General features: G+C 48.5%; 2 protein-coding genes across 2 annotated transcripts in view; both read left to right on the top strand.

Annotated features, from left to right (window-relative positions):
* CGRRF1 (cell growth regulator with ring finger domain 1) overlaps positions 1–13,110 on the top strand; it is a 16,941-nt gene extending 3,831 nt beyond the window's left edge. Inside the window, exons 3-6 of the mRNA XM_038756343.1 lie at positions 3,800–3,977; positions 8,331–8,478; positions 9,802–9,909; positions 12,534–13,110. Of these exons, the coding sequence (XP_038612271.1) occupies positions 3,800–3,977; positions 8,331–8,478; positions 9,802–9,909; positions 12,534–12,818 (719 nt within the window). The 3' untranslated portion in view covers positions 12,819–13,110. The remainder of the gene's footprint in view (positions 1–3,799; positions 3,978–8,330; positions 8,479–9,801; positions 9,910–12,533) is intronic.
* A 15,535-nt stretch (positions 13,111–28,645) lies between these two features.
* SAMD4A (sterile alpha motif domain containing 4A) lies at positions 28,646–141,699 on the top strand. The gene is given in 13 exon segments (XM_038756662.1): positions 28,646–29,060; positions 95,613–96,086; positions 104,345–104,608; positions 112,426–112,535; positions 114,611–114,697; positions 119,072–119,208; positions 119,210–119,316; positions 123,798–123,883; positions 125,794–125,912; positions 132,868–133,072; positions 137,489–137,618; positions 139,854–139,937; positions 141,579–141,699. Coding segments are annotated over 13 exon segments (2,028 nt in total). The 5' UTR covers positions 28,646–28,864; the 3' UTR covers positions 141,608–141,699.
* Positions 141,700–144,179: the final 2,480 nt, after the last annotated feature.

Genomic DNA, 144,179 nt, shown 5'->3' with positions numbered 1-144,179 from the left:
ACATGTGGACAGGTGTCAAGTCGTCAGACCAAATAGAATTAAAGCTAGATTCATTCATTCAATCGTATTTATTGAGCGCTTCCTGTGTGCAGAGCACTGTACTAAGCGCTTGGGAAGTACAAGCAGGCAACAGATAGAGACGGTCCCTCCCCAACAGTGGGCTCACAGGTTAGAAGGGGGAGACGGACAACAAAACGAAACATGTGGACAGGTGTCAAGTCGTCAGACCAAATAGAATTAAAGCTAGATTCATTCATTCAATCGTATTTATTGAGCGCTTACTGTGTGCAGAGCACTGTACGAAGCGCTTGGGAAGTACAAGCGGGCAACATCTAGAGACGGTCCCTACCCAACAGCGGGCTCACAGTCTAGAAGGGGGAGACGGACAATAAAACAAAACTCGTGGACAGGTGTCAAGTCGTCAGACCAAAAAGAATTAAATCTAGATTCATTCATTCATTCATTCAATCGTATTTACTGAGCGCTTCCTGTGTGCAGAGCACTGTACTAAGCGCTTGGGAAGTACAAGCGGGCAACATCTAAAGACAGTCCCTACCCAACAACGGGCTCACAGTCTAGAAGGGGGAGACGGACAACAAAACAAAACATGGACAGGTGTTAAGTCGTCAGGATAAATAGAAATAAAGCTAGATGCACTGCATTAACAAAATAAATAGAATAGTAAATACGTACAAGGAAAATAAATAGAGTGATATGTCTGTACAAACATAATAGAATTACAGCTATATTCATTCAATCGTATTTGTTGAGCGCTTACTGTGTGCAGAGCACTGTACTAAGCGCTTGGGAAGTACAAGTTGGCAACGTATTCGTTCGTATTTATTGAGCGCTTACTGTGCGCAGAGCACACAGCTGACGGCTTAGAGAAGCAGCACGGCTCTGTGGAAAGAGCCCGGGCTTTGGAGTCAGAGGTCATGGGTTCAAATCCCGGCTCCGCCACTTGTCAGCTGGGTGACTTTGGGCAAGTCACTTCACTTCTCCCATCCTCGTGTCTCTCTCCACTTCAATCCATACTTCATGCTGCTGCCCGGATTATCTTTGTCCAGAAACGCTCTGGACATATTACTCCCCTCCTCAAAAACCTCCAATGGCTACCGATCAATCTGCGCATCAGGCAGAAACTCCTCACCCTGGGCTTCCAGGCTGTCCATCCATCACCTCGCCCCCTCCTACCTCACCTCCCTTCTCTCCTTCTACTGCCCAGCCCGCACCCTCCGCTCCTCCGTCGCTGATCTCCTCAGCGTACCTCGCTCTCGCCTGTCCCGCCATCGACCCCCGGCCCACGTCATCCCCCGGGCCTGGAATGCCCCCAATCCCTCTGCCCCTCCGCCAAGCTCGCTCTCTTCCTCCCTTCAAGGCCCTGCTGAGAGCTCACCTCCTCCAGGAGGCCTTCCCAGACTGAGCCCCTTCCTTCCTCTCCCCCTCGTCCCCCTCTCCATCCCCCCGTCTTACCTCCTTCCCCTCCCCACAGCACCTGTATATATGTATATATGGTTGTACATATTCATTATTCTATTTATTTATTTATTTATTTTACTTGTACATTTCTATCCTACTTATTTTATTTTGTTGGTATGTTTGGTTCTGTTCTCTGTCTCCCCCTTTTAGACTGTGAGCCCACTGTTGGGTAGGGACTGTCTCTATGTGATGCCAATTTGTACTTCCCAAGCGCTTAGTCCAGTGCTCTGCACATAGTAAGCGCTCAATAAATACGATTGATTGATTGATTGATTGATTCTCCGGGCCTCAGTTCCCTCATCTGTCAAATGGGGATGAAGACTGTGAGCCCCCCAAGGGACAACCTGATCACCTTGTAACCTCCCCAGCGCTTAGAACCATGCTTTGCACATAGTAAGCGCTTAATAAAAAATAAATAAATACATGCTATTATTATTAAGCAGCGGAGCTGGGATTTGAACTTATAATAATAATAATAATGGCATTTATTAAGCGCTTACTATGTGCTTACACAGTAAGCGCTCAATAAATACCACTGAATGAATGAATGAATGAATGAACCGATGACCTCTGACTCCAAAGCCCGGGCTCTTTCCACTGAGCCACGCTGCTTCCCCACAACAAGCTCACAGTCTAGAGAGGGCATGCTCTGATGTGTTGGGCCCGTTTCCCATTGTTCTTTAATAATAATAATGGCTTTTATTAAGCGCTTACTATGTGCTGAGAGCTGTTCTAAGCGCTGGGGAGGTTACAAGGTGATCAGGTTGTCCCACGGGGGGCTCGCAGTCTTCATCCCCATTTGACAGATGAGGGAACTGAGGCACAGAGAAGTGAAGTCCCCTCCTTTCTCTCCCCCTCCTTATCCCCCCCCACCTTACCTCCTTCCCCTCCCCACAGCACCTGTATATATGGATATATGTTTGTACGGATTTATTACTCTATATTTTATTTGTACATATTTATTCTATTTATTTTATTTGGTTAATATGTTTTGTTTTGTTCTCTTGTCTCCCCCTTCTAGACTGTGAGCCCGCTGTTGGGTAGGGCCCGTCTCTAGATGTTGCCAACTTGGACTTCCCAAGCGCTTAGTCCAGTGCTCTGCACACAGTAAGCGCTCAATAAATACGATTGATTGATTGATTGATTGATTGTGAGCCCACTGTTGGGTAGGGACCGTCTCTAGATGTTGCCAACTTGTACTTCCCAAGCGCTTAGTCCAGTGCTCTGCACACAGTAAGCGCTCAATAAATACGATTGATTGATTGATTGTGAGCCCACTGTTGGGTAGGGACCGTCTCTATCTGTTGCCAACTTGGACTTCCCAAGCGCTTAGTCCAGTGCTCTGCACACAGTAAGCGCTCAATAAATACGATTGATGATGATGATGATGATGTTGCCAACTTGGACTTCCCAAGCGCTTAGTCCCGTGCTCTGCACACAGTAAGCGCTCAATAAATACGATTGAATGAATGAATGAATGAAGTGACTCACCCCAAGTCCCCCAGCTGACAGGCGGCGAAGCCGGGATTTGAACTTAAAATAATAATAATGATGGCATTTATTAAGCGCTCACTATGTGCAACGCAATAATAATGATGGCATTTGTTAAGCGCTCACTATGTGCAACGCAATAATAATAATAATGGCATTTATTAAGCGTTCACTATGTGCATCGCACTGTTCTAAGCGCTGGGGAGGATACAAGGTGATCAGGTTGTACCAGGGGGGCTCCCAGTCATCATTCAGTCGTATTTCAATCGTATTTATTGAGCGCTAACTGAGTGCAGAGCACTGTACTAAGCACCCGGTCTTCATCCCCATTTGACAGATGAGGGAACTGAGGCCCAGAGAAGTGAAGTATGTATATGTATATAATATGTATATATGTTTGTACATATTTATTACTCTATTTTACTCATACATATCTATTCTATTTATTTTATTTTGTTAGGATGTTTGGTTTTGTTCTCTGTCTCCCCCTTTTAGACTGTGAGCCCGCTGTTGGGTAGGGACTGTCTCTATATGTTGTACTTCCCAAGCACTTAGTCCAGTGCTCTGCACACAGTAAGCGCTCAATAAATACGATTGATGATGACGATGAAGTGACGTGTCCAAAAAGTGACACAGCTGCCGGTTGGCGGAGCCGGGGTTTGAACCCACGACCTCGGACTCCCAAGCGTGGGGTCTTTCCACTAAGCCCCGCTGTCTTTCTCATCACGGGGGAGTGTGCTGAGCGTCGACTCGGCGCCGCCCCGCCCCGTGAGTGAGGCCAGGCAGTGACGGGAGGGTCCCGCTGTCGGCCTCCCCCCCCCCCCCGCAGTGGGCATCGGCCTGACGGCGGACTGTCTGAGCGACTGCGTGCTGACCTGCTACTGGGGCTGCAGCGTCCAGCGGCTGCACGAAGCCCTGGGGCGTCACGGACGCTGCGCCCGCATCCGGACCCCGCGGGCGCTGGAAGACGCCCTGGGCTCCGCCTTCCTCCACCGGGAGCGTCACCTGTATCCTTTGGGACCCGCCGGAGACCGGACCGGACCGGACCGGGCGCTCGGGGTGGGCGGGGAATGGATCCGTTCGGCATCCTGGTGGACTCTCCTGGGCATTTAGTACAGCGCTCCGTGCTGTTGACCGCAACCTCGTTGTGGGCAGGGAACATATCGGGTTATCATTCTGTTGGACTCTCCCGGGCGCTCAGTACAGAGCCGTCCGCTCTTGACCGCAGCCTCGTTGTGGGCAGGGAACTTATCGGGTTATCATTCTGTTGGACTCTCCCGGGCGCTCAGTACAGAGCCTTCCGCTCTTGACCGCAGCCTCGTTGTGGGCAGGGAACATATCGGGTTATCATTCTGTTGGACTCTCCCGGGCGCTCAGTACAGAGCCTTCCGCTCCAGACCGTGCCGGTTTGTCGTTCTATTGGACTCTCCCAGGCGCTTAGTACAGCGCTCCGTGCTGTTGACCGCAACCTCGTTGTGGGCAGGGAACATAGCGGGTTATCATTCTGGTGGACTCTCCCGGGCGCTCAGTACAGAGCCTTCCGCTCTTGACCGCAGCCTCGTTGTGGGCAGGGAACATATCGGGTTATCATTCTGTTGGACTCTCCCGGGCGCTCAGTACAGAGCCGTCCGCTCTTGACCGCAACCTCGTTGTGGGCAGGGAACATATCGGGTTATCATTCTGTTGGACTCTCCCGGGCACTCAGTACAGAGCCTTCCGCTCCAGACCATGCCGGTTTGTCGTTCTGTTGGACTCTCCCAGGTGCTTAGTACAGCGCTCCGTGCTCTTGACCGCAGCCTCGTTGTGGGCAGGGAACATATCGGGTTATCATTCTGTTGGACTCTCCCGGGTGCTCAGTACAGAGCCGTCCGCTCTTGACCGCAACCTCGTTGTGGGCAGGGGACATATCGGGTTATCATTCTGTTGGACTCTCCCAGGCGCTCAGTACAGAGCCGTCCGCTCTTGACCGCAGCCTCGTTGTGGGCAGGGAACGGATCGGGTTATCATTCTGTTGGACTCCCCCGGGCGCTCAGTACAGAGCCTTCCACTCTAGACCGTGCCGGTTTGTCGTTCTGTTGGACTCTCCCAGGTGCTTAGTACAGCGCTCCGTGCTCTTGACCGCAACCTCGTTGTGGGCGGGGAACATATCGGGTTATCATTCTGTTGGACTCTCCCGGGCGCTCAGTACAGAGCCTTCCGCTCTAGACCGTGCCGGTTTGTCGTTCTATTGGACTCTCCCAGGCGCTTAGTACAGCGCTCCATGCTCTTGACCGCAACCTCGTTGTGGGCAGGGAACATATCGGGTTATCATTCTGTTGGACTCTCCCGGGCGCTCAGTACAGAGCCTTCCGCTCTAGACCGCAAGCTCGTTGTGGGCAGGGAATGTGCCGGTTTGTCGTTCTATTGGACTCCCCCAGGCGCTTAGCACAGTGCTCTGCCCTCCAGACTGGGAGCTCGTTGTGGGCAGCGAATGGGTCGGTTTATCGTTCTGTTGGACTCTCCCGGGCGCTTAGTACAGTGCTCTGCCCTCTAGACTGCGAGCTGGTTGTGGGCAGGGAGTATGTCCATTTATTGTTGCATTGGACTCTCCCAAGCGCTTAGTACAGTGCTCTGCCCTGTAGACTGTACATTTGTTTTAGGCAGGGAATGTATCCATTTACTTTTGCATTGCATTCTTCCAAGCGCTTAGTACAGAGAAGCAGCGTGGCTCAGTGGAAAGAGCCCAGGCTTTGGAGTCGGAGGGCATGGGTTCAAATTCCAGCTCCGCCAGTTGTCAGCTGGGTGACTTTGGGCAAGTCACTTCACTTCTCCGGGCCTCAGTTTCCCCGTCTGTAAAATGGGGATTAATGTGAGCCCCCCGTGGGACAACCTGATCATCTTGTAACCTCCTCAGTGCTTAGAACGGTGCGTGGCACATAGTAAGCGCTTAATAAATGCCATCGTTATTATTATTATTCTTCTCTGGGCCTCAGTTTCCCCGTCTGTAAAATGGGGATTAATGCGAGCCTGCCATGGGACAACCTGATCACCTTGTAACCTCCTCGGCGCTTAGAACGGTGCTTGGCACATAGTAAGCGCTTAAAAAATGCTATTATTATTATTATTCTCTGGGCCTCAGTTTCCCCATCTGTAAAATGGGGATTAAAACTGTGAGCCCCCCGTGGGACAACCTGATCACCTTGTAACCTCCTCAGTGCTTAGAACAGTGCTTGGCACATAGTAAGCACTTAATAAATGCCATCATTATTATTATTATTATTATTATTATTATGATTATTATTACAGCGCACTGCCCTCTAGCCTGGACGTTCGTTGTAGGCGGGGTTTGTGTCTGTTTACGGTTGAATTGGACTCTCCTGAGCGCTTAGAACAGTGCTTGGCACATAGTAAGCGCTTAATAAATGCCATCATCATTATTATTATTATTACAGCGCACTGCCCTCTAGACCGAACGTTCGTTGAAGGCGGGGTCTGTGTCTGTTTACTGTTGAATTGGACTCTCCTGAGCGCTTAGAACAGTGTTTGGCACATAGTAAGCACCTAATAAATGCCATTATTATTATTATTATTATTATTATTATTATTATTATTATTACAGCTCACTGCCGTCTAGACTGAATGTTCGTTGTAGGCGGGGTCTGTGTCTGTTTACTGTTGAATTGGACTCTCCTGAGCGCTTAGAACAGTGTTTGGCACATAGTAAGTGTTTAATAAATGCTATTATTATTATTATTATTGTTATTGTTATTACAGCGCACTGTCCTCTAGACCGAACGTTCGTTGCAGGCAGGGTCTGTGTCTGTTTACTGTTGAATTGGACTCTCCTGAGCGCTTAGAACAGTGTTTGGCACATAGTAAGCACTTAATAAATGCCATTATTATTATTATTATTATTATTACAGCGCACTGCCCTCTAGAATGAACGTTCGTTGTAGGCGGGGTCTGTGTCTGTTTACGGTTGAATTGGACTCTCCTGAGCGCTTAGAACAGTGTTTGGCACATAGTAAGCGCTTAATAAATGCCATTATTATTATTGTTATTGTTATTATTACAGCGCACTGCCCTCTACACTGAACGTTCGTTATAGGCAGGGTCTGTGTCTGTTTACTGTTGAATTGGACTCTCCTGAGCGCTTAGAACAGTGTTTGGCACATAGTAAGTGCTTAATAAATGCCATCATCATCATCATTATTATTATTATTATCATTATTATTATTACAGCGCACTGCCCTCTAGACCAAACGTTCATTGTAGGCGGGGTCTGTGTCTGTTTACTGTTGAATTGGACTCTCCTGAGTTCTTAGAACAGTGTTTGGCACATAGTAAGTGCTTAATAAATGCTATCATCATTATCATTATTATTATTATTATTATTATTGTTATTATTATTATTATTACAGCGCACTGTCCTCTAGACCAAACGTTTGTTGTAGGCAGGGTCTGTGTCTGTTTACGGTTGAATTGGACTCTCCTGAGCGCTTAGAACAGTGCTTGGCACATAGTAAGCGCTTAATGAATGCCATCATCATTATTATTATTACAGCGCACTGCCCTCTAGACCGAACGTTCGTTGTAGGCGGGGTCTGTGTCTGTTTACTGTTGAATTGGACTCTCCTGAGCGCTTAGAACAGTGTTTGGCACCTAGTAAGCGCTTAATAAATGCCATTATAATAATAATAATAATTATTATTATTATTATTATTGCAGCGCACTGCCCTGTAGACTGAACGTTCGTTGTAGGCGGGGTCTGTGTCTGTTTACTGTTGAATTGGACTCTCCTGAGCGCTTAGAACAGTGTTTGGCACATAGTAAGCGCTTAATCACTGCCATCATTATTATTATTATTATTATTACGGCACACTGTCCTCTAGACTGAACGTTCATTGTAGGCGGGGTCTGTGTCTGTTTAGTGTTGAATTGGACTCCCCTGAGCGCTTAGAACAGTGTTTGGCACATAGTAAGCGCTTAATAAATGCCATCATTATTATTATTATTATTATTACAGCGCACTGCCCTCTAGAATGAACGTTCGTTGTAGGCGGGGTCTGTGTCTGTTTACGGTTGAATTGGACTCTCCTGAGCGCTTAGAACAGTGTTTGGCACATAGTAAGCGCTTAATCACTGCCATCATTATTATTATTATTATTATTATTACGGCACACTGTCCTCTAGACTGAACGTTCATTGTAGGCGGGGTCTGTGTCTGTTTGCGGTTGAATTGGACTCCCCTGAGCGCTTAGAACAGTGTTTGGCACATAGTAAGCGCTTAATAAATGCCATCATTATTATTATTATTATTATTGCTGCAATAATAATGTACTATTCCTTGACGCCACCCCTTCTCCCGACCCCCGTCCCAGCGTCGGGAAAGCCAAGAGGGAGGAAAAACTGTGCCAGCTGCCCGCGGGCGCGGGCATCGCCGACTTCGGAGCCGTGCCCCGGTCGCGCTACCCGCTGGTCGCCCTCCTGACCCTCGCCGACGAGGATGACCGGGACGTCTACGACATAGTAAGTAACGGATTGGCGTCCGTTCTCATCCCGGCTCCTCCACGTATCTGCCGTGTGACCTTGGGTGGGTCACTTCACTTCTCTGGGCCTCAGGGACCTCAGCTCAGGGACCTCAATCAATCAATCAATCAATCAGTCGTATTTATTGAGCGCTTACTGTGCGCAGAGCACTGTACTAAGCGCTTGGGAAGTCCAAGTTGGCAACATCTAGAGACGGTCCCTACCCAACAGCGGGCTCACGGTCTAGAAGAGGGAGACAGAGAACAAAACAGAACAGATTAACAAATTAACAAAATAAAATAAATAGAATAAATATGTACAGATAAATAAATGGAGTAATGAATACATAGAAACATATATACATATATACAGGTGCTGTGGGGAGGGGAAGGAGGTCAGCTTGTGTGACTTTGGGCAAGTCACTTCACTTCTCTGGGCCTCAGTTCCCTCATCTGGAAAATGGGGATGAAGACTGTGAGCCCCCCGCGGGACAACCTGATCACCTTGTAACCTCCCCAGCGCTTAGAACAGTGCTTTGTACATAGTAAGCGCTTAATAAATGCCATCATTATTATTATTATTATTCTCTGGGCCTCAGTTCCCTCAGCTGGAAAATGGGGATGAGGACCGTGAGCCTTATGATGATGATGGCGTTTGTTAAGCGCTTACTACGTGCCAAGCACTGTTCTAAGCGCTGAGGTAGATATGAAGTAATCCGGTTGTCCCACGGGGGGCTCACAGTCTTCATCCCCATTTTCCAGATGAGGTCACTGAGGCCCAGAGAAGTGACTCGCCCAAATTCACACAGCTGACAAGTGGCGGAGCCGGAATTTGAACCCATAACCTCTGACTCCCAAGCCCGGGCTCTTTCCACTGAGCCACGCTGCTTATGTGGGACAGAGACAGGGCCCAACCCGATTATCTCGTATCTCCCGCAGGGCTTAGCACAGTGTCTGGCACATAGAAAGCGCTTAACAAACATCACCATTATTATCAATTTTTTTATAGCATTTATTAAGCGCTTACTATGTGCAAAGCACCGTTCTAAGCACTTGGGGAGGTTACAAGGTGATCAGGTTGGCCCACGGGGGACTCCCAGTCTTCATCCCCATTTTCCAGATGAGGGAACCGAGGCCCAGAGAAGCGACGTGACTTGCCCAAAGTCACACAGCCGACAAGTGGCGGGGCCGGGATTTGAACCCACGACCTCCGACTCCAAAGCCTGATTCTTGCCCGGCCCGGGCCTCGCTTGCCCTGGATTTCGCCGTTGCGGGATTCCCGGCGGGAAGCCGGGGACTGAGTCGGGCCCGGCTTTGTTCCTAGATTTCCATGGTGTCGGTCATTCACATTCCCGACGAGAGCTACAGGCTTTCCTGCCGGATGCTGTATCAGTATTTACTCCTGGCCCAGGGTCAGCTCCACGACCTGAAGGTAATAATAATAATAATAATAATAATAATAATAATAATAATAATAATAATAATAATCACATCTATTATTAATAATAATGGTGACATTTATTAAGCGCTTACTATGTGCAAAGCACTGTTCTAAGCGCTAAGAACATCCATCCCCGCCCTCGACCACGCTCGACTCCTGTCCCCCTCCGCGGATCTCACGGGGGTCCCCCCCATCCCCGTGACTGTGGCGTCCCCCCAATTCCCGCGTCTCCTGGAACTGGCCACCGGAGAGAGAGAGGAATCGGAGGCTTCGGAAATTCCCGGTTGGAACCGGAGTCCCACCGCCTCGTCATTCATTCATTCATTCATTCATTCATTTAGTGAAGTGACTTTTAGACTGTGAGCCCACTGTTGGGTAGGGACTGTCTCTATATGTTGCCAATTTGTACTTCCCAAGCGCTTAGTCCAGTGCTCTGCACATAGTAAGCGCTCAATAAATACGATTGATGATGATGATGATTCATTCAATCGTATTTATTGAGCGCTTACTGTGTGCAGAGCACTGGACTAAGCGCTTGGGAAGTAGAGATCAGCAGCAGACTGTGACTGTGAGCCCGTTGTTGGGTAGCAACCGTCTCTATAGGTTGCCAACTTGGACTTCCCAAGCGCTTAGTACAGTGCTCTGCACACAGTAAGCGCTCAATAAATACGATTGAATGATGGAATGAATGAAAGATAGAGACGGTCCCTGCCCGACAACGGGCTCACAGTCAAGAAGGGGGAGACAGATGACAAAACATGGAGACAGGGGTCAAGGTTGTCAGAACAAATAGAATTAAAGCTATATAATAATGATGAAGATGGTATTTGTTAAGCGCTTACTTTGTGCAAAGCACCGTTCTAAGCGCTGGGGAGGTTACAAAGTGATCAAGTTGTCCCACGGGGGGCTCACAGTCTTCATCCCCATTTTCCAGACGAGGGAACTGAGGCCCAGAGAAGTGAAGTGACTCCCCCAAAGTCACCCAGCTGACAGTTGGCGGAGCCGGGACTTGAACCCATGACCTCCGACTCCAAAGCCCGGGCTCTTTCCGCTGAGCCACGCTGCTTCTATTTATTGAGCGCTTACTGTGTGCAGAGCACTGTGCTAAGCGCTTGGGAAGTAGAAATCGGCAACAGATAGAGACGGTCCGTACCCGCCAGTGGGCTCACAGTCTAGAAGGGGGAGACAGACGACAAAACAAAACATGGAGACAGGTGTCAAAGTCGTCAGGACAAATAGAATTAAAGCTATATAATAATAATGATGGCATTTGTTAAGCGCTTACTATGTGCGAAGCACTGTTCTAAGCACTGGGGAGGTTACAAGGTGATCAGGTTGTCCCACGTGGGGGGTCACAGTTTTAATCCCCATTTTACAGATGAGGGAACTGAGGCCCAGAGAAGTGAAGTGACTTGCCCAAAGTCACCCAGCTGACAATTGGCGGAGCCGGGACTTGAACCCATGGCCTCTGACTCCAAAGCCCGGGCTCTTTCCACTGAGCCACAATATACACACCATTAACACAATAAATTAGACTGTGAGCCCACTATTGGGTAGGGACCGTCTCTATATGTTGCCAATTTGTACTTCCCAAGCGCTTCGTACAGTGCTCTGCACACAGTAAGCGCTCAATAAATACGATTGATGATGATGATGACAATAAATAGAATAATAAATATGTACGAGTAAAATAAATAGAGTAATAAACCTGTACAAACATATATACAGGTGCTGTGGGGAGGGGAAGGAGGTAGGGCGGGGGGGGGTGGGGAGGAGGAGAGGAAAAAGGGGGCTCAGTCTGGGAAGGCCTCCTGGAGGAGGTGAGCGCTCAGTAGGGCTTTGAAGGGAGGAAGAGAGCTAGCTTGGCGGATGGGACATAGTAAGCGCTTAACAAGTATTATTATTTATTCATTCATTCAATCGTATTGAGTGCTGACTGTGTGCAGAGCACTGTACTAAGCGCTTGGCTCAGTGGAAAAGAGCCTGGGCTTTGGAATCAGAGGTCATGGGTCCAAATCCCGGCTCTGCCAATTGTCAGCTGGGTGACTCTGGACAAGCCACTTCCCTTCTCTGGGCCTCAGTTCCCTCATCTGGAAAGTGGGGGTTAAGACTGTGAGCCCCCCGTGGGACCACCTGATCAATCAATCAATCAATCGCATTTATTGAGCGCTTACTGTGTGCAGAGCACTGGACTAAGCGCTTGGGAAGTACAAGTCGGCGACGTTTAGAGACAGTCCCTACCCAACAGTGGGCTCACGGTCTAGAAGGGGGAGACAGAGAACAAAACCAAACATACTAACAAAATAAAATAAGTAGAATAGATATGTACAAGTAAAATAGAGTAATAAATACGTACAAACATATATACAGGTGCTGTGGGGAAGGGAAGGAGGTAAGATGAGGGGGAGAGGAAGGAAGGGGCTCAGTCTGGGAAGGCCTTCTGGAGGAGGTGATCACCTTGTAACCTCCCCACGCTTAGAACGGTGCTTGGCACGTAGTAAGCGCTTAATTAAATGCCATTATTATTATTATTAAAAGGTGGCCACATTTCAGGTCCGCGTGTACTAAAATTCGGGCCGGGGGGGGCGGGGGGTTTTCTCTCCCGGGGCCTCCAGCAACTCTTCATGTCGGCGAACAGCGTCGCGCCCGGCCCGGGAGGAGGAGGAGGAGGAGGAGGAGGGGGAGGAGGAGGAGGAGAAGGGCCCGGGGAGCGGGAGCCGCGGGAGGAGGGCGGGCGGGACTGCGTGGTCTGCCGCAACGGGCCCGTCAACTGGGTGCTCCTGCCCTGCCGCCACACGTGCCTGTGCGACCTGTGCGGGCGCTGCTTTGGACGCTGCCCCGTGTGCCGGCAGCCCGTCCTCGAGGCCTTCCCTCTCCGCGCCCACCGCGACCCGCGCTGAGGCCGGGAGGGGAGCGCGGGCACCGGGCCCGTCGTCGTCTCCGGGCACGCGGCCCCCACCCTCCCACCCGCGGACGGACGGCCGAGCGGCGCGGGGAGCGGAAAGGCGGAAAGACGCCCCGCGGATAACGGAAGACCGACCGCCCTTCGGGATGCCGGGCATCGCGTCCGGCGGGGACCTCTCCCAGGACGCGGGGTCGGGAACGACGCCAACCGCGAATAAAACCCGCTGCGGAGACGCGGCCACTGTGACGGGCGACGCTTTGTCCGGAAAACAGAACCATCCCGTGTCATTCATTGTCGTATTTATTAATAATAACAGTAGTAATGATGGCATTTATTAAGCGCTTACTATGTGCAAAGCACTGTTCTAAGCGCTGGGGAGGTTACAAGGGGATCAGGTTGTCCCACGGGGGGAGCTCACGGTCTTCATCCCCAATTTTCTGATGAGGAAACTGAGGCCCAGAGAAGTGAAGTGACTTGCCCAAAGTCACCCAGCTGACAGTTGGCAGAGCCGGGATTTGAACCCACGACCTCTGACTCCAAAGCCCGGGCTCTTCTCCACTGAGCCACGCTGCTTACCGTGTGCAGAGCACTGGACTAAGCGCTCGGGAAGTCCAAGTCGGCAACATGTAGAGACGGGCCCTCCCCAACAGCGGGCTCACAGTCTAGAAGGGGGAGACAGACGACAAAACGTTAACAAAAAAAATAGAATAAATATGTACAAATAAAATAAATGGAGTAATAAATACATACAAACATATGTACATTCATTCAATCGTATTTATTGAGCGCTTACCGTGTGCAGAGCGCTGGACTAAGCGCTTGGGAAGTCCAAGTCGGCAACATGTAGAGACGGGCCCTCCCCAACAGCGGGCTCACAGTCTAGAAGGGGGAGACAGACAACAAAACGTTAACAAAATAAAATAGAATAAATATGTACAAATAAAATAAATGGAGTAATAAATACATACAAACATATATACATTCATTCAATCGTATTTATTGAGCGCTTACCGTGTGCAGAGCGCTGGACTAAGCGCTTGGGAAGTCCAAGTCGGCAACATGTAGAGACGGGCCCTCCCCAACAGCGGGCTCACAGTCAAGAAGGGGGAGACGGACAACAAAACAAAACAGATTAACAAAATAAATAGAATAAATATTTACAAATAAAATAAGTAGAGTAATAAATCCGTACAAATATATATACATATATACAGGTGCTGTGGGGAGGGGAAGGAGGTCGCTCTGTTGGTGATATTTGTTCATTCATTCATTCATTCAATCGTATTTATTGAGCACTTACCGTGTGCAGAGCGCTGGACTAAGCGCTTGGGAAGTACAAGTGCAAGTCGGCAACATGTAGAGACGGTCCCTACCCAACAGCGGCTCACAGTCTAGAAGGGGGAGACAGACAACAAAACGTTAACAAAATAAAATAGAATAAATATGTACAAATAAAACAAATGGAGTAATAAATACATATAAACATATATACATTCATTCAATCGTATTTATTGAGCGCTTACTGTGTGCAGAGCGCTGGACCAAGCGCTTGAGAAGTCCAAGTCGGCAACGTATAGAGGCGGTCCCTATCCAACAGCGGGCTCGAGAAGGGGGAGACAGACAACAAAACAAAACAGATTAACAAAATAAAATAAACAGAATAAATATTTACAAATAAAATAAATAGAGTAATAAATCCGTACAAATATATAGACATATATACAGGTGCTGTGGGGAGGGGAAGGAGGTTGCTCTGTTGGTGATACTTGCTCATTCAATCGTATTTATTGAGCGCTTACCGTGTGCAGAGCGCTGGACTAAGCGCTTGGGAAGTACAAGTCGGCAACATGTAGAAACGGTCCCTATCCAACAGCGGGCTCACAGTCTAGAAGGGGAAGACGGACAACAGAACAAACCATATTACCAAAATAAAATAAATAGAATAAATATGTACAAATAAAATAAATGGAGTAATAAATACGTACAAACATATACATTCATTCATCATTCATTCAATCGTATTTATTGAGCGCTTACTGTGTGCAGAGCACTGTACTAAGCGCTTGGGAAGTCCAAGATGGAAACGTAGAGACGGTCCCTACCCAACAGCGGGCTCACAGGCTAGAAGGGGGAGACAGACAACAAAACAAAATATATTAACAAAATAAAATGAATAAATATGTACGAATAAATAGAGTAATAAATCCTTACAAACATATATACATATATACAGGTGCTGTGGGGAGGGGAAGGAGGTCGCTCCGTCGTGATATGTGTTCATTCATTCAATCGAATTTATTGAGCACTTACGGTGTGCAGAGAACTGTACTAAGCGCTTGGGAAGTCCAAGTCGGCAACATGTAGAGACGGTCCCTACCCAACAGCGGGCTCACCGTCTAGAAGGGGGAGACAGAGAACAAAACAAAACATTAACAAAATAAAATAAATATGTACAAATAGAGTAATAAATACGTACAAACATATATACATATATCCAGGTGCTGTGGGGAGGGGAAGGAGGTCGCTCCATCGGTGATATTTGTTCATTCATTCATTCATTCAATCGTATTTACTGAGCGCTCACTGTGTGCAGAGCACTGTACTAAGCACTTGGGAAGTCCAAGTTGGCAACATCTAGAGACGGTCCCTACCCAACAGCGGGCTCACAGTCTAGAAGGGGGAGACAGACAACGAAACATCTTAACAAAATAAAATGAATAGAATAAATATGTACAAATAAAATAAATGGAGTAATAAATACGTACAAACATATATACATTCAATCGTATTTATTGAGTACTTACTGTGTGCAGAGCACTGGACTAAGCGCTTGGGAAGTCCAAGTTGGCAACATCTAGAGACGGTCCCTACCCGACAGCGGGCTCACAGTCTAGAAGGGGGGAGACAGACAACAAAACCAAACATACGAACAAAATAAAATAAACAGAATAAATATGTACAAATAAAATAAATGGAGTAATAAATACGTACAAACATATATACCTTCAATCGTATTTATTGAGCGCTTACTGTGTGCGGAGCACTGGACTAAGCGCTTGGGAAGTCCAAGTTGGCAACATGTAGAGACGGTCCCTACCCAACAGCGGGCTCACGGTCTAGAAGGGGGAGACAGACAACAAAACCAAACATATGAACAAAATAAAATAAATAGAATAAATATGTACAAATAAAATAAATGAATAGAGTAATAAATACGTACAAACATATATACATTCAATCGTATTTATTGAGCGCTTACTGTGTGCAGAGCACTGGACTAAGCGCTTGGGAAGTCCAAGTTGGCAACATGTAGAGACGGTCCCTACCCAACAGCGGGCTCACGGTCTAGAAGGGGGAGACAGACGACAAAACCAAACATATTAACAAAATAAAATAGAGTAATAAATACGTACAAACATCTATACATCTATACAGGTGCTGTGGGGAGGGGAAGGAGGTCGCTCCGTCGGTGATATTTGTTGAGCGCTTCCTGAGTGCGGGGAGAGTCTCCTACAGCGCTGGGGAGAGCGCGGTAGAGGTAGCGGACAGGAGAAGCTGTGCTTGCTTCAGCGCTTAGAACAGTGCTTGGCACATAGTAATAATAATAATGATGGCATTTGTTAAGCGCTTACTATGTGCCAAGCACTGTTCTAAGCGCTGGGGAGGTTACAAGGTGATCAGGTTGTCCCATGTGTGGCTCCCAGTCTTCATCTCCATTTTCCAGATGAGGTAACTAAGGCACAAAGAATAATAATAATAATGATGGTATTTGTTAAGCGCTTACTATGTGCCAAGCACTGTTCTAAGCGCTAGGGAGGTTACAAGGTGATCAGGTTGTCCCATGTGGGGCTCCCAGTCTTCATCCCCATTTTCCAGATGAGGTAACTGAGGCACAAAGAATAATAATAATAATAATGGTATTTGTTAAGCGCTTACTATGTGCCAAGCACTGTTCTAAGCGCTGGGGAGGTTACAAGGTGATCAGGTTGTCCCATGTGGGGCTCCCAGTCTTCATCTCCATTTTCCAGATGAGGTAACTGAGGCACAAAGAATAATAATAATAATAATGGTATTTGTTAAGCGCTTACTATGTGCCAAGCACTGTTCTAAGCGCTAGGGAGGTTACAAGGTGATCAGGTTGTCCCATGTGGGGCTCCCCAGTCTTCATCTCCATTTTCCAGATGAGGTAACTGAGGCACAAAGAATAATAATAATAATAATGGTATTTGTTAAGCGCTTACTATGTGCCAAGCACTGTTCTAAGCGCTGGGGAGGTTACAAGGTGATCAGGTTGTCCCATGTGGGGCTCCCAGTCTTCATCTCCATTTTCCAGATGAGGTAACTGAGGCACAAAGAATAATAATAATAATAATGGTATTTGTTAAGCGCTTACTATGTGCCAAGCACTGTTCTAAGCGCTGGGGAGGTTACAAGGTGATCAGGTTGTCCCATGTGGGGCTCCCAGTCTTCATCCCCATTTTCCAGATGAGGTAACTGAGGCACAAAGAATAATAATAATGATGGTATTTGTTAAGTGCTTACTATGTGCCAAACACTGTTCTAAGCGCTAGGGAGGTTACAAGATGATCAGGTTGTCCCATGTGGGGCTCCCAGTCTTCATCCCCATTTTCCAGATTAGGTCATTGAGGCACAGAGAATAATAATAATAATGATGATGATGGTATTTGTTAAGAAAAGCAGCATGGCTCAGTGGAAAGAGCCCGGGCTTTGGAGTCAGAGGTCGTGGGTTTGAATCCCGGCTCCACCACTTGTCTGCTGTGTGACCTTGGGCAAGCCACTTAACTTCTCTGAGCCTCAGTTCCCTCATCTGTAAAATGAGGATTAAGACTGTGAGCCCCACTTGGGACAACTTGATCCCATTGTATCCCCCCAGCACTTAGAACAGTGCTTTGCACATAGTAAGCGCTTAACAAATGCCATCATCATTATTATTATTATTATTTTTATTAAGGGCTTACTATGTGACAAGTACTGTTCTAAGCGCTGGGGAGGATACAAGGTGATCAGGTTGTCCCATGGGGGGGCTCCCAGTCTTCATCCCCATTTTCCAGATGAAGTAACTGGGGCCCAGAGAAGTGAAGTGACTTGCCCAAAGTCACCCAGCTGACATGCGGCGGAGGCGGGATTTGAACCCGTGACCTCTGGCTCCAAAGCCCGGGCTCTTTCCACTGAGCCACGCTGCTTCCCATGAAGCAGTAGTAAGTAAGGGGATGGAGACTACTACAAACCAGGCCGTTGGGAGGAGACAAACTAATCAGGTTGGACACGGTCCATGTTTCTACATAATAGTAGGAATATATATATAATTCTACATAATTTATAATATATTATTATATAATAAACATATATATTATGTATTATATATTCTTAATATAATTTGTAAATGATGGTATTGGTTAAGCGCTTACTATGTGCCAAGCCCTGTTCTAAGCCCTGGGGTGGATACAAGGTGATCAGGTTGTCCCCCGTGGGGCTCCCAGTCGTCATCCCCATTTTCCAGATGAGGTCACTGAGGTCCAGAGAATAATAATAATGGCATTTATTAAGCGCTTACTATGTGCAAAGCACTGTTCTACGCGGTGGGGAGGTTGCAAGGTGATCAGGCTAGCCCACGGGGCGCTCACAGTCTCAATCCCCATTTTACGGATTAGGTCATTGAGGCCCAGAGAATAATAATAATAATAATGGCATTTATTAAGTGCTTACTATGGGCAAAGCACTGTTCTAAGCACTGGGGAGGTTGCAAGGTGATCAGGTTGTCCCATGGGGCGCTCACAGTCTCAATCCCGATTTTCCAGATGAGGTCACTGAGGCCCAGAGAATAATAATAATAATAATAATAATAATAGCATTTATTAAGCACTTACTATGTGCAAAGCACTGTTCCTAGCGCTGGGGAGGTGACAAGGTGATCAGGTTGTCCCACGGGGGGCTCACAGTCAACCCCCATTTGACAGATGAGGTAACTGAGGCCCAGAGAAGCAAAGTGACTTGCCCAAAGTCACACAGCTGACAATTGGTGGAGCCAGGATTTGAACCCATGACCTCTGGCTCCAAAGCTTGGGCTCCTGCCGCTGAGCCATGCTGCTTCTACGTGGGCCAGGCTTAATCCCCATTTTATGGATAATAATAATAATGGCATTTATTAAGCGCTTACTATGTGCAAAGCACTGTTCTAAATGCTGGGGAGGTTACAAGGTGATCAGGTTGTCCCACGGGGGGCTCACAGTCTTAATCCCCATTTTACAAATGAGGTAACTTAGGGTCAGAGAAGTGAAGTGACTTGCCCAAGGTCACACAGCAGACATGTGGTGGAGTCGGGATTCGAACCCATGACCTCTGACTCCAAAGCCCGGGCTCTTTCCACTGAGCCACGCTGAGGGAAGAATAATAATAACTGTGGTATTTGTTAAATGCTTGCTGTGGATCAGGCACTGTACTAAGCGCTGGGGTGGAGGCCAGCAAGTCCCTGTCCCACGGGGGGCTCGCCGTCTCAATCCCCATTTTCCAGCTGAGGGAACTGAGGCCCAGGGAAGTGAAGCGACTCGCCCAAGGTCACACGGCAGGGATGAGAACCCAGGTCCGCTGGACTCCCGGGCCCGGGCTCTACCCATTGGGCCGCGTCGCTTCTCTAAGTAGGGTGGCTCAGCGGAGAGAGCCCAGGCTTGGGAGTCAGAGGTCATGGGTTCGAATCCCGCCTCAGCCACTTGTCAGCTTGGGCAAGTCACTTCTCCGGGCCTCCGTTCCCTCACCTGGAAAATGGGGATGAAGACCGTGAGCCCGCCGTGGGACAACCTGATCGCCTTGCAGCCTCCCCAGCGCTTAGAACAGCGCTTTGCACATAGTAAGCGCTTCTTAAATGCCATCCTTATTATTATTATTATTATTATCATTATTATTAGCCCTCCTAAAAATATCACGTGGGCCAGCCGGCTGTCGTGGGGGCGGCGTGGTCCCGTCCGGGGCTGGGCACAGCTGCGGCCCAGGCCTCGTCCCCTCAGTCGCCCCAAAGGACACTTACAGGACACCTCTGCCCCTCTCGCCCGCTTCCGTGCCAGCGCACACACTGGTGTGAGGGTAACAGCGCTTGGCACATAGTGAGCGCTTAGCAAATGCCGTCATTACTACATGCACACCCGTGGCAGCGGCCCACCCTGGACCGGGCTGCAACCAGGAGGGAAGGCCCTGTCCCCTCTTGCAGCTGCACAAACCAATGTGTGTATTCATTCATTCGGTCGTATTTATTGAGCGCCTACTGTGTGCAGAGCACTGGACTAAGCGCTCGATGTGTGTACACACGGCCCACGCACGAGGGCAGAGCGAACACGGGTTTGTTGGCCACAAGCCCCTGACCAAAGTCCCCTGTCCCCCTCCAGGCCCCTCCCACCCTTCCATACACACGCAACACACAAACACACACGACAGACAACACAATCCAACAGGAAGAACCTCAAGTGTGCTTGGGTGAATCTGGGGGTCCACTGGGCAGCCCCCCATCCTGGCCCCACCACTCTGGCACTTTCTCTCTCTCTCTCTCTCTCTATATATATATATTCATTCATTCAATCGTATTTATTGAGCGCTTACTGTGTGCAGAGCACTGTACTAAGCGCTTGGGAAGTACAAGTTGGCAACATCTATCTATATCTATCTATCTATCTATACTCATTCATTCAATCATCATCATCATCATCAATCGTATTTATTGAGCGCTTACTGTGTGCAGAGCACTGTACTAAGCGCTTGGGAAGTACAAATTGGCAACATCTATCTATATCTATCTTTTTCCTCTCTGTCCATTTCTCTGTCTCTCTGTGCCTCTCTTTGTGTGTCTCTGTCTCTCTCAGTCTCTGTCTCTTTCTCAGTTTGTATCTCTCTGTCGTCTGTCTCTGTCTCAGTCTCCCTCAGCCTCCCTGCCTCTCTCTGTCTCTCTGACTCAGTTTCTGTCTCTGTCTCTCTGCCTCTCTAAGTCTCTCTCTGTCTCAGTCTCTCTCTGTCTGTCTCTGTCTTTCAGTGTCTCTTCCTCTCAGTCAGTCTCTCAGTCTCTCTGTCTCTGTATCAGTGTCTCTTCCTCTCAGTCTCTCTGCCACTGTCTCAGTGTCTCTTCCTCTCAGTCTCTCTGCCACTGTCTCAGTGTCTCTTCCTCTGTCTCTCAGTCTCTCTCTTTGTCTGTCTCTGTCTCTCTGTCTCTCTTCCTCTCAGTCTCTCTCGGTCTCTCTCTCAGTTTGTCAGTCTCTCTGTCTGTCTCTGTCTCTCTTGGTCTCTCTTCCTCTCAGTCACTCTGTCTTCCTCTCAGTCTCTGTCTCTCTTCCTCTCAGTCTTTCTCTGTCTCTGTCTTTGTCATTCTCCCTCTGTCTCTGTCTCAGTCTCTCAGTCTCTCTGTCTGTCTCTGTCTCTCTTAGTCTCTCTTTCTCTCAGGCTCTGTCTCAGTCTGTCTGTCTCTGTCTCTCTTAGTCTCTCTTCCTCCGTCTCTCTGTCTCTGTCTCTCTGTCAGTCTCTCTCCCTCCCTCATTCTCTCAGTCTCTCTGTCTCTGTCTCAGTCTCTCTTTCTCTCAGTCTCTGTCTCTCAGTCTGTCTGTCTCTGTCTCTCTTAGTCTCTCTTCCCCATCTCTCTGTCTCTGTCTCTCTGTCAGTCTCTCTCCCTCCCTCAGTCTCTCTTCCTCTCAGTCTCTCTCTGTCTCTCAGTCTCTCTGTCAGTCTCCCTGTCTCTTAGTCTGTCTCTCTGTCTGTCTCTGTCTCTCAGTGTCTCTTCCTCTCAGTCTCTCAGTCAGTCTCTGTCACTTTGTCTCTCTCAGTGTCTCTTCCTCTGTCTCTCTGTCAAAGTCTCTCTGTCTCTGTCTCTCTTCCTCTCAGTCTTTCACTCTGTCTCTGTCTCTCTTGGTCTCTCAGTTTCTCTGTCAGTCCCTCTGTCTGTCTCTGTCTCTCTTGGTCTCTCTTCTTCTCAGTCTCTCTGTCTGTCTCTGTCTCTCTTCCTCTCAATCTCACTCTGTCTCTTGGTCTCTCTCAGTCTCTTAGTCTCTCAGTCTGTCTCTCAGTCTCTCTTCCTCTCAGTCTCTCTGTCTGTCTCTGTCTCTCTTCCTCAATCAATCAATCAATCAATCAATCATATTTGAGCGCTTACAGTGTGCAGAGCACCGTACTAAGCGCTTGAGAAGTACAAGTTGGCAACATATAGAGGCAGTCCCTACCCAACAGTGGGCGCACATCTGTCTCTCTCTGTCAATCTCTCTCCCTGTCTCTGTCTCTCTTCCTTTCAGTCTCTCAGTCTCTGTCAGTCTCTGTCTCTCTTCCTCAGTCTCTGTCTCAGTCTCTGTCAGTCTCTGTCTCTCAGTCTCTGTCAGTCTCTGTCTCTCAGTCTCTCTCAGTTTCTGTCTCTCTCAGTCTCTCAGTCTCTCTCAGTCTTCCTCTCAGTCTTTCTGTCTCTGTCTCTCTGTCATCTCAGTCTCTCTTCCTCTCAGTCTCTCTCTGTCTCTCAGTCAGTCTCTCTGTCTCAGTGTCTCTTCCTCTCAGTCTCTCTCTTTGTCTCAGTCTCTCTCAGTGTCTCTTCCTGTCCATCTCTCTGTCTCTGTCTTCCTCTCAGTCTCTCACTCTGTCTCTGTCTCTCTCGGTCTCTCTTTCTCTCGGTGTCTCTGTCAGTCTCTCTCTGTCTCTGTCTCTCTTTCTCTTAGTCTCTAAGTCTCTCTGTCTGTCTCTGTCTCTCGGTCTCTGTCTCTCTGTCAGTCTCTCTCCCTCCCAGAGTCTCTCTTCCTCTCAGTTTCTCTCTGTCTCTCTGTCAGTCTCTCTGTCTCTGTCAGTCTCTCTGTCAGTGTCTCTTCCTCTCAGTCTCTTTCTTTGTCTGTCTCTGTCTCTCTCAGTGTCTCTTCCTCAGTCTCTCTGTCAAGGCCTCTCTGTCTCTCTTCCTCTCAGTCCCTTTCTTTGTCTGTCTCTGTCTCTCTCAGTGTCTCTTCCTCTCAGTCTCTCTGTCGAGGCCTCTCTGTCTCTTTTCCTCTCAGTCTCTTTCTTTGTCTGTCTCTGTCTCTCTCAGTGTCTCTTCCTCTCAGTCTCTCTGTCAAGGTCTCTTTGTCTCTCTTCCTCTCAGTCTCTCACTGTCTCTCACTCTGTCTCTGTCAGTCTCTGTCTCTCTTGGTCTCTCTTCCTCAGTCTCTTTCAGTCTCTCTCCATCTCAGTCTCTCTCTGTGTCTCTCCGTCTCTCTCTCAGTCTCTTAGTCTCTCTGTCTCTGTCTCTTTTTTCTCTCTGTGTCTCTGTCTCTGTCTCTTTTTTTCCCTCTCCCTGTCTCTGTCTCTCTCTCCGTGTCTCTGTCTGTGTCTTTTTGTCTCTCTCCCTCTCTCTGTCTCTCTCTCCGTGTCTCTGTCTGTGTCTTTTTGTCTCTCTCCCTGTATCTGTGTCTGTCTCTTTCTGTCTTTTTCACTCTCTCCCTCTCTGTGTCTCTGTCTTTTTTCTCTCTCCTCTGTCTCTCTCCCTGTCTCTCTCTGTGTCTCTGTCTCTTTTCTCTCTCTGTGTCTCTCTTTTTTCTCGCTCTGTCTCCTTTTCTCTCTGTCTGTCTGTCTTTTTTCCTCTCCCTCTCTGTCTCTCTCTTTCTCTGTCTCTCAGTCTCTCTCTTCCCCTCAGTCTCTCTGTCTGCCTCTGTCTCTCTTAGTCTCTCTTCCTCTCAGTCTCTCTGTCTCTTTGTCTCTCAGTCAGTCTGTCTTTCTCAGCCCCCCACCCCCGTATGTGTGTCCCCGTCCTTCGGTGGTTTGGGCGGGGAGAGAGAGACAGAGGCAGACAGAGAGACTGAGGGGAAGGGAGACAGAGAGGGAGAGACACAGAGAGAGAAAAAAGAGACAGAGACACAGAGATAGAGAGGGAGAGAGACAGAGAGGGAGAAGGAGAGAGAGAAAAAGACAGACAGAGACACGGAGAGAGACAGAGAGGGAGAGAGAAAAAACAGAGACAGAAACAGAGACAGAGACACAGAGAAAAAAGAGACAGACACAGACAGAGAGGGAGAGAAAAAAAGACAGAGAGAAAAGGAGACAGCGAGAAAAAAAGAGACACGGAGAGAAAAAAGAGACAGAGACACAGAGAGAGACAGAGGGAGGGAGACAGGAGAGAGAAAAAAGACAGAGACACAGAGAGAGAGGGAGAGAGAAAAAAGACAGAAAGAGACCGAGAGAGAGGACGAGACAGAGGCACAGAGAGAGGGAGAGAGAAAAAAGACAGAGAGACAGAGACACAGAGAGAGACAGAGAAAAAGAGACAGAGGGAGAGAAAAAATGACAGAGACAGAGAGAAAAGGAGACAGAGCGAGAAAAAAAGAGACACAGAGGGAGAAAAAAGACAGAGAGGGAGAGAGACAGAGAAGGAGAGAAAAAAGACAGAGAGGGAGAGAGAGACAAAAGACAGACAGAAAGAGAGAAAAAAGACAGAGACACAGAGAGAGGGAGAGAGACGGAGATAAGGAGAGAGGAAAAAAGACAAGGACAGACAGAGAGAGACACGGAGAGAGAGACAGAGAGGGAGAAAGAGAAAGAGAGACAGAGAAAAAAGAGACAGAGAAAAAGAAGACAGAGAGAGAGAGGCACAGAGAGAAACAGAAAAAGAGAGACAGAGAGGGAGAGAAAAAAGACAGAGAAAAAAGGAGACAGAACGAGAAAAAAGAGACAGAGACACACAGAGAGATGGAGAGAGAGAAAAAAGACAGAAAGAGACAGAGAGAGAAAGAAAAAGAGAGACAGACATAGACCCAGAGAGAAAAAAGACAGGAAAAGAGAGAGAAAAAGAGAGACAGAGAGACACACAGAGAGGAAGAAAAAAGAGACAGAGAGGGAGGGAGATAGACGGAGAGAGACAGGCAGAGAGAAAAAAGAGAGACAGACAGAGAAAAAGAGAGACAGAGAGGGAGGGAGACAGAGACGGAGAGAGACAGGCAGAGAGAAAAAAAGGCAGAGAGACAGAGAAAAAGAAACAGGCACACAGAGAGGGAGAGAAAAAAGAGACAGAGAGAGAGGGAGACGGAGAGACAGAGAAAAAGAGGGAGAGAGACAGGCAGAGAGAGAAAAAAGACAGAGACACACAGAAAGAGAGAGAAAAAAGAGACAGAGAGAGAGGGAGACAGAGAGAAAAAGAGACAGAGAGACGGAGAGAGAAGGCAGAGATGGAAAAAAAGACAGAGACACAGAGAGACAGGCACAGAGAGAGGCAGAGAAAAAGAGACAGACACACAGAGAGGGAGAGAAAAAAGAGACAGAGAGAGAGACAGAGAAAGAAGGAGACAGAGAGGAAAAAGAGAGAAGGGGAGACAGGCAGAGAGAGACAGGCAGAGAGAGAAAAAAGACAGACACAGAGAGACACACAGAGAGGGAGAGAAAAAAGGGACAGAGAGAGAGAGACAGGCAGAGAAAAAGAGAGACGGAGAGAGACAGGCAGAGAAAAAGAGAGACAGAGACACGCACAGAGAGGTGGAGGAAAAAAGAGAGACAGGGAGGGAGACAGGCAGAGAGAGAAAAAAGACAGAGAGAGACACACAGAGAGGAAAAAAGAGACAGACAGAGAGAGAGAGGGAGACAGAGAGACGGAGAGAGACAGAGAGAAAAAAGACAGAGAGGCACAGAGAGACAGATAGAGGAAAAGAGAGACAGAGAGACACACGGAGAGGGAGAGAAAAAAAGAAACAGACGGAGAGACAGAGAGAGAGAGGGAGACAGAGAGAAAAAGAGAGACAGAGACGGAGAGAGAAGAAAGACAGAGAGACGCAGACAGAGACAGAGAGACACAGAGAGGGAGAGAAAAAAAGAGACAGACAAAGAGAGGGAGACAGAGAGACAGGCAGAGAGAGAAAAAAGACAGAGAGACACAGAGAGACAGACAGAGGCAGAGCGAGGGAGACAAAAAAGAGACAGGCAGAGAGACAGAGAGGGAGACAGAGAGACGGAGAGAAACAGGCAGAGAGAGAAAAAGAGACAGAGAGACGGAGAGACAGGCAGAGAGAGAAAAAAGATAGAGAGACACAGACAGACAGAGAGAAAAAGAGACAGACAGAGAGGGAGACAGAGAGACAGAGAGACGGAGAGAGACAGGCAGAGAGAGAAAAAAGGCAGAGACACAGAGAGACAGACAGAGGCAGAGAGAGGGAGGCAGAGAGAAAAAGAGGCAGAGAGACGGAGAGAGAAGGCAGAGATGGAAAAAAGACAGAGAGACACACAGAGAGGGAGAGAACAAAAGAGACAGAAAAAGGGAGACGGAGAGACAGGCAGAGAGAGAAAAGGCAGAGACACAGACAGAGAGACACACAGAGAGGGAGAGGAAAAAGAGAGACGGAGAGACAGGCAGAGAGAGAAAAGACAGAGAAACACAGACAGAGATAGAGAGAGACAGAGAGACACACAGAGAGGGAGACAGAGAGAGAAAAAGAGAGACGGAGAGACAGCGAGGAATGTGTGTGTGTGCGTGTGTGTGTGTGTGTGTGTGCGGGCCGCGCCCCTCCCCCCGGAGCCCCTCCCCCCTGCCCGCCCCCGGGGGGGAGGAGGAGGAGGAGGAGGAGGAGGCGGCCGGCGGTGGGGATGACGGTGCCGGGGCTGTGCGGTGCGCTGCGGTGAGCCGGGGGCCGGGAACCGGGACCACGTGCGCCGCCCCACCCCCTGGGACCCCCGGGGACCCCCCAGGACCGGCCCCAGGGGGAGGGGGGGCCCACCAGGGGCGGGCACACACACACACACACACACACCCGCGTAACTAACTTTGGGGAGGGGGATCCCCCCTCCCTCCCTCCCCCCTTGGCAGTGTGGGTGTGTCGTGACTCCCGACCCCCCCCCCCCCAGTCTCGACAGGGCTAAGGTGGGGGGGGTCTGCTGGGGTGGGGAGGGGGGCCCGGGGCCCGCCCATCTCATCCCCGGGATTGGAAAAATCCGGGGCGGGGGAGCCACCCGAAGCCAGTTTATTGGGGGGCGGGGGGCTGGCCTGGCCTTCCGCCGCAGTGCCAACTTTTCCCCGCATGAGAGGGCCCGGGCCGCTAAAGGCCCCCGAGCCCCCCGCCCCAATTTGCGGAGGCCGGCACTCCCCCCCCCCCACCCCAAGAAGTAAGAAGGGGCCTACGGGGGTGGGGGGGGGGGCAGAGCTGCACATCTGCAAGGCTGGGAGGGGAGGGGGACCTTTGCAGTCTCTCTGTCTCCCCTCCCCCCTCCAAATTCGTGGACCTAAAGTACCCCGGGGAAAGGATTTAGGGGGAGCGGGGGTCCTTGCCTTCTCTAGGCATCCCCTCTCCCCCCTCCCCCAAATCATGGACCTGAAGTTCCCCAGGGAAAGGATTTAGCGGGGTGGTTGGGGGGTCCCTTGCCTTCTCTGTGCATCCCCTCTCCCCCCAAATCATGGACCTAAAGTACCCCAGGGAAAGGATTTAGGGGGGCGGGGGTCCTTTGCCTTAATGCATCCCCTCTCCGGCCCCCTCCCCCCCAAATTCATGGACCTAAAGTTCCCCAGGGAAAGGATTTAGGGGGGTGGTTGGGGGGTCCCTTGCCTTCTCTGTGCATCCCCTCTCCCCCCAAATCATGGACCTAAAGTACCCCAGGGAAAGGATTTAAGGGGGCGGGGGTCCTTTGCCTTCTCTATGCATCCCCCCTCCAACCCCCCCAAATCATGGATTTAAAATACCCCAGGGAAAGGATTTAGGGGGGTGGGAGTCCCTTGCATTCTCTGTGTCCCCTCTCCTGACCCCCCTCCAAAAGAAAATCATGGACTTAAAATACCCCAGGGAAAGGATTTAAGGGGGCAGAGGTCCTTTGCCTTCTCTAGACATCCCCCCTCCACCCCCCCCGCCCCAAAAATCATGGACTTAAAATACCCCAGGGAAAGGATTTAGGGGGGTGGGAGTCCCTTGCAATCTCTGTGTCCCCTCTCCTGACCCCCCTCCAAAAGAAAATCATGGACTTAAAATACCCCAGGGAAAAGATATAGGGGGGTGGGAGTCCATTGCATTCTCTGTGTGTCCCCTCTCCTGACCGCCCCCCAAAAGGAAAATCATGGACTTAAAATACCCCAGGGAAAGGATTTAGGGGGGTGGGAGTCCCTTGCATTCTCTGTGTGTCCCCTCTCCTGATCCCCCTCCAAAAGAAAATCATGGACTTAAAATACCCCAGGGAAAGGATATGGGGGGGGGTGGGAGTCCGTTGCATTCTCTGTGTGTCCCCTCTCCTGATCCCCCTCCAAAAGAAAATCATGGACTTAAAATACCCCAGGGAAAGGATATAGGGGGGGTGGGAGTCCGTTGCATTCTCTGTGTGTCCCCTCTCCACCGCAAATAAATCATGGACTTAAAATACCCCAGGGAAAGGATTTAGGGGGTGGGAATCCCTTGCATTCTCTGTATGTCCCCTCTCCACCCCCCAAGCCAATAAATCATGGACTTAAAGTACCCCGGGGAAAGGATTTAGGGGGGCAGGGGACCTTTGCCTTCTCTAGGTATCCCCTCTCCGCCTCCCCCCAAATCATGGACTTAAAATACCCCAGGAAAAGGAATCCGGGGGGGCGGGGGGAGGCTGCTCTGCTGAATCCTAGCGGTTCTCCCGGGTCTTCATCGCAGCCCCCTCCCCTTCTTTCCCCCCCGCCACCCCCTTTTTCTGTCTTTTCAGCTGTGAACGTGGCCGGGAAATGCGGGTGTGAAGCACAGAGTCCGGACCGGCCAGGAGAAGGAATCTGGAAACGCCCCCCCCGAGGGGGGCCGAGACCCCCGGACCTTGCCCACCACTCTTCTTTTTATCATTATCATTATCATTATTATTATTAATTTCCGCTCCCCGGTTGGCGCGGGGGGACGAATCATCCAGCGGCCCGGCTTCGGAACGGAAGACAGACGCAGGAGGAGCCCCCCACCGCCCCCCAAAATCCACCTTGGCGCCAAAAAAGGCCATCTTCAGCTCCAGATCCGGCCTCTTTGGGGAAACTTTGGGGGCGCCGACCGCCTCCTTGGGGTTTTCCCTCTTCCCACCCGTCCCAAAAATTGGAATTGGGTCTGGGGGTGAGGGGAGCTGAGGTGTCCTCCCCTAAACATGATGTTTCGCGACCAGGTCGGGGTCCTGTCTGGGTGGTTCAAAGGCTGGAACGAATGCGAGCAGACGGTTGCCCTGCTGTCGCTGCTGAAGAGGGTCAGCGGGACCCAGGCCCGGTTCCTGCAGATCTGCCTGGAGCACTCGATGGAGTCCTGTACAGAGCTCCACGTCCTCGAAGGGGAGGCCAATAGTCCCGGTGAGTCCTCCCCATCATCCTCCCCCCGGGTCCGGGGACGGCGCGAACCCCGGGGGCCGACCCCCTGGACTGGACGCTCCTCGTAAGCCGGGAAAATCCGCTCGGTTGTTAATAATAATCATAAGGATGGCATCTCTGAAGCGCTTACTAGGTGCCAGGCACTGTTCTGAGCGCCCCGGGAGGTGATCAGGTTGGCCCACAAGTGGCTCACAAGTCTTCGTCCCCCGGATGAGGGAAGCGGCGTGGCTCAGTTTCTAGACTGTGAACCCTCTGTCGGGTAGGGACCGTCTCTAGATGTTGCCGACTTGGACTTCCCAAGCGCTCAGTACAGTGCCCTGCACATGGTAAGCGCTCAATAAATACGATTGATTGACTGATGACTGTCCCCCTCTAGACAGTAACCGCGTTGCGGACAGGGAGTGGATCTGTTCCATTAGTCCGGCGCTCTGCACACTGTAAGCGCTCGATAAATACGATTGATTGATTGAGTCCCAAGTGCTCAGTACAGTGCCCTGCACACGGTAAGCGCTCAATAAATACGATTGATTGATTACTGTCCCCCTCTAGACCGTAACCTCGTCGCGGACAGGGAGTGGATCTGTTCCATTAGTCCAGTGCTCTGCACACTGTAAGCGCTTGATAAATACGATTGATTGATTGATTGATTCCCAAGCGCTCAGTACAGTGCCCTGCACATGGTAAGCGCTCAATAAATACGATTGATTGACTGATGACTGTCCCCCTCTAGACCGTAACCTCGTTGCGGACAGGGAGTGGATCTGTTCCATTAGTCCGGCGCTCTGCACACTGTAAGCGCTTGATAAATACGATTGATTGATTGAGTCCCAAGCGCTCAGTACAGTGCTCTGCACACGGTAAGCGCTCAATAAATACGATTGATTGACTGATGACTGTCCCCCTCTAGACAGTAACCGCGTTGCCGACAGGGAGTGGATCTGTTCCATTAGTCCGGCGCTCTGCACACCGTAAGCGCTCGACAAGTACGATTGATTGATTGAGTCCCCAGCGCTCAGTACAGTGCTCTGCACACGGTAAGCGCTCAATAAATACGATTGATTGACTGATGACTGTCCCCCTCTAGACCGCAACCTCGTTGCGGACAGGGAGTGGATCTGTTCCATTAGTCCGGCGCTCTGCACACAGTAAGCGCTCGATAAATACGATTGATTGATTGATTCCCAAGCGCTCAGTACAGTGCCCTGCACACGGTATGCGCTCAATACATACGATTGATTGACTGATGACTGTCCCCCTCTAGACCGTAACCTCGTTGCGGACAGGGAGTGGATCTGTTCCATTAGTCCGGCGCTCTGCACACTGTAAGCGCTCGATAAATACGATTGATTGATTGAGTCCCAAGCGCTCAGTACAGTGCTCTGCACACAGTAAGCGCTCAATAAATGCGATTGATTACTGTCCCCCTCTAGACCGCAACCTCGTTGCGGACAGAGAGTGGATCTGTTCCATTAGTCCGGTGCTCTGCACACAGTAAGCGCTCGATAAATACGATTGATTGATTGATTCCCAAGGGCTCAGTACAGTGCTCTGCACACGGTAAGCGCTCAATAAATATGATTGATTGATTACTGTCTCCCTGTAGACCGCAACCTCGTTGCGGACAGGGAGTGGATCTGTTCCATTAGTCCGGTGCTCTGCACACAGTAAGCGCTCGATAAATACGATTGATTGATTGATTGAGTCCCAAGCGCTCAGTACAGTGCTCTGCACACGGTAAGCGCTCAATAAATACGATTGATTGATTGATGACTGTCCCCCTCTAGACTGTAACCTCGTTGCGGACAGGGAGTGGATCTGTTCCATTAGTCCGGCGCTCTGCACACTGTAAGCGCTCGATAAATACGATTGATTGATTGATTCCCAAGCGCTCAGTACAGTGCTCTGCACACGGTAAGCGCTCAATAAATACGATTGATTGATTGATGACTGCCCCCCTCTAGACCATAACCTCGTTGCGGACAGGGAGTGGATCTGTCCCATCAGTCCGGCGCTCTGCACACAGTAAGCGCTCGATAAATATGATTGAATGAATGGAAAGAGTCAGGGGTCATGGGTTCTAATCCTGACTCCGCCACGTGTTTGACCTTGGGCAAGTCACGTCTCTGAGCCTCAGTTCCCTCATCTGTCAAATGGGGATGAAGACCGTGAGCCCCCCGTGGGACAACCTGACCACCTTGCGTCCCCCGCAGCGCTTAGAACAGCGCTTCGCACATAGTAAGCGCTTAACAAACGCCATTATTATTATTATTATTACAAGGTGATCGGCCTACTGGCTTCTCCCCGGCGCTTAGTACAGCATTCTGTCTAGATTGGAAGTTGGTTGCGGTCAGGGAATATGTGTTCGATTGCTGTATTGGACAGCGCTTACTACAGTGCTGTTCTCCTCTAGACGGGAAGCTCGTTGCGGTCAGGGAATGTGTGTTTGATTGCTGTAGTGGACGCCCCCCAGCGCTTACTACAGAATTCTGTCTAGACTGGAAGTTTGTTGTGGTCAGGGCGTACGTGTTGGATTGCTGTATTGGACTCTCCCCAGCGCTTACTACAGTGCTCTTTCCCCTCTAGACCGGAAGCTCGTTGCGGTCAGGGAATGTGTATTTGCTGTAGTGGACGCTCCCCAGGGCTTAATACAGAATTCTGTCTAGACTGGAAGTTTGTTGTGGTCAGGGCGTATGTGTTGGATTGCTGTATTGGACTCTCCCCAGCGCTTACTACAGTGCTCTTTCCCCTCTAGACCGGAAGCTCGTTGCGGTCAGGGAACATGTATTTGATTGCTGTAGTGGACGCTCTCCAGGGCTTAATACAGAATTCTGTCTAGACTGGAAGTTTGTTGTGATCAGGGAGTATGTGTTGGATTGCTGTATTGGACTCTTCCCAGCGCTTACTACAGTGCTTTTCCCCTCTAGACCAGAAGCTTGTTGCGGTCAGGGAATGTGTGTTTGATTGCTGTAGTGGACGCTCCCCAGCGCTTACTACAGAATTCTGTCTAGACTGGAAGTTTGTTGTGGTCAGGGAGTACGTGTTGGATTGCTGTATTGGACTCTCCCCAGCGCTTACTACAGTGCTCTTTCCCCTCTAGACCAGAAGCTCGTTATGGTCAGGGAATGTGTGTTTGATTGCTGTAGTGGACGCTCCCCAGCGCTTACTACAGAATTCTGTCTAGACTGGAAGTTTGTTGTGGTCAGGGAGTGCGTGTTGGATTGCTGTATTGGGCTCTCCCCAGCGCTTACTACAGTGCTCTTTCCCCTCTAGACCGGAAGCTCGTTGCGGTCAGGGAATGTGTATTTGCTGTAGTGGACGCTCCCCAGGGCTTAATACAGAATTCTGTCTAGACTGGAAGTTTGTTGTGGTCAGGGCGTATGTGTTGGATTGCTGTATTGGACTCTCCCCAGCGCTTACTACAGTGCTCTTTCCCCTCTAGACCGGAAGCTCGTTGCGGTCAGGGAACATGTATTTGATTGCTGTAGTGGACGCTCTCCAGGGCTTAATACAGAATTCTGTCTAGACTGGAAGTTTGTTGTGATCAGGGAGTATGTGTTGGATTGCTGTATTGGACTCTTCCCAGCGCTTACTACAGTGCTTTTCCCCTCTAGACCAGAAGCTTGTTGCGGTCAGGGAATGTGTGTTTGATTGCTGTAGTGGACGCTCCCCAGCGCTTACTACAGAATTCTGTCTAGACTGGAAGTTTGTTGTGGTCAGGGAGTACGTGTTGGATTGCTGTATTGGACTCTCCCCAGCGCTTACTACAGTGCTCTTTCCCCTCTAGACCAGAAGCTCGTTATGGTCAGGGAATGTGTATTTGATTGCTGTAGTGGACGCTCCCCAGCGCTTAGTACAGAATTCTGTCTAGATTGGAAGTTGGTTGCGGTCAGGGAATGTGTATTTGATTGCTGTATTGGACTCTCCCCAGCGCTTACTACAGTGCTCTTTCCCCTCTAGACCGGAAGCTCGTTGCGGTCAGGGAATGTGTATTTGATTGCTGTAGTGGACGCTCCCCAGGGCTTAGTACAGAATTCTGTCTAGATTGGAAGTTGGTTGCGGTCAGGGAATGTGTGTTTGCTGTACTGAACTCTCCCCAGTGCTTACTACAGTGCTCTTTCCCCTCTAGACCGGAAGCTCGCTGCGGTCAGGGAATGTGTATTTGATTGCTGTAGTGGACGCTCCCCAGCGCTTAGTACAGAATTCTGTCTAGATTGGAAGTTGGTTGCGGTCAGCGAATGTGTAATTGATTGCTGTATTGGACTCTTCCCAGCGCTTACTACAGTGCTCCTCCCCTCTAGACCGGAAGCTCGTTGCGGTCAGGGAATGTGTGTTTGCTGTAGTGGACGCTTCCCAGCGCTTAGTACGGAATTCTGTCTTGATTGGAAGTTTGTTGTGGTCAGGGAATGTGTATTTGATTGCTGTATTGGACTCTCCCCAGCGCTTACCACAGTGCTCTTTCCCCGCTAGACCGGAAGCTCGCTGCGGTCAGGGAATGTGTATTTGATTGCTGTAGTGGACGCTCCCCAGCGCTCAGTACAGAATTCTGTCTAGATTGGAAGTTGCTTGCGGTCAGGGAATGTGTATTTGATTGCTGTATTGGACTCTCCCCAGTGCTTACTACAGTACTCTTCCCCTCTAGACCAGAAGCTCATTGCGGTCAGGGAATGTGCATTTGATTGCTGTAGTGGACGCTTCCCAGTGCTTAGTACAGAATTCTGCGGTCAGGGAATGTGTATTTGATTGCTGTAGTGGACGCTCCCCAGAGCTCAGTACAGAATTCTGTCTAGATTGGAAGTTGGTTGCGGTCAGGGAATGTGTATTTGATTGCTGTATTGGACCCTCCCCAGCGCTTACTACAGTGCTCTTCCCCTCTAGACCAGAAGCTCGTTGCGGTCAGGGAGTGTGTGTTTGCTGTAGTGGACGCTTCCCAGCGCTTAGTACGGAATTCTGTCTCGATTGGAAGTTTGTTGTGGTCAGGGAATGTGTATTTGATTGCTGTATTGGACTCTCCCCAGTGCTTACTACAGTGCTCTTTCCCCTCTAGACCGGAAGCTCATTGCGGTCAGGGAATGTGTGTTTGATTGCTGTAGTGGACGCTCCCCAGCGCTTAGTACAGAATTCTGTCTAGATTGGAAGTTGGTTGCAGTCAGCGAGTGTGTATTTGATTGCTGTATTGGACCCTCCCCAGCGCTTACTACAGTGCTCTTTCCCCTCTAGACTGGAAGCTCGTTGCGGTCAGGGAATGTGTGTTTGATTGCTGTAGTGGACGCTCCCCAGGGCTTAGTACAGAATTCTGTCTAGCCTGGAAGTTTGTTGTGATCAGGGAGTATGTGTTGGATTGCTGTATTGGACTCTTCCCAGCGCTTACTACAGTGCTCTTTCCCCTCTAGACCGGAAGCTCGCTGCGGTCAGGGAATGTGTATTTGATTGCTGTAGTGGACGCTCCCCAGCGCTTAGTACAGAATTCTGTCTAGATTGGAAGTTTGTTGCGGTCAGCGAATGTGTATTTGATTGCTGTATTGGACCCTCCCCAGCGCTTACTACAGTGCTTTTCCCCTCTAGACCGGAAGCTCGTTGCGGTCAGGGAATGTGTATTTGATTGCTGTAGTGGACGCTCTCCAGGGCTTAATACAGAATTCTGTCTAGACTGGAAGTTTGTTGTGGTCAGGGCGTACGTGTTGGATTGCTGTATTGGACCCTCCCCAGCGCTTACTACAGTGCTCTTTCCCCTCTAGACCGGAAGCTCATTGCGGTCAGGGAATGTGTGTTTGATTGCTGTAGTGGACGCTCCCCAGGGCTTAGTACAGAATTCTGTCTAGATTGGAAGTTTGTTGCGGTCAGCGAATGTGTATTTGATTACTGTATTGGACTCTCCCCAGCGCTTACTACAGTGCTCTTTCCCCTCTAGACCGGAAGCTCGTTGCGGTCAAGGAATGTGTATTTGATTGCTGTAGTGGACGCTCCCCAGGGCTTAGTACAGAATTCTGTCTAGCCTGGAAGTTTGTTGTGATCAGGGAGTATGTGTTGGATTGCTGTATTGGACTCTTCCCAGCGCTTACTACAGTGCTCTTTCCCCTCTAGACCGGAAGCTCGCTGCGGTCAGGGAATGTGTATTTGATTGCTGTAGTGGACGCTCCCCAGCGCTTAGTACAGAATTCTGTCTAGATTGGAAGTTTGTTGCGGTCAGCGAATGTGTATTTGATTGCTGTATTGGACCCTCCCCAGCGCTTACTACAGTGCTTTTCCCCTCTAGACCGGAAGCTCGTTGCGGTCAGGGAATGTGTATTTGATTGCTGTAGTGGACGCTCTCCAGGGCTTAATACAGAATTCTGTCTAGACTGGAAGTTTGTTGTGGTCAGGGCGTACGTGTTGGATTGCTGTATTGGACCCTCCCCAGCGCTTACTACAGTGCTCTTTCCCCTCTAGACCGGAAGCTCATTGCGGTCAGGGAATGTGTGTTTGATTGCTGTAGTGGACGCTCCCCAGGGCTTAGTACAGAATTCTGTCTAGATTGGAAGTTTGTTGCGGTCAGCGAATGTGTATTTGATTACTGTATTGGACTCTCCCCAGCGCTTACTACAGTGCTCTTTCCCCTCTAGACCGGAAGCTCGTTGCGGTCAAGGAATGTGTATTTGATTGCTGTAGTGGACGCTCCCCAGCGCTCAGTACAGAATTCTGTCTAGATTGGAAGTTGGCTGCGGCCAGGGAATGTGTGTTTGGTTGCTGTACTGAACTCTCCCCAGCGCTTACTACAGAATTCTGTGTAGCCTGGAAGTTTGTTGCAGTTAGGGAATGTCTGCTTGATTGCTGTATTGGACTCCCCCCGGCGCTTACTACAGTGCTCTTCCCCTCTAGACCGTCAGCTCGTTGCGGGCAGGGAATGTGTCTGTTTGATTGCTTAGTACAGTACTGTGAGCCCACTGTCGGGTCGGGACCGTCTCTAGATGTTGCCAACTTGGACTTCCCAAGCGCTTAGTACAGTGCTGTGCACGGTAAGCGCTCAATAAATATGATTGATCGATTGATTGATTGATTGATTACTGTCCCCCTCTAGACCGTAACCTCGTTGCGGACAGGGAATGGATCTGTTCTATTAGAGAAGCAGCGTGGCTCAGTGGAAAGAGCCTGCGCTTGGGAGTCAGAGGTCGTGGGTTCGAATCCCGCCTCCGCCACTTGTCAGCTGGATGACTTTGGGCGAGTCCCTTCCCTTCTCTGGACCTCAGTTTCCTCATCTGTAAAATGGGGATGGAGCCTGTGAGCCCTACGTGGGACAACCTGATCACCTTGTAGCCCCTTTAGCGCTTAGAACAGTGCTTTGCACATAGTAGGTGCTTAACAAATACCATCATTAAATTATTGGACGTATCCCCACTGGCGCTTAGAACAGTGCTTGGCACATAGTGGGCGCTTACCAAATACCATCATTAAATTATTGGACGTATCCCCACTGGCGCTTAGAACAGTGCTTGGCACATAGTGGGCGCTTACCAAATACCATCATTAAATTATTGGACGTATCCCCACTGGCGCTTAGGACAGTGCTTCGCACATAATAGGCGCTTACCAAATACCATCATTAAATTATTGGATGCATCCCCACTGGCGCTTAGAACAGTGCTTCGCACATAGTAGGTGCTTACCAGATACCATCATCAAATTATCGGACGTATCCCGCTTAGAACAGTGCTTCGCACATAGTAGGCGCTTACCAAATACCATCATTAAATTATTGGACGTATCCCCACTGGCGCTTAGGACAGTGCTTCACACATAATAGGCGCTTAACAAATAACATCATTAAATTATGGGACGTATCCCCACTGGCGCTTAGGACACTGCTTCGCACATAGTGGGCGCTTACCAAATACCATCATTAAATCATCGGACGTATCCCGCTTAGAACAGTGCTTCGCACATAGTAGGCGCTTACCAGATACCATCATCAAATTATTGGACGTATCCCGCTTAGAGCAGTGCTTTGCACATAGTAGGCGCTTACCAAATACCATCATTAAATTATTGGACGTGTCCCCACTGGTGGTTAGAACAGTGCTTCACATGTAGTAGGCGCTTACCAAATACCATCATTAAATCATCGGATGTATCCCGCTTAGACATAAGCTTCGCACATAAGCGCTTACCAAATACCATCATTAAATTATTGGACTCTCCCCAGGGCTTAGTGCAGCGCTGTGGCGCTCAATAAATAGGACCGACTGCCTCTGTTGGGCTGGTGACCTGGCTCAGCCGGCCTCTTTTCCCGGAGAACCTAATCTGGGTCCCTCGCCCGCGGTAACTACGGTGGCGTGAGGGATTGGGAATTTTTTCCCTCCTTCTTCTTTTTTCCCTGCCGTGCAGCTTCCCGCAAAATAAGTCAGTCAGGTCACGTAGAGTCTGGATTTTTCTGGGCTCCTCCAACGTGGCTTCACTTTCGGCAAGGCCGTCGTCCATCACATCGGCCCGAGGAGGAGGAGGAGGAGGAGATCTGGTTTTTGGAGCGTTCGGTGTGCTGTTTTTATTTTGGCGGGGGGATCCTCCATGAGAGGGGCCTTTCAGGAAGGCGTCCTCCCCACCGCGGTGGGATCGATCCGGACGGAAGGGGTCTCTTCCATAGCCCACGCTCCCCGGATAACGAAGAGCTTTCCATCGGTGGTCCGGTGGCTGTGTACGCGTATTCATTCATCCAGTCGTATTTATTGAGCGCTTACTGTGTGCGGAGCACTGGACTAAGCGCTTGGGAAGTCCAAGTTGGCGACATATAGAGGCGGTCCCTATTCATTCATTCAGTGGGATTTACTATAATAATAATAATAATAATAATGACATTTCAGTCCCTATTCATTCATTCAGTGGGATTTACTATAATAATAATAATAATAATGACATTTTGGTCCCTATTCATTCATTCAGTGGGATTTACTATAATAATAATAATAATAATGACATTTATTAAGCGCTTACTATGTGCAAAGCACCGTTCTAAGCGCTGGGGAGGTTACAGCAGCTGGTCCCACCGGGGCCTCACAATCTTCATCCCCATTTTCCAGAGGAGGGAACTGAGGCCCAGGGAAGTGAAGCACTGACAGTTGTCGGTGGCTGTGTACGTGTATTCATTCATCCAGTCGTGTTTATTGAGCGATTACTGTGTGCGGAGCACTGGACTAAGCGCTTGGGAAGTCCAAGTTGGTGACATATAGAGGCGGTCCCTATTCATTCATTCAGTGGGATTTATAATAATAATAATAATAATGACATTTATTAAGCGCTTATTATATGCAAAGCACCGTTCTAAGCGCTGGGGAGGTTACAGCGGGTGGTCCCACGGGGGGCTCACAATCTTCACCCCCATTTTCCAGAGGAGGGAACTGAGGCCCAGGGAAGTGAAGCGCTGACAGTTGTCGGTGGCTGTGTACGTGTATTCCTTCATTCAGTCGTATTTATTGAGCGCTTACTGTGTGCGGAGCACTGGACTAAGCACTTGGGAAGTCCAAGTTGGTGACATATAGAGGCGGTCCCTATTCATTCATTTTAGACTGTGAGCCCACCTTTTAGACTGTAAGCCCACTGTTGGGTAGGGACTGTCTCTATATGTTGCCAATTTGTACTTCCCAAGCGCTTAGTACAGTGCTCTGCACATAGTAAGCGCTCAATAAATACAATTGATGATGATGATTCAGTGGGATTTATTATAATAATAATAATAATGACATTTATTAAGCGCTTACTATGTGCAAAGCACCGTTCTAAGCGCTGGGGAGGTTACAGGGTGATCAGGTGGTCCCATGGGGGGCTCACAATCTTCACCCCCATTTTCCAGAGGAGGGAACTGAGGCCCAGAGAAGTGAAGTGCTGACAGTTGGCCGAGCCGGGATCTGAACCCGTGACCTCTGACTCCAAAGCCCGGGGCTCTTTCAATCAATCAATCAATCAATCAATCAATTGTATTTATTGAGTGCTTACTGTGTGCAGAGCACTGGACTAAGCGCTTGGGAAGTACAAGTTGGCAACATATAGAGACAGTCATCAATCATCAATTGTATTTATTGAGCGCTTCCTGTGTGCAGAGCACTGTACTAAGCGCTTGGGAAGTACAAGTTGGCAACATATAGAGACAGTCATCAATCATCAATCGTATTTATTGAGCGCTTCCTGTGTGCAGAGCACTGTACTAAGCGCTTGGGAAGTACAAGTTGGCAACGTATAGAGACAGTCATCATCATCAATCGTATTTATTGAGCGCTTCCTGTGTGCAGAGCACTGGACTAAGCGCTTGGGAAGTACAAGTTGGCAACATAGAGACAGTCATCAATCATCAATCGTATTTATTGAGCACTTCCTGTGTGCAGAGCAGTGTACTAAGCGCTTGGGAAGTACAAGTTGGCAACATAGAGACAGTCATCAATCATCAATCGTATTTATTGAGCACTTCCTGTGTGCAGAGCAGTGTACTAAGCGCTTGGGAAGTCCAAGTTGGCAACATATAGAGACGGTCCCTACCCAACAGTGGGCTCACGGTCTAAAAAGCTCTTTCCACTGAGCCGCGCTGCTTCTCGTTTATTTATGATATTTATTGAGCGCTTACTGGGTGCAGAGCGCTGGACTGAGCGCTTGGGAGGCGCAAATCACACGTAGCGGGCGGGTCCTTCTCGGTGGAGCCTCCTTCCCCCCCCAAAAAAAAATATGCTTTGGGAGAGAAACTTTCCCCGAGACGATGCTCTCTCTCTTCTCGTTATTCGGTTGGAAACTATATATATGGTGCCAAGCGCTTAGTCCAGTGCTCTGCACACAGTAAGTGCTCAATAAATACGATTGAATGAATGAATGAATCATCATCAATCATCATCAATCGTATTTATTGAGCGCTTACTATGTGCAGAGCACTGGACTAAGCGCTTGGGAAGTACAAATTGGCAACATATAGAGACAGTCCCTACCCAGCAGTGGGCTCACGGTCTAAAAGGGGGAGACGGAGAACAAAACCAAACATACTAACAAAATAAAATAAATAGAATAGATATGTACAAATAAAATAAATAAATAGAGTAATGAATGAATGAATGGGCCCTAGTGGGGCGGGAGGCGATGCTTAAGTAGGGGGTCGGTGGGGGCCTGGCCTTGGTTTTTGGTGATCCTGAACAGAACCGCCACTGTTCCCTCGGAGAGGGGAATGTGACGTCCTCCTCCAGCTGTTTCCCATTAGAGGGGCGAGCTGCCGGATGGATAATAATAATAATGATGGCATTTATTAAGCGCTTACTATGTGCAAAGCGCCGTCCTAAGCGCCGGGGAGCTCGCAAGGTGATCAGGTTGTCCCACGGGGGGCTCCCAGTCTTCATCCCCATTTTCCAGATGAGGGAACTGAGGCCCGGAGAAGCGAAGTGACTTGCCCAAAGTCACCCAGCTGGCAAGTGGCGGAGCCGGGATTTGAACCCATGACCTCTGACTCCAAAGCCCGGGCTCTTTCCACTTAGCCACGCTGCTTCTCTAGTAAGCGCTGTTTCCCATTAGAGGGGCGAGCTGCCGGATGGATAATAATAGTAATGATAGCATTTATTAAGCGCTTACTATGTGCAAAGCGCCGTCCTAAGCGCCGGGGAGCTCGCAAGGTGATCAGGTTGTCCCACGGGGGGCTCCCAGTCTTCATCCCCATTTTCCAGATGAGGGAACTGAGGCCCGGAGAAGCGAAGTGACTTGCCCAAAGTCACCCAGCTGGCAAGTGGCGGAGCTGGGATTTGAACCCATGACCCCTGACTCCAAAGCCCGGGCTCTTTCCACTGAGCCATGCTGCTTCTCTAGTAAGCGCTGTTTTCCATTAGAGGGGCGAACTGCCGGATGGATAATAATAATAATGATGGCATTTATTAAGCGCTTAGTATGTGCAAAGCGCCGCCCTAAGCGCCGGGGAGCTCCCAGGGTGATCAGGTTGTCCCACGGGGGGCTCCCAGTCTTCATCCCCATTTTCCAGATGAGGGAACTGAGGCCCGGAGAAGCGAAGTGACTTGCCCAAAGTCACCCAGCTGGCAAGTGGCGGAGCTGGAATTTGAACCCATGACCCCTGACTCCAAAGCCCGGACTCTTTCCACTGAGCCATGCTGCTTCTCTAGTAAGCGCTGTTTTCCATTAGAGGGGCGAACTGCCGGATGGATAATAATAATAATGATGGCATTTATTAAGCGCTTAGTATGTGCAAAGCGCCGTCCTAAGCGCCGGGGAGCTCCCAGGGTGATCAGGTTGTCCCACGGGGGGCTCCCAGTCTTCATCCCCGTTTTCCAGATGAGGGAACTGAGGCCCAGAGAAGCGAAGTGACTTGCCCAAAGTCACCCAGCTGGCAAGTGGCGGAGCCGGAATTTGAACCCATGACCTCGGACTCCAAAGCCCGGGCTCTTTCCACGGAGCCACGCTGCTTCTCTAGTAAGCGCTGTTTCCCATTAGAGGGGCGAGCTGCCGGATGGATAATAATAGTAATGATGGCATTTATTAAGCGCTTACTATGTGCAAAGCGCCGTCCTAAGCGCCGGGGAGCTCGCAAGGTGATCAGGTTGTCCCGCGGGGGGCTCCCAGTCTTCATCCCCGTTTTCCAGATGAGGGAACTGAGGCCCAGAGAAGCGAAGTGACTTGCCCAAAGTCACCCAGCTGGCAAGTGGCGGAGCTGGGATTTGAACCCATGACCTCGGACTCCAAAGCCCGGGCTCTTTCCACTGAGCCACGCTGCTTCTCTAGTAAGCGCTGTTTTCCATTAGAGGGGCGAGCTGCCGGATGGATAATAATAATAATAATGATGGCATTTATTAAGCGCTTACTATGTGCAAAGCGCCGTCCTAAGCGCCGGGGAGCTCACAAGGTGATCAGGTTGTCCCACGGGGGGCTCACAGTCTTCATCCCCATTTTCCAGATGAGGGAACTGAGGCATAGAGAAGTGAAGTGACTTGCCCAAAGTCACCCAGCTGACAAGTGGCAGAGCCAGGATTTGAACCCATGACCTCTGACTCCAAAGCCCGGGCTCTTTCCACTAAGCCACGCTGCTTCTCTGTTAAGTGCTTACTATGTGCAAAGCGCTGTTCTAAGCGCTGGGGAGGTTCCAAGGTGATCAGGTTGTCCCCCGGCGGGGGGCTCCCAGTCTTCACCCCCATTTTCCAGATGAGGTCACTGAGGCCCAGAGAAGCAAAGTGACTTGCCCAAAGTCACCCAGCTGACAATTGGCAGAGCCGGGATTTGAACCCATGACCTCGGACTCCAAAGCCCAGGCACTTTCCACTGAGCCACGCTGCTTCTCTAAGCGCTCGTAGTAAGCGCCGAGCGCTGTCCTAAACACCAAAATCCATATGAGGTAATCGGGTCAATCAATCAATCAATCGTATTTATTGAGCGCTTACTGGGTGCAGAGCACTGTACTAAGTGCTTGGGAAGTACAAGTTGGCAACATATAGAGACGGTCCCTACCCGACAGTGGGCTCACAGTCTAGAAGATCATAATGTTGGTATTTGTTAAGCGCTTACTATGTGCCAAGCACTGTTCTAAGCGCTTGGGAGGTTACAAGGTGATCAGGTTGTCCCATGGGGGGCTCACAGTCTTAATCCAGCCGGTTGTGGAGTAGGGACCGTCTCTATCTGTTGTCGACTTGTACTTCCCAAGCGCTTAGTACAGTGCTCTGCACACAGTAAGCGCTCAATAAATACGATTGAATGAATGAACGCTGCTCTTAGAGTAGCAACTAAATCACTGGGGACAGATGAGTTTTCTTGTTTCCAAAGGCCTTCGGAGAAGGTCATAGTAATTATGGTATTTGTTAATCATTACGGAGTTTGTTAATGATAAAAATAATAATAATGGTATTTGCTATGCACTTACTGTGTGCTAATAATAATGGTATTTGTTATGCACTTAGTCCAGTGCTCTGCACACAGTAAGTGCTCAATAAATACGATTGAATGAATGAACGCTGCTTAGAGTAGCAGCTAAATCACTGGGGACAGATGAGTTTTCTTGTTTCCAAAGGCCTTCGGAGAAGGTCATAGTAATCATGGTATTTGTTAATCATTACAGAGTTTGTTAATGATAAAAATAATAATAGCGGCATTTGCTATGCACTTACTATATGCTAATAATAATGGTATTTGTTATGCACTCAGTACAGTGCTCTGCACACAGTAAGCGCTCAATAAATACGATTGAATGAATGAACGCTGCTCTTAGAGTAGCAACTAAATCACGGGGGACAGATGAGTTTTCTCGTTTCCAAAGGCCTTCAGAGAAGGTCATAGTAATTATGGTATTTGTTAATCATTATGGAGTTTGTTAATAATAATAATGGTATTTGCTATGCACTTACTATGTGCTAATAATAATGGTATTTGTTATGCACTTAGTCCAGTGCTCTGCACACAGTAAGCGCTCAATAAATACGATGGAATGAATGAACGCTGCTCTTAGAGTAGCAGCTAAATCAATGGGGACAGATGAGTTTTCTTGTTTCCGAAGGCCTTCAGAGAAGGTCATAGTAATTATGGTATTTGTTAATAATTAAGAAGTTTGTTATTAATAATAATAATAATGGTATTTGCTATGCACTTACTATGTGCTAATAATAATGGTATTTGTTATGCACTTAGTACAGTGCTCTGCACACAGTAAGTGCTTAATAAATACGATGGAATGAATGAACCCTGCTCTTAAAGTAGCAACTAAATCACTGGGGACAGATGAGTTTTCTTATTTCCAAAGGACTTCAGAGAAGGTCATAGTAATTATGGTATTTGTTAATCATTACGGAGTTTGTTATTAATAATAATAATAATGGTATTTGCTATGCACTTACTATGTGCTAATAATAATGGTATTTGTTATGCACTCAGTACAGTGCTCTGCACACAGTAAGCGCTCAATAAATACGATTGAATGAATGAATGCTGCTCTTAGAGTAGCAACTAAATCACTGGGGACAGATGAGTTTTCTTGTTTCCAAAGGCCTTCAGAGAAGGTCATAGTAATCATAGTATTTGTTAATCATTACAGAGTTTGTTAATGATAAAAATAATAATAACGGCATTTGCTATGCACTTACTATATGCTAATAATAATGGTATTTGTTATGCACTCAGTACAGTGCTCTGCATACAGTAAGCGCTCAATAAATACGATTGAATGAATGAACGCTGCTCTTAGAGTAGCAACTAAATCATGGGGGACAGATGAGTTTTCTCGTTTCCAAAGGCCTTCAGAGAAGGTCATAGTAATTATGGTATTTGTTAATCATTACGGAGTTTGTTAATAATAATAATAATAATAATGGTATTTGCTATGCACTTACTATGTGCCAAGCACTGTTCTAAGCGCTGGGGCGGATACAAGATGATCAGGTTGTCCCACGTGGCTCTCACAGTCTTCATCCCCATTTGACAGATGTGATGATGATGACATTTGTTAAGCGCTTACTATGTGCCAAGCACTGTTCTAAGCGCTGGGGCGGATACAAGGTGATCAGGTTGTCCCACGTGGGGCTCACAGTCTTCATCCCCATTTGACAGATGTGATGATGATGATGGCATTTGTTAAGCGCTTACTATGTGCAAAGCACTGTTCTAAGCGCTGGGGAGGATACAAGGCGGAGGACACCTGTATATATGTATATATGTTTGTACATATTTATTACTCTATTTTACTTGTACGTATTTATTCTATTTATTTTATTTTGTGAATACGTTTTGTTTTGTTGTCTCTCTCCCCCTTCTAGACTGTGAGCCCACTGTTGGGTAGGGGCCGTCTCTAGATGTTGCCAACTTGGACTTCCCAAGCGCTTAGTACAGTGCTCTGCACACAGTAAGCGCTCAATAAATACGATTGATTGATTGATATTTCGGATTGGGTCACCCTTAGTGTGGACGCGCCAGGAATTTTCCCGTCCCTCGGAGTTTGGAAACAATTCCATTTCCTGGCGATGAAGGGCTTCCGGCACGGTGATTTCCGTTGTCATCGATTCATTCAGTCGTATTTATTGAGCGCTTACTGGGCGCAGAGCACTGGACTAAGCGCTGGTCATTTCCGCTGCCCCTGATGGAGGCGATTTAAGGACCGCATTTGCATCCCGCTCTCCGGTAAGCTCCGTGAGGGCAGGTATCATGTCCGTTGATTCTCCCATCCTCTCAGTATGGTGCTCAGCACACAGGCCTCCAGTCAATACTATCGGGGGTCACATCAGTCAATAAATGGTATTTATTGAGCCCGTACTATAAGCAGAGCACCATTCTAAGCTCCTGGGAGAGAAGCAGCGCGGCTCAGTGGAAAGAGCCCGGGCTTTGGAGTCAGAGGTCACGGGTTCAAATCCCGGCTCCTCCACTTGTCAGCTGGGTGACTTTGGGCAAGTCGCTTCACTTCTCTGGGCCTCAGTTCCCTCATCTGGAAAATGGGGATGAAGACTGGGAGCCCCCCTTGGGACAACCTGATCACCTTGTAACCTCCCCGGCGCTTAGAACAGTGCTTTGCACATAGTAAGCGCTTAATAAATGCCATCATCAGTGGAAAGAGCCCGGGCTTGGGAGTCAGAGGTCGTGGGTTCTAATCCCAGCTCTGCCATTTGTCCGCTGGGTGACTTTGGGCGAGTCACTTCCCTTCTCTGGGCCTCGGTTCCCTCATCTGTAAAATGGGGATGAAGACTATGAGCCCCAAGTGGGACAACCTGATGCCCCCCGGCACTTAGAATAGTGCTTTGCACATAGTAGTCGCTTAACAAATACCGTTATTATTATTCCAGCGCTTAGAACAGTGCTCAGCACATAGTAAGTGCTTAACAAATACCATAATTATTATTGTTAATAGTTACGGCGTTCTTTAAGCGCGTCCTAGGGGCCAGGCATCTTTGAGCACTCACTGGGAGCGACGCTCTGTACTAAGCGTTCGGAAAGCTCAAGTCCATGGTGGGACCCAATCCCTCCCCGGCAGGGTCTGCACTCCAAAGGGGGAGATCATCATCAATCGTATTTATTGAGCGCTTACTGTGTGCAGAGCACTGTACTAAGCGCTTGGGAAGTACAAATTGGCAACATATAGAGACAGTCCCTACCCAACAGTGGGCTCACAGTCTAAAAGGGGGATGATGAGCATAATGCAGAAAAAGGTCTTTTTGTGGGGTGTCTTTTTCTGCGGTCGGTAGCGTTTATTAATAATAATGATGGCATTTGTTAAGCGCTTACTATGTGCATGGCACTGTTCTAAGCGCTGGGGAGGATACGAGGTGATCAGGTTGTCCCGCATGGGGCTCGCAGTCTTAATCCATATTTTCCAGGTGAGGGAATTGAGGCCCAGAGAAGTGAAGTGACTTGTCCAAAGTCACGCAGCTGACAAGTGGCGGAGTTGGGATTCGAACCCATGACCTCTGACTCCCAAAGCCCGGGCTCTTTCCACTGAGCCACGCTGCTTCTCGTTTATTGAGAAGTGTATTCAGCCCCCACTGGATTCTGAGACTGCGTTATTCCCTTGGGAGGCCGGTGAGGCTGGAAGGAGCAACGGGTGGGCCACCAGCTTGAGATTTGAGGATGCCACATGATAACAATAATAATAATAATAATAATAATAATAATAATAATAATAATGGCATTTATTAAGCGCTTACTATGTGCAAATCCCTGTTCTAAGCGCTGGGAAGGTTCCAAGGTGATCAGGTTGCCCCACGGGGGGCTCACAGTCTTAATTCCCATTTTCCAGATGAAGGAACTGATGCCCAGAGAAGTGAAGTGACTCGCCCAAAGTCACCCAGCTAAGTGGCGGAGCCGGGATTTGAACCCATGACCTCTGACTCCAAATTAATTAATTAATAATGGCATTTATTAAGCGCTTACTATGTGCAAAGCACTGTTCTAAGCGCTGGGGAGGTTACAAGGTGATCAGGTTGTCCCACGTGAGGTTTACAGTCTTAATCCCCATTTTACAGATGAGGGAACTGAGGCACAGAGAAGTGAAGTGACTCGCCCAAAGTCACACATCTGACAAGTGGCGGAGCCGGGATTTGAACCCATGACCTCTGACTCCAAATAAATTAATTAATAATGGCATTTATTAAGCACTTACTATGTGCAAAGCACTGTTCTAAGCGCTGGGGAGGTTACAAGGTGATCAGGTTGTCCCACATGGGGTTTACAGTCTTAATCCCCATTTTACAGATGAGGTAACTGAGGCCCAGAGAAGTGAAGTGACTCGCCCAAAGTCACACAGCTGACAAGTGGCGGAGCTGGGATTTGAACCCACGACCTCTGACTCCAAAGCCCGGGCTCTTTCCACTGAGCCACGCCGCTTCTCGGTACCAAGCTCTTGTCCCTGCGCGCGTGTTCGGAGTGAGCGGGCCGTCACAAGAGGAGTTTACCAAATTCCCCGATTTCCAAATCAGTGCTCTTTCGTTCATTCAAGCCTACTTATTGAGCGCTGACTGTGTGCAGAGCACTCTACTAAGCGCTTGGGAGAGGACAACACAACAATAAACAGTGACATTCCCTGCCCACAACGAGCTCACGGTCTTGGAGGGGAGACAGGCGTCAATCCAAATAAATAAAATGACAGATAATAATAATAATAATGGCATTTATTAAGCGCTTACTATGTTCAAAGCACTGTTCTAAGCGCTGGGGAGGTTACAAGGTGATCAGGTTGTCCCACGGGGGGCTCACAGCCTTAATCCCCATTTTACAGGTGAGGTAACTGAGGCACACAGAAGTTGTGTGACATAAGGAGTGTAGGGCTGGGGCCGGGGGGGAAGACCACCAACTCAGTTATGCCACGCCGGCCCATGAAGCGTCCAATAAATACCATCGATCGTTTGCTTGTGGCTCTCGCATTTTGTTTTTTTGTTGTCTGTCTCCCCCTTCTAGACCGTGAGCCTGTTTTGAGTAGCGATCGTCTCCATCCGTTGCCGATTTCTCATCATCGTCATCATCAATCGTATCTATTGAGCGCTTACTATGTGCAGAGCACTGTACTAAGCGCTTGGGAAGTACAAATTGGCAACGTATAGAGACAGTCCCTACCCAACAGTGGGCTCGCAGTCTAAAAGGATTTCTCCTTCCCAAGCGCTTAGTCCAGTGCTCTGCACACAGTAGGCGCTCAATAAATACGATTGAATGAACGAATGACTCCCGCACTGGCTTTGGTAACGCATCCCCGAAGTCTCTAACAAAAAGCATTTGTTGCCAGGGACAGAATCGCGGTTATCGGGGCCGGGCCTGGGGCCACCAGCCTCCTTTCGAACAAGTTGCCACTGTTGAGTCGGGACTCGGGAAAGACTGCGGGCACCTCTTGTTTTCCATCAGGAGCCGGGTTCTAATCCCGCTTCTGCCGCATGTCTGCTGGGGGACCTTGGGCAAGTCACTTCTCTTGAGTTCCCTCATCTGGAAAATGGGGATGAAGACTGTGAGCCCCACGGGGGACAACCTGATCACCTTGTATCTACCCCAGCGCTTAGAACGGTGCTTGGCACATAGTAAGCGTCTAACCAATACCATTATTGGTATTTTAGACTGTCTTTTAGACTGTGAGCCCACTGTTGGGTAGGGACCGTCTCTATATGTTGCCAACTTGGACTTCCCAAGCGCTTAGTACAGGCTCTGCACACAGTAAGCGCTCAATAAATACGATTGAATGAATGAATGAAGAGCTAGCTCTCTTCCTCCCTTCAAGGCCCTACTGAGAGCTCACCTCCTCCAGGAGGCCTTCCCAGACTGAGCCCCTTCCTTCCTCTCCCCCTCGTCCCCCTCTCCATCCTCCCCATCTTACCTCCTTCCCTTCCCCACAGCACCTGTATATATGTATATAAGTTTGTTCAGATTTATTACTCTGTTTATTTATTTTACTTGTACATATCTGTACAAGTGAGCCCACTGTTGGGTAGGGACTGTCTCTGTATGTTGCCAACTTGGACTTCCCAAGCGCTTAGTACAGTGCTCTGCACACAGTAAGCGCTCAATAAGTACGGTTGATTGATTGATATCTATTCTATTTATTTTATTTATTTTATTTTGTTAATCTGTTTGGTTTTGTTCTCTGTCTCCCCCTTCTAGACTGTGAGCCCACTGTTGGGTAGGGACCGTCTCTGTACGTTGCCAACTTGGACTTCCCAAGCGCTTAGTCCAGTGCTCTGCACACAGTAAGCGCTCAATAAATACGATTGATTGCTTGGCAGCATGGCTCAGTGGAAAGAGCACAGGCTTGGGAGTCAGAGGTCATGGGTTCCAATCCCGGCTCCCCCACATGTCTGCTGTGTGACCTTGGGCAAGTCACTTAACTTCTCTGGGCCTCAGAGAAGGGAAGGGGAGAAGCGGCATGGCTCAGTGGAAAGAGCCCAGGCTTTGGAGTCAGAGGTCATGGGTTCAAATCCCGGCTCTGCCAACTGTCAGCTGGGTGACTTTGGGCAAGTCACTTCAGCGCTTAGAACAGTGCTTTGCACATAGTAAACGCTTAACAAATATCATCATTATTATCATTATTATTCTCTGGGCCTCAGTTCCCTCATCTGTAAAATGGGGATGAAGACTGTGAGCCCCACGTGGGACAAACTGATCACCTTGTATCCTCCCAGAGCTTAGAACAGTGCTTTGCACATAGTAAGCGCTTTACAAATGCCATTATTATTATTATTATTATTATTATTAGGGGTGATACACCAGAATTAGCAGACCTGTTCCCTGCCCGTAATGAGGTGACAGTCTAGAGAAAGCATTATTTATTGGAAATTGCCCGGGCCTGGGAATCAGGAACTTGTATGTACTAGACTTTGAGCCCGCTGTTGCGTAGGGACCATCTCTATATGTTGCCAACTTATACTTCCCAAGTGGTTAGTACAGTGCTCTGCACACAGTAAGCGCTCAATAAATACGATTGAATGAATGAATGAATGAATGAATCTGGGTTCTCATCCTGGCTCCGCCACTTGCCCAACGTGTGACCATGGGCAAATAATAATAATAATAAAAACAATAATAATAATAATGGTATTTGTTAAGCACTTACTATGTGCAAAGCACTATTCTAAGCACTGTGGGGGAGATAGAAGGTGATCAGGTTGTCCCGGGGGGGCTCACAGTTTTAATCCCCATTTTCCAGATGAGGGAACTGAGGCCCAGAGAATAATAATGACAATAATGATGGTATTTGTTAAGCGCTTACTATGTGCAAAGCGCTGTTCTAAGCGCTGGGGGGTGGATAGAAGGTGATCAGCTTGTCCCAGGGGGTGCTCACAGTTTTAATCCCCACTTTCCAGATGAGGGAACTGAGGCCCAGAGAATAATAATGATAATAATGATGGTATTTGTTAAGCGCTTACTATGTGCAAAGCGCTGTTCTAAGCGCTGGGGGGTGGATAGAAGGTGATCAGGTTGTCGCGGGGGGGGGCTCACAGTTTTAATCCCCACTTTCCAGATGAGGGAACTGAGGCCCAGAGAATAATAATGATAATAATGATGGTATTTGTTAAGCACTTACTATGTGCAAAGCACTGTTCTGAGCGCTGAAGTGACTTGCCCAAAGTCACCCAGCTGACAGTTGGCAGAGCCGGGATTTGAACCCATGACCTCCGACTCCAAAGCCCGGGCTCTTTCCACTGAAGCCACGCCGCTTCTCCCCTTCCCCTCCTCTGGGCCTCAGCTTCCTCATCCGTAAAATGGGGATTCAATTCCCATTCTCCCACCTGCTAGGATCGCGAGCCCCGATCTCCTGTTTCTCCCAGCGCTTAGGACAGCGCCCGGCGCTTACCACAGTTATCGTTACCTTCTAGACCGTCAACTCTAGACTGTGAGCTCGTTGTGGGCAGGGATGGTCACTCTTTATTGTTGCATTGTTCCTTCCCAAGCGCTTAGCCCAGTGCTCTGCGCACAGTAAGCGCTCAATAAATACGATTGAATGAAAGAATAAAAGTAGACGACTTGTTCCACCCAACTGCTCAATAACTACTATTGAATTTCATTCATTCATTCATTCAATCGTATTTATTCAATCAATCAATCGTATTTATTGAGCGCTTACTGTGTGCAGAGCACTGTACTAAGCGCTCGGGAAGTCCAAGTTGGCAACATCTAGAGACGGTCCCTACCCAACAGCGGGCTCACAGTCTATAAAGAGAAATAACAATAATGATGATAATAATGATCGTGGTATCTGTTAAGCCCTTACTAGGTGCCAGGCACTATACTGAGCACCTGGTTAATAATAATAATAATAATAATGATGGCATTTATTAAGCGCTTACTATGTGCAAAGCACTGTTCTAAGTGCTGGGGAGGTTACAAGGTGATCAGGTTGTCCCACGGGGGGCTCACAGTCTTCACCCCCATTTTACAGATGAGGGAACTGAGGCTCCGAGAAGTTAAGTGAGTTGCCCAAGGTCACACAGCAGACATGTGGCAGAGCTGGGATTCGAACGCATAACCTCTGACTCCAAAGCCCGGGCTCTTTCCACTGAGCCAGGCTGCTTCTCCTAAGTAGGAGGGAGAACGGGATCAACTCCATTTTGCAGATGGGGAAACTGAGACCCAGAGAAGCGAAGCGCTTGTTATGTACCATTCGTTCATTCATTCGATCGTATTTATTGAGCGCTTACTGTGTGCAGAGCACTGTACTAAGCGCTTGGGAAGTACAAGTTGGCAACATTTAGAGGCGGTCCCTACCCAACAACGGGCTCACAGTCTACCACAGAAGCAGCGTGGCGCAGTGGGAAGAGCCCGGACTTTGGAGTCAGAGGTCATGGGTTCAAATCCCGGCTCCGCCAATTGTCAGCTGGGTGACTTAGGGCAAGTCACTTCACTTCTCTGGGCCTCAGTTCCCTCATCTGGAAAATGGGGATTAAGACTGTGAGCCCCCACCATGGGACAACCTGATCACCTTGTAGCCTCCCCAGCGCTTAGTACAATGCTTTGCACATAGTAAGCGCTTAATAAATGCCATCATTGTTATTATTACTACGGCACTATGTTAAGTGCCGGGGTAGATCTTTGCACATAGTAAGCGCTTAATAAATGCCATCATCATTATTATTATTATTATAGATAGCAGGTAAACAGATTGGACGCAGTCCCATCCAGGTCTCGCAGTCTTCATCCCCGTTTTGCAGATGAGGTGACTGAGGCCCAGGGAAGTGACTAGCCCAAGGTCACCCAGCGGACGAGAGGCGGAGCTGGGATTCGAACCCAGATCTTTCCGACCCCTGGGCCCGGCCCCCGTCTGCTAAGCCACGTCGCTTCTGTTGAAGGAGATAGCCCACTGTTGGGTAGGGACCGTCTCTATATGTTGCCAACTTGTACTTCCCAAGCGCTTAGTACAGTGCTCCGCACACAGTAAGCGCTCAATAAATACGATTGATGATGATGATGACTGTCTCTATATGTTGCCAACTTCTACTTCCCAAAGCGCTTAGTACAGTGCTCTGCACATAGTAAGTGCTCAATAAATACGACTGATTGATTAAGCAACGAAACGTTTTTTGGCGTTTTGGGGGAGTCCCTAATTTCTAGATACCGTCGTCACAATTTCCAAAATTTTAGAATTTTAGACTGTGAGCCCACTGTTGGGTAGGGACCGTCTCTATATGTTGCCAACTTGGACTTCCCAAGCGTTTAGTCCAGTGCTCTGCACACAGTAAGCGATCAATAAATACCATTGATTGATTGATTAAGCGACGAAACGTTTTTTGGCGTTTTGGGGGAGGCCCTAATTTCTAGATACCGTCGTCACAATTTCCAAAATTTTAGAATTTTAGACTATGAGCCCACTCTTGGGTAGGAACCGTCTCTATATGTTGCCAACTTGAACTTCCCAAGTGCTTAGTCCAGTGCTCTGCACACAGTAAGCACTCAATAAATACGATTGATTGATTGATTGATTAAGCGACAAAATGTTTTTTGGCATTTTGGGGGAGGCCCTAATTTCTAGATACCGTCGTCACAATTTCCAAAATTTTAGAATTTTAGACTGTGAGCCCACTCTTGGGTAGGGACCGTCTCTATATGTTGCCAACTTGTACTTCCCAAGCGCTTAGTCCAGTGCTCTGCACACAGTAAGCGCTCAATAAATACTATTGATTGATTGATTAAGCGACGAAACATTTTTTGGCGTTTTGGGGGAAGCCCTAATTTCTAGATACCATCGTCATAATTTCCAAAATTTTAGAATTTTAGACTGTGAGCCCACTCTTGGGTAGGGACCGTCTCTATATGTTGCCAACTTGGACTTCCCAAGCGCTTAGTCCAGTGCTCTGCACACAGTAAGCGCTCAATAAATACCATTGATTGATTGATTAAGCGACGAGGCGGTTTTGGGGGAGGCCCTAATTTCTAGATACCGTCGTCACAATTTCCAAAATTTTAGAATTTTAGACTGTGAGCCCACTCTTGGGTAGGGACTGTCTCTATATGTTGCTAACTTGTACTTCCCAAGCGCTTAGTCCAGTGCTCTGCACACAGTAAGCGCTCAATAAATACCATCGATTGATTGATTAAGCGACGAAACTTTTTTTGGCATTTTGGGGGAGGCCCTAATTTCTAGATACCGTCGTCACAATTTCCAAAATTTTAGAATTTTAGACTGTGAGCCCACCGTTGGGTAGGGACCGTCTCTATATGTTGCCAACTTGGACTTCCCAAGCGCTTAGTCCAGTGCTGTGCACACAGTAAGCGCTCAATAAATACGATTGATTGATTGATTCCAAAATGCGTTTTGGAAGTAAGAAATGATTTCCTCCCCACCCACCTTGGGGGGTCCCTCGCCTTATTCCGGCGTAATAAATCCCCCCGCCGAAGGCGGCTAGTTGGTGACCAGCTGTTCCGTTGAGTACCGCTTCTCTCTCTCCCACTCTTTTGTAAGTGACCTTTCAGATCTTTCCCAAAGAATGAATATTTATAGTGTTTTGTTACCGAGCGGCTAAAAGCGGTGTCTGTGTAAGTAACAGGTGGCTGGGATTGGCAAGCTTTCTCGGGAATCTGCTTGGCTCCACGCAAAACATGTAAATAAATCGGCGGTGCACTTGGCTACCGGCTGAGTTGCGTCGGTGGTCACAAGGCCGCGTCCCTTCCATCCTTGCGGCGGCGGGGAAGGATTTGGGATTTCGCGGGCCAGCCCCGGGACATCGAAAAGCGCTTAGTCCAGTGCTCTGCACGCTGTAAGCGCTCAATAAATACGACTGAATGAATGAATCAACCATGATAATAATAATAATAATGATGGCATTTGTTAAGCGCTTACTATGCGCAGAGCACTGTTCAAAGCGCTGGGGGGGATGCGAGGTGATCAAGTTGCCCCACGTGGGGCTCACAGTCTTCATCCCCATTTGACAGATGAGGTAACTGAGGCTCGGAGAAGTGAAGTGACTTGCCCAAGATCTCAGTAAATACTATTGAATGAATGAATGAAGTTATTGAGCGCTTACTGTGTGCAGAGCACTGGACGGAGCGCTTGATTATCATCATATCATTATTACAAATCATGGGAAGCAGTGAGGCTCAGCAGAAAGGACCCCGGGGTTGGGAGTCAGAGGTCGTGGGTTCAAATCCCGGCCCGGCCGCTCGTCAGCTGCGGGGCTCTGGGCAAGGACTGTACCGTACTGGACGTACCGCCCTCGGTGCAGTCCTCTCCCCGGCTCCGGCGAGGCTTCTAGACTGTGAGCCCGCTGTCGGGTAGGGACCGTCTCTAGATGTTGCCAACTTGGACTTCCCAAGCGCTTAGTACAGTGCTCTGCACACAGTAAGCGCTCAATAAATATGATTGATTGATTGATTACACAGCAGTCATGTGGCGGAGCGGGATTCGAACCCATGACCTCTGACTCCATAGCCCGGGCTCTTTCCACTGAGCCACACTGTTTCTCATTTTACCTCTTACCTCCATCTTACCTCCTTCCCTTCCCCACAGCACCTGTATTTATGTATATATGTTTGTGCAGATTTATTACTCTATGTTTATTTATTTTACTTGTACATATCTATTCTATTTATTTTATTTTGTTAGGATGTTTGGTTTTGTTCTCTGTCTCCCCCTTTCAGACTGTGAGCCCACTGTTGGGTAGGGACCGTCTCTATATGTTGCCAACTTGGACTTCCCAAGCGCTTAGTCCAGTGCTCTGCACACAGTAAGCGCTCAATAAATACGATTGATTGATATGTTAGTAGATATTTATTACACTATTTTACTTGTACATGTCTATTCTATTTATTTTATTTTGTTACGATGTTTGGTTTTGTTCTCTGTCTCCCCCTTCTAGACTGTGAGCCTGCTGTTGGGTAGGGACTGTCTCTGTATGTTGCCAACCTGGACTTCCCAAGCGCTTAGTCCAGTGCTCTGCACACAGTAAGCGCTCAATAAGTACGATTGATTGATTGATATGTTAGTACATATTTATTACTCTATTTTACTTGTACATATCTATTCTATTTATTTTATTTTGTTAGTATGTTTGGTTTTGTTGTCTGTCCCCCCCTTTTAGACTGTGAGCCCACTGTTGGGTAGGGACTGTCTCCATATGTTGCCAACTTGTACTTCCCAAGCGCTTAGTCCAGTGCTCTGCACACAGTAAGCGCTCAATAAATACAATTGATTGATTGATTGTCCCACCTTGACTATCGCCTTAGCCTCCTCGCTGACCTCTCTGCCTCCTCTCTCTCCGTACTTCACTCTGCTGACTTGTACTTCCCAAGCGCTTAGTCCAGTGCTCTGCACGCAGTAAGCGCTCAATAAATGCGATTGAATGAATGAATGAATGCCACCTGGCTCATTTTCTCTAATAAAGTTCAGTCCACATCTGCTCGCTCTTCAAGAACCTCCAGTGGCTGCCCATCCACTTTTGCAAGCGCTTAATACAGCGCTCATTAAACACAATTGAACGGACGAGTGCATCAACCCGGGATTCCTTATCGTCAACTTGAAAACACTTGGTCAGCTCTTCCCTGTATATATGTATATATGTTTTTGTACATATTTATGCCTCAGTTCCCTCATCTGTAAAATGGGGATTGACTGTGAGCCCCACATGGGACAACCTGATCACCTTGTATCCCCCCAGCGCTTAGAACAGTGCTTTGCACAGAGTAAGCACTTAACAAATACCATCATCATCATCATCACTCTATTTATTTTACTTGTACATATCTATTCTATTTATTTTATTTTCTTAATATGTTTGGTTTTGTTCTCTGTCTCCCCCCTCTAGCCTGTGAGCCCGCTGTTGGGTAGGGACCGGCTCTAGATGTTGCCAACTTGGACTTCCCAAGCGCTTAGTCCAGTGCCCTGCACACAGTAAGCGCTCAATAAATATGATTGATTGATTGATTGATTGAAAGAAATAAAGTGAGGCCCAATCCGTCAATCAGGCGACGGTGTGGAGCGGAGCACTGTGCTAAGCACTTGGGAGAGTATGGTGCCACAGCATTGGCGGATCTGACACCCGCCCGCCACAAACTTCCGGTCCGCACATTTTGGCGGAAAGATCCCAATCTTGGGAGTCGGAGGACGTGGGTTCCGATCCCGGCTCTGCCACTGGTCAGCCGGGTGACTTTGGGCAGGTCACTTCACTTCTCTGGGCCTCAGTCACCTCATCTGGAAAATGGGGCTTAAAACTGTGAGCCCCCCGTGGGGCAAACGGATCACCTTATAACCTCCCCAGCGCTTAGAACAGTGTGCTTTGCACATAGTAAGCGCTTAACAAATACCATCATTATTATTATTATTCTCTGGGCCTCATCTGTCAAATGGGGATGAAGACTGTGAGCCCCACGGGGGACAACCTGATTACCTTGTATCTCCCCCAGCTCTTAGAACAGTGCTTGGCACATAATAATGATAATAATAATAATGGCATTTGTTAATAATCAATCAATCAATCAATCGTATTTATTGAGCGCTTACTGTGTGCAGAGCACTGTACTAACTGGCAGTTAGTAACGAATAAGAATAAGAAACGAAAAGAGCGGTTATTCAGCAAAACACCTTTCACTTTGAGCCTACAAGTGATGCTTATTCATTCGTTCATTCAGTCGTATTTATTGGGCGCTTACTGTGTACAGAGCGCTGTACTAAGCGCTTGGGAAGTACACATTGGCAACGTACGGAGGCGGGCCCTACCCAACAACGGGCTCACAGTCTGGAAGGGAGAGACAGACAACGAAACAAAACAAGTGGATGGGTGTCGACACCATCAGAATAAATAGAATTATAGCTGTATATGCATCATTAATAAAATAGAGTAATAAATATGTAATAATTATAGTAATAGTGATGGCATTTGTTAAGTGCTTACTATCTGCGAAGCACTGTTCTAAGCGCTGCGGGGAGGGGGGTATACAAGGTGATTAGGTTGTCCCACGTGGGGCTCACAGTCTTCTAGACTGGTTAGGGGCCGTCTCTATATGTTGCCAACTTGTACTTCCCAAGCGCTTAGTCCAGTGCTCTGCACACAGTAAGCGCTCAATAAATACGATTGAATGAATGAATGAATGAGTCCCCACTTTACAGATGAGGGAACTGAGGCCTAGTGAAATGACTTGCCCAAAGTCGCCCAGCGTGGCTCAGTGGAAAGAGCCCGGGCTTTGGAGTCAGAGGTCATGGGTTCAAATCCCGGCCCCGCCACTTGTCAGCTGTGTGACTTTGGACAAGTCACTTCACTTCTCTGGGCCTCAGTTCCCTCATCTGTAAAATGGGGATGAAGACTGTGAGCCCCCCGTGGGGCAACCTGATCGCCTTGTAACCTCCCCAGCACTTAGAACAGTATAGTAAGCGCTTAATAAATGCCATTATTATTATTATTATTATTATAAGTGGCGGAGCCAGAATTCGAACCCAAGACCTCCGACTCCCAAGCCCGCGGTCTTTCCGCCGAGCCACGCTGCGTCTCTCAAATATACAAATGTACAAATACACACCAGTGCTGTGGGGAGGGGAAGGGGATAGGGCAGAGTTGAATGTCAGTTTTCACTGGGGAACATGTGGTGTGGTGGGATCACTGGGATCAGGCCGCTCTGCTTGACACTTGGCAGCCAAACAAATGTTCGGGGGACATATGGGACGCCCCAAATGGTGCCTGTGGGGCAGGTGCCTCCGTGGGGAGCGACGGACGGGCTTAAAGGGAGGGACGGAGAGAGAAAGCGCATTCCTCAACAAACACAAGGAGGAAAAAATCGGGTGGGTATTTTGATCATTTTAATGGTATTTGATTGGGCCAGGCACTGTACTGAGCGCTGGGGTGGATACAAGATCAGCGTGGCATAGTGTGAGACTGTGAGCCCGTTGTTGGGTAGGGACTGTCTCTATAGAGAAGCAGCGTGGCTCAGTGGAAAGAGCCCGGCCTTTGGAGGCGGAGGTCGTGGGTTCAAATCCCGGCTCTGCCACTTGGCAGCCAGGTGACTTTGGGCAAGTCGCTTCACTTCAGCGCTTAGAACGGTGCTTTGCACATAGTAAGCGCTTAATAAATGCCATCATCATCATCATTATTATTATTCTCTGTGCCTCAGTGACCTCATCTGTAAAATGGGGATTAAGACCATGAGCCCCACTTGGGACAATCTGATTACCTTGTAACCTCCCCAGCTCTTAGAACAGCACATAGTAAGCGCTTAACAAATGCCATCATTATTATTATTACCTGTTACCAAATTTCCAAGCGCTTAGTACAGTGCTTTGCACATAGTAGGCGCTTAATAAATGCCGTCATCATCATTATTATTATTACTCTCTGTGCCTCAGTTCCCTCATCTGTAAAATGGGGATTAAGACCGTGAGCCCCACTTGGGGCAACCTGATTACCTTGGAACCTCCCCAGCTCTTAGAACAGCACATAGTAAGCGCTTAACAAATGCCATCATCATTATTATTATTATTACCTGTTGCCAAATTTCCAAGTGCTTGTACAGTGCTTTGCACATAGTAGGCGCTTAATAAATGCCATCATCATTATTATTATTATTATTATTATTATTATTCTCTGTGCCTCAGTGACCTCATCTGTAAAATGGGGATTAAGACCGTGAACCCCACTTGGGACAACCTGATTACCTTGTAACCTCCCCAGCTCCTAGAACAGCACATAGTAAGCGCTTAACAAATGCCATCATCATTATTATTATTATTATTACCTGTTACCAAATTTCCAAGCGCTTAGTACAGTGCTTTGCACATAGTAGGTGCTTAATAAATGCCATCATCATCATTATTATTATTATTCTCTGTGCCTCAGTTCCCTCATCTGTAAAATGGGGATTAAGACTGTGAGCCCAACTTGGGACAACCTGATTACCTTGTAACCTCCCCGGCTCTTAGAACAGCACGTAGTAAGCGCTTAACAAATGCCATTATTATTATTATTATTATTATTATTATTATTATTATTATTATTTATTAATTATTATTATTACCTGTCACCAAATTTCCAAGCACTTAGTACAGTGCTCTGCACACAGTAACTGCTCAATAAATACGATCGAATGAATAGTGAATAGAGCCTGGGCCTGGGAATCAGAAGGACATGGGTTCTAATCCCGGCTGTGACACTCGTCTGCCGTGTGACCTTGGGCAAGTCACTCCTCTGCGCCTCAGTTACCTCATCTGTAAAGTGGGGAGTGAGACTGTGAACCCCACGTGGGACAGGGACTGTGTCCAACCCAATTGGCTTGCATCCACCCCAGCGCTTAGTACAGTGCCTGGCGCATAGTAAGTGCGTAACAAATGCCATAATAATAACGATAAAAATAATAATCATGAGTCGTTGTTCTTGTTATTATCAGGTTAAACCCAGTCCATTGTCCCTCACGGGGCTCACGGTCTTCACCCCCCATTTTACAGGTAGGGGAACTGAGGCCCAGAGACGGGAAGTAGACCGTGAGCCCGTTGTTGGGTAGGGACCGATTTGGACAGAAGTGGACAGAAGCAGCGTGGCTCAGTGGAAAGAGCCCGGGCTTTGGAGTCAGAGGTCATGGGTTCGAATCCCGGCTCCACCACCAGTCTGCTGTGTGACATTGGGCAAATCACTTCACTTCTCTGAGCCTCAGTTACCTCATCTGTAAAAAGGGGGATTAAGACTGTGAGCCCCACGTGGGACAACTTGATCACATTGTATCTCCCCCCCAGTGCTTAGAACAGTGCTTTGCACATCGTTTGTACATATTTATCTTTTAGACTGTGAGCCCACTGTTGGGTAGGGACTGTCTCTATATGTTGCCAACTTGTACTTCCCAAGCGCTTAGTACAATGCTCTGCACACAGTAAGCGCTCAATAAATACGATTGATTGATTTTTGTTCTCTGTCTCCCCCCTCTAATAATAATAATAATGGCATTTATTAAGCGCTTACTATGTGCAAAGCACTGTTCTAAGCGCTGGAGAGGTTACAAGGTGATCAGGTTGTCCCACGGTGGGGGGCTCACAGCCTTCATCCCCATTTTACAGATGAGGTAACTGAGGCCCAGAGAAGTGAAGTGACTTGCCCAAAGTCACACAGCTAATTGGCGGAGCCGGGATTTGAACCCATGACCTCTGACTCCAAAGCCCGAGCTGTTGCCCACTGAGCCACGCTGCTTCTCAACTGCTTCTATTCATTCATTCATTCAATCGTATTTATTGAGCGCTTACTGTGTGCAGAGCACTGTACTAAGCGCTTGGGAAGTCCAAGTTGGCAACATATAGAGACGGTCCCTACCCAACAGTGGGCTCACAGTCTAAAAGGGGGAGACGGAGAACAAAGCCAAACATACTAACAAAATAAAATAAATAGAATAGATATGAGATGATGATGATGGCATTTGTTAAGCGCTTACTATGTGCAAAGCACCGTTCTAAGCACTGGGGCAGATAGCCTGTGAACCCACTGTTGGGTAGGGACCGGCTCTACGTGTTGCCGACTTGGACTTCCCAAGCGCTTAGTACAGTGCTCTGCACACGGTAAGCGCTCAATCAATATGATTGATTGATTGATAAATGCCGTCATCATGACTGGGACTCTGCGTCCATTTCCAATATAGGAGATGCTCAAAAAATGCCGAAAAACAAAAAAAACTGGGCACTTCCCCCCACCGTGGCCTGGGTTCGAGGGCGAGCCGAGCCTGGGTGTCGTCTCCTGGTGCGGCAGGGGAGAGTCCAGAGATCCGGGCCGCATAATAAATCAATCATCAATCAATCAATCGTATTTATTGAGCACTTACTGTGTGCAGAACACTGTACTAAGCGCTTGGGAAGTCCAAGTTGGCAACGTATAGAGACAGTCCCTACCCAACAGTGGGCTCACAGTCTAAAAGGGGGAGGCAGAGAACAAAACCAAACATACTAACAAAATAAAATAAATAGAATAGATATAATGGCCACCTTGTGCGCTGGGAAGGCCTCGCCGTTGATTCCCGCCCGTGGACCCGGCGTTCCCGAGCCCTAATTCCACAGTGTCAGGCCTTGTTCCTCAGGAAGTGGATTATTTGTGTTCCATGGCTCCGGCCAAAGAATTTGTGGTCGAGGCGTTCGTAACTCCCCGCTGTGTTCGGCCTCCTTCGCAGGGAGCGTCTCTCTCTCGCTCTCTCCTCGTTTCCCCTCTCCTTCCGTCTGATCCTGCCTTTTTTTCTTTTTTGGGGGGGTATTTGTTGAGCGCTTAGTGGGCGCCAAGCACCTTTCTGGACGCTGGAGGTGGGTCAGGTCGGAAACGGTCCTGCGGAGAAGCAGCGTGGCTCAGTGGGACTCAATCAATCAATCAGTCGTATTTATTAAGTGCTTAATAAATACCATCAATCCATCAATCAATCGTATTTATTGAGCGCTTACTGTGTGCAGAGGACTGGACTAAGCGCTTGGGAAGTCCAAGTTGGCATCATCTAGAGATGGTCCCTACCCGACAGTGGGCTCACAGTCTAGAAGGGGGAGACAGAGAATAAAACCAAACATACTAACAAAATAAAATAAATAGAATAGACATGTACAAATAAGGTAAATAAATAAATAAATAAATGAATGAATAAATAAAACCCAGGCTTTGGAGTCAGAGGTCGTGGGTTCAAATCCCGGCTCAGTTGGGTGGCTTTGGGGAAGTCACTTCCCTTCTCTGGGCCTCAGTTCCCTCATCTGTCAAATGGGGATGAAGATTGTGAGCCCCCCCCCGTGGGACAACCTGATCGCCTTGTAACCTCCCCGGCGCTTAGAACAGTGCTTTGCACATAGTAAGCGCTTAATAAATGCCATCACTATTATTATTAGTAGTAGTAGTAAGCGCTTAACAAAGAGAAGAGAAGCAGCGTGGCTCAGTAGGAAAGAGCCCGGGCTTTGGAGTCAGAGGTCATGGGTTCAAATCCCGGCTCTGCCAATTGTCAGCTGGGTGACTTTGGGCAAGCCACTTCACTTCTCTGGGCCTCAGTGACCTCATCTGTAAAATGGGGATGAAGACGGGGAGCCCCCCGTGGGACAACCTGATCACCTTGTAACCTCCCCAGCGCTTAGAACAGTGCTTGGCACATAGTAAGCGCTTAATAAATGCCATTATTATTATTATTATTATTATTATTAAATGCCATCGTAATTATTACTATTATTCCCGGTTGGAGCGGGGGGGGAGGGGGCTGTCCCAGAACTGGGATGGTTATGGAAAGGGGACAGGTCAGGCGACTTGGAATTCCTCAGGCGGTGATTAAAGTAACTCAAGTTAGAGGGCTCCTTTAACGTCCCGAGGGGAATGAGGAGGGGGAATCTATATATAAATACGGTCTCGGCCGGGGTGAAATTCTGACCCGCTCATTAGGTTTCGAATTATGTGCTTCTTTCGGGAGTCGACCCAAGTGGTTCGTTAAATGGCAGTCACGGTAATAATAATAATAATAATGATGGTATTTGTTAAGCGCTTACTATGTGCCAAGCACTGTTCTAAGATACAAGGTAATTGGGTTGTCCCACGGGGGGCTCCCAGTCTTCATCCCCATTTTCCAGATGAGTTACGAGGCCCAGAGAAGTGAAGTGACTTGCCCAAAGTCACACGGCTGATAATAATAATAATAATAATAATAATAATAATGGCATTTATTAAGCGCTTACTATGTGCAAGGCACTGTTCTAAGCGCTGGAATGGCAGAGCCGGGATTAGAACCCACGACCTCTGGCTCCCAAGCCCGGGCTCTTGCCCCTACGCCCCGCTGCTTCTCTGTGCGGCAGTTGTATTGTTATAATTGTGGTACTTGTTAAGCGCTTACTGTGTGCTAAGCACTGTTAATAATATTAATGGTATTTAAGCGCTTACTCTGTGCCAAGCACTGTTCTGAGCGCTGGGGGGATACAAGGTGATCAGGTTGTCCCACGGGGGGCTCACGGTCTTCATCCCCATTATACAGATGAGGGAACTGAGGCCCAGAGAAGTGAAGTGATTGGCCCAAGGTCACCCAGCAGACAAATGGCGGAGCCGGGATTATTAGAATAATAATAATAATAATAATAATAATGGTATTTGTTAAGCACTTACTCTGTGCCAAGCACTGTTCTAAGCACTTGGGGGGGATACAAGGTGATCAGGTTGTCCCATGTGGGGCTCACGGACTCAATCCCCATTTTACAGATGAGGGAACTGAGGCCCAGAGAAGTGAAGTGATTTGCCCGAGGTCACACAGCAGACAAATGGCGGAGCCGGGATTATTAGAATAATAATAATAATAATAATAATGGTATTTGTTAAGCACTTACTCTGTGCCAAGCACTGTTCTAAGCACTTGGGGGGGATACAAGGTGATCAGGTTGTCCCACGTGGGGCTCACGGTCTCAATCCCCATTTTCCAGATGAGGGAACTGAGGCCCAGAGAAGTGAAGTGATTTGCCCAAGGTCACACAGCAGACAAATGGTGGAGCCGGGGAGCGACGGGACCTTATGATTCCCAGGCCAGGGCTCTAGCCCCCCTCCTAATAAGAATAATAATGATGATGGTATTTGTTAAGCGCTTACTATGTGCCAAGCACTGTTCTAAGCGCTGGGAGGATACAAGGTGATCAGGTTGTCCCACATGGGGCTCACAATCTTCATTCATTCATTCAATCGTATTTATTGAGCGCTTACTGTGTGCAGAGCACTGTACTAAGCGCTTGGGAAGTCGAAGTTGGCAACATCTAGAGACGGTCCGTACCCAACAGTGGGCTCACAGTCTAGAAATCTTAAATCTAAAATCACAATCTTAGTCCCCATTTTACAGATGAGGTAACCAAGGCACAGAGAACTGAAGTGACTTGCCCAAAGTCACACCGGGATTGGAACCCACGACCTCCGACTCCCAAGCCCGGGCTCTTTCCACTGAGCCACGCTGCTTCTCTGCCTGTTGTTAGGTAGGGATTGTCTGCGTCTGTCGCCGGATTGTACTTCCCAAGCGCTCAGTCCAGTGCTCTGCCCACAATAAGCGCTCAGGAAACACGACGGAATCAATCAATTGTATTTATTGAGCACTTACTGTGTGCAGAGCACTGTACTAAGCGCTTGGGAAGTACAAGTTGGCAACATATAGAGACGGTCCCTACCCCACAGTGGGCTCAATCAATCAATCAATTGTATTTATTGAGCACTTACTGTGTGCAGAGCACTGTACTAAGCGCTTGGGAAGTACAAGTTGGCAACATATAGAGACGGTCCCTACCCCACAGTGGGCTCAGTCAATCAATCAATCGTATTTATTGAGCGCTTACTGTGTGCAGAGCACTGCACTAAGCGCTTGGGAAGTACAAGTTGGCAACATCTAGAGACGGTCCCTACCCAACAGTGGGCTCAATCAATCAATCAATCGTATTTATTGAGCGCTTACTGTGTGCAGAGCACTGTACTAAGCGCTTGGGAAGTACAAGTTGGCAACATCTAGAGACGGTCCCTACCCCACAGTGGGCTCAATCAATCAATCAATCGTATTTATTGAGCGCTTACTGTGTGCAGAGCACTGCACTAAGCGCTTGGGAAGTACAAGTTGGCAACATATAGAGACGGTCCCTACCCCACAGTGGGCTCAATCAATCAATCAATCAATCAATCATATTTATTGAGCGCTTACTGTGTGCAGAGCACTGCACTAAGCGCTTGGGAAGTACAAGTTGGCAATTATTTTGTTAGTCTGTTTGGTTTTGTTCTCTCTCTCCCCCTTTTAGACTGTGAGCCCACTGTTGGGTAGGGACCGTCTCTATATGTTGCCAATTTGTACTTCCCAAGCGCTTAGTACAGTGCTCTGCACACAGTAAGCGCTCAATAAATACGATTGATGATGATGATATAGAGACGGTCCCTACCCAACAGTGGGCTCACAGTCTAAAAGATTGAAAGACCGAAAAGGGAGCGGGAGATGAGGAAAAGTGGGGCCTAGTCCACTCCGGGACCACATCCATCCCCGCCCCCCCCAAATCCGGAAGCCTCTGGCCGTGGAAATGGATGTCCCGGTGATCTCACGGAGAAGGAATGCCATGAACCAGTGTCATTTGGGAATCTTCTAGCACACTACGGAAACTCGGCATTCCTCAGGCCCGCTTCTGGCCCGCCAGGACATTCCAGCCGGATGAGAGGCGGGCGGCCGACCCGAGCCCGGTCCCCTCCCTGCCTTGGGCTGGGAAGACCGCGGCCCAAACAGACCTGGAATTCCGCTCCTCTCCCTCGACCCGTTTTTAGTTGGCTCCCAGGGCGGCGCCGGGAGGGATTCACCTCGTTGACCTCGTTCTTTCGGTGGCCGGGGTTATTTTCGGCCTAGCTCAGCCGGGGCGGGTCGGTCGGTGGTATTTAGTGAGCGCTTGCTGTGTGCAGAGCGCTGTACTGAGCGCCTGGGAGAGGACGATCTACCTGCCGACGAGCTGTGATGACCGCGGCCTCGTGCCCGGCAGCTCCGGACGGTTGCTTGCGCGAGAGGGTCGCGTCGGGATATTTGGAGTCCCCCCACCCTAGGGAGGGCTCACGGTCTTCGTCCCCATTTTACAGATGAGGTAACTGAGGCCCAGAGAAACTGTGAGCCCTCTGTTGGGTAGGGACCGTCTCTATATGTTGCCAACTTGTACTTCCCAAGCGCTTAGTACAGTGCTCTTCACACAGTAAGCGCTCAATAAATACGATTGATTGATTGATTGACTGAAGTGACTCGCCCAAAATCACCCAAACACTTTGTGGGCAGGGAATGCGTCTCTATATGTTGCCAGCTTGTACTTCCCAAGCGCTTAGTACAGTGCTCTGCACACAGTAAGCCCTCAATAAACACGATTGATTGATTGTTGTTCTGTATTGTCAAGCGCTTAGTCCAGTGCTGTGCACAGAGTAAGCGCTCAATAAATTCATTCATTCAATCGGATTTATTGAGCGCTTCCTGTGCGCAGAGCACTGGACTAAGCGCTTGGGAAGTCCAAGTTGGCAACATAGAGAGACGGTCCCTACCCAACAGCGGGCTCATGATTGAATGAATGTACTCTCCCAAGCGCTTAGTACAGTGCTGTGCACACAGTAAGAGCTCAATAAATACGAATGAATGAATAGACATCTGTAATAATAATAATGATGGTATTTGATAAGTGCTTTCTATGTGCAAAGCACTGGGGAGGTTACAAGGTGAGCAGGTTGTCCCACGGGGGGCTCACGGTCTTCATCCCCATTTTACAGATGAGGTAACTGAGGCCCAGAGAAACTGTGAGCCCACTGTTGGGTCGGGACTGTCTCTATATGTTGCCAACTTGTACTTCCCAAGCGCTTAGTACAGTGCTCTGCACACAGTAAGCGCTCAATAAATACGGTTGATTGATTGATTGATTGAAGTGACTCGCCCAAAATCACCCAGCTGACAAGTGGCGGAGCCGGGATTTGAACCCATGACCCATGAACCCCCTCCCCCCCCCAGACTGTGAGCCCACTGTTGGGTAGGGACTGTCTCTATATAATAATAATAATAATAATAATGTTGGCATTTGTTAAGCACTTACTATGTGCAAAGCACTATTCTAAGCACTGTGGGGGGGATACAGAGTGATCAGGTTGTCCCACGTGGGGCTCACAGTCTTAATCCCCATTTTACAGATGAGGGAACTGAGGCTCAGAGAAGTTAAGTGACTTGCCCAAGGTCGCACAGCAGACATGTGGTGGAGCCAAGATTCGAACCCATAACCTCGATATGTTGCCAACTTGTACTTCCCAAGTGCTTAGTACAGTGCTCTGCACACAGTAAGTGCTCAATAAATACGATTGATTGATTGATTGATTGATTGAAGTGACGCCCAAAATCACCCAGCTGACAAGTGGCAGAGCCGGGATTTGAACCCATGACCCATGAACCCCTCCCTTCTAGACCGTGAGCCCACTGTTGGGTAGGGACCGTCTCTAGATGTTGCCAACTTGGACTTCCCAAGCGCTTAGTACAGTGCTCTGCACACAGTAAGCGCTCAATAAATACGATTGATTGATTGATTGACCTCTGACTCCAAAGCCCGGGCTCTTTCCACTGAGCCATGCTGCTTGCCTTGCCCTCAGTGCTAAGTACAGTGCCTGGCACATAGTAAGCGCTTAACACATACTGCAGTTATTATCAAGCGCTTAGTCCAGTGCTCTGCACACAGTAAGCGCTCAATAAATACAATTGATGATGATGATTATTATTATCATTATCTCTGGTGGTCACCGGCTGCCCATCATCGTGAGTCCCCCAGGGACAGGAGGTCGCCCCCCGGTCCCGCTTTCCGAGCCCCTTTCCCGTCCCCCAACCAGGAAACCCATTCCAAGATGCCTCCGTCCGGCCCCGGGGTCAACGAGTTCTCCGGGCCGGAAGGACGAAGGTCGGGGAATTCTTATCAGTCAATCAATCAATCAATCAATCATATTTATTGTCATATTTTATCACAGTCCTTTTAGACTGTGAGCCCACTGTTGGGTAGGGACTGTCTCTATGTGTTGCCAATTTGTACTTCCCAAGCGCTTAGTACAGTGCTCTGCACATAGTAAGCGCTCAATAAATACGATTGATTGATTGATTGATTTATTGAGCGCTTACTATGTGCAGAGCGCTGTACTAAGCGCTTGGGAAGTACAAGTTGGCAACATTGTCGGGAATGAGCCGCTTCTTCTGACCCATCCGTTCGCCGTGGGCAGGGAATGTGTCGGTTCTGTTGTTTTATTGGACTCTCCCAAGGGCATAGTCCAGTGCTCTGCACACAGTAAGCGCTCAATAAATACCATTGACTGACGGATCAGTCAGGCCACATGTTCCCCCCCTCCTTATGAAACTCCAGGGAAGCAGCGTGGCCCAGTGGAAAGAGCCCGGACTTTGGAGTCAGAGGTCATGGGTTCAAATCCCGGCTCCGTCACTTAGCTGTGTGACTTTGGGCAAGTCACTGGGCCTCAGTGACCTCATCTGTCAAATGGGGATTAAATCTGTGAGCCCCCCCGTGGGACAACCTGATCACCTTGTAACCTCCCCAGCGCTTAGAACAGTGCTTGGCACATAGTAAGCGCTTAATAAATGCTATCATTATTATTCTCTGGGCCTCAGTGACCTCATCTGTCAAATGGGGATGAAAACTGTGAGCCCCCCGTGGGGCAACCTGATCATCTTGTAACCTCCCCAGCGCTTAGAACAGTGCTTGGCACATAGCGCTTAATAAATGCTATCATTATTCTCTGGGCCTCAGTCACCTCATCTGAAAAATGGGGATGAAGACCGTGAGCCCCCCTTGGGACAACCTGATCACCTTGTAACCTCCCCAGTGCTTAGAAACAGTGTTTGGCACATAGTAAGTGCTTAATAAATGCTATCATTATTATTCTCTGGGCCTCAGTGGCCTCATCTTTAAAATGGGGGTTGACTGTGAGCCCCCCGTGGGACAACCTGATCACCTTGGAACCTCTCCAGCGCTTAGAGCAGTGCTTGGCACATAGTAAGCGCTTAATAAATGCTATCATTATTCTCTGGGCCTCAGTGACCTCATCTGAAAAATGGGGATGAAGACTGTGAGTCCCCCGTGGGACAACCTGATCACCTTGTAACCTCCCCAGCGCTTAGAAACAGTGTTTGGCACATAGTAAGTGCTTAATAAATGCTATCATTATTATTCTCTGGGCCTCAGTGACCTCATCTTTAAAATGGGGATTGACTGTGAGCCCTACGTGGGACAACCTGATCGCCTTGTAACCTCCCCAGCGCTTAGAAGAGAAGCAGTGTGGCTCAATGGAAAGAGCACAGGCTTTGGAGTCAGAGGTCATGGGTTCAAATCCTGACTCCACCAATTGTCAGCTGTGTGACTTTGGGCAAGTCACTTTACTTCTCTGGGCCTCAGTGATCTCATCTGTAAAATGGGGATTAAGACTGTGAGCCCCCAGTTGGACAACCTGATCACTCTGTAACCTCCCCAGCGCTTAGAACAGTGCTTTGCACATAGTAAGCGCTTGATAAATGCCATCATTATTATTATTATTATTAGAACAGTGCTTTGCACATAGGAAGCACTTAATAAATGCTATCATTATTATTCTCTGTGCCTCAGTTACCTCATCTGTACAATGGGGATGAAGACTGTGAGCCCCACGTGGGACAACCTGATCACCTTGTGACCTCCCCAGCGCTTAGGACAGTGCTTTGCACATAGTAAGCGCTTAATAAATGCCATCATTATTATTCTCTGGGCCTCAGTGACCTCATCTGTAAAATGGGGATGAAGACTGTGAGCCCCCCGTGGGACAACCTGATCACCTTGTAACCTCTCCAGTGCTTAGAACAGTGCTTTGCACATAGGAAGTGCTTAATAAATGCTATCATTATTATTCAGCGCTTAGAACAGTGCTTTGCACATAGTAAGCGCTTAACAAATACCATCATCATCATTATTATTATTATCATTGTGCTCTCACAACCTTCTGTCATGAGAAGCATTCATTCCTTCATTCAATCGTATTTATTGAGCGCTTACTGTGCGCAGAGTACTGTACTAAGCGCTTGGGAAGTACAAGTCGGCAACAGATAGAGACGGTCCCTACCCGATAACGGGCGGCTTTGGGGAAAGAGCCCGGGCCTAAGAGTCAGAGGATCTGGGTTCCAATCCCAGCCCCTCCAAATAATAATAATAATAATGGCATTTATTAAGCGTTTACTATGTGCAAAGCACTGTTCTAAGCGCTGGGGAGGTTACAAGGTGATCAGATTGTCCCACAGGCGGCTCACAGTCCTCATCCTCATTTTCCAGATGAGGGAACTGAGGCCCAGAGAAGTGAAGTGACTTGCCCAAAGTCACCCAGCTGACAATTGGCAGAGCCGGGATTTGAACCCATGACCTCTGACTCCAAAGCCCGGGCTCTTTCCACTGAGCCACGCTGCTTCTCTGATGCCTGCCGGGTGACCTTGGGCAAGTCACTTCACTTCCCCGTGTCTTCGTTTCCTCAACTGCAAAAAGAGGATTCAATAATAATAATAATAATAATGACGGTATTTGTTCATTGGAGAAGCAGCGTGGCTCAGTGGCAAGAGCCCGGGCTTGGGAGTCCGAGGTCATGGGTTCAAATCCTGGCTCCGCCACATGTCTGCTGGGTGGCCTTGGGCAAATCATTTAACTTCTCTGAGCCTCAGTTCCCTCATCAGTAAAATGGGGATGAAGACTGTGAGCCCCGTGTGGGACAACCTGATCACCTTGTATCCCCCCCAGCACTTAGAACAGTGCTTTGCACATAGTAAGCGCTTAACAAATACCACTATTATTATTATTATTATTATAGAGACTGTCCCTACCCAACAGTGAGCTCACAGTCTAGAAGATGTGAGGTTGTCCCACTTGGGGCTCACAGTCTTCATCCCCATTTTCCAGATGAGGTAACTGAGGCCCAGAGAAGTGAAGTGACTTGCCCCGAGTCACCCAGCTGACAAGCGGCAGAGTCGGGATTCGAACCCACGACCTCTGACGCCAAGCGTGGGCACTTTCCACTGAGCCACGCTGCTTCTCTGAATTGAATGGACGAATCTCCTAGACTGTGAGCCCGCTGTTGGGTAGGGACCGTCTCTATATGTTGCCAACGTGGACTTCCCAAGCGCTTAGTCCAGTGCTCTGCACACAATAAGCGCTCAATAAATACGATTGATTGATTGATTGAGTGATTAACAAACGCCATTATTATTATTATCATTATTATGTGCCAAGCACTGTTCTAAGCGCTGGGGGAGATACAAGGTAATCAGGTTGTCCCCCGCGGGGCTCACAGTCTTCATCCCCATTTGACAGATGAGGCCCAGAGAATAATAATAATAATAATAATAATAATAATAATAATGGTATTTGTTAAGCGCTTACTATGTGCAAAGCACACTTCTGAGCGCTGGGGAGGTTATAAGGTGATCCGTTTGGATGGGATAGGGATGGCTATCGTTGGTCGGGGCGACTTGGGCAGGATTTCGATTCCGTCAGGCCGCGAAAATCTGCGCCGTCGAGGGCGATATGTTGCCAACTTGGACTTCCCAAGCGCTTAGTACAGTGCTCTGCACACAGTAAGCGCTCAATAAATACGATTGATTGATTGATTGATCGTCTGTCACCACCGGCAGGAGCAGAGAGCTCCGTGGATGTTCAGTGGAAAGAGCCCGGGCTTTGGAGTCAGGGGTCATGGGTTCAAATCCCGGCTCCGCCACTTGTCAGCTGGGTGACTTTGGGCAAGTCACTTTTAACTTCTCTGTGCCTCAGTTACCTCATCTGTAAAATGGGGATGAAGACTGTGAGCCCCCCGTGGGACAACCTGATCACCTTGTAACCTCCCCAGCGCTTAGAACAGTGCTTTGCAATCAATCAATCAGGAGACCTTCCCAGACTGAGCCCCTTCCTTCCTCTCCCCCTCGTCCCCCTCTCCATCCCCTCCATCTTACCTCCTTCCCTTCCCCACAGCACCTGTATATACGTATATATCTTTGTACAGATTTATTACTCTATTTATCTTTCTTGTACATATCTATTCTATTTATTTTATTTTGTTAGTATGTTTGGTTTTGTTCTCTGTCTCCCTCCTTTTAGACTGTGAGCCCACTGTTGGGTAGGGACTGTCTCTATATGTTGCCAATTTGTACTTCCCAAGCGCTTAGTACAGTGCTCTGCACACAGTAAGCGCTCAATAAATACGATTGATGATGATGATGATGATCAATCGTATTTATTGAGCGCTTACTGTGTGCAGAGCACTGTACTAAGCGCTTGGGAAGTCCAAGTTGGCAACAAGTTTGCACATAGTAAGAGCTTAATAAATGCCATCATTATTATTATTATTATTTAAGGACGGTGACAGCAAGGACGCAGGCCCCACCTCCACAAACACACACCCACACACACTCCCACACACAACACAAACGCGGAGTCACACACGTAGTATTCCCTCCCGGCTTCTCCCGGAGTCTGTCTGACTCATTCACGTTTTTTTTTCCCTGGAAAATGGAGAAGGCCCAGTGACGTTGAGTCATTCCCGGCATTTTATAGAGGGTTTTCGTCATGGAAACGGGAGTGTGTCCCCCCTACCCAGCCCCGGGATCATTCATTCAGTCGTACTTATTGAGTGTTTATTGTGTGCAGAGCAATCATCAATCAATCAATGGTATTTATTGAGCGCTTACTGTGCGCAGAGCACTGGACTAAGCGTTGGGAAGTCCAAGTTGGCAGCATCTAGAGACGGCCTAGGAGGGGGAGACACAACAAAACAAAACATGTGCACAGGTGTCAAGTTGTCAGAACAAATAGAATTAAAGGTGGGCCCTTTTAGACTGTGAGCCCACTGTTGGGTAGGGACCGTCTCTATATGTTGCCAATTTGTACTTCCCAAGCGCTTAGTACAGTGCTCTGCACATAGTAAGTGCTCAATAAATTTACTCTATTTATTTATTTTATTTGTACATATCTATTCTATTTATTTTATTTTGTTAGTATGTTTGGTTTTGTTCTCTGTCTCCCCCTTTTAGACTTTGAGCCCACTGTCGGGTAGGGACGGTCTCTATATGTTGCCAATTTGTACTTCCCAAGCGCTTAGTCCAGTGCTCTGCACATAGTAAGCGCTCAATAAATACGATTGATGATGATGATGATGAATAAATACGATTGATGATGTAAGGGAGAAATCGACCGAACGCTGGTATTTACTGAGCGCTCTCTGGGTGCGGAGCACTTGATGAGCGTGGACTGTGTATCCACCCCACCTTGTATCCGCTCCAGCGCTTAGTACAGTGCCTGGCACATAATAAGTGCTTAACAAGTAATAAGAAAAAAAAAGTGAGTTAGAGAAATCCTGTTTCTTCAAGAGAAGCAGCGTGGCTTAGTGATGATGGCATTTATTAAGCGCTTACTGTCATCATCATCATCATCAATCGTATTTATTGAGCGCTTACTATGTGCAGAGCACTGTACTAAGCGCTTGGGAAGTACAAATTGGCAACACATAGAGACGGTCCCTACCCAACAGTGGGCTCACCGTCTAAAAGGGGGAGACAGAGAACAAAACCAAACATACCAACAAAATAAAATAAATAGGATAGATATGTACAAGTAAAATAAATAAATAAATAGAGTAATAAATATGTACCATGTGCAAAGCACTGTGAGCCCACTGTTGGGTAGGGACTGTCTCTATATGTTGCCAACTTGTACTTCCCAAGCGCTTAGTACAGCGCTCTGCACACAGTAAGCGCTCAATAAATACGATTGATTGATTAAGTGCCTACTATGTGCAAAGCACTGTTCTAAGCGCTGAACAGTGGAAAGAGCCTTAGAGAACTAGAGAAGCAGCGTGGCTCAGTGGAAAGAGCCCGGGCTTTGGAGTCAGAGGTCATGGGTTCGAATCCCAGCTCCGCCACATGTCTGCTGTGTGACCTTGGGCAAGTCACTTAACTTCTCTGTGCCTCAGTTACCTCATCTGTAAAACGGGGATGAAGACTGTGAGCCCCCCGTGGGACAACCTGATCACCTTGTAACCTCCCCAGCACTTAGACCAGTGCTTTGCACATAGTAAGCGTTTAATAAATGCTATTATTATTATTATTATTATTATTATTATTATTATTATTATTCTAAAAGCTGAACAGCGGAAAGAGCCCGGGCTTGGAAATCAGAGGTCATGGGTTCAAGCAGCGTGGCTTAGTGATGATGATGATGGCATTTATTAAGCGCTTACTATGTGCAAAGCACTGTTCTAAGCGCTGAACAGCGGAAAGAGCCCGGGCTTGGAAATCAGAGGTCGTGGGTTCAAGCAGCGTGGCTTAGTGATGATGATGATGGCATTTATTAAGCGCCTACTATGTGCAAAGCACTGTTCTAAGAGCTGAGCAGTGGAAAGAGCCCGGGCTTGGAAATCAGAGGTTGTGGGTTCAAGCAGCGTGGCTTAGTGATGATGATGATGGCATTTATTAGGCGCTTACTATGTGCAAAGCAATCAATCAATCGTATTTATTGAGCGCTTACTGTGTGCAGAGCACTGGACTAACTGTTCTAAGCGCTGAACAGTGGAAAGAACCCGGGCTTGGAAATCAGAGGTCGTGGGTTCAAGCAGCGTGGCTTAGTGATGATTATGATGACATTTATTAAGCGCTTACTATGTGCAAAGCACTGTTCTAAGCACTGAGCAGCGGAAAGAGCCCGGGCTTGGAAATCAGAGGTCGTGGGTTCAAGCAGCGTGGCTTAGTGATGATGACGATGGCATTTATTAGGCGCTTATGTGCAAAGCACTGTTCTAAGCGCTGAACAGCGGAAAGAGCCCGGGGCTTGGAAATCAGAGGTCCTGGGTTCAAGCAGCGTGGCTTAGTGATGATGACGGTGGCATTTATTAAGCGCTTACTATGTGCAAAGCACTGTTCTAAGCGCTGAACAGTGGAAAGAGCCCGGGCTTGGAAAGCAGAGGTCGTGGGTTCAAGCAGCGTGGCTAAGTGATGATGATGATGATGGCATTTATTAAGCGCTTACTATGTGCAAAGCAATCAATCAATCAATCATATTTATTGAGCGCTTACTGTGTGCAGAGCACTGTACTAACTGTTTTAAGCGCTGAACAGCGGAAAGGGCCCGGGCATGGAAATCAGAGGTTGTGGGTTCAAACAGCAGCGTGGCTCAATGGAAAGAGCCTGGGCTTGGGAGTCAGAGGTCATGGGTTCAAATCCCGGTTCCGCCGCTTGTCAGCTGGGTGACTTTGGACAAGTCACTTCACTTCTCTGGGCCTCAGTGACCTCATCTGCCCGTTGTTGGGTAGGGGCCGTCTCTATATGTTGCCAACTTGTACTAACGAAGCGTTTAGTACAGTGCTCTGCACGCAGGAAGCTCTCAATAAATACGATTGATTGATTGATTAACCAAGCGCTTAGTACAGTGCTCTGCACACAGGAAGCGCTCAGTAAATACGATTGAATGAATGAATGAATAAAATGGAGATGAAGACTGTGAGCCCCCTGTGGGGCAACCCAATCACCTTGTAACCGCCTCAGTGCTTAGAACAGTGCTTGGCACATAGTAAGCGCTTAATAAATGCCATTATTATTATTATTACGTGCTCAATAAATACCACTGCTTGATTCATGCATTCATTCAATCATATTTATTGAGCGCTTACTGTGTGCAGAGCACTGTACTAAGCGCTTGGGAAGTCCAAGTTGGCAACATATTGATTGATATTCATTCAATCGTATTTATTGAGCGCTTACTGTGTGCAGAGCACTGTACTAAGTGCTTGGGAAGTACAAAGTGGCAACATGTTGATTGGTATTCATTCAGTCGTATTTATTGAGCGCTTACTGTGTGCAGAGCACTGTACTAAGTGCTTGGGAAGTACAAAGTGGCAACATGTTGATTGGTATTCATTCAGTCGTATTTATTGAGCGCTTACTGTGTGCAGAGCACTGTACTAAGTGCTTGGGAAGTACAAAGTGGCAGCATATTGATTGGTATTCATTCAGTCGTATTTATTGAGTGCTTACTGTGTGCAGAGCACTGGACTGAGCGCTTGACCCTCATTCATTCATTCGATCATATTTATTGAGCGCTTACTGTGTGCAGAGCACTGTACTAAGCGCTTGGGAAGTCCATGTTGACAACATAGAGAGACGGTCCCTACCCAACAGCGGGCGCCCAGTCTACAGCTCACATGTACAGCATTCCCCGAGAGGAAATTATCCCCTCTCGTTGTGGAGGAGAATAAATTATTTTTAGGCAGCTCCCAACATACCAATGTAATAAAATCTTCAAGAGTCTGCTTCGGTGCAGCTGTGCTCACAAGCCAGTCAATATTCACTCATTCAATCCTATTTATTGAGCGCTTCCTGTGTGCAGAGCACTGTACTAAGCGCTTGGGAAGTCCAAGTTGGCAACTCTGCCCCAGGACAAGGCGATGAGTGTCCGGTTGGCTCACCTCCCCGCATGCCGTGTCCAGAGGAAATAATAATGATAGCATTTATGAAGCACTTACTATGTGCCAAGCACTGTTCTAAGCGCTGGGGAGGTTACATGGTGATCAGGTTGCCCTACAGCACGGTCTTCATCCCCATTTGACAGATGAGGTCACTGAGGCCCAGAGAATAATAATGATGGCATTTATTAAGCGCTTACTATGTGCCAAGCACTGTTCTAAGCGCTGGGGAGCTTATGTGGTGATCAAGTTGTCCCACGGGGAGCTCCGGGTCTTCGTCCCCATTGGACAGATGAGGTCACTGAGGCCCAGAGAATAATAATACTAATGATGGCATTTATTAAGTGCTTACTGTGTGCCAAGCACTGTTCTAAGCGCTGGGGAGGTTACGTGGTGATCAGGTAGTCCCACAGGGGGCTCCCAGTCTTCATCCCCATTTGACAGATGAGGTCACTGAGGCCCAGAGAATAATAATGATGGCATTTATTAAGTGCTTACTATGTGCCAAGCACTGTTCTAAGCGCTGGGGAGGTTACGTGGTGATCAGGTAGTCCCACGCTGGGCTCACGGTCTTCATCCCCATTTGACAGATGAGGTCACTGAGGCCCAGAGAATAATAATACTAATGAGTGCATTTATTAAGCACTTACTATAATAATGATGGCATTTATTATCAAATGGGGAGGAAGATTGTGAGCCCCAAGGGGGACAACCTGTTCACCCTGTGTCCCCCCGCCCTCAGCGCTTGGGACGGTGCTTGGTGCATGGTAAGCGCTTAACAAATACCATTATTATTACTAACAACAAAAAACACAACTCCAGGAGAGTAAGCAGAGACAATTCAGAGTAGTAATATTTATTGATGCCTCCTTCCTTGAGGTCTATACATTTAATTGAACCATGGGCAAAGTAGACTGTGAGCTCACTGTTGGGTAGGGACCGTCTCTATATGTTGCCAACTTGTACTTCCCAAGCGCTTAGTACAGTGCTCTGCACAGAGTAAGCGCTCAATAAATACGATTGAATTTATTAGGTGCTTACTATGTGCAAAGCACTGTTCTAAGCGCTGGGGAAGTTACAAGGTGATCAAGTTGTCCCAAAGGGGGCTCACAGTCTTAATCCCCATTTTCCAGATGAGGGAACTGAGGCCCAGAGAAGTGAAGTGACTTGCCCAAAGTCACCCAGCTGACAATTGGCAGAGCTGGGATTTGAACCCACGACCTCTGAATCCAATTCCCGGGCTCTTTCCACTGAGCCACGCTGCTTCTGTTCTAAGCGCTGGGGAGGTTCGAAGGTGATGAGGTTGTCCCACAGGGGCCTCACAGTCTTCATCCCCATTTGACAGATGAGGTCACTGAGGCCCAGAGAGTAATAATACTAATGATGGCATTTATTAAGCGCTTACTATGTGCCAAGCACTGTTCTAAGCACTGTGGAGGTTACGTGATGATCAGGTTGTCCCACGGGGGGCTCACAGTCTTCATCCCCATTTGACAGATGAGGGAACTGAGGCACAGAGAAGTGAAGTGACAAGGTTCATTCATTCATTCAATCGTATTTATTGAGCGCTTACTTGGACACGGTTGCTAAACCCCTGTTCCCGGCCACCCTGAGTCCGTCCCCTCTCCCGACCTCCTTTGCCGATTGCCCCCGGGCTACTGGTGGTGCCAAAGAGGCAGCGTGGCTCAGTGGAAAGAGCCCGGGCTTTGGAGTCAGAGGTCACGGGTTCTAATTCCTCTCTGCCGCTTGTCAGATGGGTGACTTTGGGCCAGTCACTTCGCTTCTCTGGGCCTCAGTTTCCTCAGCTGTCAAATGGGGATGAAGACTGTGAGCCCCACGTGGGACAGGTTTATTACCTTGTATCCCCCGCCAAGCGCTTAGAACAGTGCTTTGCACATAGTAAGCGCTTAACAAATACCATCATTATTATTATTCTCTGGGCCTCAGTTTCCTCAGCTGTCAAATGGGGATGAAGACTGTGAGCCCCACGTGGGACAAGTTTATTACCTTGTATCCCCCGCCAAGCGCTTAGAACAGTGCTTTGCACATAGTAAGCACTTAACAAATACCATCATTATTATTATTCTCTGGGCCTCAGTTTCCTCAGCTGTCAAATGGGGATGAAGACTGCAATCCCCCTGTGGGACAACCTGATTACCTTGTATCCACTCCAGCGCTTAGGACAGTGCTTGGCACATAGTAAGCGCTTAACAAGTGCCATTATTGAGTCGGAGGTCGTGGGTTCTAATCCCGGCTCTGCCACTTGTCAGCTGTGTGACTTTGGGTAAGTCGCTTCACTTGAACCCGCCACTTGTCAGCTGGGTGACCTTGGGCAAGTCACTTCACTTCTCTGGGCCTCAGTGACCTCATCTGCAAAATGGGGATGGAGACTGTGAGCCCCCCGTGGGACAACCTGGTCGCCTTGTAACCTCCCCGGCGCTTAGAACAGTGCTTGGAACATAGTAAGCGCTTAACAAATACCAACATCATTATTATTATTCTCTGGGCCTCAGTTTCCTCATCTCTAAAATGGGGATGAAGACTGTGAGCCCCGTGTGGGACAACCTGATTACCTTGTGTCTACCCCAGCGCTTAGAACAGTGCTTGGCACATAGTAAGCGCTTAACAAATACCAGCATGATTATTACTATTATCAGGGCCTCAGTTACCTCCTGGGGATTAAGACTGTGAGCCCCACATGGGACAACCTGATCACCTTGTAATAATAATGTTGGTATTTGTTAAGCGCTTAATATGTGCAAAGCACTGTTCTAAGCACTGGGGAGCATACAAGGTGATCAGGTTGTCCCACGGGGGGCTTACAGTCTTAATCCCCATTTTACAGATGAGGGAACTGAGGCCCAGAGAAGGTGATAATAATAATAATAATGTTGGTATTTGTTCAGCGCTTACTATGTGCCAAGCACTGTTCTAAGCGCTGGGGGAGATACAAGGCGATCAGGTTGTCCCCCGTGGGGCTCACAGTCTTAATCCCCATTTTACAGCTGAGGTAACTGAGGCCCAGAGAAGTGAAGGGACTTGCCCAAAGTCACCCAGCTGACAAGTGGCGGAGCCGGGATTAGAACCCACAACCTCCGACTCCCAAGCCCGGGCTCTTTCCACCGAGCCACAATGCTTCTCCAAGGTAAGTGGCTTGCCCCAGGTCACAGAGCCGACAGGTGGCTGAGCGGGGATTCGAACCCACGACCTCCGACTCCCAAACCCACGCTCTTTCCACCGAGCCACGCTGCTTCTCTAAAAGTGGATTAAGTGTGTGGGTGTAAACTGGATTTGGTGAGGGGAAATTGAGGTTTGCGTCCATAAACTTGATTGTAAACTGGAAGGCAGAGATCATATTGTACTCGCCAAGTGCTTAGTACAGTGCTCTGCGTACAGGAAGCGCTCCATAAATACCACTGAAGGATTGATTTTGGGGGGGGGGGGTTGTGTACATTGGTTTGTATGTAAGAACAGTGAAACAACAAAGAAATGTAGAACAAAGAATGGTGCTTTGCACATAGTAAGCGCTTAATAAATGCCATTATTCATCATCATCAATCGTATTTATTGAGCGCTTACTGTGTGCAGAGCACTGTACTGAGCGCTTGGGAAGTCCAAGTTGGCAACATATAGAGACAGTCCCTACCCAACAGTGGGCTCACAGTCTAAAAAATTATTATTATTATTATTATTTTATTACTATAGTCTAAAAATAATAATAATTATTGTGTGTGTTTGCGAGATAAGAAAGTTGGATTTGGTATTTGTGAGTCTGTAGATGAACTGGATTGAGGAAAAGTGTGTGTGTCGCCGGGGGGATGTGTTTGGGGGAGGAATGGGATTGAATGAGAATGTGTGTGAGGAGTGGAGTGCGTGATTTTTGTGTGGGGGGATATTGGGTGTGTGTGTTTGTGTAATAATCATGATGGTATTTGTTAAGCGCTTACTATGTGCAAAGCACCGTTCTAAGCGCTGGGGGGATACAAGGTGATCAAGTTGTCCCACGTAGGGCTCCCAGTCTTAATCCCCATTTTACAGATGAGGGAACTGAGGCTCAGAGAAGTGAAGTGACTTGCCCGAGGTCACCCAGCAGACATGTGGCGGAGCTGGAATTCGAACCCATGACCTCCGACTCCAAAGCCCGGGCTTTTTCCACTGAGCCACGCTGCTTCTAAATTAATGATGGCGTTTGTTAAGCGCTTACCATGTGCAAAGCACCGTTCTAAGCGCTGAGGAGGATACAAGGTGATCGGGTTGTCCCACTTGGGGGGCTCCCAGTCTTCATCCCCATTTTACAGATGAGGGGACTGAGGCACAGAGAGGTGAAGTGACTTGCCCAAAGTCACACAGCTGACGAGCGTTTGTGTGTATTGAAGTAGGGTCAAGGGAAGGGAATGTGTCTGCTAACTTCTCTTGTATTAATAATGATAACAGTAATTATGATACTTGTTAAGCGCTTACTAGGTGCCAAGCGCTGTCCCAAGAGCTGAAGTAGATACGATTTAATCATGTTGTATTCTCCCAAGTCCTCAGAACAGTGCTCTGCACATAGTAAGTGCTCAATAAATGCCATAGATTGTTGGAAATCTTGGATTTCCCTGGGGCCGGGGGGCGGTGGTTAGGGTTAATAATTATAACAGTAATTATGGTACTTGTTAAGTGCTTACAAGGTGCCAAGCACCGTCCTAAGAGCTGAAATAGATACGATTTAATCAGGTTGTATTCTCCCAAGTCATTAGAACACTGCTCTGCACATAGTAAGTGCTCAATAAATACCATAGATTGATGGGAATCTTGGATTTCTTGTGGGGGAGAGAGCGTGTGTGTGTACTGAAATAGGGTTATGGACAGGGAATGTATCTGCTAATTTCTCTTGTATTAATAATTACAGCAGTAATTGTGGTACTTATTAAGCGCTTACTAGGTGCCAAGCACTGTCCCAAGAGCTGAAGTAGATACGATTTAATCAGGTTGTATTCTCCCAAGTCATTAGAATAGTGCTCTGCACATAGTAAGTGCTCAATAAATACCATAGATTGATGGGAATCTTGGATTTCTCGTGGGGGAGAGAGCGTGTGTGTGTACTGAAATAGGGTTATGGCCAGGGCATGCGTCTGCTAATTTCTCTTGTATTAATACTTATAACACTAATTATGGTAGTTGTTAAGCGCTTACTAGGTGCCAAGCACTGTCCCAAGAGCTGAAGTAGATACGATTTAATCAGTTTGTATTCTCCCAAGTCATTAGAATAGTGCTCTGCACATCCTAAGTGCTCAGTAAATACCATATATTGATGGGAATCTTGGATTTCTCGTGGGGGAGAGTGTGTGTGTGTGTGTGTGTGTGTGTGTGTGTGTGTGTGTGTGTAGTGAAATAGGGTTATGGACAGGGAATGTGTCTGCTAATTTCTCTTGTAATAATAATTATAACCGCAATTATGATACTTGTTAAGCGCTTACTAGGTGCCAAGCACTGTCCCAAGAGCTGAAGTAGATATGATTTAATCATGTTGTATTCTCCCAAGTCCTCAGAACAGTGCTCTGCACATAGTAAGTGCTCAATAAATACCATAGATTGTTGGAAATCTTGGATTTCCCCGGGGCCGGGGGGCGGTGGTTAGGGTTAGGGTTAATAATTATAACAGTAATTATGGTACTCGTTAAGTGCTTACTAGGTGCCAAGCACCGTCTTAAGAGCTGAAATAGATACGATTTAATCAGGTTGCATTCTCCCAAGTCATTAGAACAGTGCTCTGCACATAGTAAGTGCTCAATAAATACCATAGATTGATGGGAATCTTGGATTTCTCGTGGGAGAGAGTGTGTGTGTGTGTGTAGTGAAATAGGGCTTTGGCCAGGGAATGTGTCTGCAAATTTCTCTTGTAATAATAATTATAACGGTAATTATGGTACTTGTTAAGCGCTTACAATGTGCCAAGCACTTACAATGTGCCAAGCACTGTCCTGAGAGCTGAAGTAGATACGATTTAATCAATCAATCAATCAATCAATCAATCGTATTTATTGAGCGCTTACTATGTGCAGAGCACTGTACTAAGCGCTTGGGAAGTACAAATTGGCATCACATAGAGACAGTCCCTACCCAACAGTGGGCTCACAGTCTAAAAGGGGGAGACAGAACAGAACCAAACATACCAACAAAATAAATCAGGTTGTCCTCTCCCAAGTCCTCAGAACAGTGCTCTTCACATAGTAAGTGCTCAATAAATAGCATAGATTGATGGGAATCTTGGATTTCTCGTGGGGGAGAGAGCGTGTGTGTGTGTATTGAAATGGGGTTATGGCCAGGGAATACGTCTGCTAATTTCTCTTGTATTAATAATTATAACAGTAATTATGGTACTTGTTAAGCGTTTACTAGGTGCCAAGCACTGTCCGAAGAGCTGAAGTTGATACGATTTAATCAGGTTGCATTTGACCAAGTCATTAGAACATTGCCCTGTACTTAGTAAGTGCTCAATAAATACCATAGATTGATGGGAATCTTGGATTTCTCGTGGGGGAGAGAGCGTGTGTGTGTGTGTGTGTGTGTATTGAAATAGGGTTATGAACAGGGAATGTGTCTGCTAATTTCTCTTGTACTAATAATTATAACAGTAATTATGGTACTTGTTAAGCGCTTACTAGGTGCCAAGCACTGTCCCAAGAGCTGAAGTAGATACGATTTAATCAGGTTGCATTCTCCCAAGTCATTAGAACAGTGCTCTGCACATAGTAAGCACTCAATAAATAGCATGGATTGATGGGAATCTTGGATTTCTCGTGGGGGAGAGTGTGTGCGTGTGTTGAAATAGGGTTTTGGCCAGGGAATGTGTCTGCTAATTTCTCTTGTAATAATAATTATAACAGTGATTATGGTACTTGTTAAGCGCTTACTAGGTGCCAAGCACTGTCCCAAGAACTGAAGTAGATAAGATTTAATCAGGTTGTATTCTCCCAAGTCCTCAGAACAGTGCTCTGCACATAGTAAGTGCTCAATAAATACCATAGATTGTTGGAAATCTTGGATTTCCCTGGGGCCGGGGGGCGGTGGTTAGGGTTAGGGTTAATAATTATAACAGTAATTATGGTACTCGTTAAGTGCTTACTAGGTGCCAAGCACCGTCCTAAGAGCTGAAATAGATACGATTTAATCAGGTTGTATTCTCCCAAGTCATTAGAACACTGCTCTGCACATAGTAAGTACTCAATAAATACCATAGATTGATGGGAATCTTGGATTTCTCGTGGGGGAGAGTGTGTGTGTGTGTGTGTGTGTGTGTATTGAAATAGGGTTATGGCCATGGAATGCGTCTGCTAATTTCTCGTGTATTAATAATTATAACAGTAATTATGGTACTTGTTAAGCGCTTACTAGGTGCCAAGCACTGTCCCAAGAGCTGAAGTAGATACGATTTAATCAGGTTGCATTCTCCCAAGTCATTAGAACAGTTCTCTGCACATAGTAAGTACTCAATAAATAGCATGGATTGATGGGAATCTTGGATTTCTCGTGGGGGAGAGTGTGTGCGTGTATTGAAATAGGGTTTTGGCCAGGGAATGTGTCTGCTAATTTCTCTTGTAATAATAATTATAACAGTAATTATGGTACTTGTTAAGCGCTTACTAGGTGCCAAGCACTGTCCCAAGAACTGAAGTAGATAAGATTTAATCAGGTTGTATTCTCCCAAGTCCTCAGAACAGTGCTCTGCACATAGTAAGTGCTCAATAAATACCATAGATTGTTGGAAATCTTGGATTTCCCTGGGGCTGGGGGGCGGTGGTTAGGGTTAGGGTTAATAATTATAACAGTAATTATGGTACTCGTTAAGTGCTTACTAGGTGCCAAGCACCGTCCTAAGAGCTGAAATAGATACGATTTAATCAGGTTGTATTCTCCCAAGTCATTAGAACACTGCTCTGCACATAGTAAGTACTCAATAAATACCATAGATTGATGGGAATCTTGGATTTCTCGTGGGGGAGAGTGTGTGTGTGTGTGTGTGTGTGTGTGTGTGTGTGTGTGTATTGAAATAGGGTTATGGCCATGGAATGCGTCTGCTAATTTCTCTTGTATTAATAATTATAACAGTAATTATGGTACTTGTTAAGCGCTTACTAGGTGCCAAGCACTGTCCCAAGAGCTGAAGTAGATACGATTTAATCAGGTTGCATTCTCCCAAGTCATTAGAACAGTTCTCTGCACATAGTAAGTACTCAATAAATAGCATGGATTGATGGGAATCTTGGATTTCTCGTGGGGGAGAGTGTGTGCGTGTATTGAAATAGGGTTTTGGCCAGGGAATGTGTCTGCTAATTTCTCTTGTAATAATAATTATAACAGTAATTATGGTAGTTGTTAAGCGCTTACTAGGTGCCAAGCACTGTCCCAAGAGCTGAAGTAGATAAGATTTAATCAGGTTGTATTCTCCCAAAGTCCTTAGAACAGTGCTCTGCACATAGCAAGTGCTCAATAAATAGCAGAGATTGATGGGAATCTTGGATTTCTCGTGGGGGAGAGAGCGTGTGTATGTGTATTAAAATAGGGTTATGGACAGGGAATGTGTTTGCTAATTTCTCTTGTAGTAATAATTATAACAGTAATTATGGTACTTGTTAAGCGCTTACAATGTGCCAAGCACTGTCCTAAGAGCTGAAGTAGACACGATTTAATCAGGTTGTATTCTCCCAAGTCATTAGAATAGTGCTCTGCACGTAGTAAGTACTCAATAAATACCATAGATTGATGGGAATCTTGGATTTCTCGTGGGTGAGAGAGAGAGAGAGAGAGAGAGTGTGTGTGTGTGTGTATTGAAATAGGGTTATGGACAGGGAATGCGTCTGCTAATTTCTCTTGTATTAATAATTATAACAGTAATTATGGTACTTGTTAAGCGCTTACTAGGTGCCAAGCACTGTCCCAAGAGCTGAAGTAGATACGATTTAATCAGGTTGTATTCTCCCAAGTCCTTAGAACAGTGCTCTGCACATAGTAAGTGCTCAATAAATACCATAGACTGCTGGAAATCAGGGATTTCTCGAGAGGGAAGAGTGTGTGTCTGTGTGTGTGAGTGTGTCCCAAAGTAAGGGTATCTTGGATTTCTCGAGGGGGGAAGAGTGTGTGTGTGTGTGTCCCAAAGTAGGGATATCTTGGATTTCTCGAGGAGGAAGAATGCGTGTGTGTCTGTGTCCCCCGAAGTAGGGATATCTTGGATTTCTCGAGGGGGAAGAGTGTGTGTATCTGTCGTTGTGTCCCAAAGTAGGGATATCTTGGATTTCTCGAGGGGGAAGAGTGCGTATGTCTGTGTGTGTGTCCCAAAGTAGGGATATCTTGGATTTCTCGAGGGGGAAGAGTGCATATGTGTCTCTGTGTGTGTCCCAAAGTAGGGATATCTTGGATTTCTCGAGGGGAAAGAGTACATGTGTGTCTGTGTGTGTGTGTCCAAAATAGGGATTTCTTGGATTTCTCGAGGGGGAAGAGTGCGTGTTTGTCCCTGTGTGTGTGTCCCAAAGTAGGGATATCATGGATTTCTTGAGGGGGAAGAGTGTGTGTATCTGTCTTTGTGTCCCGAAGTAGGGATATCTTGGATTTCTCGAGGGGGAAGAGTGTGTGTGTCTGTGTGTGTGTCCCATAGTAGGGATATCTTGGATTTCTCGAGGGGGAAGATTGCATATGTGTCTCTGTGTTTGTCCCAAAGTAGGGATATCGGATTTATCGAGGGGGAAGAGTGTGTGTCTGTGTGTGTGTCCCAAAATAGGGATATCTTGGATTTCTCGAGGGGGAAGAGTTTGCGTGTGTCTGTGTGTGTGTGTCCCAAAGTAGGGATATCTTGGATTTCTCCAGGGGGAAGAGTGCGTGTGTGTCTCTGTGTGTGTCCCAAAGTAGGGATATCGGATTTATCAAGGGGGAAGAGTGTGTGTGTGTGTGTCCCAAAGTAGGGATATCTTGGATTTCTCAAGGGGGAAGAGTGTGTGTCCGTGTGTGTGTCCCAAAATAGGGATATCTTGGATTTCTCGAGGGGGAAGAGTGTGTGTGTGTCTGTGTGTGTGTGTCCCAAAGTAGGGATATCTTGGATTTCTCCAGGGGGAAGAGTGCATGTGTGTCTCTGTGTGTGTCCCAAAGTAGGGATATCGGATTTCTCGAGGGGGAAGAGTGTGTGTGTGTGTGTGTGTGTGTCCGTCCGTGTGTGTCCCAAAGTAGGGATATCTTGGATTTCTCGAGGGGGAAGAGTGTGTGTCTGTGTGTGTGTCCCCAAATAGGGATATCTTGGATTTCTCGAGGGGGAAGAGTGCGTGTGTGTCTGTGTGTGTGTCCCAAAGTAGGAATATCTTGGAATTCTCCAGGGGACGGGGTTGTGTGGGTGGCTTGGGTGTTGCAGATTGGGAGAGCGTAGCCTTTTGCAGTGCACCCCAAGGTGGCCTTAACTGGGGGGGGTGACCTCACCGCCCCCCAACTTTGCTATGGAAAACAGGGCCTCGTGCAGCCCCCCGCCCTGGATTGCATTCGCCCCTGACTCATCGCGTTTTTCCAGCCCGGTGTCACTTACTTGGAATCCGGGGCCGATTTTGTTTTTGTTTTTGTCTCCGGGTGTTTTTCCACTCCTCGCTGACCGGGGACGGGAAGAGACAGAGGGAGAGAGGGAGCGGAAAACTGCAATCCCACTCCAGCCGGGCCATCCCGAAAGGAGGCTATTGCGAGCGGGAAAGGGAGGAAGATGGATTGATGGCTTTCTTTCGGCCAACCGGAGGGTCCCCAGTTGGGAGACGAGTCATCTTATTCATTCGATGCTTACTGAGTGCGATGCACTGTACTAAGCGCTTGGGAGAGCCCACAACGAGCTCAGAAGCGACAGGCCGGGACGGGGCATGGCAATCAATCCATCAGTGGTATTTATTGAGCGCTCACTGTATGCAGAGCCATCAGTACATCAGTTGTATTGAGCGCTCTCTGTATGCAGAGCAATCAATCCATCAGTGGTATTTATTGAGCACTCACAGAATGGAGAACCATCAGTCCATCAATGGTAATTATTGAGCGCTTACTGTATGCAGAGCCATCAGTACATCAGTGGCATTTATTGAGCGCTCACTGTATGCAGAGCAATCAATCCATCAGTGGTATTTATTGAGCACTCACAGTATGGAGAACAATCAGTCCATCAATGGTAATTATTGAGCATTCACTGTATGCAGAACCATCAATCCATCACTGGCATTTATTGAGCACTTACTGTATGCAGAGCCATCAATCCATCAGTGGTATTTATTGAGCGTTCACTGTATGCAGAGCCATCAATCCATCAGTGGTATTTATTGAGTGCTCACTGTATGCAGAGCCATCAATCCACCAGTGGTATTTATTGAGCGCTCACTGTATGCAGAGCCATCAATCCATCAATGGTATTTATTGAGCACTCACTGTATGGAGAACAATCAGTCCATCAATGGTATTTATTGAACGCTCAATGTGTGCAGAGCCATCAATCCATCAGTGGTATTTATTGAGTGCTCACTGTATGCAGAGCCATCAATCCACCAGTGGTATTTATTGAGCACTCACTGTATGCAGAGCAATCAATCCATCAATGGTATTTATTGAGCACTCACTGTATGGGAACAATCAGTCCATCAGTGGTATTTATTGAGCTCTCACTGTATGCAGAGCCATCAATCCATCAGTGGTATTTATTGAGCACTCACTATATGCAGAGCCATCAATCCATCATGGTATTTATTGAGTGCTCACTGTATGCAGAACAGTCAGTCTTATTGAGCGCTCACTGTATGAAGAGCCATCAACCCATCAATGGTATTTGAGTGCTCACTGCTTGCAGAGCCATCAGTCCATCAGTGGTATTTATTGAGCGCTCACTGTATGCAGAGCCATCAATCCATCAGTGGTATTTATTGACAGAGACTGTGTCTGACCCGATTTGCTTGTATCCACCCTGGCGCTTAGTACGGTGCCTGACACATAGTAAGCGCTTAATGAATACCACAATTATTATTATTATCTAGTAAGCACTTAATAAATACCACAATTATTAGTATTACATAGAAAGCGCTTAACAAATACCACAATTACTACCTCTATTATTATTGAGAAGCAGCGCGGCTCAGTGGAAACAAGCCCAGGCTTTGGAGTCAGAGGTCATGGGTTCAAATCCCGGCCCCGCCAGTTGTCAGCTGGGTGACTTTGGGCAAGTCACTTCACTTCTCCGGGCCTCAGTTCCCTCATCTGTAAAATGGGGATGAAGACCGTGAGCCCCCCGTGGCACAACCTGATCACCTTGTAACCTCCCCAGCGCTTAGAACAGTGCTTTGCACAAAGTAAGCGCTTAATAAATGCCATCTTCTAGACTGTGAGCCCGTTGTTGGGTAGGAATCGTGTCTATATGGTGCCAACTTGTACTTCCCAAGCTTAGTACAGGGCTCTGCACACAGTAAGTGCTCAATAAATACGATTGAATGAATGAATGATTATTATTATTATTATTATTCTCTGGGCCTTAGTTACCTCATCTGGAAAATGGGGATTAAGAGTGTGAGCCCCATGAGACAGGGATTGTTCCCAACCTGATTAACTTGTATCCACCCCAGCGCTTAGGACGGTGCTTGGCACATAGTAAGCGTGGCACAAGTATCGTAATGATTGCTATTATTATTAAATTATGAAATAGCGGCCACTTCCAGCCAGGAGATGGATAAATCAAGCGCTTAGTACAGTGCTCTGCACACAGTAAGCGCTCAATAAATACGATTGAATGAATGAATGAACGAATCAATTGGGGTCGCTAAGGCTTGGCACGTAGTAAGTGCTGAACAAATACTATCATTATTATGGCACAGTGACAATAGTTATAATAATTGTGGTTTTGTTAAGCTCCTTCTATGCGATAAGCGTTGGAGGAGATACAAGGTAATCAGGTCTCGCATGGGGCTTACAGTCTGGGTAGGAACGACTGTAATAATAATAATAATAATAATAATAATAATAATGGCATTTATTAAGTACTTACTATGTGCAAAGCACTGTTCTAAGCGCCGGGGAGGTTACAAGGTGATGAGGTGGTCCCACGGGGGGCTCACAGTCTTAATCCCCATTTTACAAATGAGGGAACTGAGGCCCAGAGAAGCGAAGTGACTTGCCCAAAGTCACCCAGCTGACAATTGGCGGAGACAGGATTTGAACCCATGACCTCTGACTCCAAACCCCGCGCTCTTTCCACTGAGCCACGCTGCTTCTCTAAAGCAAACGGCGACTCTGGCGGGACTCATTCATTCATTCATTCAATCGTATTTATTGAGCGCTTACTGTGTGCAGAGCATTGTACTAAGCGCTTGGGAAGTACAAGTTGGCAACATCTAGCGACGATCCCTACCCAACAGCGGGGCTCACAGTCTAGAAGGGGGAGACAGATGACAAAACAAAACATGTGGACAGGTGTCATCAGAATAAATAGAAATAAGGCTAGATGCACATCATTAATGAAATAAATAGAATAGTAAATATGTACAAGTGAAATAACTAGAGTAGTAGAGAACAAAACAAAAGATATAAACCAAATAAAATAAATAGAATAGATATGTACAAGTAAAATAAATAAATAGAGTAATAAATATGTACAAACATATATACGGGCGCTGTGGAGAGGGGAAGACTCGAACCCACAATCTCTGAAAACATATATACATAGATACAGGTGCTGTGGGGAGGAGAAGACTCGAACCCACAACCTCTGAATGGCTTCCTCTACAGTAGAAGTCCAGTGTGCTATCCGTTGTGCTACAGAGCCAGATGGGAGGTGTGCTTTTCCAACACTGGTAAAATGAGGGTGAAGACTGTGAGCCCCACGAGGGATAATATGATCACCCTGTAATAATAATAATAATAATAATAATAATAATAATAATAATAATCATCATCATCATGGTATTTGTTAAGCGCTTACTATGTGCCAAGCACTGTTCTAAGCACTGGGGAGGATACAAGGTGACCAGGTTGTCCCATGTGGGGCTCACAGTCTTAATCCCCATTTTACAGATAAGGGAACTGAGGCACAGATGAGCCCACTTTCTAGACTGTGAGCCCACTGTCGGGTAGGGACTGTCTCTATATGTTGCCAACTTGTACTTCCCAAGCGCTTAGTACAGTGTTCTGCACACAGTAAGTGCTCAATAAATATGATTGATTGATTGATTAAGTGGCTTGCCCAAGGTCACACAGCTGCAAACTTGTACTTCCCAAGCGCTTAGTACAGTGCTCTGCACACAGTAAGCGCTTAATAAATACGATTGATTGATTGATTGATTAAGTGGCTTGCCCAAGGTCAACAGCTGCAAACTTGTACTTCCCAAGCGCTTAGTACAGTGCTCTGCACACAGTAAGCGCTCAATAAATATGATTAAGTGGCTTGCCCAAGGTCACACAGCTGCGCTTAGAACAGTGCTTTGCACATAGTAAGCCTTAACAAATGCCATCATCATCGTCATCATCATCTCCCAAGCGCTTAGTACAGTGCTCTGCCCACAGTAAGTGCTCAGTAAATGCGATTGAATGAGTGACTGACTGAATAAGGAGGGACAGGTAGTGAATCCCCATTTTCCAGACGAGGGAACGGAAGGCCCAGTGAAGCGACTTGCCCAGCGGACACGTGGCGGAGGTGGGATTCGAACCCAGGTCCGGGGCCCTTCTTGTGGCCGCCTCCCGCTGAGGGCTGGAAATCCGCCGCTGACCTCACAGTGCCCTGACCCAACAATGAGGAGGCCCCTCTGAGGGGGAGACCCCAAAGGAGGGAAGACGAGGCATTTCACTTTCCATCTGGTTCAGCTGGAGTACGTCCAGTACATCCCACCCCCGGTGAGCCGGGCCCTTGCCCCGAAACTGAGCGTCACCGCACGACTCCCGAACCCCAAGATCTGCTCCCTGCCTCTTGATTAGCTCTCTCGGCGTTCAGCATCGCATCCCCGCAGGTGATCGTCTGGTCCCACGTCTCCCGGTCGGGCTATTTGGTAAGCGCCAACTCACTGCCGACCACTATACTGAGCTCCAGGGAGGACCGCAGGTAATCGATAATCCCACCTGGGGCTGATGGAGGGAGTCATTCATTCATTCATATTTATTGAGCGCTTACTGTGTGCAGAGCACTGTACTGAGCGCTTGGGAAGTCCAAGTTGGCAACAGATAGAGGCGGTCCCTACCCGACAGTGGGCTCACAGCCTAGAAGAGTCATCATCATCATCATCAATCGTATTTATTGAGCGCTTACTGTGTGCAGAGCACTGTACTGAGCGCTTGGGAAGTCCAAGTTGGCAACCGATAGAGGCGGTCCCTACCCAACAGTGGGCTCACAGTCTAGAAGAGTCCTCTCCCAAGAGCTTAGTACAGTGCTCTGCATATAGTAAGCGCTCAATAAATACCGTTGATTGATGGGTTGAGGGAGAACGGGCACACAGTGCTCTGCACATAGTAAGTGCTCATTGAATGAATGAATTGGGAGCAGGGAATGTGTCTCCCCACTCTGTTAGAGCCTATTCTCCCAAGCGCTTAGTACAGTGCTTGACACATCATAATTCATTCACTCATATTTATTGAGCGCTTACTGTGTGCAGAGCACTGTACTAAGCGCTTGGGAAGTACGAGTTGGCAACAGATACCTGTCTAGAAGGGGGAGACCGAGGACAAAACAAAACATGGGGACAGGTGTCAAAATCGTCAGAACAAATAGGATTATAGCTCTGTGCACATCATTAACTAGAGAAGCAGCGTGGCTCAGTGGAAAGAGCCCGGGCTTTGGAGTCAGAGGTCATGGGTTCGAATCCCGGCCCTGCTAATTGTCAGCTGGGTGACTTTGGGCAGCTCACTTCACTTCTCTGAGCCTCACTTCCCTCATCTGTCAAATGGGGATGAAGACTGTGAGCCCCACGTGGGACAACTTGATCACCTTGTATCCCCTCCAGTGCTTAGAACGGTGCTCTGCATGTAGTAAGCGCTTAACAAATGCCATCATTATTATTATTATTATTATTATTCTCTGAGCCTCAGTGACCTCATCTGGAAAATGGGGTTGAAGACTGTGCGTCCCCCCGTGGGACAACCTGATCACCTTGTAACCTCCCCAGCGCTTAGAACAGTGCTCTGCACATAGTAAGCACTTAACGAATGCCATCATCATCATTATTATTATTAACAAAATAAATAGAAGAGTAAATATGTACAAGTAATAATAATAATGGCATTTATTAAGTGCTTACTATGTGCAAAGCACTGTTCTAAGCGCTGGGGAGGTTACAAGGTAATCAGGTTGTCCCACGTGGGGCTCCCAGTCTTCATCCCCATTTTCCAGATGAGGGAACTGAGGCCCAGAGAAGTGAAGTGACTTGCCCAAAGTCACACAGCTGTCAATTGGCGGAGCCGGGATTTGAACCCACGACCTCTGACTCCAAAGCCCGGGCTCTTTCCACTGAGCCACGCTGCTTCTCCAATAAAATAATAAGCGCTTAACAGATACCATTATTATTATCATTATTATTATTATTACTATTATTATGTGCTTCAGAGAGTAGATAGAACACAGGCCTGGAAGTCAGAAGGGACTGAATTCATTCATTCATTCAATCGTATTTATTGAGCGCTTGCTGTGTGCAGAGCACTGTACTAAGCGCTTGGGAAGTACAAGTCGGCAACATCTAGAGACGGTCCCTACCCAACAGCGGGCTCCCAGTCTAGAAGGGGGAGACAGACGACAAAACCAAACATATTAACAAAATAAAATAAATAGAATAAATGTGGACAAGGAAAATAAATAGAGTAATAAATCATCATCATCAATCGTATTTATTGAGCGCTTACTATGTGCAGAGCACTGTACTAAGCGCTTGGGAAGTACAAATTGGCAACATATAGAGACAGTCCCTACCCAACAGTGGGCTCACAGTCTAAAATAAATCTGTACTAACATATCAAATAAAATAAATAGAGTAATAAATATGTACATAAATACATCTATACAGGTGCTGTGGGGAGGGGAAGGAGGTAAGACGGGGGGATGGGGAAAAGGGGGGCTTCGTATCTTCTCTCCCTCCCGAATCAATTTTTGATCTCACTAACCCCAGCTCCGCCACATGTCTGGTGTGTGACCTTGGACGAGTCATTTAACTTTTTAGACTGTGAGCCCACTGTTGGGTAGGGACTGCCTCTATATGTTGCCAACTTGGACTTCCCAAGCGCTTAGTCCAGTGCTCTGCACACAGTAAGCGCTCAATAAATACGATTGATTGATTGATTGATTGAATTTATCTGGACCTCAGTTCCCTTCTCTGTAAAATGAGGATGAAGACTGTGAGCCCCGTGTGGAACAGAGGCTGTGTCCAACCTTGTATCTACCCCCGCAGTTAGAAACAGCTCGGCATAGTGGATAGAGCCCGGGCTCGGGCGTCAGAGGTCGTGGGTTCGAATCCCGGCTCCGCCGCTGGTCAGCTGGGTGACTTTGGGCCAGTCACTTCACTTCTCTGGGCCTCAGTGACCTCATCTGGAAAATGGGGATGATGAAGACTGGGAGCCCCACATGGGACAACCTGATCACCTTGTGTCCTCCCCGGCTCTTAGAACAGTGCTTTGCGCATAGTAAGCGCTTAACAAATACCATCATCATTCTTCTTCTTCTTCTCTGTGCCTCAGTTCCCTCATCTGTCAAATGGGGATGAAGCCTGTGAGCCCCATGTGGGACAACCTGATCACCTTGTATCTCTCCCCCAGAGCTTAGAACAGTGCTTGGCACACAGTAAGCGCTTAAATACCATTATTATTATTATTGACAGTGCTTGGCACATAGTAAGTGCTTAAATACCATTATTATTATTATTGACAGTTCTTGGCTCATAGTAAGCGCTTAAATACCATTATTATTATTACTAATAGTGCTTGGCACATAGTAAGCGCTTTACAAGTACCATAATTATTATTATAACAGTATTTATTCTGATGACTTGACACCTGTCCATATGTTTTGTTTTGTCGTCTGTCTCCCCCTTCGAGACTGTGAGCCCGTTGTTGGGGAGGGACCGGCTCTAGATGTTGCCGACTTGGACTTCCCAAGTGCAGCAGCGTGGCTCAGTGGGAAGAGCCCAGGCTTTAGAGTCAGAGGTCATGGGTTCAAATCCCGGCTCCGCCAATTGTCAGCTGTGGGACTCTGGGCAAGTCACTTCGCTTCTCTGGGCCTCAGTGACCTCATCTGGAAAATGGGGATTAAGATTGTGAGCCCCCCGTGGGACAACCTGATCACCTTGTAACCTCCTCAGCACTTAGAACAGTGCTTTGCACATAGTAAGCGCTTAACAAATGCCATCATTATTATTATTATTATTATTATTAATACAGTGCTCCGCAAACAGTAAGTGCTCAATAAATACGATTGAATGAATGATTGAATGAATACAACAGAGGCCTAGGGAAGCGGCGTGGCTCAGTGGCCAGAGCCCGGGCTTGGGAGTCAGAGGCCGTGGGTTCTAATCCCGGCCCTGCCACTTGTCAGCTGTGTGACTTTGGGCAAGTCACTTCACTTCTCTGGGCCTCAGTGACCTCATCTGTAAAATGGGGATTGAGACTGTGAGCCCCACATGGGACAACCCAATTACCTTGCATCTCCCCCAGCGCTTAGAATGGTGCTTGGCCCATATAGTAATAATAATAATAATGGCATGTATTAAGCACTTACTATGTGTCAAGCACCGATCTAAGCACTGGGGAGGTTACAAGGTGATCAGGTTGTCCCACGGGGGGCTCCCAGTCTTCATCCCCATTTTCCAGATGAGGGAACCAAGGCCCAGAGAAGTGAAGTGACTTGCCCAAAGTCACCCAGCTGACCAGTGGCGGAGCCGGGATTTGAACCCACGACCTCTGACTCCAAAGCCCGGGCTCTTTCCACGGAGCCACGCTGCTTCTCCATAGTAAGCGCTTAACAAACACCATCGTCGTTATCATCATCATCCTCAATCGTATTTATTGAGCGCTTACTGTGTGCAGAGCACTGTACTAAGCGCTTGGGAAGTACAAGTTTGCAACATATAGAGACAGTCCCTACCCAACAGTGGGCTCACGCTGACAGTGCTCGCCACACAGGAAGCGCTTAACGATTTTTATCATTCTTCGCCGTTCGCAGCGCGGGCCCGGCCGGGCCGGGTCGCCGACCGGCCGTTCGCCGACCGGGCCGGGGTCCGTTGGCTGATTTTCCCGTTTTCCTCCGCAGGAATCATTAACCAATGGCAGCAGGAGTCGAAGGATAAAGTGATTTGCCTCCTGCTGTCCCACCTGCCCCTGCTGAAGCCGGGCAACTTGGAGGCCAAGGCGGAGTACATGAAATTGCTCCCCATGGTGCTCGTCCACTCCATCGAGCACAACCAACACGTGGAGCAGAGCCGCCAGCTACTGTCGTACGCCCTGATCCACCCGGCCACCTCCCTGGAAGACCGCAGCGCCCTGGCCCTGTGGCTCAACCACTTGGAGGACCGGGCCGGGGCCCGCTCGGACCCGGCCTCCCACTCCCACCACCGTCGCCATCACCAGAGGCCCAGCTCGGACGACCGGGCCGAGGGCTGGCGGGACTCGCGCGACTCGGGCATCTGCCTCGGCTGGCAGGACAAGGGCCCGGCCCGCGACGAAGGCCGCGGCGGGGCCCTCTACCCTCCCTCGTCCGGGCCCGCCACCCTGGACGTCGGCACCGGTGAGTCGGCCGCTCGTGGGAGACGGGACGGGGCGAGGGGGGCGGCTCCCCGTCCCATTCATTCCTTCATTTGGGCCGATAATAATAATAATAATAATAATAATAATAATGGCATTTGTTAAGCGCTTACTACGTGCAAAGCACTGGCTGCGTGCAAAGCTATCAATCAATCAATCGTATTTATTGAGCGCTTACTGTGTGCGGAGCACTGGACTAAACGCTTGGGAAGTCCAAGTTGGCAACATCTGGAGACGGTCCCTACCCCTTTCCTACCGGCCCGGCCTTTTGGGCCGGTTGCTAGTTCGCTTCTAGACTGTGAGCCCACTGTTGGGTAGGGACCGTCTCTAGATGTTGCCACCTTGGACTTCAATCAGTCAATCAGTCAATCGTATTTATTGAGCGCTTACTGTGTGCGGAGCACTGGACTAAGCGCTTGGGAAGTCCAAGTCGGCAACATATAGAGACGGTCCCGACCCAACAGTGGGCTCACAGTCGCATCCCCCCCCGCTTTTTGACGCCCGGAGGCGGGCCCCTTGAGCAGACGTTCCCCACAGTTGCGGTCGGACTCTGGGCCCAGCTTCCCTTCCCGCCCCGAGCGCTTAGGACGGTGCTTTATTACTCTATTTTATTTGTCCATATTTATTCTATTTATTTTATTTTGCTAATATGTTTTGTTTTGTTCTCTGTCTCCCCCTTCTAGACTGTGAGCCCGCTGTTGGGTAGGGACCATCTCTAGATGTTGCCACCTTGGACTTCAATCAGTCAATCAATCAGTCGTATTTATTGAGCGCTTACTGTGTGCGGAGCACTGGACTAAGCGCTTGGGAAGTCCAAGTCGGCAACATCTAGAGACGGTCCCTACCCAACAGTGGGCTCACAGTCCCATCCCCCCAGCTTTTTGACGCCCGGAGACGGGCCCCTTGAGCAGAGGTTCCCCGCAGTTGGGGTTGGAATCCGGGCCCAGCCTCCCTTCCCGCCCCGAGCACTTAGGACAGTGCTTTATTACTGTATTTATTTTATTTGTCCATATTTATTCTATTTATTTTATTTTGTTAATATGTTTTGTTTTGTTCTCTGTCTCCCCCCTCTAGACTGTGAGCCCACTGTTGGGTAGGGACCGTCTCTAGATGTTGCCACCTTGGACTTCAGTCAATCAATCAATCAATCAATCAATTGTATTAATTGAGCGCTTACTGTATGCAGAGCACTGTACTAAGCGCTTAGGAAGTCCAAGTCGGTAACATATAGAGACGGTCCCTACGCAACAGTGGGCTCACAGTCCCACCCCCCTGCTTTTTGATGCCTGGAGACGGTCCCCTTGAGCAGACGTTCCCCGTGGTTGGGGTCGGACTCCGGGCCCTTCCTCCCTTCCCGCCCCGAGCGCTTAAGACAGTGCTTTATTACTCTATTTATTTTATTTATCCATATTTATTCTACTTATTTTATTTTGTCAATACGGTTTGTTTTGTTGTCTGTGTCTCCCTTCTAGACTGTGAGCCCGCTGTTGGGTAGGGACCGTCTCTAGATATTGCCAACTTGAACTTCAATCAATCAATGGTATTTATTGAGCCACACTGCTTCTCCATAATAATAGAGGTAGTAATTGTGGTATTTGTTAAGCGCTTTCTATGTAATAATAATAATTGAGGTATTTATAAGTGCTTATTGTGTAATAATAATAATAATTGTGGTATTCGTTAAGCGCTTACTATGTGCCAGGCCAGGGTGGATACAAGCAAATGGGGTCGGACACAGTCTCTGTCCCCCCGCGGGGCTGACAGCCTCCATCCCCATTTTCCAGATGAGGGAACTGAGGCTCCGAGAAGTGGAGCGACTTGCCCAAGGTCACACGGCGGACAGGTGGCGGGGCCGGGATTAGAACCCGGGTCCTTCCAATTCCCAGGCCCGGGCAGCTACACAGCTTTCTCTACAGAGGACCCCCGCCCCCCATCCCTGATAGCCACTCCTCTGGACACCCCTCCCTCCGCCTCCATGCCATCCAGGCGCCCCGGATGTTCGAAAACAGGCCCCGAACCTCGAGGAGTTTCCAGTCTTACGGCTATTCTAACCGTATCGTAAATAATAATAATAATAATGGTATTTATTAAGTGCTTACTATATGCAAAACATTGTTCTAAGCGCTGGGGAGGTTACAGCATGATCAGGTTGTCCCATGGGGGGCTCCCAGTCTTCATCCCCATTTTGCAGATGAGGTCACTGAGGCCCAGAGAAGTGAAGTGACTCGCCCAAAGTCACCCAGCTGACAAGGGGCGAAGCCAGGATTTGAACCCGTGACCTCTGACTCCAAAGCCCGGGCTCCTTCCGCTGAGCCACGCTGCTTCTCAGCGTGGTCAATGAAACGCGTTTGGGTAGAACAGTCGACGGGGTGGAGTTGAGTGTCTTGGATTTTCCCCGTGGTAGGGTATGGTCCTCTTCAATCAATCAATCAGTCGTATTTATTGAGTGCTTACTGTGTGCAGAGCACTGTACTAAGCGCTTGGGAAGTCCAAGTTGGCAACATCTAGAGACGGTCCCTACCCAACAGCGGGCTTACAGTCTAGAAGGGGGAGACAGACAACAAAACCAAACATACTAACAGAATAAAATAAATAGAATAGATACGTACAAGTAAAATAAATAGAGAGTAATAAATCCGTACAAACATATATCCATATGTATCTTCCTCCTCGAATCGTCTCCCCACCCTCCGTCTCTCAATTCCGATCCACGTCAGCACGTCCACGGGATCCCGGAGGGCCGGAGAAGACGGAAACTCGGTGGGATTGGCGGGGTTGACCCGGGCGGGCAGAGCCAAGACTGAGACCGGCTTTCCGGCTAGGCCTCTGGAGAGCCAACCGAGCGGGGGAATGGGAATTTCCGGGAGATTTCCTATCCCGGGGGCGGCAGGGGACGTTGGAAAATTAAAAAATAAGGGATCTGTCCCTTCTGGAGCCCACCAGTGAGCCATCAACACAACCGGCGGCCCCCGAATGGAGGGATGGCGACCGTGGCTCTGGAAATCCAAGCCAACCCACGTGTCACCGGGCACCGTCGCTTTCCTTCCCTTCCCCACAGCACCTGTATATATGAATATATATTTGTACATATTTATTACTCTAATTATTTATTTTACTTGTACGTATCTATTCTATTTATTTTATTTTGTTAGTATGTTTGGTTTTGTTCTCTGTCTCCCCCTTTTAGACTGTGAGCCCGCTGTTGGGTCGGGACCGTCTCTATATGTTGCCAACTTGTACTTCCCAAGCGCTTAGTCCAGTGCTCTGCACACAGTAAGCGCTCAATAAATACGATTGGTTGATTCCTGGTCCAATGTTTGCTCACCCATCGCGGCGATGCCGTGTTCATTCATTCACTCAGGGAGATTTATTGAGCGCTTTTTACTGTGTGCAAAGCATTCTGTTCATTCATTCATTCGTACGTATTGAGCGCTGACTGTGTGCAGAGCACTGTACTAAGCGCTTGGGAAGTACAAATCGGCAACGGATAGAGACGGTCCCTGCCCAACAACAGGGGGGAGAGGGAGGTTCGGTCCTGAGTTTAGGGGTAGGGAGTTCGGAGCAATGTTCCACAGAAACCCCGTGGATGCCGTCTATTTTTTTTTGGCTAAATAATAATAATAATGGCATTTATTAAGCGCTTACTATGTGCAAATCACTGTTCTAAGCGCTGGGGAGGTGACAAGGTGATCAGGTTGTCCCGCAGGGGGCTCACAATCTTAATCCCCATTTTACAAATGAGGGAACTGAGGCACAGAGAAGTGACTTGCCCAAAGTCACACAGCTGACAATTGGCGGAGTAGGGACTCGAACCCATGACCTCTGACTCCAAAACCCGGGCTCTTTCCACTGAGCCACGCTCCTAAAGCACTTACTATGTGCCAGGCGCTGTACTAAGCGCAGGGGTAGATACAAGTTCTTCTAGACTGTGAGCCCGCTGTTGGGTAGGGACTGTCTTTATATACTTGTACTTCCCAAGCGCTTAGTACAGTGCTGTGCACACAGTGAGCGCTCAATAAATATGATTGAATGAAGAATAAGGACCGTCTCTATATGTTGCCAACTTGTACTTCCCAAGCGCTTAATCCAGTGCTCTGCACACAGTAAGCGCTCAGTAAATACGATTGAATGAATGAATGAATAATCGGGTTGGACGAGGTCACAGTCTTAATCGTCATTTTGCAGATGACTCAATCAATCAATCGTATTTATTGAGCGCTTACTGTGTGCAGAGCACTGTACTAAGTGCTTGGGAAGTACAAGTTGGCAATATATAGAGACGGTCCCTACCCAACAGTGGGCTCACAGTCTAGAAGGGGAAGTAACCGAGGCCCAGAGAGATAATAATAATAATAATGGTATTTGTTAAGCGCTTACTATGTGCAAAGCACTGTTCTTGCTTAGTGACGTGGCCAAGGTCAAACAGCAGACAAGTGGCGGAGTCAGGATTAGAACCCAGGTCTTCTGACTCCAGGCCGGGGCTCTTTCTGCTAGGCCACGCTGCCCCTCTGCCCCGTGAGATGGAAAACAGAAATAATAACACTAATATCAATAATTGTGGTATTTGTCACGCGCTTACTACATGCCAAGCACTCGAGGAAATACAAATTAATCACGTCGGACACAGCCCCCGCCGTGAGATGGAAAACAGGGATAATAATACTAATATCAATAATTGTGGTATTTGTCCCACGCTTACTATGTGCCAAGCACTCGAGGAAATACAAATTAATCACGTCGGACACAGCCCCCACCCCGTGAGATGGAAAACAGGGATAATAATACTAATATCAATAATTGTGGTATTTGTCCCGCGCTTACTATGTGCCAAGCACTCGAGGAAATACAAATTAATCACATCGGACACAGCCCCTGCCCCGTGAGATGGAAAACAGGGATAATAATACTAATATCAGTAATTGTGGTATTTGTCCCGCGCTTACTACGTGCCAAGCACTCGAGGAAATACAAATTAATCACGTCAGACACAGCCCCGCACGTGAGATGGAAAACAGGGATAATAATACTGATATCAGTAATTGTGGTATTTGTCCCGCGCTTACTACATGCCAAGCACTCGAGTAAATACAAATTAATCACGTCGGACACAGACCCCACCTGTGAGATGGAAAACAGGGATAATAATACTAATATCAATAATTGTGGTATTTGTCCCGCGCTTACTACGTGCCAAGCACTCGAGGAAATACAAATTAATCACGTCAGACACAGCCCCGCACGTGAGATGGAAAACAGGGATAATAATACTGATATCAGTAATTGTGGTATTTGTCCCGCGCTTACTACATGCCAAGCACTCGAGTAAATACAAATTAATCACGTCGGACACAGACCCCACCTGTGAGATGGAAAACAGGGATAATAATACTAATATCAATAATTGTGGTATTTGTCCCGCGCTTACTATGTGCCAAGCACTCGAGGAAATACAAATTAATCACAAATTACAAATTAATTACAAATTAATCGGACACAGCCCCCGTCCGACGTGGGGCTCGCGGGTCTAAAGCGGGAAGGGAGAGCGTGAGTTTCATCCCCATTTTACAGGCGAGCAAACGGAGGCCTAGTGAAGTGACTTATCCACGTTGTTGAGTAGGGACCGTCTCTATCTGTTGCCGACTTGGACTTCCCAAGCGCTTAGTCCAGTGCTCTGCACACAGTAAGCGCTCAATAAGTACGATTGAATGAATGAATGTTTTGTTTTGTTGTCTGCCTCCCCCTTCTAGACTGTGAGCCCGCTGTTGGGTAGGGACCGTCTCTATCTGTTGCCGACTTGGACTTCCCAAGCGCTTAGTACAGTGCTCTGCACACAGTAAGTGTTCAATAAATACGATTGAATGAATGAATGAATGAATGAATGTTTTGTTTTGTTTTCTGTCTCCCTCTTCTAGACTGTGAGCCTGCTGTTGGGTAGGGCCCGTCTCTAGATGCTGCCGACTTGGACTTCCCAAGTGCTTAGTCCAGTGTTCTGCACACAATAAGCGCTCAATAAATGCGATTGAATGAATGAATGTTTTGTTTTGTTGTCTGCCTCCCCCTTCTAGACTGTGAGCCCGCTGTTGGGTAGGGACCGTCTCTAGATGCTGCCGACTTGTACTTCCCAAGCGCTTAGTCCAGTGCTCCGCAGACAGGAAGCGCTCAATAAATGCGATTGAATGAATGAATGAGTGAATGAATGAACTGAGCCACGCTGCTTCTCCAGCTTTCCCGTTCTCTAACCATTAGGCCACGCTCAGGACAGTCCGTGATGCTGGGCCTGCAGTGAGGACCCCAGAGGAGGGGAGGGTCACCTTGTGGTCCCCCCGGTGACCCCGATGCATGATGCCCGATGCGTGATGCCCAATACGTGATCTCCACATCCACCAAGCTCGCTCTCTTCCTCCCTTCAAGGCCCTACTGAGAGCTCACCTCCTCCAGGAGGCCTTCCCACACTCAGCCCCCTCCTTCCTCTCCCCCTCTTCCCCCTCTCCATCCCCCCATCTTACCTCCTTCCCTTCCCCACAGCACCTGTATATATGTATATATGTTTGCATATATTTATTACTCTATTTATTTTACTTGTCCATATCTATTCTATTTATTTTATTTTGTTAATCTGTTTGGTTTTGTTGTCTGCCTCCCCCTTCTAGCCTGTGAGCCCGCTGTTGGGTAGGGATCGTCTCTCTATATTGCCAACTCGGACTTCCCAAGCGCTTAGTACAGTGCTCTGCACACAGTAAGCGCTCAATAAATACGATTGATCGATTGATCGATGCCCAGGCTTCCCAGCATGCCCTTCCGGACAAATGCCCACAGGCCCCGGACCCCTCAGGCCGCCCACCTGAGGGGAGAAGAAAAGTCTCCAAGACGTCTTATGGCTCCCGGATTCGCTCGCGATTCCTTACTGGCCGGTCTTTCGCTCTCTGTCACTCACTCAGTCGTATTTATTGAGCGCTTACTGTGTGCAGAGCACTGTACTAAGCGCTTGGGACGTACAAGTTGGCAACATATTCATTCATTGATTGTCATATTTATTGAGCGCTTACTGTGTGCGGAGCACTGGACTAAGCACTTGGGAAGTCCAAGTTGGCAACAAATCGAGACGGTCCCTACCTACTGGCCCGGCCTTTTGGGCCGGTAGCTAGCTCACAAGGCTGTTTTGACCAAACTTTCATTCATTCAATCATATTTATTGAGCGCCTACTGTGTGCGGAGCACTGTATGAAGCGCTTGGGAAGTCCAAGTTGGCAACATATAGAGACGGTCCCTACCCCTTTCCTACTGGCCCAGCCTTTTGGGCCGGTAGCTAGTTCACAAGGCCGTTTTGACCGAGCTTTCATTCATTCGATCGTATTTATTGAGCGCTTACTGTGTGCGGAGCACTGTACTAAGCGCTTGGGAAGTCCAAATTGGCAACATAAAGAGGTGGTCCCTACCCACCAACGGGCTCACAGTCTAGAATTTCATCGACGCTCCCGATGCTCGGGCCCCTCCTTTTTTTTTTTCCTCCACTGGACTCCCCATCGGGGTATGATCGGACACCGGATCAATCAATCAATCAATCATATTTATTGAGTGCTTACTGTGTGCAGAGCACTGTACTAAGCGCTTGGGAAGTACAAGTTGGCAACATATAGAGACAGTACCTACCCAACAGTGGGCTCACAGTCTTAAAAGGATCCGAGGGATTTCCCCCCCCCCACAACACACACAATAGACGCCCCCTCCCTCACCCAGCTGAAAATGGATGCCAGGTGGATGGGGAGGCTGAGAAGCAGCGTGGCTCAGTGGAAAGAGCCGGGGCTTGGGAGTCAGAGGTCATGGGTTCAAATCCCGGCTCCGCCAATTGTCAGCTGGGTGACTTTGGGCACGTGACTGGGCCTCAGTTACCTCATCTGTAAAATGGGGATTAAAACTTTAAGCCCCACGTGGGACAACCTGATCACCTTGTATCCTCCCCAGCGCTTAGAACAGTGCTCTGCACGTAGTAAGCGCTTAACAAATGCCTGCATTATTATTATTATTCCAAATTCGATTTTTTTTTTTCTGCCGGATTAAGGCCAGCAGAGACTTTTCGGCTAGGCCGTACCCCTCCCGCCGCCCCCACGCCCCCAGAAGGGCCTCCCCCGGTGACGCCGGGGGTCGCCCCGACACCCCGAGACTCCACGGGGGAGGGAAATAACCTGTCTCCTCTGCTTTTTTACTTTTATTTTTATTTTTTGTTTTGTTTTGTTCTTTCAGTTCTCCCAGGCCAGGCCCACCACAGCCCTTTGAAACGTTCTGTGTCCCTTACCCCACCCACGAACGGGCCCAACCAGCCTCTGGGCCACGGATGGATGTCTCATGAGGATTTACGAGGCAGAGGATCTCAGTGCACCCCTCCCGATCACGCCCCCCTGTCTCCACAAAGCAGTGTAGCCTCTTCGGGAAGTGGCGGGAGCGAACACGCAGAAGAGCAGACCCGCGGGCCTAACACATTCCGAGAAGAAGGTAGTGGGATGAAAGGTGAGTGGTCCCTGAGGTCCCCGTTGGCTTCTAGACAGGTGCGAGGTCAGAGGTCACCCACCCCTGCACCCCAAGACCCCCCTCGGCCTCCCCAGGAGCAAACCGGGGGTCGCCCGGACGGATTTGCCGAGACCCGGCCCGGAAAAAGGGGGCCGAGGACCCCAGATTCCCATCTCGGCTCCGTCGCTAGGTTACGGGGCGATTCGCTTTTCCGATCCTCGGTCACCTCATCTGGAAAACGGGGATTCGAGACCTCCTCTCCTTCCTGCTTAAGTCTGTGATGATCCCAGCGCTTGGCACAGCGGAAGCGCTTAACAAATGCCACAATTTATTCGGATTATCATGGTTGTTTTCCTTGTGGACAGGGATCGTGTCTACCAGCCAGTTCACCGTGCTCTCATCATCATATGTGCTCTGCACATAGTAAGCGCTCAATAAATACGATTGATGATGATCATCATCATCATCAATCGTATTTATTGAGCGCTTACAGTGTGCAGAGCACTGTACTGAGCGCTTGGGAAGTCCAAGTTGGCAACATATAGAGACAGTCCCTACCCAACGGTGGGCTCACAGTCTAAAAGGGGGAGACGGAGAACAAAACCAAACATACTGACAAAATAAAATAAATAGAATAGATATGTACAAGTAAAATAAATGGAATAATAAATATGTACAAACATATATACATATGTACAGGTGCTGTGGGGAAGGGAAGGAGGTAAGATGGGAGGGATGGAGAGGGGGACGAGGGGGAGAGGAAGGAAGGGGCTCAGTCTGGGAAGGCCTCCTGGAGGAGGTGAGCTCTCAGTAGGGCCTTGAAGGGAGTAAGAGAGCTAGTTTGGCGGATGGATGATCCCAGCGCTTGGCACAGAGGAAGCGCTTAACAAATGCCACAATTTATTAGGATTATTATTGTTGTTTTCCTTGTGGACAGGGATCGTGTCTACCAGCCGGTTCACCGTACTCTCCCAAGGGCTTGGTACTGCGCTCTGCAAAGAGGAGGCGCTTGATAAGCAGCACGGCCTCGTGGATAGAGCCTGGGCCTGGGAATCGGGAGGACCTGGGTTCTAATCCCGCCTCCCTCCCCCCTTGTCTGCGGTGTGACCTTGAGCAAGTCACTTCACTTCTCAGGGCCTCAGTTCCCGCCTCCGTAAAACGGATTGAGACTGTGAACCCCACGTGGGACAGGGACTCTGTCCGACCCGATTAGCTTGTGTCTACCCCAGCGCTTAGTACAGTGCCTGGCACATAGTAAGCGCTTAAGTTCCATTAAAAAAAAAATGCCCAATCCGGGGCCGTCGGTAACGGCCGGATGATTGGGGGAATCTGTCGTCACCCCCAGCCGTTGGTCGGTTTCTTTATCCGCCTCTTCTCTGACGTTCTCCAGCCTCATCGGTGCTGCATCTCCCCTGAAGGTGAGATCTACTGAGCTCTCACTAGCGGCGTAGAGCTCTGTACTGAGCGCTCACTGGAAACGCAGAGCTCTATACTAAGCGCTCAGGAGATGGCAACCACAGCGTGAGGCCCCACAGGGCACTCTCTCTCCGGTGGATGTGAAGGTGTGGGACTGTGGGACTTCGGTCAAGTCACTTAACTTCTCAGGTTGTCCCACGGGGGGCTCACAGGCTTCATCCCCATTTGCCAGATGAGGGAACTGAGGCCCAGAGAAGTGATGTGACCTGCCCAAAGTCACCCAGCTGACAGTTGGCGGAGCCAGAATTTGAACCCATGACCTCTGACTCCAAAGCCCGGGCTCTTTCCACTGAGCCGTGCGGGTTTTTCTTTCGTTGCTCCCTGAGCACCGTGGGGAGTGACCGGAGAAGAATCCCAGCTAGCCTCTCCACGAGGGAGCTTTCAGTCTCATGAGGGAGTGGGGATTTATTACTCTATTTATTTATTTATTTATTTTACTTGTACAGATCTATTCTATTTATTTTATTGTGTTAGTATGTTTGGTTTTGTTGTCTGTCTCCCCCTTCTAGACTGTGAGCCCGCTGTCGGGTAGGGACCGTCTCTATATGTTGCCAACTTGGACTTCCCAAGCGCTTAGTCCAGTGCTGTGCACACAGTAAGCGCTCAATAAATACAATTGATTGATTGATTGATTGACAGGACAAACACATTCCCAGCCCATTTTGGAAACGTTCGCTCCTCCCCTTGAGCTAGTTTTGGGACAACACATTTCTTTCCTTTCTTCTTTCCTTTCCTTCTTTCCTTCTTTCTCTCTTTCTTTCTCGCTCTCTCTTTCTCTCTCTCTTTCCTTCTCTCTTTCCTTCTCTCTTTCCTTCTTTCCTTTCCTCCTTTCCTTTCCTTCTTTCCTTTCCTTCTTTCCTTTCCTTCTTTCTTTTCTTCTTTCTTTCCTTCTTTCTTTCCTTCTTTTCTTTCCTTCTTTCCTTCTTTTCTTTCCTTCTTTCCTTCTTTTCTTTCCTTCTTTTCTTTCTTTCTTTCTTTCTTTCTTCCTTCCTTCCTTCCTTCCTTCCTTCCTTCCTTCCTTTCTTTCTTCCTTTCTTCCTTTCTTTCTTCATTTATTAATTACATATCTCTTCTATTTTATTTTGTTAGTATGTTTGGTTTTGTTCTCTGTCTCCCCCTTTTAGACTGTGAGCCGACTGTTGGGTAGGGACCGTCTCTATATGTTGCCAACTTGTACTTCCCAAGCGCTTAGTACAGTGCTCTGCACACAATAAGCGCTCAATAAATACAATTGATTGATTGATTGATTGATTTCCGTCCAGGCCGAGGCCTTCCGGAGCCGGGCGGGCCTGGTCGGGCGATGCACTGTGGGAGTGCAGGCCGTGCCCTAGTTGACCGAGCCGCGGTGACACAGTGGGGTTTGGTTTCTGATATTCATTGAGGAGCCGGGCCCTGTCCTGGGTTCAAATCCCGGCTCCGTTGTCAGCTGTGTGACTTTGGGCAACTCACTTAAATCCTCTGTACCTCAGTGGGCAAGCGCTTAGTACAGTGCTCTGCACACAGTAAGCGCTCAATAAATACGATTGATGATGATGAAGTCACTTAAATCCCCTGTGCCTCAGTTCCCTCATCTGGAAAGTGGGGATGAAGACTGTGAGCCCCCAGTGGGACAATCTGATCACTTAGGACAGTGCTTTGCACATAGTAAGCGCTTAGAGAAGCCGCGCGGCTCAGTGGAAAGAGCACGGGCTTTGGAGTCAGAGGTCATGGGTTCAAATGCCGACTCCGCCACATGTCTGCTGTGTGATCTTGGGCAAGTCACTTAACTTCTCTGGGCCTCAGTGACCTCATCTGGAAAACGGGGATTAAGACTGTGAGCCCCACGTGGGACAACCTGATCACCCTGTGTCCTCCCCAGCGCTTAGAACAGTGCTTTGCACATAGTAAGCGCTTAACAAATGCAAAATTAATTAATTAACAGATGCCATTATTATTATTATTGTTGTTATTCTCTGGGCCTCAGTTACCGCATCTGCAAAGTGGGGATTAAGTCTGTGAGCCCCCCGTGGGACAACCTCATCACTTTGTCTCCTCCCCAGTGCTTAGAACAGTGCTTGGCACATAGTAAGCGCTTAACAAATGCCATCATCATCATTATTATTATTCTATTTCCGTCTTTTCTCAACTGGACGGGAACACCAAGAGTTTCTTGGTCTCCCTCTCCTTCTCCCCTTTCCTAATTCCAGTCTCCTAGATTTTAACATTTATTTATTTCTATTAAGGTCTCCCCTCTAGACTGTAAGCTCGTTGTGGGCAGGGAATGTGTCCGTTTGTTGTTATATCGTACTCTCCCGAGCTCTCAATCAAGTGCTGTGCACACAATAAGCGCTCAGTAAGTACAAGTGAACTAAATTTTGTTAGTATGTATGTATGTTTGGTTTTGTTCTCTGTCTCCCCCTTGTAGACTGTGAGCCCACTGTTGGGTAGGGACTGTCTCTATATGTTGCCAGCTTGTACTTCCCAAGCGCTTAGTACAGTGCTCTGCACACAGTGAGCGCTCAATAAATACGATTGATGATGATTGATGATAAATTGATTTGAACGTCTGTCTCCCTCTCTAATGTGAGCTCTCTGAGGGCAGGGAACGTGTTTACCAACTCTGTTATATTTTATTCTGTTATATTTCTCCCCCTCTCGATTGTAAGCTTGTTGTGGGCAGGGAATGTGTCCGTTTGCTGTTACATCGTACCCTCCTAAGCTCTTAGTACTGTGCTTTGCGTAGAGTAAGCGCTCAGTAAATACGATCGGATGGATTGACTGAGTGAACTTCCCATGAGTGCCGAGACTTCCCCGTGGGTTTCAAAGAGCATCCGACTAGGTCTCCAGATGTTGCCAACTTGGACTTCCCAAGCGCTTAGTACAGTGCTCTGCACATAGTAAGCGCTCAATAAATACGATTGAATGAATGACTAGGTGGTGGAGCCCGCGGGTTAGCGATGGAGCCGAGGCCTGTGGCCTCAGTGGGCCCTTTTTTGGTTGAACTCCATCACGGTGAGGTCCGGGAATGGAACCGGTAACTCTTGGGGGGCTTCCAGCTTGATCCATTCAATCAGTCGTATTTATTGAGCGCTTACTGTGTGCAGAGCACTGTACTAAGCGCTTGGGAAGTCCAAGTTGGCAACATATAGAGGCGGCCCCTACCCAACGACGGGCTCACAGTCTAGAAGATGATGGCTAGAGCCCGGGCCTGGGGGTCTGAAAGACCCGGGTTCCAATCCCGCTTGCCCGCTGGGCGACCTTGGGCATGTCGCTTCACTTCTCTGGGCCTCGGTTCCCTCACCCGGGAAGCGAGCAGCGTACCTCAGTGGAAAGACCCCGGGCTTTGGAGTCAGAGGTCATGGGTTCAAATCCCGACTCTGCCAATTGTCAGCTGGGTGACTTTGAGTGAGTCACTTCACTTCTCTGGGCCTCGTTGACCTTATCTGTAAAATGGGGATTAAGACTGTGAGCCCCCCATGGGACAACCTGATCACCTTGTAACCTCCCCAGCGCTTAGAACGGTGCTTTGCACATAGTAATCACTTAATAAATGCCCTCATCCGTATTATTAACTTGTACTTCCCAAGCGCTTAGTCCAGTGCTCTGCACACAGTAAGCGCTCAATAAATCCGATTGAATGAATGAATTCTCTGGGCCTCGGTTCCCTCATCCGTAAAACGGGGACTAAGACTGCGAGCCTCGAGCGGGACAGGGACTGTGTCCAACTTGATTACCTTATGTCTCGTCAGAGACCCTGGGTTCGAATCCTGGCTCTGCCACTTTGTCTGCCGCGTGACCTTGGGGAAGTCACTTCGTTTCTCTGGCCCTCTTCTGTACAAGGAAGATTAAGACTGCGGACATGGACTGTGTCCAACTTGACTAGCTTGTAGCCACCTAGTACAGTGCCTGGCATATAGTAAGCGCTTAACAAATACCATTACAAAAAAAAAATGTGTGTTTGTGTGTGTAGGAGGGCAAGTCCCGAGGATTCTGGAAAGACTCTGACTGTTGAGCCAAGGAGAAGGTCACGGGCGCGTTCTCTGCCTGGTGACCTCCGCCAAGTCACCGGACTTCTCTCCGGGCCTCAGTTTCCTCATCCGCAAAATGGGGATAAGAATTCTCCTGCTCTTTAGACTGAGCCCCGAGTGGGGCAGGGATGGTGTCCGGTGGGGCGTTCTTGCCTCTACCTGAGCCCTTGACCCAGAGCTTCGCACAGTGTAAGTGCGTCATCGGTAGCGGTTCTCCCTGGTTCTCGCCGGCCCGACACGCCCCTCTCCCCACCGCAGGGTCGTGGCCATTTGGCGTCCGGGAGGGAAGGCCGGACTTCCCTTCAGGCGAACGTCCGTCTCCCCGTCTAAACTGGAAGCTACTCGTGGGCAGGGAACACATCTGCTAATTCCAGCGTATCATACTCTCCCAAGTACTTAGTATTTAGCTCTGCACACAGGTAGGCGCTCAAGAAATAGCACTGGTTGATTGATACCTGGCCTATCATGCCCCGGACAGTCCAGATTATGTCCTCTGCAGCCGTTTTATAATGAAATGATCATCTATGTCTCTCACCATTTCTCTTTCCTTGTATCCTTCTCCCCCTTTCTCCGCTTGTCGTTTTGCCTCCCACCTTTCCCTTTTTCTGTCTCCTTTTATCCCGCTCCCCTTCTCCCCATCTCTTCTCTTTCTTCCCACTCCATCTCCATTTGTGTCCCACCTTTCTCTTTCCTCCTTCCCCTCATCTGTCTTCCTTTCCTCTCTCCCTTTCTGTCTGTCTCTCCTTGTATCCTCCCCCTTTCTCCCCATGTCTTTTTGCCTCCCACCTTTCTCTCCTTGCCTCTTTCTCCTCACCTCTCTTCTCTCTCCCCATTTCTCTCTATCTTGCCTTGTAACCTTCCCCTCTTTCTCCCCATGTATTTTCTCACTCCCTGTTTTACTTCTCACTCCCTTTCCTTTTGTCTCCCACCCACCTTTCTCTCCTCATCTCTCTTCTCCTCTCTCTCCACTTTTCTCTCCCTTTCCTTGTATCCTTCTCCTCTTTTCTCCCCATGTCTTCTCTCACTCCCTGTCTTACTTCTCACTCTGTCTCCTTTTGTCTCCCACCTTTCTCTTCCTGCCTCTTTCTCCTCGTCTCTCTTCCTCTCCACTCTCCCTTTTCCGTCTCCTTTTATCCCTCTCCCCCTTTCTCCCCATCTCTTCTCTTTCTTGCCACTCCATCTCCATTTGTGTCCCACCTTTCTCTTGCCTGTTCCCCCATCTGTCTTCCTTTTCTGTCTCCCTTTCTCTCCTTGTATCCTTCTCCCCCTTCCTCCCGATGTCTTTTTCCTCCCACCTTTCTCTCCTTGCCTTTCTCCTCACCTCTCTTCTCTCTCCCCATTTCTCTCTATCTTGCCTTGTAACCTTCTCCCCCTTTTTTCCCATGTATTTTCTCACTCCCTGCCTTTCTTCTCACTCCCTTTCCTTTTGTCTTTCACCTTTCTCTCCTCATCTCTCTTCTCTCTCTCCAATTCTCTCTCTCCTCCTTTCTTTGTATCCTTCTCCTCCCTTCTCCCCATGTCTTCTCTCACTCCCTGTCTTACTCCTCACTCTTTGTCTCCCATCTTTCTCTTCCTGCCTTTCCCCTTGTCTCTCTTCCCTTTTTCTTTCTCCTTTTATCCCTCTCCCCCTTTCTCCCCATCTCTTCTCTTTTTTCCCACTCCGTCTCCATTTCTGTCCCACCCTTCTCTTGCCTCTTTCCCCTCATCTGTCTTCCTTTCCTCTCTCTCCCTTTCTCTCTTTCCTTGCACCCTTCTTTCCTTTTTCCCCCGTGTCTTCTCTCACTCCCTCTCTTACTTCATCCTCTTCTCACTCCCTTTCCTTTTGTCTCCCACCTTTCTCTCCTCATCTCTCTTCTCTCTCTCCAATTCTCTCTCCCCCTTTCCTTGTATCCTTCTCCTCCTTTCTCCCCATGTCTTCTCTCACTCCCTGTCTTACTTCTCACTCTTTGTCTCCCATCTTTCTCTACCTGCCTTTCCCCTTGTCTCTCTTCCCTTTTTCTCGCTCCTTTTTTCCCTCTCCTCCTTTCTCCCCATCTCTTCTCTTTCTTCCCACTCCGTCTCCATTTCTGTCCCACCTTTCTCTTGCCTCTTTCCCCTCATCTGCCTTCCTTTCCTCTCTCTCTCTCCCTGTACCCTTCTTTCCCTTTCTCCCCATATCTTCTCTCACTCCCTCGCTTACTCCATCCTCTTCTCCTACTTTTCTGTCCCTCTCCTACTTTTCACTCCCTCTCTTTTTGTCTCCCACCTCTCCCTCCCTGCCTCTCTCTCCTCGTCTCTCTCCCTCCTCTCTCCGTCTCTCTCGCCTTCTCTGCTTTTCGCCCCCCGACCTGGCAGACGTCCCCGCGTGGTTGAAGAGTCTCCGCCTGCACAAGTACGCAGCTCTGTTCTCTCAGATGACCTACGAGGAGATGATGGCGCTCACCGAATGCCAGTTGGAGGCTCAGGTAAGCGGCCAGTCTACCTCCTCCCCGGCCAGTGCTCGCGAGCCATCCCCGGCCTTAAGACGTGGCAGAATCTCCCCAGGAATCACGTCGACCATATTAGCGCGGTCCCCATCAGCCCAAACATTAAATTAACCGGCATTGCTCCCTGTGCTTCAAAACAGGACCAAGCGCCGGGACGGACACCAGCTGATCAAGTTGGACACAGTCCCCATCCCACGTGGGGTTCACAGTCTTCATCCCCATTTTACAGATGAGGGAAACTGAGGCCCAGTGAAGTGACTCGCCCCGAGGTCCAACGGCAGACAAGTGGCGGAGCCGAACCCAAGTCCTTCGGACTCCCGGCCACGCTGCTTCTCGATTAGCTGGATTAAGTCCATCAGAAGGGAAAAAACCAGGGCTAATACTATGTGCCAGGTGTTTGCGGGGCACTGTACTGAGCGCTTGGAAGAGTACAACGTATAGAAGAGTATTCCCTGCCCCTTACCCTGCCCATAAGGAGCTTCAACAGTAACACAGCATCTTCCCTCTTAGCAGGGGGTTATTTAGTCCTGAGAAAAGCCACATCAATCCATTAGTCCGTGGTATTGATTGGGTGCTTACCGTGTGCAGAGCACTGTACTAAGCGCTCAGTATGGTTGGTTGACATTATCCCCGCCAGCGAGCAACTTCATGGGTAGAGCGGGAGAAAGACGTTAACAAAAGCCCTGTTTTTTTTTTTCCCCCTTTGGATGGACTTAAGTTCGTAAAGAAGTAATGTGGCCTAGGGGATAGAGCTTGGGCCCGGGAGTCAGATGGACACTGTTTGTCTGCTGTGCGGGACCTTGGGCAAGCCACTTCACTTCTCTGGGTCTCAACTCTAGAGAGAAGCAGCGTGGCTCAGTGGAAAGAGCCCGGGCTTTGGAGTCAGAGGTCATGGGTTCAAATCCTGGCTCCGCCACATGTCAGCTGTGTGACTTTGGGCTAGTCACTTCACTTCTCTGGGCCTCAGTTCCCTCATCCGTAAAATGGGGATTGAGACTGTGAGCCCCCTGAGGGACAACCGGATCACCTTGTAACCTCCCCAGCGCTTAGAACAGTGCTTTGCACATAGTAAGCACTCAATAAAATGCCATTATTATTATTATTATTATTATTATTATTCTCTGGACCTCAGTTACCTCATCTATAAAATGGGGATTGAGACCGTGAGCCCCCTGAGGGACAACCTGATCACCTTGTAACCTCCCCAGCGCTTAGAACAATGCTTTGCACGTAGTAAACGCTTAATAAAATGCCATTATTATTATTATTCTCTGGACCTCAGTTACCTCATCTATAAAATGGGAATTGAGACCGTGAGCCCCCCGAGGGATAACCTGATCACCTTGTAACCTCCCCAGCGCTTAGAACAGTGCTTTGCACATAGTAAGCGCTTAATAAAATGCCATTATTATTATTATTCTCTGGACCTCAGTTACCTCATCTATAAAATGGGGATTGAGACCGTGAGCCCTCCGTGAGACAACCTGATCACCTTGTCACCTCCCCAGCGCTTAGAAAAGTGCTTTGCACATAGTAAGCGCTTAACAAAATGCCATTGTTATTATTATTATTATTCTCTGGACCTCAGTTACCTCATCTATAAAACGGGGATTGAGACCGTGAGCCCTCTGTGGGACAACCTGATCACCTTGTAACCTCCCCAGCGCTTAGAACAGTGCTTTGCACATAGTAAGTGCTTCATAAATGCCATTATTAGTATTTTTAATTCACTCATCGGTAAAATGGGGATTAAGACTGTGAGCCCCAGGTGAGACAGGGACTGCGTCCAACCTGATTAGCTCCTGTCTACCCCAGTGCTCTTAGTAAGCACCCTTATAGAAATTCATTCATTCAGTCAGTCGTATTTATTGAGCGCTTACTGTGTGCAGAGCACTGGACTAAGCGCTTGGGAAGTACAAATTGGTGACATAGAGAGACGGTCCCTACCCAACAGCGGGCTCACAGGCTAGAAGAAATCCCACGAGAAAATAAAAAATCGGTCCCGGAGGGGGCCGCGTGGCCGCCGCCCTAACCCAGCTCCCGTCTGCCTGCAGAATGTCACCAAGGGGGCAAGACACAAAATCGTCATCAGCATCCAAAAGCTCAAAGAGAGGCAGAACCTCCTCAAGACCCTAGAGAGGGTGAGTGGGGCGGAGGGTGGGCAGACCTTCCCGGCGGAGGGCCCGGGCGGCCGGTTCTCCCCGTCCATCCCCAGATGCACGGTCCTATGTCCCACCCGACAGCATTCACCAAAAGCCGGTGTCATTCATTCAGTCATATTTATTGAGCGCTTACTGTGTGCAGAGCACTGGACCAAGCGCTTGGGAAGTCCAAGTCGGCAACATATAGAGACGGTCCCTACCCAACGACAGGCTCACAGGCTAGAAGGGGGAGACGGACGACAAAACATGGGGACAGGTGTCAGTACCGTCAGAATAAATATTATTGAGCGCTTACTGTGTGCAGAGCACTGGACTAAGCGCTTGGGAAGTCCAAGTCGGCAACATATAGAGACAGTCCCTACCCGACGATGGGCTCACAGTCTAGAAGGGGGAGACAGATTACAAAACAAGACGTGTGGACAGGTGTCAGTACCGTCAGAATAAATATTATTTATTATTATTATTTATTATTGTGTGCAGAGCACTGAACTAAGCGCTTGGGAAGTCCAAGTCGGTGACATATAGAGACAGTCCCTACCCAACGACGGGCTCACAGTGTAGAAGGGGGAGACAGACGACAAAACAAAACATGGGGACAGGTGTCAGTACCATCAGAATAAATATTATTGAGCGCTTACTGTGTGCAGAGCACTGGACTAAGCGCTTGGGAAGTCCAAGTCGGCGACATATAGAGACGGTCCCTGCCCAACGTCGGGCTCACAGTCTAGAAGGGGGAGATGGATGACAAAACAAAACATGTGAACAGGTGTCAGTACCGTCAGAATAAATATTATTGAGCGCTTACTGTGTGCAGAGCACTGGACTAAGCGCTTGGGAAGTCCAAGTCGGTGACATATAGAGACGGTCCCTACCCAACAACAGGCTCACAGTCTAGAAGGGGGAGACAGACGACAAAACAAAACATGGGGACAGGTGTCAGTACCATCAGAATAAATATAATTGAGCGCTTACTGTGTGCAGAGCACTGGACTAAGTGCTTGGGAAGTACAAGTCGGCGACATATAGAGACGGTCCCTACCCAACGACGGGCTCACAGTATAGAAAGGGGAGACAGATGACAAAACAAGACATGTAGACAGGTGTCAGTACCGTCAGAATAAATATTATTGAGCGCTTACTGTGTGCAGAGCACTGAACTAATCGCTTGGGAAGTCCAAGTCGGTGACATATAGAGACAGTCCCTACCCAACGACGAGCTCACAGTCTAGAAGGGGGAGACAGATGACAAAACAAAACATGTAGACTGGTGTCAGTACCATCAGAATAAATATTATTGAGTGCTTACTGTGTGCAGAGCACTGGACTAAGCGCTTGGGAAGTCCAAGTCGGCAACGTATAGAGACAGTCCCTACCCAATGACAGGCTCACAGTCTAGAAGGGGGAGACAGATGACAAAACAAAACATGTAGACTGGTGTCAGTACCGTCAGAATAAATATTATTGAGCGCTTACTGTGTGCAGAGCACTGTACTAAGCGCTTGGGAAGTCCAAGATGGCAACATATAGAGACGGTCCCTACCCAACAGCGGGCTCACAGTCTAAAAGGGGGAGACAGACGACAAAACAAAACATGTGGACAGGTGTCAAGTCATCAGAATAAATAGAAGTAAAGCTAGATGCACATCGCAGAGAAGCAGCGTGGCTCGGTGGAAAGAGCCCGGGCTTTGGAGTCAGAGGTCATGGGTTCAAATCCCTGCTCTGCCAATTGTCAGCTGGGTGACTTTGGGCAAGTCACTTCACTTCTCTGGGCCTCAGTTACCTCATCTGTAAAATGGGGATTAAGACTGTAAGACTCCGTGGGACAACCTGATCGCCTTGTCACCTCCCCAGCACTTAGGACAGTGCTTTGCGCATAGTAAGCGCTTAATAAATGCCATCATGAAGATGAATAGAATAGTAAATATGTCCAGTCAATCAATCGTATTTATTGAGTGCTTACTGTGTTCAGAGCACTTTACTAAGCGCTTGGGAAGCACGAGTTGGCAACATAACGTAAAATAGCAAAATAAAATAAAATTAATATGTCCAGTCAATCAATCCATCAATCGTATTTATTGAGCGCTTCCTGTGTGCCGAGCACTGTCCTAAGCACTTGGGAAGCACGAGTTGGCAACATAAAGTAAAATGGCAAAATAAAGTAAAATTAATATGTCCAGTCAATCAATCCATCAATCGTATTTATTGAGCGCTTCCTGTGTGCCGAGCACTGTCCTAAGCACTTGGGAAGCACGAGTTGGCAACATAAAGTAAAATAGCAAAATAAAGTAAAATTAATATGTCCAGTCAATCAATCCATCAATCGTATTTATTGAGCGCTTCCTGTGTGCCGAGCACTGTCCTAAGCGCTTGGGAAGCACGAGTTGGCAACATAAAGTAAAATAGCAAAATAAAATAAAATTAATATGTCCAGTCAATCAATCCATCAGTCGTATTTATTGAGCGCTTCCTGTGTGCCGAGCACTGTCCTAAGCGCTTGGGAAGCACGAGTTGGCAACATAAAGTAAAATAGCAAAATAAAATAAAATTAATATGTCCAGTCAATCAATCCATCAATCGTATTTATTGAGCGCTTCCTGTGTGCCGAGCACTGTACTAAGCGCTTGGGAAGTACAAATTGGCAACATAAAGTAAAACAGCAAAATAAAGTAAAATTAAAATAAATAAAATAGATCGATATCCAGGTAAAATAGATAGAGTAAGAAATTGGGACATCAATCGTATTTATTGAGTGCTTCCTGTGTGCAGAGCACTGTACTAAGCACTTGGGAAGTACGAGTTGGCAACATAAAGTAAAATAGCAAAATAAAGTAAAATTAATATGTCCAGTCAATCGATCCATCAGTCGTATTTACTGAGCGCTTCCTGTGTGCCGAGCACTGTCCTAAGCGCTTGGGAAGCATGAGTTGGCAGCATAAAGTAAAATAGCAAAATAAAATAAAATTAATATGTCCAGTCAATCAATCCATCAATCGTATTTATTGAGCGCTTCCTGTGTGCCGAGCACCGTACTAAGCGCTTGGGAAGTACGAGTTGGCAATGTAAAGTAAAACAGCAAAATAAAGTAAAATTAATATGTCCAGTCAATCCATCAATTGTATTTATTGAGCGCTTCCTGTGTGCCGAGCACCGTACTAAGCGCTTGGGAAGCGCGAGTTGGCAACGTAAAGTAAAACAGCAAAATAAAGTAAAATTAAAATAAATAAAATAGATCGATAGCCAGGTAAAATAGATAGAGTAAGAAATCGGGACATCAATCGTATTTATTGAGCGCTTCCTGTGTGCCGAGCACTGTACTAAGCGCTTGGGAAGCACGAGTTGGCAACATAAAGTAAAATAGCAAAATAAAGTAAAATTAATATGTCCAGTCAATCAATCCATCAGTCGTATTTACTGAGCGCTTCCTGTGTGCCGAGCACTGTCCTAAGCGCTTGGGAAGCACGAGTTGGCAGCATAAAGTAAAATAGCAAAATAAAATAAAATTAATATGTCCAGTCAATCCATCAATCGTATTTATTGAGCGCTTCCTGTGTGCCGAGCACTGTACTAAGCGCTTGGGAAGTACAAATTGGCAACATAAAGTAAAACAGCAAAATAAAGTAAAATTAAAATAAATAAAATAGATCGATATCCAGGTAAAATAGATAGAGTAAGAAATTGGGACATCAATCGTATTTATTGAGTGCTTCCTGTGTGCAGAGCACTGTACTAAGCACTTGGGAAGTACGAATTGGCAACATAAAGTAAAATAGCAAAATAAAGTAAAATTAATATGTCCAGTCAATCAATCCATCAGTCGTATTTACTGAGCGCTTCCTGTGTGCCGAGCACTGTCCTAAGCGCTTGGGAAGCATGAGTTGGCAGCATAAAGTAAAATAGCAAAATAAAATAAAATTAATATGTCCAGTCAATCAATCCATCAATCGTATTTATTGAGCGCTTCCTGTGTGCCGAGCACCGTACTAAGCGCTTGGGAAGTACGAGTTGGCAACGTAAAGTAAAACAGCAAAATAAAGTAAAATTAATATGTCCAGTCAATCCATCAATTGTATTTATTGAGCGCTTCCTGTGTGCCGAGCACCGTACTAAGCGCTTGGGAAGCGCGAGTTGGCAATGTAAAGTAAAACAGCAAAATAAAGTAAAATTAAAATAAATAAAATAGATCGATAGCCAGGTAAAATAGATAGAGTAAGAAATCGGGATGCACATGTATACAGGCGCTGTGGGGAGGGGAAGGAGGAAGGAGGTAGGGCGGAGGGGATGGGAAAAAGGGGGCTCAGTCTGGGAAGGCCTCCTGGAGGAGGTGAGCTCTGCCCTCCCCTTGCCCCCCACCAGGACATCCTAGACGGCGGGAACCTGCGCCTGGCCTTACAAGAGCTCCACCAGATGATCCTCACCCCCATCAAAGCCTACGGCTGCCAGGGCCCCCCCGGTGACGCCCCCCGGCCCCGCCGGCCCCCCGACGGGAAGGAGGCCCCCCCCCGCCGTCGTGGGGCTGAGCAGCTGCGAGGGAGAGACGGCGGCCAGCCCGCTGGCCGACGGGGACCTGCCCGGCCAGTTCACCAGGGTCATGGGCAAAGGTGAGTCGCCGCCACCGTGGAAGGGGACACGCCGGTGCCCACCCGGCCCGGGATAAGAGGGCCGTCGCCTGCCTCTGCCCAGGTAGTCCCCATCCGCTGGACCACCCGTAGACTGTGAGCCCACTGTTGGGTAGGGACTGTCTCTATGTGATGCCAATTTGTACTTCCCAAGCGCTTAGTACAGTGCTCTGCACATAGTAAGCGCTCAATAAATACGATTGATTGATTGATTGATTGATTGGTATCTATTGAGCGCTTAACGGGGCACACAGCACTGGAGGACCACCTCACCGGTTCCAGGCCCCACCCTGCCGCCTCTTAGTCGGGGCTGAACGTCGACTGGAGGCCGGACACTGTACTGGGCGCTTGCGGGGGGCACAGTAGAGTCCCAGGACACGCCCCCTTCTAGACTCTATTTATTTATTTTGCTTGTACATATCTATCCTGTTTATTTTATTTTGGGGGTAGGTTTGGTTTAGTTCTCTGTCTCCCCCTTTTAGACTGTGAGCCCACTGTTGGGTAGGGACTGTCTCTATGTGTTGCCAATTTGTACTTCCCAAGGGCTTAGTCCAGTGCTCTGCACACAGTAAGCGCTCAATAAATACAATTGGGGATGATGGTGATGACTGTGAGCCCACTGTTGGGTAGGGACTGTCTCTACGTGTTGCCAATTTGTACTTCCCAAGCGCTTAGTCCAGTGCTCTGCACATAGTAAGCGCTCAATAAATACGATTGGGGGTGATGATGATGACTGTGAGCCCGCTGTTGGGTAGGGACCGTCTCTAGATGTTGCCAACTTGGACTTCCCAAGCGCTTAGTCCAGTGCTCGGCACACAGTAAACGCTCAAGCCCACTGTTGGGTAGGGACTGTCTCTATATGTTGCCAATTTGTACTTCCCAAGCGCTTAGTCCCGTGCTCTGCACATAGTAAGCGCTCAATAAATACAATTGGTGATGATGATGATGACTGTGAGCCCACTGTTGGGTAGGGACCGTCTCTAGATGTTGCCAACTTGGACTTCCCAAGCGCTTAGTCCAGTGCTCGGCACACAGTAAACGCTCGAGCCCACTGTTGGGTAGGGACTGTCTCTATGTGTTGCCAATTTGTACTTCCCAAGCGCTTAGTACAGTGCTCTGCACACAGTAAGCGCTCAATAAATACGATTGGTGATGATGATGATGATGAAATACGATTGAATGAATGAATGCCCCCAAGCCTTGTGGACACAACCCCCACCGGTCTGGGGGTCTGGGGTGGGTGAGGGTTTGACCTGCCAGGAATATATATATATATATGTATATATATATATATATCTATATATATATATATATACATATATATATATATATATATATATATATATATATATTTTTTTTTTGGTGTTTGTTAAGCGCTTTCTGGGTGTCAAACACTGTTCTAAGCGCCGGGTAAGGTTCCGAGTGAATTAGGTCGGACACAGTCCTTGTCCCTCATGGAGCTCACTGTCTAAGTATTATTATTATTATCATTATCATTATTATGGGATTTTTTTAGGCTCTTACTATGTGTCCAACACTGTTCTAAGCACTGGGGAAGGTCCAATGAATTAGATCAGACACAGTCCCTGTCCCTCATGGGGCCCACTAAGTATTATTTTTATTATTATCATTATCATTATTATTATGGGATTTTTTTAGGCTCTTACTATGTGTTTTAAGCACTGGGGAAGGTCCGAGTGAATTAGGTCAGACACAGTCCCTGTCCCTCATGGAGCTCACTGTCTAAGTATTATTATTATTATTATTATCATTATCATTATTATTATTATTATGGGATTTTTTTAGGCTCTTACTATGTGTCAAACACTGTTCTAAGCACTGGGGAAGGTCCAATGAATTAGATCAGACACAGTCCCTGTCCCTCATGGGGCCCACTAAGTATTATTATTATTGTCATTATCATTATTATTATGGGATTTTTATAGGCTCTTACTATGTGTTTTAAGCACTGGGGAAGGTCCGAGTGAATTAGCTCAGACACAGTCCCTGTCCCACATGGAGTTCACTAAGTATTATTATCATTATTATTATTATTATTGTTATGGGATTTTTTTTTACGCTCTTACTATGTGTCAAATGATGAATTAGGTCAGACACAGTCCCTGTCCCTCATGGGGCTCACTGTCTAAGTATGATTATGATTATGATTATGATTATTGGTATGAGTTTTTTTTAGGCTCTTACTATGTTTCAAACAGTGTTCTAAGTGCTGGGGAAGGTCCAATGAATTAGGTCAGACACAGTCCCTGTTCCTCATGGGGCTCACTGTCTAATTTATCTTTATCATTATTACTATCATTATTATTATTATTATTATGAGATTTTTTTTAGGCTCTTACTATGTGTCAACCACTATTCTAAGCAGTGGGGATAGTCCAATCTAATTAGGTAAGACACAGTCCCTGTCCCACATGGGACTCCTAGTCTAGGTATTATTATTATTATTAGAATGGTATTTTTTAAGCACTTACTATGTGTCAAATACTGTTTTAAGCACTGGGGAAGGTCCAGTGACTTAGGTCAGACACAGTCCCTGTCTGGTTTGGGGCTCACTGTCTTAAGTTGCAGCATTATTATTATTATTATTATTATTATTATTATGGAATTTTTTAGGCTTTTACTATGTATCAACCACTGTTCTAAGCAGTGGGGATAGTCCAATCTAATTAGGTAAGACACAGTCCCTGTCCCACATGGGACTCCTAGTCTAGGTATTATTATTATTATTAGAATGGCATTTTTTAAGCACTTACTATGTGTCAAACACTGTTTTAAGCGCTGGGGAAGGTCCAGTGAGTTAGGTCAGACACAGTCCCTGTCTGGTTTGGGGCTCACTAAGTAGCATAATAATAATAATAATTATTATTATTATTATGGAATTTTTAGGTTCTTACTATGTGTCAAACACTGTTCTAAGCGCTGGGGAATGTCCAGTGAGTTAGGTCAGACACAGTCCCTGTCTGGTTTGGGGCTCACTAAGTAGCATAATAATAATAATAATAATTATTATTATTATTATTATGGAATTTTTAGGTTCTTACTATGTGTCAAACACTGTTCTAAGCAGTGGGGATAATCCAATCTAATTAGGTAAGACACAGTCCCTGTCCCACATGGGATTCCTAGTCTAGGTATTATTGTTATTATTAGAATAGCATTTTTTAAGCACTTACTATGTGTCAAACACTGTTTTAAGTGCTGGGGAAGGTCCAGTGAATTAGACCAGACACAGTCCCTGTCTGGTTTGGGGCTCACTAAGTAGCATAATTATTATTATTATTATGGAATTTTTAGGTTCTATGTGTCAAACACTGTTCTAAGCAGTGGGGATAGTCCAATCAAATTAGTTAAGACACGGTCCCTGTCCCACATGGGACTCCTAGTCTAGGTATTATTGTTATTATTAGAATGGCATTTTTTAAGCACATACTATGTGTATTCTTATTATTATGGGATTTTTTAGGCTCTTACTAAAGTCCAAAGTCTCAGTCCAAATGTCCGTTCCACCCTCTGGCTGGCCTCTGCCCCGTAGGCTTCGCCCTGAGACGGTCTGCTTCGGCCCACTCCCCTGTCCTTAGCGGCAACGAAACAAACAATCGCTCTTCCAGATCATCTGTCTATCTTTGAGAGAGAGTCCGGGACTGGGAGTCCAAAGGACCTGGGTTCTAATCCTGCCTCCGCCGCTCATCTGCTTCTGTGTGACCGTGGGCTAGTCACTTCGCTTCTCTGGGCCTCAGTTCCTTCACCTGGAAAATGGTGATTAAAAGCCTTGAGCCCCATGTGGGACAGGGACTGCGTCCAACCTGATTAGCTTGGATCTACCCTAACGCTTAGTACAGTGTCTGGCACATAGTAAGCGTTTAACAACTACCGTGACAAAAAAAAAAAAAGATCCAATAACTCAAGAGACTTTGTTACGATGATTTTTATTAATTCCTTCATTCAGTCGTATTTATTGAGCACTTACTGTGTGCAGAGCACTGGACTAAACGCTTGGAAAGTACAATTCGGCATCAGATAGAGACAATCCCTACTGAACAATGGGCTCACAGTCTCTAGGCACCTTGAGTGGGCCAAGCAGTGTGCTTCACACTGGGGGAGTGAAAATATAAACAGATCGGACACAATCCCTGTCCCATCAGGGGTACAAAGTCCAAGATGAAGAGAGAGTGGAGGATCTTATTTCCATTTTTCAGAGGAGGAAATGAAGGCCTGGAGAGGGAAAGTGACTTGCCCTTCCCAAGCGCTTAGTACAGTGCTCTGCACACAGTAAGCGCTCAATAAATATGATTGATTGATTGATTGATTGATTGCCCTGGGTCTCCTAGCAGGCCCTGTGGCACGTATTTCTGTTAGAATAACCAGTCTCATCTTCCGCTCCCAACATGCGCTCCGTACATATTTTTTTTCCCCTTGCTCTTCCTCCCTCCTCTCGTTTGCAGTGTGTACCCAGCTCTTAGTCTCCAGACCCGATGAGGAAAATATAAGCTCCTATTTGCAGCTCATAGACAAGTGTCTAATTCATGAGGTGAGTGGTGAAAGGGCCCGCCGCCATTTGGGGAGAGGAGGCTTCTGGCTCGTGACGGATTTGTCTCTGTGGAGGGATTAGGAGTGGCAACTGGGGCCCGGCCCCACCCGGCCAGGTGGTGGGTAACAGAGGCGAGTCGCGGATGCGGGCTGGCCTCTGGATTTCTGGGCTTCAAAGGGGCTGAGGATGTTGACTGGTGGAGGGCGAGGGCTCAGACAGGTCATCCCCAGTGTCCTGTCTTTCCCTTCCCTTCCCTTCCCTTCCCTTCCCTTCCCTTCCCTTCCCTTCCCTTCCCTTCCCTCCCCTCCCCTTCCCTTCCCTTCCCTTCCCTTCCCTTCCCTTCCCTTCCCTTCCCTTCCTCCCCTTCCCTTCCTCCCCTTCCCTTCCTCCCCTTCCCTTCCTCCCCTTCCCTTCCTCCCCTTCCCTTCCTCCCCTTCCTTTCCCTTCTCCCCTTCCCTTCTTCCTTTCCCTTCCCTTCCCTTCCCATCCCTTCCCTTCCCTTCCCTTCCCTTCCCTTCCCTTCCTTCCTTCCTTCCTTCCTTCCTTCCCTCCTTCCCTCCTTCCCTCCCTCCCTCCTTCCCTCCTTCCCTCCTTCCTTCTTTCCTTCCTTCCTTCCTCCCTCCCTCCCTCTCCTCTTCCCTCCCCCTCTTCTCTCTCCCCCCTTCCCTTTTCTCTCTCCCCCCTCTTCTCTCTCTCCCCATCCCTTTTCTCTCTCCCCTTCCCTTCTCTTCTCTTCCCCTCTCTCTTTCTCTCCTCCATCTCTCCTTCCTCTCTTCCCTCTTTCTGTCCCCACTCTGTGCTCCCTGTCCCCCCTCCACCTCTTCCTCTCTCTCTTCCCTCTCTCCATCTCCGTCTCTCTCTGTCTCCCTTCTCAGGGGCCGGGGGTCCTTGGCCTGCAGCAGATGAGGGAGGAAGTGTGGGCCAGAGGAGCCAGGGAAGGCCTAGGGGGAGTAGAATCCCCTCGGGCAGTCCCTCTAGACGACTGGAAGCTCACGTGGGCGGGGAATGTGTCTGTTTATTGTTATTGTGCCCTCTCCCAAGCGCTTAGTACAGTGCTCTGCACACAGTAAGCGCTCAATAAATATGACTGACTGACTCCAAAACGTCTAGGGTTCGGGCCAGAACTCCAGATGGAGGCAGTGACTGGGAAGCCCAGCAGGCTGTCTCCCTCCCTCCCTCCCTCCTGGTGTCGGAGGTGATGGGGGCTGGACCGATGGGAGTCCCGCCCTGAAGTCCACCCTAACTAGGGGGATGTGATGGATGGGTATCCCACCCCAGGTGGGGATTGATGTTTGGAGAAGTTTGGAGTTCCATCGACTGGAAATAATAATAATAATAATGATGGCATTTGTTAAGCGCTTACTACGTGCAAAGCACTGTTCAAAGCACTGGGGGGGATGCAAGGTGATCACATTGTCCCACGGGGGGCTCACAGTCTTAATCCCCATTTTACAGATGAGGGAACTGAGCCTCAGAGAAGTTAAGTGGCTTGCCCAAGGTCACACAGCAGACAAGTGGCGGAGCCGGGATTAGAACCCATGACCTCTGAGTCCCAAGCCCGGGCTCTTTCCACTGAGCCACGCTGCTTCCCTGCCAGGTGGAAATGCGCTTGTCAGTCAGTCAGCGGTATTTATGGAGCGCTTACTGTATGCGGAGCAGTGTACTAAGTGCTAGGGAGAGTCCAATAGAACGGACACATTCCCCGCACGTTTGGGAGGGGCTCAGCATCCAGCACACAGTCGGCTGCCCTTCCCCCGGGGGTGCGGGGGGCCGTCTCCTGGACCCTGTGGAAGGGAAGTACGGTGAGGAGGTGATGGATGGGATGGGATGGGATGGGACCAGGATGCTCCATCTCGGTGGCGGGTTTCCCGGCCCCCAGGGACGATAAAGAGTCACATTTGTCTCCGCAGGCTTTTACGGAGACCCAAAAAAAGAGATTGTTGTCATGGAAACAGCAGGTGCAGAAGCTTTTTCGGTCCTTCCCTCGCAAAACCCTCCTCGACCTGTCAGGGTACCGGCAGCAAAGGAAGTACGTCTGGGGATCCGGGCTGTTGTGGGGGCGGGATGCTGGACCCCGTTGCCAAGGCAACCCCGGCCGGGTTCCCGGAGCGCTGGCCCGAGGCAGCCCCGGACGGCCCGTTTCAGTTGACCAGAAGAAAGGCTGAAATTTGGACCTTCGTTAGGGTCGGAGCCTTGACTCCGGCATCCTGGAACATCAGGAATGTCGCCAAAAGGCTGGGAAATATTACAGCTTTTTAAAAAAAAGTGGTAGTTGTTAAGCGCCTACTATGGGCCGGGCACTGTACTAAGCGCTGGGGTAGGTACGAGCAAATCAGGATAGACACAGTCCATGTCCCACATGGGGCTCACAGTCTTCATCCCCATTTTGCAGATGAGGGAACTGAGGCCCAGAGAAGTGAAGTGACCCGTCCAAGGTCACCCAGCTGACAAGGGGCAAGGCTGGGATAACGACCACCCCCCCTCCAAGACCTGGTCTCTATCCACTAGGCCACACTGCCTCTAGCAATGGGTCTTTCATTCATTCAATCGTATTTATTGAGCACTTACTGTGTGCAGAGCACTGTACTAAGCGCTTGGGAAGTACAAGTTGGCAACATATAGAGACGGTCCCAACCCAACAGCAGGCTCACAGTTTGGGGCCCGCTCGGAGTGACGTTGGGAGAGGACAACAGAAACGAGCTGGCCTTTCCCTGCCCTTAATAATGATGGCATTTATTAAGCACTTACTATGTGCCAAGCACTGTTCTAAGCACTGGGGAGCTTACAAGGTGATCAGGTTGTCCCACGGGGGGCTCCCAGGTTTCATCCCCATTTTACAGATGAGGTTACAGAGGCCCAGAGAAGTGAGGTGATTTGCCCAAAGTCCCACAGCTGACAATGGGCAGAGCCGGGATTTGAACCCAGGACCTCTGACTCCAAAGCCCTGGCTCTTTCCACTGAGCCACGCTGCTTCTCCTGCCCTTGGAGTTTACGGTCAAATGGGGGAGTCAGGCAGGGAGTATGACTCCCTTTTAGACTTTTAGACTGTGAGCCCACTGTTGGGTAGGGACTGTCTCTATATGTTGCCAACCTGTACTTCCCAAGCACTTAGTACAGTGCTCTGCACACAGTAAGCGCTCAATAAATACGATTGATTGATTGATTGAGTATTTACGGAGAGTGGCAGCTGGAAGTAATGAGCCCAGAGTGGGTCTAAAGATGTCAGGGTCAGATGGCGAATCGGTATTTGAATGCGCAGTCACAGCTAAGGGGCGAGGGAGGAGATCAAACCCAGAAGGGCTCAGGGCCGCACCAGGGTTCATTCATTCATTCATTCAACCGTATTTATTGAGCGCTTACTGTGTGCAGAGCACTGGACTAAGCGCTTGGGAAGTACAAGTCGGCGACATATAGAGACGGTCCCGACCCAACAGCGGGCTCACAGTCTGGAAGGGGGAGAGTTCACAGTCTAGAAGGGTTGAGGGGATAACTAGGGATGTTGGAAGTTAGATGGGGAAGACTTCCCGGAGGAGGGGGATTCTAGGAGGGCTCTGAAGGGACGGAGAGCTGGGGGTCTTACGAGCGGTCGGGGAGGAGGAGGACGGGGGGAACGGCCCAAGAACAGGCCCGGAGGTGGAAGAGTCGAAGGAAAGGACTGTTGGAAGCCGAACTGGGGAGGGCCGAAGAGAGCAAACTGGAGAGTAGAGCCCGTACGATGCCCGCTGGGGAAAGCAGCGTGGCTCAGTGGAAAGAGCCCGGGCTTTGGACTCAGAGGTCCTGGGTTCAAATCCCGGCTCCGCCAATTGCCAGCTGGGTGACTTTGGGCAAGTCACTTCACTTCTCCGGGCCTCAGTTCCCTCATCTGTCAAATGGGGATGAAGACTGGGAGCCCCCCGTGGGACAACCTGATCACCTTGTATCCTCCCCGGCGCCGAGAACGGTGCTTTGCACATAGTAAGCGCTTAATAAATGCCATCATTATTATTAATTGGGAGGGTGGGGAGAGCCCTGAAGCCAGCGGCAGAGGGAAATCTCGGATATCATCCAGTCCGAGAGGGAGCAGCGCCGGGCCCCCCTCAGCCTGAACGGATGAGGGGGTCATGGGCTTCTCTGTAGCTGCAGACGCGCTAATTATAGTCGGCGTTAGCCAAAGGGGGAGTGATCCAGGCTGCTGGGCTATTTTGGTCCAAGTTGCAGCCACTCTCCTCCTCCTCCTCCTCCTCCTCCTCGACGCTCCGGGCTCATGGCCCACTGCCTCGGTGACGGGATTAAGGCGGCCCAGAGGGCTCTGGGCCCCGTGGACACATTCCCAGTCAGATCCCGGTAGGTAGCCCACTCCCTCCTGAAAGCAGGCCTGAAGGTAGAGAGGCAGCGTGGCCCAGTGGAAAGAGCCCGGGCTTTGGAGTCAGAGGTCATGGACTCCCCCTTCTATCAATCAATCAATCGTATTTATTGAGCGCTTACTGTGTGCAGAGCACTGTACTAAGCGCTTGGGAAGTACAAGTTGGCAACATATAGAGACAGTCCCTACCCAACAGTGGGCTCACAGTCTAAAAGGGGGAGACAGAGAACAAAACCAAACATACTAACAAAATAAAATAAATAGAATAGATATGTACAAGTAAAATAAATAGAGTAATAAATCTGTACAAACATATATACATATATACAGGTGCTGTGAGGAAGGGAAGGAAGTAAGATGGGGGGGATGGAGAAGGGGGACGAGGGGGAGAGGAGGGAAGGGGCTCAGTCTGGGAAGGCCTCCGGGAGGAGGTGAGCTCTCAGTAGGGCCTTGAAGGGAGGAAGAGAGGTAGCTTGGCGGATGGGCAGAGGGAGGGCATTCCAGGCCCGGGGGAATTCATTCATTCATTGAATGAATGGAGTGAGTGAGTGAGTGAGTGAATGAATGAATGAGTGAATGAATGAATGAATGGGTTCAAATCCCGGCTCTGCCACTTGTCTGCTGTGTGACTTCGGGCCAGTCACTTACTTCTCATTCATTCATTCAGTCGTATTTATTGAGCACTTACAGTGTGCAGAGCACTGTACTAAGCGCTTGGGAAGTACAGGTTGGCAACATAAGAGACGGTCCCTACCCAACAGTGGGCTCACAGTCTAGAAGGGGGAGACAGAGAATACTTACCTTCTCTGGGCCTCAGTTCCCTCATCTGTAAAATGGGGATTAAGACTGTGAGCCCTCCATGGGACAACCTGATCACCTTGTAACCTCTTCAGCGCTTAGAACAGTGCTTGGCACATAGTAAGCACTTAATAAATGCCATTATTATTATTATTAGAGGAAGACCCATGGGTAGAGCCTGGGCCTGGGAGTAGGAAGGACTTGGAGTCCGTATTTACTATTCTATTAATTTTGTTAATGATGTGCATATAGCTGTAATTCTATTTACTACTATCAATCAATCAATCAATCGTATTTATTGAGCGCTTACTATGTGCAGAGCACTGTACTAAGTGCTTGGGAAGTACAAATTGGCATCACATAGAGACAGTCCCTACCCAACAGTGGGCTCACAGTCTAAAAGGGGGAGACAGAGAACAGAACCAAACATACCAACAAAATAAAATAAGTAGGATAGAAATGTACAAGTAAAATAAATAAATAAATAAATAAATAGAGTAATAAATATGTACAACCATATATACATATATACAGGTGCTGTGGGGAAGGGAAGGAGGTAAGACGGGGGGATGGAGAGGGGGACGAGGGGGAGAGGAAAGAAGGGGCTCAGTCTGGGAAGGCCTCCTGGAGGAGATGAGCTCTCAGCAGGGCCTTGAAGGGAGGAAGAGAGCTAGCTTGGCGGAGGGGCAGAGGGATTGGGGGCATTCCAGGCCCGGGGGATGACGTGGGCCGGGGGTCGATGGCGGGACAGGCGAGAGCGAGGTACGGTGAGGAGATTAGTGGTGGAGGAGCGGAGGGTGCGGGCTGGGCTGGAGAAGGACAGAAGGGAGGTGAGGTAGGAGGGGGCCAGGGGATGGATGGACAGCCTGGAAGCCCAGGGTGAGGAGTTTCTGCCTGATGCGCAGATTGATCGGTAGCCATTGGAGGTTTTTGAGGAGGGGAGTAATATGTCCAGAGCGTTTCTGGACAAAGATAATCCGGGCAGCAGCATGAAGTATAGATTGAAGTGGAGAGAGACACGAGGATGGGAGATCAGAGAGAAGGCTGGTGCAGTAGTCCAGACGGGATAGGATGAGAGATATTACTACTAATAATAATGATGGTATTTGTTAAGCGCTTACTATGTGCAAAGCACTATTTGTTCTGACGATTTTGACACCTGTCTACATGTGTTGTTTTGTCATCTGTCTCCCCCTTCAAGACTGTGAGCCCGTCGTCGGGTAGGGACCGTCTCTATCTGTTGCCGACTTGGACTTCCCAAGCGCTCAGTCCAGTGCTCTGCACACAGTAAGCGCTCAATAAATACGACTGAATGAATGAATGAGTCTAATCCCGGCTCCGCCGCTTGTCCTCTGGGTGACCCTGGGCAAGTCATTTCCCTTCTCTGGGCCTCAGTTCCCTCATCTGGAAAATGGGGATTAAGACTGTGAGCCCGATGTGGGGCACAGACTGTGCCTAACGGGATGATCTTGTGTCTACCTCAGCGCTGGGTACAGTGTCTGGTGCTTAGAACAGTGGTTGGCACATAGTAAGCGCTTAATAAATGCCGTTATTATTATTATTATTATTATTATTACACACGTTACTCCATGTTCCCGCATCCGCTCCCTGGACACACAGACCCAGGGAGGGATGGACGGACAGAGAGGCTCCCTGTGGATTTCCCGCCCCGAGATTTTTCCAGTAGGCCCTGTGACCCGTGTCCATTCATTCATTCATTCAATCGTATTTATTGAGCGCTTACTGTGTGCAGAGCACTGTACTAAGCGCTTGGGAAGTACAAGTTGGAAACATATAGAGATGGTCCCTACCCAACAGCGGGCTCACAGTCTAGAAGTGCCTTAGTGCTTAGAACAGGGCTGCGCACCCCTAAATATCATCATCATCAATCGTATTTATTGAGCACTTACTATGTGCAGAGCACTGTACTAAGCGCTTGGGAAGTACAAATTGGCAACATATAGAGACAGTCCCTACCCAACAGTGGGCTCACAGTCTAAAAGTCTAAATATCACTGACTGATTGATCGATTGACTTTGGGTGCGGGGGAGCTCTGGTCCCCCAGGGTTTGGACGGACCAATAATAATAATAATAATGATAGTGATATTTGTTAATAACAACGATGATAATAATATTGGTATTTTTTAAGCACTTACTATGTGCCAGGCACTGTTTTAAGCGCTGGGGTAGATACAAGTCAATCGTGTTGGACCCGGTCCCTGTCCCATTTGGGGCTCACTGTCTCAATCCCCATTTTCCAGATGAGGGACCTGAGGCCCAGAGAAGTGAAGTGACTTGCCCAGGGTCACCCAGCAGACAAAGGGCTTACTGTGTGTCAAGCACTAAATCATCAATCGTATTTATTGAGTGCTTACTATGTGCAGAGCACTGTACTAAGCGCTTGGGAAGTACAAATTGGCAACATATAGAGACAGTCCCTACCCAACAGTGGGCTCACAGTCTAAAAATGCTAAATACAAGCTAATCAGGTTGGGATAATAATAATAATAATATAATGATAATAATAGTAATAATAATACCTGGAATTTGTTAAGCGCTTACCATGTGCCAGGCACTGTACTAAGCGCTGGGGTGGATCCGGGGAAATTGGACATGGTTCCTGTCCCACATGGGGCTCACAGTCTTTATCCCCATTTTCCTGATGAGGGAACTGAGGCCCAGAGAAGCGAAGCGACCCAAGGTCACACAGTAGCGTGGGTCTGTGGAAAGAGCCCGGGCTTTGGAGTCAGAGGTCATGGGTTCGAATGCCGGATCCGCCAACTGTCAGCTTTGTGACTTTGGGCAAGTCACTTCACTTCTCTGCGCCTCAGTGACCTCATCTGTAAAATGGGGATTAAAACTGCGAGCCCCCCATGGGACAACCTGATCACCTTGTAACCTCCCCAGCGTTTAGAACAGTGCTTGGCACACAGTATAAATGCCATTATTATTATTATCTTCTAGACTGTGAGCCCGTGGTTGGGTAGGGAAGCAGCGTGGCTCAGTGGAAAGAGCCCGGGCTTTGGAGTCAGAGGTCATGGGTTCAAATCCCGACTCCGCCAACCGTCAGCTGGGTGACTTGGGGCAAGTCACTTCACTTCCCTGCGCCTCAGTTCCCTCATCTGGAAAATGGTGGTTAAAACTGTGAGCCCCCCTTGGGACAACCTGATCACCTTGAAACCTCCCCGGTGCTTAGAACAGGGCTTTGCACACAGTAAGCGTTGCATTCATTCAATCAATCGTATTTATTGAGTGCTTACGGTGTGCAGAGCACTGTGCTAAGCGCTTGGGAAGTCCAAGTCGGCAACGTATAGAGACGGTCCCAACCCAACAGCGGGCTCACAGTTGAGAAGGGGGAGGCTGCACAAATGCCGTCATTATTATATGTTGCCGACTTGTACTTCCCAAGCGCTTAGTCCAGTGCCGTGCACACAGTAAGCGCTCAGTAAATACAATGGGATGAATGAATGACGAGAGGCAGGGCCGGCGTGAGAACCCCCATCCTTGTCACTCCCAGGCATCGAGTCGCTAGGCCGCACCGCTTCAGGGGACCCGGGTGGGCACGGGGGGTGGCGAGGGACGGCCGATGGGGACGTTATTTTTTTATTCTATTTATTCTATTTATTTTATTTTGTTAGTATATTTGGTTTTGTTCTCTGTCTCCCCCTTTTAGACTGTGAGCCCACTACTGGGTAGGGACTGTCTCTCTATGGTGCCAACTTGTACTTCCCAAGCGCTCAGTCCGGTGCTCTGCACACAGTAAGCGCTCAGTGAACACGATTGATGATGATGATGATGATGACGGAGGAACCCCCTGACCCCCCGCCCCCCGTGTCCCCGCAGCCGGGGGTTCGGGCAGTCCAACTCTCTGCCAACGGCCGGCTCGGTGGGCAGCGGCGGACTGGGTCGACGGAATCCCCGGCTGTTCCAGCTCCCCGCCCGGAACCTCCCGACTCCTCGCCTCGGCCTTCTCGGGGCCGGGGGCTTCGTCGCCGCCGCCCCGCGCCCCGCTGGACCCGGCGCCCCCGGCCTGAAGCAAGGAAGACAGGTGATTTCACTCGTTCATCCATCCAGGCCTATTTATTGAGCACCTGCCGTGTGCCGAGCACTGGGCTGAGCGCTTGGGAAGTCCGAGGTGGCAACGTAGAGGGACGGTCCCTACCCACGGTCCTAGAAGGTGATGCCCTGGGGGCGGCGGGGAGGGCACGGTTGGACCGGACGGGAGACTCCCTTCGCTTGCCAACAGCCGGCGGGAATCTGGCGGGAAGCCACAGAAGGGCCCTGGATAACGGTAATAATAATAATCATCAGCGTGGCATTTATAGTAATAACAATAATGATGGCATTTATAATAATAATAATCATCAATCGTATTTATTGAGCGCTTACTATGTGCAGAGCACTCTACTAAGCGCTTAATAATAATAATAATATAATATAATAATAATAATAATAGCATACTATGTGCAAAGCACTGTTCTAAGCGCTGGGGAGGTTACAAAGTGATCAGGTTGTCCCACCAGGGGGGCTCACAGTCTTCATCCCCATTTTACAGATGAGGTCACTGAGGCCCAGAGAAGTGAAGTGACTGGCCCAAGGTCGCACAGCTGACAATTGGCGGAGCCGGGATTTGAACCCGCGACCTCTGGCTCCAAAGCCCGGGCTCTTTCCACTGAGCCATGCTGCTTCATTTATTAAGCGCTTACTGTGTGCAAAGCACTGTTGCAAGCGCTGGAGAGGTTACAAGCTGATCGGGTTGTCCCACGGGGGGCTCCCAGTTTTTTAATCCCCATTTTACAGATGAGATAAGTGAGGCCCAGAGAAGTGAAGTGACTGGCCCAGAGTCACACAGCTGACAGTTGGCAGAGCCGGGATTTGAACCCGTGACCTCTGACTCCAAAGCCCGGGCTCTTTCCACTGAGCCATGCTGCTTCATTTATTAAGCGCTTACTATGTGCAGAGCACTGTTCTAAGCGCTGGGGAATTTACAAGTTGATCAGGTTGTCCCACGTGGGGCTCACAGTCTTCATCCCCATTTTCCAGATGAGGGAACTGAGGCCCAGAGAAGTGAAGTGACTTGCCCAAAGTCACACAGCTGACAAGTGGTGGAGCCGGGATTTGAACCCATGACCTCTGACTCCAAAGCCCGGGCTTTTTGCACTGAGCCACGCTGCTTCTCAACGACGGGCTCACAGTCTTATCATTATGGTGCAACAGAAGTAATAAGAATAATGATGGCATTTATTAAGCGCTTACTGTGTGCAAAGCACTTTTCTAAGCACTTGGGCGGTTACAATAATAATATAATGATGGCATTTATTAAGCGCTTACTATGTGCAAAGCACTTTTCTAAGCGCTGGGGCCGTTACAATAATATAATGATGGCATTTATTAAGCACTTACTATGTGCAAAGCACTGCTGTAAGCACTGGGGAGGTTACAATAATAATATAATGATGGCATTTATTAAGCGCTTACTATGTGCAAAACACTGTTCTAAGCGCTGGGGAGGTTACAATAATAATATAATGATGGCATTTATTAAGCGCTTACTGTGTGCAAAGCACTGTTCTAAGCGCTGGGGAGGTTACAAAAATAATGTAGTGATGGCATTTATTAAGTGCTTGCTGTGTGCAAAGCACTGTTCTAAGCGCTGGGGAGGTTACAAGGTGATCAGGTTGTCCCATGGGGGGCTCCCAGTCTTCATCCTCATTTTCCAGATGAGGTCACTGAGGCCCAGAGAAGTGAAGTAACTTGCCCAAAGTCACAGCTGACAGTTGGTGGAGCCGGGATTATAATAATAATAATAATAATACTAATAATAATAATAATGACATTTATTAAGCGCTTACTATGTGCAAAGCACTGTTCTAAGCGCTGGGGAGGTTACAAGGTGATCAAGTTGTCCTATGGGGGGGCTTACGGTTTTAATTCCCATTTTCCAGATGAGGTCACTGAGGCCCAGAGAAGTGAAGTGACTCACCCAAAGTCACACAGCTGACAACCCATGACCTCTGACCCCAAAGCCCGGGCTCTTTCCACTGAGCCATGCACTAATAATAATAATAATAATGATAGTATTTGTTAAGCGCTTACTAGGTGCAAAGCACTGTTCTAAGCACTGGGGAGGTTGCAAGGTGATCAGGTTGTCCGACAGGGGCTCCCAGTCTTCATCCCCATTTGACAGATGAGGGAACTGAGGCACAGAGAAGTTAAGTGACTTGCCCAAAGTCACCCAGCTCACAGTTGGTGGAGCCGGGATTAGAACCCACGACCTCTGACTCCAAAGCCCAGGCTCTTTCCACTAAGCCACACACCTGTTTATATGAATATAACCTGTATATGTGTTTGTACATATTTATTACTCTATTTATTTTACTTGTACATATTTATTCTATTTATTTTATTTTGTTAATATGTTTGGTTTTGTTGTCTGTCTCCCCCTCTTCTAGACTGTGAGCCCGCTGTCGGGTAGGGACCGTCTCTAGATGTTGCCAACTTGGACTTCCCAAGCGCTTAGCCCAGTAGTCTGCACACAGTAAGCGCTTAATAAATACGATCGAATAGTGGGCATCTTCCCAACTCATTCATTCATTCAATCGTATTTATCGAGCGCTTACTGTGTGCAGAGCACTGGACTAAGCGCTTGGGAAGTCCAAGTTGGCAATGTAGAGACGGTCCCTACCCAACAGTGGGCTCAACTCGCAATGAGTTTAGAGTCTTGAGCGCTCCATCCGGTGCCCGGTGGGCGGTGAGTGCTCAATAAGTTGCACCCACTGGTTCCCAAAGGTGGCATTCATTCATTCATTCATTCAATCAATCATATTTATCGAGCGCTTACTGTGTGCAGAGCAACTTGGGCAAGTGACTTTGGGCAAGTCACTTAACTTCTCTGTGCCTCAGTGACCTCATCTGTAAAATGGGGATGAAGACTGTGAGCCCCCCGTGGGACAACCTGATCACCTTGTATCCTCCCCAGCACTTAGAACAGTGCTTTGCACATAGTAAGCACTTAATAAATGCCATTAAAAAAAAAAAACCGAACTTGAGCGCGGACATTCATTCACTCATTCATTCATTCAGTCGTATTTATTGAGCGCTTACTGTGTGCAGAGCCCTGTACTAAGCGCTTGGAAAGTCCAAGTTGGCAGCATGTAGAGACGGTCCCAACCCAACAGTGGGCCCAACTTGCAACAAATTTAGAGTCTCAAGCGCTCCGTCCGGTGCCCAGCGGGCGGTGAGCGCTCAATAAGTTGCACCCACTGGTTCCCAAAGGCGGTATTCATTCATTCATTCATTCAATCATATTTATCGAGTGCTTACTGTGTGCAGAGCCCTGTACTAAGCGCTTGGGAAGTCCAAGTTGGCAGCATGTAGAGATGGCCCCTACCCTACAGTGGGCTCACAGTTGGGTAGGGGCACCCACTGGTTCCCAAAGGTGGCATTCATTCATTCATTCATTCATTCATTCATTCAATCATATTTATCGAGCGCTTACTGTGTGCAGAGCAACTTGGGCAAGTGACTTTGGGCAAGTCACTTAACTTCTCTGTGCCTCAGTGACCTCATCTGTAAAATGGGGATGAAGACTGTGAGCCCCCCGTGGGACAACCTGATCACCTTGTATCCTCCCCAGCACTTAGAACAGTGCTTTGCACATAGTAAGCACTTAATAAATGCCATTAAAAAAAAAAAAAGAACTTGAGCGCAGAACGTTCATTCACTCATTCATTCATTCAGTCGTATTGATTGAGCGCTTACTGTGTGCAGAGCCCTGTACTAAGCGCTTGGGAAGTCCATGTTGGCAGCATGTAGAGACGGTCCCAACCCAACAGTGGGCCCAACTTGCAACGAATTTAGAGTCTCAAGCGCTCTGTCCGGTGCCCGGCAGGCGGTGAGCGCTCAATAAGTTGTACCCGCTGGTTCCCAAAGGCAGCATTCATTCATTCATTCATTCATTCAATCGTATTTATTGAGCGCTTACTGTGTGCAGAGCCCTGTACTAAGCGCTTGGAAAGTCCAAGTTGGCAGCATGTAGAGACGGTCCCAACCCAACAGTGGGCTCAACTCGCAACGAACTCAGAGTCTCGAGCGCTCCGTCTGTTGCCCGGCGGGCGGTGAGCGCTCAGTAAGTTGCACCCACTGGTTCCCAAAGGCGGCATTCATTCATTCATTCATTCATTCATTCATTCATTCAATCGTATTTATCGAGCGCTTACTGTGTGCAGAGCCCTGTACTAAGCGCTTGGGAAGTCCAAGTTGGCAGCGTGTAGAGACGGTCCCAACCCAACAGTGGGCCCAACTCGCAACGACCTTAGAGTCTCGAGCGCTCCGTCCGGTGCCCGGCGGGCGGTGAGCGCTCAATAAGTTGCACCCGCTGGTTCCCAAAGGTGGCATTCATTCATTCATTCATTCATTCATTCATTCAACGGTATTTCCCCGTTGCCCCCCTTGCCCGCCGTAGAGCCTGTGGTTCGCCAACCCCGGGGGCAGCAGCAGCATGCCCGCCCGCACCCACAGCTGCGTCCAGCGCACCCGCTCGCTGCCCGTCCACACCTCGTCGCCGCAAGCCGTGCTCATGTTCCAGCCCCCAGGTAGGACCCCCCCACCGGCCGGTCAGCCTCGGGGGAGGCCTCCGCTCCGTGCGCGGCACTTTACTGGGTGTCTCCTCTGTGCTGAGCGCTCTACTGCGTGTCTCCTTCGGGCTGGGCGCTCTGCTGCCTGTCTGCTCTGTGCAGAACGCTCGACTGCGTGTCTCCTCCGTGCAGAACGCTCTACTGGATGTCTCCTCCGTGCAGAGCCCTGTACTGGATGTCTCCTCCGTGCAGAGCGCTGTACTGGATGAGTCCTCTGTGCAGAGCCCTGTACTGGATGTCTCCTCCGGGCAGAGCGCTCTACTGCATGTCTCCTCTGTGCAGAGCGATCTACTGCATGTCTCCTCCGTGCAGAGCGCTCTACTGCATGTCTCCTCTGTGCAGAGCGCTGTACTGGATGACTCCTCTGGGCAGAGCCCTGTACTGGATGTCTCCTCCGTGCAGAGTGCTGTACTGGATGACTCCTCCATGCAGAGCCCTGTACTGGATGTCTCCTCCGTGCAGAGCTCTCTACTGCATGTCTCCTCTGTGCAGAATGCTCTACTGGATGTCTCCTCTGTGCAGAGCGCTGTACTGGATGTCTCCTCTGTGCAGAGCCCTGTACTGGATGTCTCCTCCGGGCAGAGCGCTCTACTGCATGTCTACTCTGTGCAGAACACTCTACTGCCTGTCTACTCTGTGCAGAACACTCTACTGCATGTCACCTCTGTGCAGAGCACTGTAGTGGATGTCTCCTCTGTGCAGAGCCCTGTACTGGATGTCTTCTCTCTGCAGAGCCCTGTACTGGATGTCTCCTCCAGGCAGAGCGCTCTTCTGCATGTCTCATCCATGCAGAGCACTCTACTGCATGTCACCTCTGTGCAGAACACTCTACTGCATGTCTCCTCTGTGCAGAGCGCTGTACTGGATGTCTCCTCTGTGCAGAGCCCTGTACTGGATGTCTCCTCCGGGCAGAGCACTCTACTGCATGTGTACTCTGTGCAGAACACTCTACTGCATGTCTACTCTGTGCCGAACACTCTACTGCATGTCACCTCTGTGCAGAACACTGTACTGGGTGTCTCCTCCGTGCAGAGCCCTGTACTGGATGTCTTCTCTGTGCAGAGTCCTGTACTGGATGTCTCCTCTGTGCAGAGCCCTGTACTGGATGTCTCCTCCAGGCAGAGCACTCTACTGCATGTCTATTCTGTGCAGAACGCTCTACTGGATGTCTCCTCCAGGCAGAGCACTGTACTGGATGTCTTCTCCATGCTGAGTGCTCTACTGCATGTCTCCTCTGTGCAGAACGCTCTACTGCATGTCTACTCCATGCAGAACGCTCTACTGCAATTCTACTCGATGCAGAACACTCTCCTGGGTGTCTCCTCCGGGCAGAGCACTGTACTGGATGTCTCCTCCAGGCAGAGTACTGTACTGGATGTCTCCTCCGGGCAGAGCACTCTACTGCATGTCTCCTCCATGCAGAGTACTGTACTGGATGTCTCCCCCATGCAGAGTGCTCTACTGCATGTCTCCTCCGGGCAGAGCGCTGTACTGGATGTCTCCTCCATGCAGAGCGCTCTACTGCATGTCTCCTCCGGGCAGAGCGCTGTACTGGATGTCTCCGGGCAGAGCACTGTAATAATAATAAAATAATAATGGCATTTGTTAAGCGCTTACAATGTACCAAGCACTGTTCTAAGCGCTGAGGGGATGCAAGTTAATCAGGTTGTCCCACATGGGGCTCCCAGTCTTAATCCCCATTTTGCAGGTGAGGGAACTGAGGCCCAGAGAAGTGAAGTGACTCGCCCAAGGTCACCCAGCTGACAATTGGCGGAGCAGGGATTTGAACCCGTGACCTCTGACTCCCAAGCCCCCCCTCCCAGCACACTTACGTCCACATCCGTCCTTTATTTCTTTCTATCCATGTCCGTCTTCCCCTCTAGACTGTCAGCTCACTGCGGGCAGGGAATGTATCTGTTCTATTGTTGTGTCGTCCTCTCCCAACCGCTCAGTACAGTCTAGACCGTGAGCCCGTTGTTGGGTAGGGACCGTCTCTAATTGGACCTTCCAAGCGCTTAGTCCAGTGCTCCGCACACAGTAAGCGCTCAATAAATTCGACTGAATGAAGGAATACAGTGCTCTGCACACAGTAAGCGCTCAATAAGTACGAATGAATGAATGAATGGATGAATGAATGAATTGTTCACCCTGGTTTTCCCAGCCCGGACACCCAGAGCCCTTTTCTCTTCCCAGATTTCCAGGTTCCGGTGACGGAGCCGGACATCAACAACAGATTGGAATCCTTGTGCCTCAGTATGACCGAACACGCCCTCGGGGGTGAGCGCTCCCTCCTCTCTCTCCCTGGGTCATCCCACGGGGAAACTGAGGGCGGGGGGAAGGAATCTCGGACGCCAGCGGCCTTTAATAGCCGGAATGGGAGGAAATGGTCTCTTGGGGGCGGGAAATCAAGAATATCCAGCCCTCCCGTGGGGCAGCCGGGTGACCTCGGTTTCCTCATCTGTAACATAATAATAATAATAATAATAATAATGATGGCATTTGTTAAGCACTTACTATGTGCAAAGCACTGTTCTAAGCGCTGGGGAGGATGCAGGGTGATCCGATTGTCCCATGTGGGGCTCACGGTCTTCATCCCCATTTTACAGATGAGGTCACTGAGGCCCAGAGAAGCTAAGTGACTTGCCCAGGGTCACACAGTTGGGCGAGTCGCTTCACTTCTCTGTTGCCTCAGTTACCTCATCTGGAAAGTGGGGACTGAGACTGTGAACCCCATATAGTGATGGCATGTATTAAGCGCTTACTATGTGCAAAGCACTGTTCTAAGTGCTGGGGAGGTTACACAGTGATCAGCTGAGGAGCAGCGTGGCTCATGAGAAGCAGCGTCTCAGTGGAAAGAGCCTGGGCTTTGGAGTCGGAGGTCATGGGTTTGAATCCCGGCCCCGCCACATGTCTGCTCTGTGACCTTGGGCAAGTCACTTCACTTCTCTGGGCCTCAGTTCCCTCATCTGGAAAATGGGGATGAAGACTGTGAGCCCCCCGTGGGCCAACCTGATCACCTTGTAACCACCCCAGCGCTTAGAATAGTGCTTTACAGAGTAAGCGCTTAATAATCAATCAATCAATCGTATTTATTGAGCGCTTACTGTGTGCAGAGCACTGGACTAAGCACTTGGGAAGTACAAGTCGGCAACACATAGAGACAGTCCCTACCCAACAGCGGGTTCACAGTCTAAAAGGGGGAGACAGAGAACAAAACCAAACATACTAACAAAGTAAAATAAATAGAATAGATATGTACAAGTAAAATAAATAAATAAATAAATAGAGTAATAAATATGTACAAACATATATACATATTATATGTATATATATATATACATATGTATATATACATATGGATATATGCATATGGATATATACAGTCTTTTAGACTGTGAGCCCACTGTTGGGTAGGAACTGTCTCTATATGTTGCCAGCTTGTACTTCCCAAGTGCTTAGTACAGTGCTCTGCACACAGTAAACGCTCAATAAATATGATTGATGATATATCAATGATATATCATCATTGATGATATATCAATGATATATATATATCATTATGATAATGATATAATGATATATATCATATATATCATATATCATCATATATCATATATATATCATATAATGATATATATATGATTGATGATATATCATTGATTGATGATATATCATCATCATCATATATACATATTATATATATATATACATATTATATACATATATAATAAATGCCATCATTATTATTATTCTTATTCCCTGGGCCTCAGTGACCTCATCGGGAAAATGGGGATGAAGACTGTGAGCCCCCCGTGGGACAACCTGATCACCTTGTATCCCCCCCAGCGCTTAGAACAGTGCTTGGCACGTAGTAAGCGCTTGACCAAAATGCCATCACCCCTTGTCCTCCCCTTGCAGACGGAGTGGACCGCACTTCCACCATCTAGAGGCGGCAGGACTGACCGTGGGCATCGCCGGCTGGACGTCGGCCGCCCGAAATCCCTCGCCTCCGGCCTCCCCCCGCCGCCCCCCATCCTTCTCCCCCACCGATTCGCCCCCGTTCAGGATCTGTGAGAGAGAGAGAGAGGGTCAGCCTGGTAAACATATCATTAGCTCCAGAGGCGGGCGCTTCCCTCGCTCATTGCCGTCCGGGGCACCGGGCCCCGTCGGTGGACGGGAGGAGAGGGACCCCCAAGCCCCTTCCACGTCCCCCGAGCTGTCATCCTTGCGTCCACCCCAGCTCCTGGAAACCCCACCCCAGTCCCCGGCGGCCCCGCTTTGGGAGTTAGGCCTCACGGACGAGCCACCCAGAGGACCCCCGTCTCCCCCAAAGACCACCCAGGGGCCGGAGAGCTGGGAGGGCACGTTTCCCGCCCCGACCCTCCGACCACCCCCCCGGTGTCAAACTTTGCTGTGTGTCTTGTTTACATGAGGACTGATCCGAAGATGCGTGACGTGGGGCAGGAGGGCCGCCCTGCCACGGCGGAGGAGGATCGGAGGGTCAGGAGGGTGGCGAAGGCGGGAGCGGTGGGTTTCTCGCCCCAATTCCATCCCAGCAGCGGGTTTGCCTTTCCCCGGGAGCTGCCGGCCTCGGCTCCCGGGGCCGGACGGGGGCCGGGAGAGCTCCGGCGGCCCAGGTTAGCGGCCGGAACCGAGGACCGGAGGCCCCAAGCCGTTGAAATGGGATTGCGGAGGAAGGGGACATCTTCCTGGGGTCGATGAACGGCTCCGGAGTAGCCGGAGATCTGTGGAGACCTCAGCGGGCTTCCTCCCATCTCCCTCCATCCCTCTTTTCCTCCCTTCCTCCCTTTCCCGCCAACCCGCGTGCCTCTCTTGTGAGAAGGCCGGAAATGGGGAACCTCTGTGGCGACGACGGCCGGCTCCAGGGTAGCTGGGAGATCTGCCGGGGATCTTGGCGGGCTTCCTTCCCTCTCCCTCCATTCTCTCTCTTCCGGTCTTCCTCCTTCCCTTTCCCTCCAACTCACCCTCCCACCCCTCTTCCCACCCCCCAAAAAAGAAGCCATCGGACGCCAGCGGGCGGCCGAGCTACTCCGACGACACTGTGAAGCATTTCTTTTGGCGAGAAAGGCTAAGTTACAGGATTCGGCGAGGGGCAGTGGGGGTAGAGGAAGTGTGGCAGAATCCAGTCAGGCCGTGGAGAGGGATCCCTCAGCAGGGGCCTAGGTCCGACGGAGGAGAGAGCAGGCCATGACCGCCCCATCTCCATCTCTCTCTTCACCTCTCCCTCTCTCGTTCTTCCTCTTTCTCCCTCTCCCCTACTCTCGCCTACCCCAGGCTAGGGCCCTTCTTCCCACGGGAATCCGCAGTGGGAAAAAAATCCTCATGGGAACCCACTCCGTCTCCTCCACGGCCCAGGCGAAGACGCCAGCCAGCATGCCAGTCCCCCCCTTGAGACCTTCCCGTCCCCGGGAAGAACTGGAAGGGGGACAGTATGCCACCCCGAGAGAGGCGGCATCTTTTAGCAATCCGGGGTTTTATTGTCTCCTTTCAGTTATTTTATTTTTGTAACCAACTCAAGTGCCATAATATCTTCATGTTTCCCGTCCTCGATCCCTCCCCGAGGTCCCCGTCTCTTCGGCCGGTCGATTCTGAGGCGGCTGGTCAAAGCGGGGAGCCGGGGGGGGACCCCGGCTTGTTCGGGAAAAGGATGCTCGGAGCGAGCATCCCCACCCCGGCCCCAAGCCGGAACTCGTGGATGGGAAACAATCCCGCAGGCAGCAGAGGGGTGCGGATCCTTTCTAAAAGGAAGACGACACAAAAGTGTCGGCCGAGCTAGATTTCTATTTATTCCTTTCGCTGAATATAAAAATAAGGGTTATCCGATGAGTAGAGGCGTCATTTTGGAGAGACTACTTAGTAACTCGCTGTGGTGATCGTGATAACGGCCATTTCAGATAACCGCGTAATTCATTTTTTTTTTAAGAGAAGTTGATTTTCCATCCGCCGCGTAGAGGCTATCCACTTGTGTTCTGCTGTTCCGTGTTTTAATGAAAAAGAAAACGCCAAAAAAAAAAAAGTGGCTTCTGTTAAATTTTAGAAGCCCTTCCCCTGCTCTGGTTTGAGTCCTGTATTGACTGCAGGTGAGGAGCGCAATGGAAAAACAGAAAAAAATCCCCATCCCCCAAAATCCCTAAAGCGGAAGAAATCTATTTATAAAAAAGAAAAACAACAAAAAAAAAAAGTTGCATGCGTAAGGCTGTGAAGTGAGATATTTAGTAATAAAGTGGCAGTGCCTTTCTTTTTTGTATTTACCTATTTATCCCAGATGCAATCATTTTATAGCAAGCCAGCCCACAGTGATTCCACAAGGAACTCAGAGAACCAACCGTTTCGCCCGATGTCCCGATTTTCAGTTCCGGTTTGGGAATCGCCCGGCGCGGAGGCCCCGTGCCCGGCTCGGGTCGGGCGTGGAGATGGCGGTGCCGCCCCCACCGTGGCTGGCCTAGCCCCCCGGTGGGGCTCTGGTCCCAGGGTGGGGGCAGATGCCAACGTTGCCAA

The sequence above is a fragment of the Tachyglossus aculeatus genome, chromosome 14 (assembly GCF_015852505.1).
Source record: "Tachyglossus aculeatus isolate mTacAcu1 chromosome 14, mTacAcu1.pri, whole genome shotgun sequence".
NCBI classification, from domain to species: domain Eukaryota; kingdom Metazoa; phylum Chordata; class Mammalia; order Monotremata; family Tachyglossidae; genus Tachyglossus; species Tachyglossus aculeatus.
This window is presented reverse-complemented; position numbering and strand designations above follow the sequence as displayed.